This window comes from Vidua chalybeata, chromosome 5 (assembly GCF_026979565.1).
Source record: "Vidua chalybeata isolate OUT-0048 chromosome 5, bVidCha1 merged haplotype, whole genome shotgun sequence".
Classification (NCBI taxonomy): domain Eukaryota; kingdom Metazoa; phylum Chordata; class Aves; order Passeriformes; family Viduidae; genus Vidua; species Vidua chalybeata.
In genome coordinates, this window is record NC_071534.1 from 20,343,613 (window position 1) to 20,459,223 (window position 115,611).

Consider the following 115,611-nt stretch of genomic DNA (forward strand, 5'->3'; position numbering starts at 1 on the left):
GCCCTGCCCTGAGAAAGCCCAGCCCCACTGCTGAAATACTGGCAGGAGAGAGGAATGGGGAAATATATTTTATTTGTAGCTGACTGTGTGTTTCTTTCCCCGCTGCTCAGCTCTCTCCGGAGGCACACTGCTTTTGTCTGCCTGCAGTCCCCGAAGTGGCCCCAGCCCTCTAGGACGGGAAGGGGCAGGAGGAGGAGAGCGGGCCGGGTCTGGAGGCGGCAGGCTCTGGTCAGCACCCTGGACAGGGACGGGCCCGCCGCCCCTGCTCGCCCTTGCCTCGTCCGTCTTCCTTCCTTCCTTCCTTCCTTCCTTCCTTCCTTCCTTCCTTCCTTCCTTCCTTCCTTCCTTCCTTCCTTCCTTCCTTCCTTCCTTCCTTCCTTCCTTCCTTCCTTCCTTCCTTCCTTCCTTCCTTCCTTCCTTCCTTCCTTCCTTCCTTCCTTCCTTCCTTCCTTCCTTCCTTCCTTCCTTCCTTCCTTCCTTCCTTCCTTCCTTCCTTCCTTCCTTCCTTCCTTCCTTCCTTCCTTCCTTCCTTCCTTCCTTCCTTCCTTCCTTCCTTCCTTCCTTCCTTCCTTCCTTCCTTCCTTCCTTCCTTCCTTCCTTCCTTCCTTCCTTCCTTCCTTCCTTCCTTCCTTCCTTCCTTCCTTCCTTCCTTCCTTCCTTCCTTCCTTCCTTCCTTCCTTCCTTCCTTCCTTCCTTCCTTCCTTCCTTCCTTCCTTCCTTCCTTCCTTCCTTCCTTCCTTCCTTCCTTCCTTCCTTCCTTCCTTCCTTCCTTCCTTCCTTCCTTCCTTCCTTCCTTCCTTCCTTCCTTCCTTCCTTCCTTCCTTCCTTCCTTCCTTCCTTCCTTCCTTCCTTCCTTCCTTCCTTCCTTCCTTCCTTCCTTCCTTCCTTCCTTCCTTCCTTCCTTCCTTCCTTCCTTCCTTCCTTCCTTCCTTCCTTCCTTCCTTCCTTCCTTCCTTCCTTCCTTCCTTCCTTCCTTCCTTCCTTCCTTCCTTCCTTCCTTCCTTCCTTCCTTCCTTCCTTCCTTCCTTCCTTCCTTCCTTCCTTCCTTCCTTCCTTCCTTCCTTCGCCTTGCCATCGTCTTCGTCCAAGCTGATGGGCAGCCTCCTGGTGTGGCACGACCCCACTTTGCCTTGCAACCTGCTTAAGAGCAAATAGTGCTGTGGCTGTGTGCACAGCTGCTCTGAAGCTGTGGCTTAGATCTGGGTTATTTTTGCAGATAAATCCTCTTTTCTATCAGATTTGACATCAGGCAATCTCTCCAGATCCCTCCCTTTCCCCCTGTCTGACTCCCCCCTTCCCTTCCATGCCCTGTGTTCTCTTTCCTTGCATCTGTGCTCTCCCCTCCATATGGCTCCCTCCCCTTTTCTTTCCCTATAGCCAGGTCTCTGTGAATATAATTTTATCTTCTCACTTTCTGCTGCTCTGCATCTCCACATTGCTCTTTGTGCTTTCCTTGCCCTCAAATGTGTGCATTTTTCTGCTTTCCTTTTTATATATCTTTTTCTGTTTCACTCTCCTGGTTGTTTCTCTGTGGTTATTTTCACAGTGCTCTGAGTTCCCCTGAGAGCCCTCTGTGCCCTGGAGTGCAAAATACCTGGAGTGTTCTTATTTTTTTGGAACCCTGGTACGGCTGATGAAGCTTGGCATCCTCAGCAGGGGAGTTATCTATTGCACACACTGCCCCGTGCCTTCCACCTGATCTAAGGAGGAACTTCCAGGGTGGTGAAGGCAGGAAGTGTTCACAGGAAATGAATTAAAGCAGTCTGGCAGACACTGGGAGACACTGACTAATGGATAGATGGGTTGGGTAGAGTTCTGATAAAAAGCATTTCCTGTATCCCAGAAGAATTCTGGTCTTTGTTTCTCACATGATCTGTGCCAACACAGAATAACCAGACTGGGAATGGGGCAGAAGGCCATAGAGACGTTGAGGAAAAGAAGCTTGCAGAGCTTTGTAGTCAGGGCTTGTTCCTGGACTTCAGTGTAGATTTCTATCTCTCAGCTCTTCTCCTGAAGGTCTAGTTTTGATGGCACAGGAAAAATCACAGGCTTCTTCCCCCTGGGAGCTTTGCAAACCCTGAGATGTCCCTGAAGCTGTTCCCCAGGACAACAGGAGAGGGTATTGACTTACTTGGTAGGAGCTGGTACCTAGTGGGTGAGAAAACAGGCTGAAGGCTTCTGTGCTACTTGGAAGTGATCCAGCGTGGGATAATGGGATCTCAATTTCAGTTGCAGAAAATCATTTTCATTTAGAGGAGCCCAGGGAACTCCCAGTCTGACACCACTTTGGTTGGGATTTAGCCAGGGGATCGTGGAGAATGGGATTCATGCCAATATCTTACGGATCTGAATTTGTCTGGTGAGGAGAAAGGAAGGAGGTCTTGGCTGCCTTTCACTGGTTTTGGTGCTTTTTTTTTAAAATGGGAGCCCTTGTGGCAGTGACAGGCCCATCCAGTGACAGATAAATGGACTGCAGATGGAGATTGAGTAGATGTGTCTGGGAAAATAGCAGTTGCGTTCCACCTTGCTTGCTCAACAAGCCGTGGCATGGCATCCAAAAGAGCTCACAAAGTGTTTGGAAGAGGCAGTGGATTTTCTGTCAAGTTGTAGTTGTCCTCTGTAAAGTGACATTTACATTTTTACCAGGCAAAGTACTTTTTCTGCCCTGCAATCCTTCCAGCACTTTGGGTTAATAGGAGCAGAGGTTGGCTCCTCATTGTCTGTGGCTCGACATTTAGATGACTATCAGATAGGGAGAGAGGGCAGTGGTTTCAGCAGTGCTTAATGAAAAGCTGAGGGAAAGGGAAGTTTTTACTTCACCTTGGATGCTGTCAGCTTGTTTTTTACATTACTCTAATGAAGGCCAGGGAAGAATGGTATCCACTCATACTCCCTCCCTGGCAGAGAGCTGCCATGCATGGCATTTCAAGACCACAAGCAGTCCCACTGAGGGTGGCAACACTTTGTGTTAGTCCCATGATGAAGTCTTTTGATGTACTGCATATCTAAGCAATTTGAATGTTTTCTTCCAGTGCAGGATGCAGCACTATTCCCCTTGATGAGGCTGCAGGACACCTTTTTTTCTTCATTAAAAAACCTTCCTCCCACTGCATATGATTTTTTCTTTGCTGTCACTGTTCTGTAATATTTATAAAGGGCAGTTCCTCATGGACGTGCATACAGGGCTCAGCTGCCTACCCATGACATGTGGGAGGAAATTTCTCCTCAGGGATTCTCCTCCAGGGCTCCGCGGGGACTCCTCTCTGCTCTGTCAGGCCTGCTCATACTGGCATGTTCAGCACCTCGCTGCATCTCTCCCTCAGAAGCCCCCAAGTACTTCAACACACCCCCAGACCCAAACTCAAGTCATCTCCCTGGGTAACCGGTCTCCATTACCTCTTTCCAACTAACAATTGCCCTGAATAGTAACTAGACTTGGTATTCAGCATTTCTGCAGCACTTGAGCTTGGAAGGAGCCTGAGAAGAGTGCTGCTAATTAGCTCACCTCGTATCTGTCAGGTCAGTGTGATCCCTGCTTGAATGGCTTATGTGCTGAAGCACCCAGTGACCAGCTCCACAGAGGGACCTGAGCTCCTTGGATTGTTGTCCCGCTCTCTCCTTTTCTCCACTCCTGAGAGCAACTGAATGTCACCTTTTTAGTTCTGGAGCCCAGAGACAGCATGTTTTCTGCTGCTGTAAATCAGCATTGATCCACAGGGACTTCAGACCCTCACTCTGTGTACTCAGTCTTGGGAGCTTTCTTAGCATAACTCAGGAATCCACAGGTGGCTCCGAATCCAGGTGTCCTGGGTCCAGGCAGAATGATTCCAGTCTCCCTGCCAGTTTCACCGTGGAAGGTTGGCATAGTCAAAACACTGGGAGTTATCTAGGGGAGCTCTGCAGGAAAATATGGCATGAGGAATAAAAGAATAAGACGCACATCCCAGTGTGACAAAAGATCCCAACCACCCGGAACAGGTAAATGGTCAGGATGTTTTGCTCCAGCTCTGTGGAGATTCATTCACAAGGTCAACCATTTGAATGGCACCAAGCCTTAAGGGAGAGAGAGTGCTCTTCCTCTGCCCCTTTCAGCATAACTCTCATTTTCTTGCCTCTTGGGGCTAAGGAGGGGATGGACTTTTCCTTCCATGGAATGGGGCACATATCCCGCAGGTCACTGGGAGTCTCTGCTACATTGGCCACCATAGCATTCGGTGAGCAGGAGAGCAGTTGCTGACTTGCAGTCATTTCTGTCCCCGCTTCCCCACCATGCTGGCTCCTCTGGGGCTCTGGCCCAGCACTGGCAGGGCTCCGCGTTGCCCGTGGGCTGGCTCGTGTGGCTGCTGGAGTGGTGCCCACCATGGCAGGGGTGTCGGGGCGTGGTGGGGGCAAGTCGAGACCCAGCTTTCCAGGGCTACTGGGGGTGTGCAAGGCTTGGGCCGGCCAGCTAGTCCGGAAATGGGGCCAGCAGAGGGCACTCCGATACCACCGCTCACCCACCAGACCGAGCCCTCCGATGGGGAACGGGGCCGTCCCCAAAACCCTCCGGCCCTCAGGGGCTCTGCCATGACTGAAGGAGGCGATGATGATGAAGTGCAGCAGCCTTGCAAACCGTGTTTTCATCACTACGGGAGGAGGAAGGAGAAAGTGAGTGAGGAGGATGCAAGGGAGAGAAGTCCTGGGAATCTCCCACGTCTTTCTCCATCAGCTCACTCGGACACAGACATGGATGGGAGAGAGAGTACACACAGCCCAGGGTTTTCCCAGCCAAGGCAGTGGCATGGCTCTGGCACAGGGCAGCTGAGTGAAAGGGCAGCTGTCTTTCACTCCTTGGAGCCTCAGGCTCAATGGTAGGACCCATCAGTCCCCTATCCTGGCAATGGCACTGTGGTAGACCAGCTCTGGGCACATCCCAGCCATCGTCACCTTGCAGACAGTGTCAGCAGGACTGACTCACAGGGGGGAAACAGTCGAGGGTGGTCCTTTGGCAAATGAGAGCATTGCCCTGAAAGGAGAAGACAGGAGCCATTTCAGCACTGCTGCTCATGGCATAGGGTGGCCATGGCCATGGAGACAAGCCCGATGGGTTGAGACACCTTGTGAGAGGTGCCTGGCAGCAGACTCCTCTGGAGAAGTGTTCTGCACAGGCCGCAGTGCAGCAAAACCTTTCAGGAGACTTGGCAAACCTCTCAGGAAGCTGAGGATCACTGCAGTGAGCCCTCTCTTGTCTCCTCATCACCTGGAGGCAGCTCAAGGAGTGCCACACGCCAGAGCAGGAGGGATGGCTGGAGCTGTGCTCATGGCAGAAGTGACCAGTGGGATGCCTCACAGGCATCACTGGGCTGCAGCCACAAAGCCAGAGGTGCCTGAGTTGGCCTCCTGCTTCTGCCCAAGGTCTGGACACCTTCCCCATCATAAAGTCAGTATGACAGCTACATGGTAAACTGGGATTCCCTGGAGTTCCAGGGGGGTGGGGGTCTCCCTGTCTCCTCTGCAGAGATGGCAGGAGCAGAGCACCTTCCTACGTGCTCTGAGAGCCTGAGTGCCTTGTGGTTTTGCTGCAATAAATCTGGAGCAGCTATAAATCTGGAGCAGCTGGCTTAAGTTCCTCCAGGGTTCAGAAGAAAACACATCCAGCCTGATGTGTTTTGTTTGCCCACTCACTGTGTTTCTAATTGGAATGTTTGTAGCTTGGAAAATTGCTCCTTAGACTACAGTACCCACAGTCCTTCACTGGCAGCTTGGCACAGCCTTTTCAGGCAAAGCAAGACCCAAACATGAACTGGGGCTTTCCTTACCTGAGCCAGGGAGGTGGCTGGAGGTCTTCAGTCAGCCTGGCTGACCAGCAGGTGCACGTACTCACCGTGAAAAGGCTGGTGAGGTCAGTGAGTGAGAAATGTGCTGTGGCTCCCCACTTTCCCTCAGAGGCCATTTCCAGACCCTGATCCTAGCAAGCAGGGTCTTCTAAGTCTGTTTCTCCTCCATTTCTGCACAGCCCTGTCCAGGTTTTTTTTTTTTCTAAATGAATCCTGAAGTCCAGTTTGAGAGAGCTCACAAGACAGAAACAACAAGCATAATGAACCATACTTAAAATGATATTTTTTCTGCCTTTGGAGTTTGGTTAATTTATAATCTATAAAAGTCTCTGCATAATTGTATCTTGATTAAAATGGTATAATTAGGTGCTCTGGATCTCTTTCCCCCTTCCCTAAGATTATTTCTGTCTAATTGCTTTAATCTGTGTTTTCATGCACCCACTAGAAAATCAAAGCATGCTCCCATGAGGATGCGGGTGAGAGTGAATAAAGCTGACGACTCATTAAGTGCAGCAGAGAGAGGAAACTGCATCTAAATCACCACTACATTAACGAGGTAAAATAAAAAAAATCAAACTGAATAACTAGCAAAAAAAGGAGGATAAAGAAAAAAAAACACAACAAAACAACCCAACACATATTTTACTATTAATTAAGAACATACTGAATAGAAAATTGTGTGTTAAAACAAACTTCCTCCATTGTTGAAGAAGAGCAAAAGGTCTGGCAATTTTAATTCTCCAAATCTGAAGGTGTTTTGTGGAGGGAGCAGAATGCAGCTCTTCTAGGGATAAAATAAAGTTCACTGAGCAAAGTTTGGAAGACCCGGATAGGAGGGACATCAGTCCCATCCAGCAGTTTAATAGCAGTGCCACAATTACTCTCAGTTTGAATGAGAACTGGATTGGACTCCAGGGAGAAAGGTAATGACTGGCTGACTGCATTGCTGGGGAGGCTTGGCAAATCCCTCAAGAACTGATGAAGTCAAGTCACTGTCCTAAGACCAGAACAGCTTCGCCTCTCCCTTCCAAGTGACTTTCTGTCTTTTTATCAATGATGATCAGGTACTGACCCTGGCAGGTAGCTCCAGTAACCTACAAACAGGTCACTTATTTCCCTCTAATTAAGAAGTCAGGCAAACAAGATACTTTAAAAAAGATTCTTGCTGCGTATATGGTTTATTAACAAATGCTCTAGTCTCCTGAGAAGACCAAGCTAGTGCTGTCCTCTGGTCTCCTGTTGCAGGGGGGACTAACTGTGCTGTTTGCTATTTGCCTAGCTTAAGTGTAATTCCCACCCATTGCAATGCAGAGAGGCTGATTTGTGCCCCAGATGTGACAGAAGAACTTTGTCACCAAGCTGTGCACAGCACTGTTTGCTTTCAGCAGTGCTGAGCAGCCCAGACAGGGCACTGTACTGGTGCAGCCACTCTCTTCTGGGACCTGGAGCTCTGCACTTTGTGGCACAGATGTGGTTGGTGATCCAGCTGCCCAAGACATGGGTGACTACAATAATTTCCTGCATGGCAGCTGACAGGATAATACTGAAAAAGAAAGGAGGAACAGCTGCTTTCAGCCCATGAGTTCAAGAAGAGCCTAATCTAATTAAGTGGAGACCACTATCAAATTACCAGCTCTCTTTTAACGTAGCCATTTTAAGTGCTTTGGTGTATTTATAGCAGGAGAGTTAGGGAGGGCTTTTCTCCCTTGAGGTTATATTTGTGTGTAAGGGAGAGATGTATAATGTTAAGACTTCTGCTTTGAATTACTTTTCATCCCTAGCCTATGAAACATTTTGCTCAAGGTTTTAGATACCAAAATCTGATCCCAGCTAGTCTCTTCCTATGTCTGTGATTGGAATGTCTGTCTAGGCTGTTCCTGAATCTTGCTGCAAGCCAGCAGCCCAGAAGTTTCCTTTGGGGATTAAGCTTTCCCTAAAGCAAACCCTTGTGCATCTGTCTTGGGTCAGTCGACAGCCTTGAAAGGGCAAGAGGAGGGGCAGGCTCGCTATGGTCAGAAGTCAGCAGCCTTTTCCTGCTGAACTTTGACAGGAGTGGCATGGACCTGTCACCAGTCATTAAAGAGTGAGTGGAGAGGCTCTTGGCCCCACAGCCCAGCGTGTTGCTGGTTGATGGAGTGACCCCAATTTGCCTTCCACTGATTAGTGTCTCTGGCAGCCTGCAGCCTGCTCCCTGTAATTCCATCTCTGGGGGAGCTCCTGTGTGGCAGGATCTGTGTCAGATGATCCCCCAGGCTCAAAGGAGGGAGGAGATGGGAAATGCCAGTTAGGAGTTGTTTCCATGCATAACAACAGTAATAATCCTTAGCCTTTTATCTAAAGCTTTTACAAATGTTAATTCATTAACCTCTTTCAATCACCCTCTGAGGTGAGGATTGTTATCCACGGGATTGGACAGATGGGAGAAGCTGAGATGTGGAGTGCCCAGCCTGAGGCTGTGAGACAAGTCAGTCAGTGCCACCAGCTCCTCCTTTGCCCTCCAAAAACTTGTCTCTCCTCTCCTAATGAGGGGTGGGCTGGCTTCTACAGGTCACCCTGTCTCTGACAAGAGGAAACTTGGCTGGCAATGTTTGCTGTTTGTCTCTGGCTGCAGAAGAGCTTTTCAAGAGGAGCTGGCACACTGAGCTTTGTGCCTGTGTGTCACCACAGACTGCCACCAAGGGAGGGCTTGACCTGCACCACACCTAGGCCATGGCACTGCCCTTCCTCCAGGTGCTGAGGCCCCCAGTGTGTTCTGTGTCTGTCAGGTCACCTATGTTATTGCTTGTAAGCAGAGAGGAAAAAGGAAGGAGGGGAGAGAGAGACATAGAGGAAGGGAACAAAGCAGAAGACTTAGAAGTAAGAGGACTTTTTGTCTCCTTCACCATCCCCATCTCCCTTCCAACTGGGATTTCTTCTGCTCTTAATGATATGTCTCATTCTTGATGTGAAAGATTAAAAACCAAGAGATTAAAAGATTACACGAAGTGGATGAGATGGACTTTGCTGTCTCCCTCTCTCTTGCTGGGACAGACCACTGGGAAGCCTCTCCTGCTTTTCCTGTCTTGATTCCCCTCCCTTCCCCTCCCACACCTTGATCTTTGCAGATCAAAAGGCCCTTGCCTTCTGACAGTTTGAGCTGTGCTGGCCACCTTCAAGGCCATTCTCTGATGCTTGCACAGGGGCAGGTGGAGCAAAGGTATATGTATGAGCTGGGGGGAGCCCAGTGACACAGTGTTTTAGCTGTCTGTCTTCAGACATTTGTCCTCTGAGGAACACTCCGTCCCTAGGCAGTCTGTATTGCTGGAGAGCTCTGGAATAAGGCAGGAGAATGGGGTGTCTGGAATAAGGCAGGAGAATTCAGGGTGTCCTGAATCTGTTGCAATGGAAGTACCATCCATTGTGATGCAAAGCCTCCTTGGGAACTGAGCATGTGGGAAGAAGGCTGGAGCAGGCCAAACTGTTGTTGGGTTCCTTTGGCTACTCCTCTTCTTGCAGAGCAGGTGCCAGCACAGGTGAGGGGCCCTCTGATTAAATCTTCAGTTCTGACAAGGAGATTTTTTCAAAAGCAAGTCTGATAGAGCAGATATTTTATAGTTGCTGATATTTGCTCCTATTTACTCCTGAGATGTTGGGGGTGTGGAGAAGAGCATTTGTTGCATTTTATTTGGTCCCTCTGTACTCTGCACTTCTGTCTCCAGACTGCTTCAACAGTCTGGCTTGAGCTGTCCCACTGTAGCTCCAGGTCAGGGCTGGAAAAACCCAACATCTTTTTGCCCTTCAATTTTGTTGCTCTGTCCTTGCTTGAGTTCATGTTTTCTCTGAGCAACATCTACAATATTCACAGCCAGGAGAGGGAAGGAGAGCCTTGTGTCTGTGGCATGCTCTGAGTCCTCTTGGAGACAACAGGGTACAGCCCTTGCCCCCTCCTCTACATCCACAGCTATAAGAAGAGAACCTGGAATCACTTCCACGCTGGAGTCTGTAAGCAGGTTAGTGTCCAATGCACTCATGGATTGAGTGCATTGTTATTTCCAAACATGCTATACCTTGTATTGAAAACTGCCCCCCCCTCCATTTGGCAAGGATCGAGGCATTGTCATAGCAGAGCAGGAACTGTTCATGCTGTGCAGTGCCTGCGCAGTCCTTGCTGTCTCCCACAGCCACTGCAACATTCATCTACCCATGCAGAAGGAGCCTCATGTCTTTATTCCTGATAGATGTCCTGATAGATGTTCCTGGAAAACAATCCCTTCCCTCCCTCCTCCTGGAGTCCCAAAGCCAGGCTGGGAGGCTGGGAGCACAAGAGCAGGGAAGGAAATCTGCCAACTTCATGTTTCTCCCTGTCGCTCCCTCTTTAGCTGCCTGTAAGCGAGGTTGCAGTAAAATAATGAAATAAAAGCCAAGGACCAGAGAAAGCTGATTCATCCACAGCCCAGGGCCAGCGGCCGGCTCCAAGCAGAGCTGTAAAATCAATCTGTCACTGCTCACCGCAGTATAGATCAGCGCAGAGATTCTGACTGCAACGAGGGCAGAGCCCAGCCTTCTCCCTTGGCCTGTTTTCCCCATCCGTGGGACCCAGTTGTGCCCCGCTGGGAGACGGGCAGATGGGCAAGGGAAGAGATAGAGAGGGAGAAGAGCTGATCCGGCGGCTCCAAGAGCTGGAAACGCTGCCAGCGAGGCTCCCTTCCCTGGCAGCACACACGGCAGGTAGTGCAGGCAGACTCCGTGGCTGCCTTCCCTGCCCGGCTCTCCCCTCCTCCTGGGGATAAACGGCACAAGGTGATGGCTGAGAGGGGGATGGCTGGCTGCACTCCCCGCCCCTACTCCTTACATGGACTGTAGGTACCATCCCCACTGAACTGATAATACCCAGGCGGGACATAGAGGGTTAAAAAATCAGTTTTATCATCACTTTTGTGATTCTCAGATTCTAAGCTGTTCTAAAACTTAACAACTCCCTGGCATATGTTGGAAAAACACTAGGGAATTGCTCTAATAAGGTCAGCTCCCTTGTTCACCCCTAACAGCATCTCCAGTCTTAGAGGATGTGGCAGCCCAACAGAGCAGGAGCTGAGCAGAAAGGTATAAACGAAAGTGTTTTTTGGGGCTGTTTTCATCCACATTAAGGGGGCAGAGAGGTCAGGCCTGACTGTAGGTAGTGGTCTCAAAGACATCAGCACAAAAGAATTAGAAGGTGATTCTTTTTCTGTACTGCTGGACACAGGGAATGAGGCACCTCTGCAGCTGACTTAAAGTATCTATGACGTCCTTAGGAGGTTTTTTTCCTCTCTCAGTGATTTTTTTTTTTTTTTTTTAAATTTGTGAAGTAAAAAACAACAGAGCCTTTCCAGGGCTTTTGGCAAGGTCAGAGCCTCTGCAAAATAAACATGGGGGTGAACTTCTGTACCCTCCAGATCATCTGCAACGGGACAAATAGGCATGGAGGGACTGGATTTGAATCAGATTGAGGACCCAAATGTCCCACACTGCTGCAAATGTGGTACTTGCTTCTGCTTGTCTCTTGGGGCACTTCTGTTCTGCTGGAGTTAAATGTTGTTCCTGGGTCAGTGGGAGAATGATCAAATACCATTTGACCCCCAGAAGCCCTGGTAGTACAAGGATCCTGCCCCAGCATTTCTGAGTCCTGAAGGGATGTGTGCCAGCAGGAGAGCCTCTGGGAGACTCATCACAAACAGACTGCAAGATGATCCTGGAGGAACTCAAGCAGGAACAAATCCTGCATTAATTTGGAGTTGGAAACCTTTTCTCCTACTTCAACACCCTCCAAAATTAGATACTGTCTGTCCTTGAAGGAAGTAGAGAGAGATGGAAGCAAGTCTCTGTTCCTCTGTAGCTTTTAGCTTCAAAAGAGCTTGGAGGAAGCACCCCACAGTCATAACACCCCAAAGTGATAAAGGCAAGGAAATTTGAGTCTGTAGTTGCCAAGACAAGCTTCCTCCTCTGATTCCAGGAGGTGTGAGTAGTTTTGGCATTTAATCCACTGGGAACAGATGTCTACAGATGGTCCAGGGAACATCCAGAAGTATCCTCAGAGCTGCATGCCTGTCTGCCTGAGGAGTGTGTGGGTCTTTGTGTGTACCTTTGTGTCTGGGTGATTTTTTCCCATTTGGGTTTGCAGGTCTGGAGTACAAGAGGGTACAACAAGCTTCCTATGTGTCATTTTCAAAAGGATTGATGACTTGGTGTGTTTGTGCCTAGTGGGCCAACTTGTTTCTTCATGCCATGCAGCTGATGTGTGTGATCCTGGGCCTCCTTCTGTAGATTCTTTGCACTTGCCTGTGTTTTGAGGGAGGCAACTCATTCCCCTGGGGCTATTTATTGTTTGCCTCCCCATATAGAGGTTTATTGGTTTGGTGTTCTGTCCATGAGGCTCTTGTATGCCTGTGAGAAGATTAGGGGCAGTCCTCTGCCTGCTGGGGTCGGATTTACATGAGATGATTATGCATGACCCCTCATGCAGAGGGGTCAAAAGAGCTCACCTTCCCTCTATAAAGCTGCAGGCATGAGATAGATGGGGAAATTACATTGCTCTGTGCTCATATATTAACTAGAAGGATGGGGGCCACAGGTGAGCTTCTTTAGATGCAATGGGCATCACAATTTAGAATAGAATAGAATAGAATAGAATAGAATAGAATAGAATATCCTGAATTGTAAGGGATCCACAAGAAACATTGAGTCCAACACCATGTGCCTCACAGTATTGCTCAAATGCCTCTGGAACTCTGTCAGGCTGGTGCTATAACCACATCGCTAGGGACTCTGTTCAAGTGTCAACCAGCCTCCGGGTGAAAAATCTTTTCCTAATATCCAACCTAAACCTCCCCTGCTGCAGTTTCACGCCATTATTATAATACATTTAATAGTAGTGCTGCTTGCAGCGGTGTGTTTTTGTGTGTGTGTCAGCCTAATTCCACTTCAATTTCTGGACTGCATGAAAAAAATCATTAGTTTCCCATCAGAGGTTATACATGTTTGTATATTCTGTATCTGAGCGCATGTGAGTGCTGAGGGTGGCAGGCTTAGGTGTCTGTTTACCTGGAAGGTGTTGAAGCATGTTGGTATTTATGCTGAGGGTAAGGTCTTCACTCAGCTGTTGCATGTGTGTTATGTTTCTGTGAAGCAGGGGGGCAGGAGGTGTCTGTTCAGGTGGGAATGGAGGTTTCAGAGCACTTCCATTTGTTCTTGCACCCTCTGTGCATGCCCAGGTGAAGAATGTGGCTGGCTGGCCCAGGAATATGTGGGTTTGAATTGGGCTTGGGTAAATGCAGGGTTTTTAACTTCAACGTGGCTTGGGACAGGCTTTTAACTTCAATGTGGCTTCTGAGCAGGAAGCAAATAGTCTCACAGTACTCAGATGGACCTTGAGACATTTCTGAGCAAGACTGTATGATGTGGTTGCCTGGAATAGCATGAGGCTGGATTGTACATCCCAGGAAGCCAGCTCCTATCCAATGTCCCTAAGTTTTTTCAGCTGTTGCATGTGTATGTGTCTCTGAGTGAGACAGGCAGTCCCTCCACTGCTGTGGTGAGTGTGAGAGGTGCATCATGTCTCTTCAGCTGTGATCTTGCATGTCTGTGCAGAGATTATTTATGTCTGTCATGTGTGCTTCTGCTTTCTGTCAAGGAACTGGGGAGTAATTTCTTAAGAGCGACCCTGTGTTTGGCAATGTGCTTTCCTTGCAGGTATTGCCTGTGTGAAGTATTTGGGGGCCAAGCTGTGGCTGAGTCCCCAACACCTGGTGCACATGGATGTGAGCAAGGTGTCCATTGGCAATGGCACGTGTGGGTTTGGGAGAGGCAGGTGGAAGGTCTTCCAGACATACAGGAGGGTATGTGGCTCCAAGTGCTTTCTGAGGAGCTGTTATGTTTCTGTGGTGGTGATTTGAGGAGGTGTATAATAGACAATCTCTCCAGAGCAGTCACATGCATGTGCTTGTCTGTGGATGAAAGGTTTTTTCCACCTCCTGTTACGTTTTTATGTGTCAATTTTTTAAAGAAATAACACAGGGGCTTGTATCCAAGTATAGTTTCCCATGGCTGTTGCACGTACCTGTGTCAGTAGGTGTATGGTTGTTGCATGCATCTGTGGTGTGTGTATGTAGCTCCTCAGCAGCTGTTGCTTGTAGCTGTGTGGTTCCTAGAAGCTGTTGTATTTTCATGTGGGTGACTTAATCCTGAGAAGCTGTAGCCTCTGTGTGTGTGTGATTCCCTAGCAGCTGTTGTTTGCGTGTATTCCCGGGAAGCTGTTGTGTGTTGTGTGTAACTCCTGAGCAGCTGTTGTGGGGAATTGTGTCTGTGTGTGTGTGTGTGTGCAGCTCCCAGCAGCTGTTGCATGTGTGTGCTCATGTCTCCGGTGGAGGCCCACCCCTTTCTGCCTGCACCGGAGCAGTGGCTGTGCAGGCGAGGAGAGCTCGGGACTGGCTCCATGGGAGAGGGTCCTTTGCCTGTCAGAGCCTTCCCAGCTGGGAGAAGCAGCGCCGCCGGCTCTGGTCCCAGAGCCCTATCAGCCGAGCCTGTGGCGAATTAATCACTTGCGGTTTAAATGCCAATACAGCCCTTTCTGCCTTCTTCCCCCAGTGATGCGGATGCGGCGAAGGCAGCAAATCCTCCGGCTGTGCGTGCCCTCCCTGGACTGCTGCTCCATCCCCGCCTGTCGTGCTCGCGCGTGTGCATGGCTGGGAGCGCTGCCTAGGTGCGGCCGGGAATGAGCCAGCTGTGGGGCAAGGACCGCTACAGCTCCAAGGGGTGACACAAGTGGGGGATACCCCCCCACACAAACACATCTGCAGGGCTGCAAGTTGCTTGAGGACCGGGGTCTTTTGTGCCTGCACTTCGTCTCTGTCATGCCCCGTATGGAAGCTGGGAGCAGTCACCCCTCCAGAAGCAGGTACGTGTGTGTGTGTGTGTGCGTGTGTGTGACACGTTTTTGTGTGCAGTCCTTGTGCTGCTGCCTCGCGTGTCCTCGGCTCCCGGCTGCCGTCCGTGTTGCCTCTCGGAGAAGCAGCTGAGATTAGAAAAGGGGGAGAAGGGCAGGATGCGTGGATTGCCCTTTTCCTCTAGCTTGTGCACGCACTCCCTGGGGGTTGTATGCCTCTGATCTGAGGATGAAGGCGAGGGGTGAGTGCAAAGAAGATGGGGAAGTGGCCCAGGGTGTGTGTGCCTGTGTGTGTGGGGGGGATTGTGCCTACAGGGGGTGATGGGAGGGAGGGAGGGAGGGAGGGAGGGAGAGAGGCTTGGAGACGGGTCTCCCTTTCACCGTGTGTGTGTGTGTGCGTGCTCTGCTTAGGATTGGGATGCTGAATAGGTTCAGGGCTTCCTGCACACAGCTGGGTTTGACCCATCTTCATCTATTTGGACCTTGCAATAGGAGGCAATATATGTTTGTATATGTACATATATCTTTATCTGTGAATTTATATCTGTGTATGTGTGTTCATGTGTGTATCCATGTATAGGTGTAGCTATAGATGTATGTACATACCCCCACATGTACATGCATGTGCATGTACAGACAGACAGGCAGACCTCTCTGTGTATTGCCTGCAGTTATGGGACAGAGGAGGAGTCGGCCTCATCCCTCAGCCCCCTGTTCCCTCTCTCTCTGCAAACTTTGTTGGGGAGCCTCTGCAGACAGTGGTTTGTCCGTGTCTGTTTGTCTGTCTGTTGTGTGGTGTGTGGATATTCGCCTGGTTTACATGCAAGGGAGTGAGTAAATCTCTCCTCTGCTCTTACATTGCTCTGCTGGGAGACTGGCTGGCTGCAGGAAAGTCATTGCGTGGTGTCTGTCGGGTGTGTGAATGTGTCTATGGTGGTGATGGGAGCCGAGTATTTATGTAGGGGCCCAGGACAGCTACTCGAATGCATATGTAAGTGTGTATGTATTGCCTGCAGGGTGTCTGCATGCCCGTTTATTCCACCAGAGAAAGCATGCCCACATTTTTATGCATAAGGATCTTCCTGCTTTGGGGCATGGGATGGGGGGGAGGAGAAGCTGAATGAATGAATGGGAGCAAAAGGAGGTGGAAGGAGGAGTGGTGGGGGGTGGGGGAGAAAGACGAACAGGCGCATCCTATTCTCATCCAGGACAGGCAGGAGTGCACAGCTGCCGCTCTTCCCATTCCAGAGCTTGGATCTGGCTGGGGAAAGGCAGCATAAATCAGCTAATACTGCAGGAGGCAGCATATTCGGGAGCTGCTGTGCGTAATGCCCTCTCGCGAGTGTGTGCTGGTGTGCCCCAGCCCTGCACGCGTGCATGCAGCACACACGTGCGTGTCCCGCGTCTGAGTGTGCACGGAGCCGGGCTGCCTGTGCACAAACACCAAACACCCTCTCCAGCGCCCAGGGAAGGGGGTGTCTGTGATGGGCAGGGAGAGCATCGCTCCTGTGCTGCGGGCAAATACATCTGGCACAGCCCGCGGTCCCTTGGCACCCACTCTGGTCTCACACGGGCACGGTGGGTGCAAACAAAAGGGGTGCACATGGTGCAGGCTGGACTTAGGAACTGCTCCCTTTCCTTCCCCCTAAAGGCTGCAGAGCAGAACCCTTCTCCCCAGTCTGGAGGCACAGATCTATAAACCAAGCAGGAACAGGGAGAGGATTGCTGAGATTGGAGGGGGGGTAAAGATGATATAGGGAGTGGAGGGGGGCCCCCATGCCACTGGAGGGGGCCTGGGGACTGGGGAGCCTGGCTGCATTGCACGCTGCGAGCCAAGGAATTTGTCATGCACGGAGAGGTGGGAGGGAGTGGGAGTGTGTGTAATGTGGGGGAGCTGGGGTGGAGGGGGAGGAAGGAGGCTGTGCTGGGGTATGAGGGAATTTCTGGTGAGCCCTACCTCCCCACACCCCCCTTCTGAGTCCCCACACATCCCGTCACTCTTGGGTCCCAAGAAGCGCAGCCTGACAGCATCGCTAATGTAATATTCAAAGGAAGCTTCATTTGCATGGAACATGCATTATTAATATATTTAAATACAGCCCCCCTCTCGCCTCCCTGCTCTGTGCAGACCGTACCAGCAGCAGTGAGGAAGCTGCAGGGAGTGGAAGGGTGCCGATGCAGTGCCAGGGGTGAGAAGCAGACACTTTAATCCCACTGATTTCCCCCACCTACCAACCTTCCCCTCACCCCCAACCCCTTCCCCATCTGCCACCCTCCTCACGCCTTTATTTTCCTTGGGGGGAGATTGGCTTTCAGGGCACCCGACCCACAAGCATGCAGATTTGTCGTCATGAAGCAAACTGCCTTCATTGCTTTTCCCCCATCAAAAACTACGACACCAAGGGAAGAACTGTGCATGCATGGCCTTTCCTGCTCTTCCCCCAGCTCCAGCCAAAGCGGGTGTTTGGGAATATGCTGTCTGATCTGCTGCACTGAGCTGCAAAGCTACGCTGTGGAGCAGAAGCCACTCGGAGGGTAGAGAGGGCATTTGGGGAAGGGGGGGCATACAGGGGTGTAGGTTTTGCTGGGAGGCAGCTTGTAGTTAAAATCGGAGAGGTAACAATTGCAGGGAAGGCAGAAGGGAGGGAAGCATAGCTGCGATGATGTCCGCGATGTTTGTTCTTACCTGGGTCGTGTCAGAAGCCAGATGCAGCTCCAGGCAGAGTGCAGCTGCCTCATCTGACCCTGTTGAAGAGTGGTGAAAAGCTCTGCCCACCTGGGAAAAAAGCTACTGGTCATATCAGGGCCTGTTGAAACCACACAGCGCTCTTATCAGCTGTGTCAGAAAATATCAGCACATTTGCTGAGGGAGAGAGACCTGGCTGCTCTCTCATTCATCCTAAATACTGTGGGTTTTTTCCCCTTGATCGCCTATAAGTATGGACCTGGGTTAAGTTGTTTCTTTTATTAGCATGAGGGAGGGCAGAGGGCATGTAGGGAACACCTCTGTCCTCACACTCTTGTGAGCTCATGAGGGCTACCTTGCTCTGATAAAGGGATGTGATGTTCCAAAAAACACTTGCAGCCCTTGCCCATGCCTGTGCACCAGAGCAGACGGGAGCAGCTTAGGTGCACAGCAAATGCGTTCCAGCGAAACATCCCCTTTTCTGGAAACAGAAGAGGTTTTGCTTTTCTCCTTCATGGAGGAGCAGAGCTGTCCTGAGCAGTGAGGGACCCCAGGCTGCTGGCAGCTATGGGGGAAGCTGGAGTTTGCCTGGTAGCTCTGCAGGTTCTGCTGGTGAGGATTGCCCAGACTGGAGTTACAGCAGGTACTTGAGCAGTTTGGAAGGAGCAGAGCTCTGTGTCCCCCAATGCCTTTCCATGTAGGAAGAGGGTGAGGGAGGACATGGAGTGAGCTATTGAAGGAGAGGCAAGCTGCATGCATGGGAGCCACCTCTTTTGCCAGGGTAGTGGGGCACTGAAATCACTTCTGTGTTCTGGAAGGGGAGAATGCAAACTCACGGAGCAGACCATGAGGCTGTGACCCACCTCCAACCCTTTCTCTCTGCTGGGTCAGGATGAATTTCTCACAGCTGTGAACCAGATGAGTGCTGTATTTAAACCCTCAGATGAGTCAAGCTTGACACTTTGGAGGTGACAATGACTGTGGGACTGCTGTTGTGTTTGCTTCAGTGGTGAGCTGGTTTGGCAGCAGTTACAGCCCCACTTTAGCAGCACTGCATTTGCCCTGACTTTCCTGTGCTCCCCAGCTGATGCTGGTTTTGTGCCTTGCTTTGCCCTGACCTCCTCTTTAAGGGTCTCCTGGGTAGCTCAGGGGTACATAGCCATTGCCTGAAATGAACTGCTTTCCTCACCAAATAATTTTCTGTCACTGAAGAGAAATGACCTCATTTTCTCAACATGCATAAGCCAAGAGGAAACCCAGTTCCAGCTGACCAGCTGAGGTACAGAAGGAGGGAAGGGCAGTTGTCACTCTCTCCATGGCATTTTAAGAGGTGGCAAACAAGCTACCAGGAGTCAGGTTGAGGTGAATAACTTGATGGGTTTTGTCCCTAGATGTTGCCACTTGCAGGGAGTCTTTAAAAGTCTCCAGGCATCACTGGTGTGAGGAGTCTCAGTGGCTACATGGTGCCCTATAGCATAGCATCAGATGCCATAGAGATAGGCATGGGATCAAAACCCCACAGGTGAGTCTGTTCTGCTGTTGAAGATGAAGCCCATTCTGTGCTGACCTGACTGATGTGCTGGGGCTGTTCTTTCTTGTCTGTAGGCACCCTGGGGAGTGCATCTCCAGCTTTTCAGCCCTTTAGCACAGAATTTCATTCCAGATGATGCTCTTGGGAGCTGATGGTGCAGTATGAATTTCACAGAAATGAGAAGCTGTGTCTGGAGGCCAAGAATTTGTGTTCTCTATACATTGACACTCACAAAATGTTAATACCTGTCTGGTTTTGGTAAGCTGTTGGGGAAAGACTGTTTACAAGAAACTGTGGGTGCTTTTGACTCCTTTGGATGTCTGATAGAAGAGAGATGGAGCAAATATATCCTTGTGAGGAAGGATCACCAGTAACATGACTCAGGAAGGGGGGTCACAGCATAGGAGGTGGGATCCCTAGGTCTGCCACAACTGCCCTGTAGAAAGTCTTTTTCTTTCCCTCTGTGGTCCTTAGCTTTCACCTCACTTCTGAATAGCTTTGGTGATAATGTAATCACTATGGAAGGGTCTGTAGATATGAAGACTCTGGCTCAGTATGATGCATGTACTACCAGTTGCCTGAAGGCAAGGTGTCATATGTTTGTCTTCATTCTTTCCATGGCTCATAGGCTCAATCTGCAGACCAGATGGGTCAGAGCTGCCTGTGAATTTTTAGGCTACTATAAGGACTCTATGAGTTGCTATCTCTCCTCTGGTAGCATTGGTTTATGCATGAGAACATGTATGTTTGTGAGCAGGGAGAGCACCATTTTCTGTTAGACTTTGTCCTCCCCTCTTGTGTGCACAGGTTATGTGTGCATGTCCAAAGTCTCCATGCACATGTGTGTCATTCTTGCCTCATGGTATTTTCTCTGTGTATGTGTTCCTGTGTGCACTCCTGTGTGATGCAGGTCACTGGGGGTTTATTTGTAGAGTGAACACATGTTTATGTGTGTGTGCATATGCACCTTTTCCATATGCAGGATTTGATGTCTCTTCTTGAGGTGTGTGAGTAGGTAAGGGTTTGTAGTCATGTCCCTTGTTCAGATGCAGGATATCTGTCCCTCCTGTCCATGTGTCTTCTTCTCCCCACCTCTCATGAACCTTCTTTTTTCTCTCCCTGGGGAGACAGCCTTGAGTTGAATTACCTGGTGCCACATATATGAAGTGAGACAGCTTTCCTGACATCCAGAAACTCAAGTACACCCAGAAACATCAAGGCTGGAAGCATAAGGGAGACCGAATTCATGTTACCTCCAAGACTTTAGTAAGATCAGTCTGGAAAACTTAGCATGCAAACATGGGTGCTGTGCTAGCTGAAGGAGAGTGATAAATTGGAGGGAGTTCAGAGAAGAGCAATAAAAATTATGAAAGAGCTGAAGGTACTTATTTATGAGGAGAGATTAAAAAAACAAAATATGTAGAGCTTGACTAAACGATGATATGTAACAGTTTGTGTGTACTGAGGACTGTAAACACGAAGGAAAGGAGGAGATTGTTTAAAGTGTCAAAAAATGGGTGAAGTCAGAGGTACGGATGAAGCTGAGCAAAGAGAATATTTGTCTCTTGAAGATACATGCAAGCTTCCTGTTGTGAGTGCTCAAACCGTCTATGAAATAGTGTGGCAGGTTCATGGAGATGCAACTGCTGGCAGCAAGGAAACATGGTGGTGGGAAGGGGTGGAGGGAACAGGCTGCACTCGGCCAGTGGTGGAAGTGGAGTGAGCTGCAAGGCCTCCTCTTTATATGCAGCATTGCCAGGGAATTTTTGAGAGATCTTTGATTGTCTTTCACCTTTTATTGATTCCCTGTCTCGTGGCTGGGAAGAACCCACAGACACTGCTGTTGAGGGAGCAGAGAGGTGATACAGGAGGAGTAAGTAAACAGAATCTGGTGGAGGTGGTGGACATTATTCCCTCCACTCTCTCTGGCTGGAAAGGTAGTCTAGGAAGCAAACTCATAGGAAGTGCCTGTAAGTGAAAAGGGGCTTTTCCACAACAACTTTCTAGGACAGTACAAAATGAACCTCCCAAAGTAAGGGGTTGATAGTGGGGCCAGGAGGATCAGACTTCCCTCCTCTGAATTCCCAGTCACAGATGGCCCAGAATTGGGACAACAAGGTCAGAAGGATTAATACCCCTCCTTTTTTTTTCCTCATTGCAGTCATAGGCCAGGAAAATTGAGCGAGATCATAATAAAAGGATTAGTGTGGAGAGCCTGCCATGAATAGTGTGATAGACAGGTCAGGGAAATGGAAGGGAATTCAAGGGGGTTGGACCTGTTACAGATGGTCTGTTTAAAGAGTTCTGTGTTTATCAACACAGGGAAAGGGGATTTGGTCTTTGAAAAGTCTGGAAATAGGCATTGAGGGAGCTAGGGCTCAAGCAGAGATGTTATTCCCAGCAAGGATCCGTACTGGAATGACTGGTTGAAATTACACCTGACCTCCTTCCAGCTTTTGGTCAGGGAAAAAGAAATCTTTATTGGAATGAGCTATGTTGTTTGCGGCCTTGTCCATCCATTTCCAAAATGATCTAATGTGCCAAAATGATACTGTTACTCAGAGCTGCTCTTGCCCATGACTTCTGGGTCAGCCTGACTATGGAAAGCCATAGGAATACAAAAAGGACCTTACCAAGCCAGGTCTGTAATCCTTCCAGCGCAGTATCTCCTGCTGTAGCTGAAAGAGGAATAGCCTACAGGCAGGACAAATGTGTAGCAGCACTTCCTCTGAACACCCTTTCAGCCTCAGCATATTTGAGGGACCCAGTGCTGGAAGATCTGTTGTGCACTTTTTAGTTCTCGGTGGATTTATTTCTTCCCTGAATTTGTCCTGCCAGTTTTTGAGGTCAGGTAAAGTTTTAGCATCCTCAGAATCTCACAGTAGGAAGTTGTGCAGCACACACATGGAGTTTGTCTTGAACCTGTAACTTTCTGGTTTCATTTCCTGACCCTTAATCTTTGAGTGGGAAGAGGCTGTTAACACCTCTTTGCCCTGCCCTTCCACTCTCATCTGTGGTTTTATAGACCTGTCTCATTTCACGGACTCTGTTGTGTCTTTTCCTGTATCCCTTCACCTTTCATTTCTCTGCATCTGTGAGCTGCCTCCTTCTTGGCTACAATGGTTTAGCTTTTAGCAGCAGGACATGGGGCATTGCTGGGTGGGAAGTGACATCACCAGGTCCCACCCCGGTGAAAATGTTTGATTCAGCTGCAGTGCCTATACATGGTACAGGAGGAGCTGAAGAAGCTGGGCAAAAATTTGAAACCAGTTGAAGGTGCCCTTGGTCATCAAGACAGAACTGGGCAGGCTCTGAAGAGGCTTGAAAAATAGGAAAGGGAACTTCCATGATCTTCCCAGGCACAGAAGTGTGGCTGACAGGTGGGTAGTTCTCAGGGTTCTCCTTTCTACCCTTGTAAAAGAGGGGTAGAGTTTTCCCCTTCTCCCAGTCACCTGGAACTTCATTTTACTGCCATGACTTTTTTTAATATCATGGAAAGTTGCTTGATAACTACATCGGACAATTCTCTCAGGACTCTGGGATGCATCTTGTCAGGGCCCATAGACTTACGTATGTTCAGCTTCCTTGAGTGCTTGTGAACCTGAACTTGGAGTGGGAAGCACTTTGCTCTCCAAGTCCCCATCCCGCTGTCCATCCACTCAAGAGATGTGGGCAGAAATGTCATTGAAGACTGAGGCAAAAAAAGTTGTTCAGTACTTTAGTCTTCTCCTCATCCATTGTTATCAGTTTTCCAGCATTTTTTATGAGAAGTGCACACCTTCTTTAAGCATCCTTTTCTGGTTAACATACCTGTAAAAGAGGAATGGAAATGAAACATCAGCCATCTTGTGAGTGATCTTCAAACAGAATAGGTTCAGAGAGAGGAAACAGGCTCATGCCAGGGACCAAAGGGCCCTTATGGGGTGCAAAAAATGTTGGAGGGTACAGAGAAAGAAGAAGGTGCCGTCACTAGTCCTTATGACATTATGACATTTCCTACAGAGGAAAATTGTTCTGAGTAACCTTTGAGTCAAGGGCTGTAGGGGACTGAGGTGGGTGGTGGGAAGCCTGTTTAGATGCTGCTAGATGTGATGTGGGCCAGGACAAGCAGCAGGAATAGTGAGACACAGCACTGTCAGGAAGGGAAGGAGATGAGTTGAGAGGTCTGGTGTGAAGGAAGGGTGAAGGGGTGGAGGAAGAAAAGTCTGAACAACTTCAAAAGGAGAGATAGTGATGACAATCTCTTTAGCAGGCACTTGTGCCTTGGGATTTCAGTCAGAAACCCCACTGGATGCTTCTGACAGGGCAAGGAGCTCCTCTTCAGTCCCAGCACCCTGTTCCCAGCCTGGTCACACCACAGAGAGTGCAGCTGCCTCGCTCTTCCTTACAGACCAGGAAAGGTAGTGGGGCATTGTATAACATCATGAGTGTACAAAGCTTTTCTACCAATAGTCAGGTATGGAGATGGTGAGGGAGAAGTTATTTTTTCTTCCTCCCCTCTCATTTTCTGTCCTTTCTTTTGTTTTGTCTCCTCCCCCATGCTGGTTGTAACCTTTCTCCCTTCCCTGTCTGCTCACCTAGCACTAGCTGCATCCCCTGTCTCTGTTTGCTTCCTTTTAATCTGTGCAATGGATCAGTGACAGACCCCCACTGTAATTTTTTAAATCAAAGCCCTTTATCTTGAATTGAGCAAGGTCAGGGGAAGCTTCTTAGGGCATCTTTGTATTTTTCTATCTTTGCCTCAGAGCAACTTAAAGGATGGCTCAACAGGATTAGTAGAAAGCACAAGATTGGACAAATGGATTTGGCAGGGGCTGACTGGTGGGCCTGGGGGAGAGGGAACTTGCTGTGCTGGAAAGTGGAAGAGCTGGGCTCTGCTCAGGGCCTCCGCTGTTGTCTGCTGCACCTCTGGGCATGTGAAGGCAGCTGGGCTGATGCTGAGTGCAGCCCTGGGAGAGAGCCCAGCCTGAGGCACTGCTCCTCGCTAAGCAAGGCTACTTAGCACTGGCCGGGTGCTCCAGGGCCGAGGCACAGGGATATCACTCTGTGCTTCAGGGATCGTTGCTCTCAGTGCAAGCCCTTCTGCAAAGCCCGGAGGGACACACTGAGCACAAGGGAGCCATGCTGGAACAGCATGGGTCAGATCTCAGGAACAAGCCAGACTCAGGAAGCCATTCCCTGCAGCTGTGGGTCCCTGAGACACGCTTCTCTCTTCATCCCCATCCTGCTGGGTGCTGCTGGAAGTGAATTACCAGTCCAGAGCTGCTGCCATTAGGTTCTGCTTCCTTGGCTTAGCAGCTTCTGCTTCTCTCCTCCCCTGTTTTGCCTTATGATTTTGCAAGTGCTTGTATTAGAAGAAAGTGTCAGGCTTGCAATTTCTCCTGGCTGATACTCAGTGCATCCCTGACCCTTTGCTGCCCCAGCCCCTTGCTGCTGCTGGCAGCACCAGTCCTCCCCTCCTCTACTCAAACGTGTGCTGCCTCTGCCTGGCCTGGGAGAGGGTCTGCCCCAGACTGACCCTTCACCTGTAATGACCCAGCTCTTTTGAGCAGCCACCTGGGCGGCTCAGTCACCAGCCTGTCTGAAGAGGGACCCGTCCCTTCCCCACCACATGGACAACTTGCACCAAGCTGGAACCCCCATCATTTATTCTCTGGTCCCCCAAATGACTGCTTCTCTCCTTCAGCTGAAGCCCCTCTGTCCTGTCCTGTATTCTCAGTGCACTGGGGCTCAGTGGCCAGAAAGGAGACTCATGAGGAGCATTTTGCACAGCTGCAGCCAGTTCCCACAGCCTGTTCCCTCTTGGACAGACACCCCCTCCCTACACGTGGTGTTCAAGCCCATACACTCATTGTGCTATCCTGTGTGCACGCACACGGCAGCGTGAATTGAACGTGCAAGGGAACAGAGATTCTCACATAACCTTGGCCTTGCTTTGCCAAGCTTCCCAGGAAGATGGGGTGGCTGCTTAGCCAAGGACATGACTGCTCCTTCCTAGTGCAAGGATTTGCTTCACAGGACTTGCCAAACTTATCAGCCCCTCATCTCCCAGGCAGATGAAGGGTCACTCTGGGATCTCATTTCCTCCCCATCATCCTCCTGCAGCAGCCTGGCTGTATGCTTCAGGGTTTGTCTTTGGTCTGGGGCACCCCAGCCCTTCATGTGTGCTGCTCATGGGGGAAGCTCATGCTGTTTCTGCACAGAAGAGGATTTGCATGCATGGTGGGGGAGAGACAGCCTGGCCTGTTTATTCTTAATGCTCCATATTATCTCCATTAATAATGCCACCTCTGCCTCACATGCTAATTAAGGCTCAAGATTGTTAATGTAATAGGGAATTTGGGCAGAGACCACACAAGACTGGCTGGATTAAGTTAACCTTATGGACTGTTAATGGATCTCCTGGAGGGGCATTTCAGCCTAATGAGAATCCAGCTTGAATGGTAATCAGGGGCTCACTCTCTGCATGCTTGGTGGGGCCTGGAGAGCTGGCAGGGCTGCAGGGCAGGATGTGGGAAAAGCATCAGCAGGAGCTGCTCATGAAGCTGAGCAGGGAAGAGAAGGATGCCAGGCTGGAGGGAAAGACCTCAGTGTGAGGGAAGAATTGGAGCAGCAATGCTGTGGTGCTGCACAGGGGAGAGCCCAAAGCAGGTGCTGAGGCTGGTTCCGTGCTTTTCATGGTGGACATTTAAATATTAGCACAGAGGACTATTTTCCTGGTTGTGATTGCCAGCAGTGAAAAGGTCACCCAAACTGTCTAAGCAGGACTCCTCTGTAGGGAAAAAAAATCTGGCAAATATCGTCCTGCCTCCTGGAGACCTGCACTGTGGGTCGTGACTGCTGCTAGGCAGTGGATCAGACAGCCAGACTTTCCCAGTCTGTCATCTTGTATGGTGTGGAGAAAACATCAGAGAAGGGATTTGGTACGGAACACTCTTATGTGTAAAGTGAAAGGCTGAGATCAGAAGAAAACTGGAGACAAAGGGTTCAAAATGGAGCTTAGAGGTGAGGCTTTCAGTGCATAGGATTGAGTAAAGTTTGGGGATACCCCATATTCAGGACTGCAGTTAAGCAAAAAACAGATGGTGCTTAAGTGTGAAGGCTGCATTTCATGGCAAAACTGTATGTTTCTGGTCCTGGGTGAAACTGGGTCTCACTGGGAGCCCATGAAGCCTTCCAGGGAAGATGTGCATATTTTCACAAGTGGCCCCTGTGTACTAGTTTTGTCCTCCAGAGGGAATAGGTGTGAAGTGGGATATAGGGCAGAAGCAAAGCCTGAAATGGAGGCCAGTTGTTTGCATTTCAGTTTGGGGAGTTGAGTAATTTAGATCAGCCTCAGAACAAATAAGTAGAGCTCAGGGTAGGGTGTTTGGGAGGGAGGTAGTGATCTGCAAAACTGGCTAAAGAAATAAAGAAATGTCTTTGGGATTTTCTTCTTACTCAAGTCCCACTGCCTCAGGATGTGCTCCAAGTGGACAGGCTCCATGCTTTGGAACCCAGCCTGGAAGTTCCCCTGGAAGTGGAATCTGGCTGAAGGTTTAGCCTTCTGATAGAAGCAATAACAGAGCAGCTAAGACATGTTGCTTTGGCTCCAGAAGCGTGAGTTTGAGCTGTGCTGACTGCAATTCCTGCATAAAATTTCTTACTCCAACCCCAGCTATGGGTGATTCTGGCTGGGGAGCTGAAAGTCAGACAGGTATGGCTGCAGCTGCAGGAGCCTCTCCATATTCCCAGCTACAGGAACCGCTCTCTCCTATTACCTTGAGTTGCCCTACCTGAGCCGTGTCAGCCTGAGATGGCCCATGGCTCAGATGTGACCTGAGTCTGGTTTGTAGTGTTTGGGGCTTGGGGGTGGAAGTTTGTGGGTTTGGGTGAAAGCCTGTTAGTTTGTAATGCAGTTCCTGTGGGTTGAAAAGAGGAAAGGACATGGAAGGGGAATAGGTCCAGTTCAGTTTGCCCACTGAGGTTTTTCTTCACTTTCTGGCTCTCGATATGGGAAAATACCAGGGAACTGCTAAGAAAGGAGTGTGGTGAGTGGGAGTTAGTTCCCAGGGCAGAGCATGCTGTTGCCAGTGAGCAAGGAGAGCTGAGGGAAGGTGAGAAAGGAAAGCGGAGTCCAGGAGGAGAGGCAGTGCAGGAGCGAGACGGACTGTTCCACCCAGAGAGGGGATCCCATCCCTGTGAACCTGGATGCTCCCAGGGGTGCTCTCCAGTACATGCTCCCTCCCATAGTTTTGTGCTGTGGCACTGCACTGCTTTCCCAAGGCTTTGCAAGTGTGCAGTGCCACACTGGTGTCTCACCAGGGTAAATGCTGCCACACACACACAAGGCAGCCCGCAGGGGACACACCGCTCCCTCTGACACCTCACAAATGCGCCGGTGTTTTCAGCAAGGAGCAAACTCATACACACAGTCACTGCTCACCCTGCACTGCAGCACTTGATGCACACATGCATATCCCAGACATCCATACCTGGCATCCACTCCCCAGAGCAGGCACATGCACAGTACCAACACACAGGTGTTCCCCAGAGGCCACGCATTCCTGCGCACCCACCTGCACACGTGGCGCCACATTGTCCAGGTTGCCCCCTTCCAGCATTATCCCATGCAGATGGGCTCAGGGCAGCACTGACAGACTCATGTTTGTATCTTCCAGGTCCCCCTGCATGCCACCACAAAGCTGTGATGTGGCATCTGTTTGAGAGGAACACTGATGTGCGCATACAGGCATGCATCTGCATCCCACTCAGCTCTTGTTTGCTGTGCTTTCTCAATCCCTTTTTTCCTGTTTAGCCAGTCATAGTACTTCTTCCATGCTTCTGAAGCACAGGAGCAGATGGTTGGCAGGTCAGTTTAGGATGTTGGTTCCCTTCTCCACTAGTGGCTCTCTTCAGCTTCTTAGGTCAGTGCTAAGTGTCTCAGAGATGAAGATCCCCCTTGCCCATCCACACACAACACCTCTGTGTCACTCTCAGCACCTATTAGAAATTCTGAGTCCAAATGCCTCTTTAAATTGCCCTCATGACCGTACTTTAACCCAAGTAACTTCAGGTCATAGTGGCTTTTCTAGGTTTGGCAGCATCTGTTAGCTTTGACCAAATGAGGCAGCTCTGTCTCCACTCTGCTTTGTACATGTGCCTTGCTGAGACCCAAAAGGCTCTCTCACTTGTCCCCTTTCAGCCTAAATTATTCATCTGCTGTAATGCACAATGGATGTTTGTGGGAAGAGGCACGCAGGTACAATTGAGCGCAGTGCCGAGGCACTGATGTTACTAACCAGCTGAAATTGCCTCGATGCACAGGCCATGCTTAGCTGAGAGAGACAGGAAATTTCTACTCCTTCAAAGCACTTCAGAAAAGTGAATGGTGGTGGCACTGGTGAAGGCAGAGGGGTAGAGGGGCTATTTGGGGCTGAGGTGGCAGTGGGGGCTTCCCTACATGTTTCTTCTGGCTCCTCTGATGCTGCCACATGGACATGGATGTGGTGCGAGCATGGGGAGATGGGAGTGTCCTGAAGTAGGTGGCTTTGAGGAGTTGAGAGTGGGCATGCCAGAGTGTGGAAAGTATACATGAACTGGGAAGGGGCTGAGGCTGCTGGGGCACGTAATGTGTGTGAGGACATGGAGGTCCTGAAAGAGGCCATTGTGCTGTACACTGCACTGACCTACACTGAGCTGTATCCACGTGCTGGAAGCCCATGCTGTCCAATAGCACAGGACAAGAGCTTATGGGACTCCTTTCACACTTCCTCCATGTGGCTGGGGCTAGACCCGAGTGCAACCCCTGCATTGCCTGTGTCTAAGCCACGCCTATGCCAACCTTTTTTCTGCCTGTGAGCTCTTCCTTTTTTATCTGTGCCACCACTGCTCCAATGATCCCAGTGTAGCCATGGACCCCCTATGCCATATAACCTGCAGCTGCTCTTCCCCGCTGCAAAGCCCATGCTTTCCCTTGCCTCTCCCATTTCCTGGGGGCACACAGGTACGCTTGCTTGCCCTGATGTCGAACCCTGATTGCTGTCCATCATCGCTGGCAGCATCACGCTGTGACACTGCCCGAGCCTGTTAAACAAGCGCGGCGGAGTGCTCGCTGTGCTGTCCCTGGTGCTGGGCCGATCCCCCTTCATTCCCTTGCCCCTTCTTACCCACCCCGTGCATCTCTTTGTCTTTCCTGGGGCCTGGGGGAAGCCAGTATCTTCCTGGCCAAATCTCCGCTTCCCATAAGGGTTTGTGTACTTTGCCACACTTAGGTTTTGCAGTCACATCCCCTGATGCCACTATCAGCCAATTTCAGAGCACTCGGGGCTGGTGGGACTGTGCACTCTTTGCATGCAAATTATGCACATCTAACACCAGAACGGAGGGAAAGAGAAGGGATGAGTGTGGCTGCTTTTGCAGGCTTTCTGCTCCAGACACTTTGCCCCTCGGAGTGGCAACTCCAGTCCGTGGACAGACACATGGGAGATTGTAGAATGGGCAGAATTAACAGAAGTGCAGGAAAAAAAAAAAAAAAGGGAAAATCTTACTCAGAGATGGAGGCAGTTAAAGTAGATTTGGTGTGACAGTGGAGTGTGTGTGTGTGAATATGAACCTGTGCACTTGCACAGAATAATACAGCTGTCTCCAAAGTGTGTTCCAGCTTCATAACTTTCAAGAATGTCTTTTTTTTTTTTGGGTGAGTGGTGCTGGCTGTCTGTGTTTCATGTCTAGTTTTTGTTTGTCTGCCTGTGTTGGATGTTGATGAGTATTTGTGCTTTCCATGTGACAGAATATGTCTGGTGGTTGCTGGGGTTAATGTTTAGGATCCAGAAGGATGCTATGCCACTGTGTGGGCTGAGTTTAGGTAGGTAACAGTATCTGATACAATCAGTTTGTATGCTGCAGGCAATTCACAAGCAGAGTATATTTTTGTGTGATATACAGCCACTGGTACTTGCTTGACTTATGTTCCTGAGTGCATGAGGATGTTTTATGTGCCCTCATTTTCTTACAGATACGTCATTTGCTAGTGTGGTGTTTGCTGACATGGATGTGTGTGTGTGTACATGGCACTTTTTCTGTTCTCTGCTATGGGAGTGGGCTCATTAAATGCTGTGTGTTTGTGCAGTGACAGTTTTGTATAAGGGGTCAGGAGCTGGTGTGTGGTAGTCATGTTTGGGTATTCCGTGTGGATTTGCACAGGGATCACTATTTGCTGTGCTGTATAAAAATGTTTTTGCTGTGTACTCATAGGAGTGGTGGAATAGGCTGGGTGGAGCTGTTGTGGTGTTGTGTGATGGTTGCCTGAGTTATCACGTGTGCATCTTAATACAGATGTGCAACCTTGTAGGTCGGTGCAGGGTGTATGTGAAGAAGAGAAGCATCTCATCCTTTAGAGGAGCTCTGAGTTTTTAGGGGTTGTATGCAAGGTGGTGTGGAAAGACCAGTGAGTAAATGTCTGTGTGTGTGTCCAGCATGTGTGTGTGTGTCCTGAGCATGCAGAATGTCCTTGCATGGGGCATGCCTGGGTGACTGTGTGGGCTGGGAGGTGGCGTGTGTGTGTGTGCGTGCAGCCGTGTGTGTAAGCACACTTCACCTTCTCCCAGTGCAGCTCTGTCAGCACCTTGCCCTGTGCTGGGTTAGGTGCTCTCTCCTTCTGTGTACAGTGGGGCAGCCAGGCTCTTAGCAAACAGGCCAATCTCCTTCCATGCTTTCAGTCTCTTTCCATCTGGTTGTCTGTCTACTCTGCTGCCCGTGTCCAGTTGTCTGTTCCCATAATCACTGATACGCCTTGACTAGCTCACACCCTACACTGCCTGTGGACTCAGCAGCTGTGCATCTCTCCGTCCCTCCCACACACACACATTCACACACACACACACACCCTGGATCTTCATATGTGGCATATTCAGTTGCCATTGGAAACCTAAGAAAGAAGTGAATCTACCCTCCAAGTCTTAAGCTGGTGGTTTTTTTCCTTTTTTTTTTTCCCTCCCCTTTCCTTCTCTCCTCACAGAAGGCGAAGTCGTTCGCAATGAATCCATGGCAGCTTCGATCGAGCGGTGAGCTGGAGCACCTACTCACAGGCCACTCCTTCATGTGACTGAACAGAGACCTTTCCCAGCAGTCGCCAAGGAGAGCAGAGCCCTGGATTTACCTCCCGCGCACCCGGGCACCCCCGGCGCAGGCACTGCGAGGTAAGCCAACCTCGGCACCTCTGTCTGTGCCTCTCTCCATCCCGCCTTCCCTCCCTCTCGTTGTTCGTTCCCCAGAGGTGTGAGGGAGGAGAAGGGCAGGGGTTTCTGCTATGCTCTGAACAAAATCTAGGCTTTCATCAGCGCCCTCCCCACAACGGAGAGCTGCTCCCTCCCCTCTGAGCCCCTTCCCTTGCGGCTCTGCATGCGTGTGCAGGGAGGGGTTGTTTGCAGAGCAGCCGAGGGACACGCGCTGCAGGTCCCCCGCACGCAGTCCCGAGTGCATTCCGCCCCTTTCCCACCCCTCCCTGGGCACACACCTGTCTGCTCTTCTCCATTCGTCATTTTCCTCCACCTCCTCTATTTCTTGGGAGAAGGGGCAGCCAGGCTGACTCTGCTGCAGCCTGGCCAGCAGCAAAGCTGGGCTCCGCAGCCCTGGCCTGGGTCACCTCAGGGATGCAGCTTGCAGTGGAGCAGGAGTGGGCATCATGCTACCAGGAGTGGGCCATAGAGGGGAGGAGTCCCCCTCCCTCCTCATCTCACAGATATTTTGGGGATTCCAATTCCCCATAGAAGATGCTGGCCTCCATTTCCTAGCCAGGTACCTCCTCTGAATACCCAGCCCAGCCTGCTACAGCTTTTGGGGTGATGGGCATGCTCTTTGTCACTGCTTATCTGCTGTTCCCTGGTGCTCCTTCTCAACTGGAAGGGATGTTTTCCTACTGGAGACAGTGTGTTTCATAAGCTGGGAACGCCGTGTGCCCTGTACAGGCAGTGAAGGGGCCCTGTGCCGAGCCTGACCCATTTCGGGGCGCAAAGCTCTTGGGAGCACCTGAAAGGGCCTCCTGCCGCCTGGGGCTGCCCTCAGTGCCCCTTTCCTCAGCTCCTCTGCAGGGAAAGCAGGAAGATCAGCTGCACTATTTCCATGCCATGTCTCCGTGCTGCTGGAGCTGCTGTGGTGTGGGGGTGGGAGGGGAATGGGAGCAGCTGTTTCTCCCAGTGCCTGGGCAGGCCCAGACGTGCTGCCAGTCCTCAAGGAGCACGAACGTGCCTGGAGATGCCTCTACCTAAAATAGACCCTAAAGCAATGAGCTGCTGGCGAAGTAGTGGGTAACCTCAGAGGAGTGGATTTTAAAGGGGAGGTCTGGGAGTTTGCAACCTGCCAGGCTGTGGTTTCAGGCTCTGAACAGACTCTGGCAGAGACCGGAGTTTTTCTGAGTCAAATTTTGGGGGTTCTTGTGTTTCTCTGAGGGGAAGGGACTGGCAGGGTCTGTGCTACTGTGCAGCCCCAACAGTGATGCTGTGGGTATCCCCTAAGGGAGGTGATGGGTTGCTCCCCTCCTGCCCAGGTCCCACCTGGTGATGCTGACAAGGAGGGCACATCTTCCACTGCATCTTCCAGTGCATCTCTCTGCTGCCTCTGCAGGACCCTGCCATCAGTTTTCCCCATCTGTAGTTCCTCAATGCTCTTTGACCCACTACTCCAATACCTACCCTTCTACACAAACTGCTGCCTTCAACTTCTCTTTGCTGCCTCTTGCTGTTTTTCTTCCTTCTCTGGGGTGCCCTGAGCCCTGTTTCTCCCTCGTTCAGCACCCGTTCCTCACTTCTCCTCCTTTGTGACCACCATGCCGGGCAGGAGCAGCTTTGGTCAGCCTTGGGAAGGGCTGATGCTACCTAGTGGGGCTGTTTCTGGATGCTGGTGCCAGCTGATGATACTGTGAAGTGTTCCTTTCCCCTGTGGTTCACACCCTCCGGTGCGTGCATGCGTGTGTCACAAGTGACCGTGGTGTTGTTGATGTGTCACTCTTCCTCCTGGCCGGAGCCTGCCAGGAACGTGCCCGTGCAGTCACACTCGGTGTCATTGTTGGGGAGTTTGCAGAAAGCAAGCTCTTCCCATATGGAGCCTCCAAAGTCATTTGGCATTGGTTAAATTCCTCAGTCCTCTCAGGACATGGCTTTGGCACTGACCCAGGGTGGACAAGACAATAAATCCAGCTCTAGGGAGCTTGGTACTGGGTCAAAACTGCTGCAGCTACATGGTAGAAAATGCTGATCCAGTATGAATTCATTCTGCTGTTTGAGATTTGTTTAGAAAACAATGCTGGCTTAACTCTGTACTGGCAAGATTTGTGTTGTGTTGGGTATTATCTGTCTGCACAACCCTCTCTTGGTGCTGGCTCGAGTGCTGTTTGTGTGCCACATCTGGCACGTGCTCCGGATCGTGCATGCTATGGCTAATCTGACAGATGTAATTGCACGCTGCAGTCAGCCTGGTTCAGTCCCTCCTGTCAGGCAAGCCAGTCTGAAAGAGAGTTAAATTACAGTCTGGGAGCAAGCCATGTCCCACACCAGGCAGATGCTGGAGAGGATGGCATTGGTTGGGAGGAGGGCAGGCATCATGCTGAAGAGGAAGGGGAGGGAAGCATTGTCTCAGCAGGAGGATGTTGTTCTCCAGCCCTGACCACTCTACAGCTCAGTGCACAGGGTCCAGGAGAGGCATTATCATTCCTCAGAGGATCATGCTGGGAGAAAATGGGGTTGCACCATGGACAGAAGCCAAGCCAGCCCCACTGGAGGCAGGTGCTCATTTGGGACAGAGAGTATGAGTGCAAATCCTCAGTGTTATGCTGTAGGGACTTGTTCCAGGTCTCTCATTCAGGTGCTTGTCTTGCTGAGGGAGGTAATTTTGTTTGTGCTGAAGGGTCAAAGGGCAGGAAGGTGGTGAGGGGTGATTTGCCTCATGCTTTTGTGTGGATGTGTGCAAGTCTCTGGTGATTAGGAGAATTTGTTGACCAGGTTTAACAGTCTGAAGTCAGTTTTACTATAAATCCCAGCTAAATGAGCTTTTGGAGGTTAAAATCAAGAGGTGACACTGTCTACCAAACCTTGTTGCTAAGGGTCCTAATCCTAGCAAGCTCTCACACTGGTCACCATGCTGTGCCACAGCTTCCCCTACCTTTACGTGGAACGGGCAGTAGCCGCAAACACAGTGGGAGAGGAGGGGTTTGGGGAGTAGGGATGTGAAGGAGCAATGCTTCAGGCTGCACAGAGAGATGCTGTGGGGAAGGGAGGTTCAGCCTATGGACTCTGCTGACATGGCTGAGTGCTGTCATTCGCAGGGGGCTGGATGCCGGAGGAGAATCCATAATGACCAGGGGGCTGCGTGCCAGGGCCGAGGCAGTGATTCACTCAAGCCTCTGTTTGTTTGGGAAGAGAAAGGGAGTTTGTGGCTTGTCACTTGGGAAACAGAATAGAGATTCAGTGGAGAAGGACAGGCTTCTTGGCTGGGCCTCCCCGAGCAGCCGTGCCACATGTCTGTGTGTGTCAGGGGACTAAGGGCACCCTGGTACAGGCCATGACTGGCAGCTGGCCATCCCCAACCCCCATCATTTCACCTCCCCCTTGCACCTTCTGCGCAGCCACTGCCAAGCAGCTGAGGACAGCCCTGAGACACCCACACATGACAGACCAGTGCATGTGAAGAGAGGGAGACAAGTTAAAAGCCTTGCTAGAAGAGCAACTGGATGGGATTTGTGCTACCTCCCTACCTGGTTTATACCCTGTGCAGGAGAACAGCATCTGTGTGAGTGTCCATATTGCTTCATTCCAGCTCAAACAGGCACCTTCAGCAGGGCTGTGTCTGGTGTGTGGGGAGTCTTTTTGGGCTAAGTTGGAAGAAGACCTCTTTCTCCCCCAAGTTCCTTCTCTATCTCAATCCCATTGTGAGTCCTCTCTTGCTTCGTGGAGGTGATGTCCAGGCAGTGGAGGGAAGTGTTGCAGGGGGAAAGGGGAATCTGAGACTCACAGAGCATGGAGAGGATGCAGACACTGAGATGAGAAAGAGGGAGGACCTGAGAGAAAAAGGACAGAAGCAGCAAAGGAAAAAAGGGATGGAGAAGGAGACAGAAATGTCCCTGCAGTGACAATGTGGTATGGAAGTATCTTATATTGATATTACAGACTAGAGTTTGACCTGACCACATTTGTACTGGGCAGGGATGTGGTCTCAAAAGTTCTGTGGCAGGACTAGCTCTGCACAGTAAAATGCTCATCTTCTATTCACCTCCTTCATTAAGGGAATAGCCAGCCTGTGATTGTCCTGCTTTGAGATGCCTTCTCTTTGTGCATGTTTTTCTGCTCCCAATATGGAGGAGGCAACATGGCTGAGAAACCCCTCCTCGTGTCCTCTGTCCTTCTGGCCCTCACCCCACGGTGCCGGAGGAAGTGAATGTGCTGCCCAGCACTGCTGAGAATTGCCTTGCTCTGTACTGGAGGGATGTTGGTGAGACCTTAGAGAGAGGCACAGCCTTGCCTTTAGGTGGCTACCCAGAAAAACTTATGGCCACATTACCCCACATAGGCAGTGTCTGCAGGGAATGACTTAAACAAGGTACACATTTTTTCCACAATTTTTTCTACATTTTTTTCTACAATTGCCCCATCAACATGCCCCACAAGAACTGAACAGCAGCAATTAGATAAGAAGGATTTATAGAAATTTCTCTTCCTCCTTTACAAAATATACTTGAATAGGTGTCTGTCAGGTAAGGTAGGTATGCCAGGTCTGTCACAGGGTAGATAGATTTCATACAGATGTTCTAAGTGTCACTTTAGATGGAGGTGTGATGGTTTCCAGAAGCTGGAATGCCAGTGTTGGCTTGCAAGCAGGTTGGCAAGTGAACATGTATCCACAGCTGGTTGCACGTTCATTGTGACATAAATCTGTGGGTGCTTCTTTTCCATCTCAAGCTTCCTCCCTGACTCCCTGTTGCAGGACCAGCAGAAGGTATGGCTTAAAGTAAGTGGCACATCAGGGCCACGGGACTGTGCCCCGATCTTAACTGCCATGCCTTTTAAAGCCTGCCAGCATGGTGAAATCTGTGGAGAACCAGTCTGGCACAAAGGGAGAAACGCTCATATAATGGGGCTACTTATTTGAGTTCTCCAGCATTGCCCATTACATTTCATGTCTTGTGGCTGATGCAGTTGAAAGGCAATCACTGGAGCTAACAGCCCAGCAATGTTCTGCTCACCTTCTGATTTACTTTCTTTCATCCTCTGTGGGTTTAATCTCCTCCCAGGTTCATGCATCCCCCAGCACTGAGGTCACTTTCTTTTCATCACACCTTAGGCTGAATATAATCAAGCTAGTGCTGTTCCTGCCCTGAATCTTCTGGGGTCAAGATGGAAATCACTATTCAGCAAGAGACCCAAACAAATGAGCAAAACTAGCCTGGTTGGTCAGAACAGAGTGGATGTTATCCAAGAAAACTCGCATTGATCAATTCCAGTCACCTACTGTGCTTAAAGTGACTCAGTATCTCCATTTTTAGGATGTTGCTGGGGAGCTGAATTCTCTTATGATTTCTCTTGTATCAGCTGTCCCTACCAACAGTATTAGTGAGATTCTTTTCCTATATCTGCTTAGATGAGGATCTGTTGGAAAATATGCTGGTAGAATAATGGGTGCTGGCACAAAGCAACTCATAAAAAACCCACAAACCCAGTGAAAAAAAACCCCAACAACTACAAAACCTCCGCCCCCCCTTTCCCTGAACAATAACTTATCAAGTCCAGATGGTTAAATCCGAGAGTTTGGAAGGAGCTTAAGTGATTGAGCTGCTAACAAAAATATGCAATCTCTTGCGGAAAAAAAAAAAAAGCGCTACTGATTTGGGGAATTGGAGAAGACCAAATGTTGTACCTATATTTAAAAAAAAGGCTTCAGTGATGATCCGGGGAATTAAGGATCAGTAGGCTTTGCATCTGTATCTGGTAAACTGGTGGGAATGATAATTAAAAAGCAGTGCTTGAAGACATCTGGAAGATTGTGGTCTGATAGGGCCTATCCCACGTGGGTTCAGCAGAGGAAAACTGCATCATGCTAATCTCCTACAACTTTTTGAATGTGTCAATAATGCAGTGGATAAAGGAAAAGCAAGTGATATAATGTATTTAGACTTCCAAAAGGTTTTTAAAAGATCCTGCACTTGAGCTGCTAAAGAAGCTAAGCAGTCTGCGAGAGACAAAATATTGACATAGATCAAAAACTGAGTAGGAGACTGAAAGAATGAGGGGATTAAACAGTCAAGTTTCACCATGGCAAGCGGTTAATGTGGCCTCCAGGTTCTCTTCTAAATCCCTTGTGATTTACCTTATTGTTTAATGAATTGGAAAGGTGGGAGGAGAGATATGCCATATGGAAATCAGCAGATGAGACAAAATTATTATGTTGGCTGTGGACAGAAAGGGCTGTGGGAAATGCCTGGGAAAGAGAACTAAGTTAAATGGACACACTGTGCTCTGGTGAGTGAAACTGAATGTTGGTATGTTCAAAGTAATGTGTGTTGCAGGGCAGACTCAAAACTCTTTAGATACCCAAAAGGTCCTGAATCAAGAGTATCAGCCAAATGAAAAGGCAAATGTCTTTGCAGAGCTCTGCCCCATGCTGTGATGCCCTTGAGCAGGCAAATCAGCTGTTTGGATGCAGAGGCTGTGGGTAGAGAGGACTCTGGAAGAGTTCTTGGTACACCCGCAGTGCTGCTTCATCTGGAATTACAAGCCAAACCCGGGTCAGCCTTTTTCTGAAGGGATGCTGGAGAAATGAAGGGCCTCTGAGGTGATACAGAAAGCCTGTGAACACCCCCCAAGTGAAGATATGGAGGAGACAGGGGTTGTTGGTGTCAGACAGCAGATTGGGAGTGTATGGTGGGAGGAAATAAAATTATGAGACATATGAGGATATCTGTCCTTCCTTTCCTCATCACCTAGGAGTGAAGAAAAGCACAGTGAAATTAAAGTGTATGGGATTTACAGGGTTGAACTGTGGAGGTCTAAGACATGAGAATTTGTCAGGTCCAAGAATTTAGAAAAGTTCATAGTGGATTTGTGTGTTTTGTGGAGAACAAGAGTACCTCAATGAGCTTTAACTAAGGATGAGCCCAGTTTTGGAGCCTGAACTTGCAGGTTCAGTCTTCAGAGCCTATATTAGCCTGCAACTCATAGCAGAAAATAAGAAAATTGAGACAGGAGTACACTGTCCCTCATTTGTCTGCTTTGATGTTTTTCCACCTTTTCTCCCCCAAATTCCAGTGATGTTTTTTCCTGAGAGCCTGTGTGGACATTTCTCTGACATGTAATTGTTGTTCCCTTGTGTACATCTTACCTGCTGGGACACCAGCAGTGAAATTCTGTTCATGTCGAATCATGTTGAAGCCCATAGTATGAAGGAGAATTTTCATCCTCTGAGTTTGAATTAGGTTCTGGGGAAAACCAAATCCCAGCCCTGCCACAGAAAAAGTGCTAACCCACCTAAATTCTTGATATTGCCTCAGATCAGAAACCTAACCTGCAAAGTTCCTAGACATTGCTGGGAGATTGCACATGCTTCCATCTTCTGCCTGAACTAGGGATGCAGGAATCAGTGCCAGGATAACAGGGCATCCAGCAAACTTTCTAATTTCCAGGCCAAGTTGGAGCCCAGAATTAAAAATCTGCTGGAGCTGAAGGGTCTCTGAACCTATGGAAACCCCGAAATCTTATTTGATTACTTCCTCCTCTCTTCAGTGTAAGGATCTGAGTCTACAAACATATCTTCTTCGTCCAACTGCCTTCCCTACCCAGGAGCATGGTCCCAGTTCTTGTTCCCTTTTTTTTTTCCCTGAGTCCATGATATAGGATGCTGAAATCTTCAACAACTTGGCTAACTTAGCCTGTTTGATTTCTAGCTATTTGTGTGTAGCTACGAATGCGTGTGTAGCTACACACAAATCCCAGACTCTTTGGAAATATGTCTCTTTCCTGGACAGCCCAGGAGGTGTGAGCAGAGTGACTACTTGCACAGGGAAATAGATAAAAAAACACTGGGGATCATCTTTGCATGCTGCTCTTTGCTGGATCTCTGTGATTTGTTCTTGTATTCTTAGAGCTGTGATTTGTTTTGGTGGGTAGCTTGGAGCTGCACCCACTGCAGGTGATGTGGATAGAATGGGAGCAGACAGGCTTGTGTCCCAGAGAGCTGGGGTCAGTATCACACCTTTCCACATGGTTAAAAGTTCCTGTGAGGCCAGAGGGAACTTTGGCAGTGCATCAAAGCTGACATCACCACAGCCCCTGCAAACCTCTGGGCTGGAAGCAACATCTTCAACACCTCTCCTGGAATCCAGGAGCTGGGGACTGTGGGGGCTGAGAGACACTGACGTCACCCATGCTGCGTGCCAGCAACCCCAAGGCTTTGGAGATGGCTTGATCATCACTACTCTGTTATAGCACCTAAAAAGACCTCTGGGATCAAAAGATGATTGCATCTCTCTGCTCTGTTACAGCAGCCAATGAACCTCCAGGGCCAAAGGATAAATGCACCATCGCTGGAGTATTACAGCATTTAGAAACCTCACTCACTGACTCACAGCTGTCTGACCCCTCCACCACAACCACTTTCAATTTTTCTCGGCACCCAGCCACCTTCTCTACTGAGGTGTAGCTGGATAATCCTTGTGCTTTTACAGTGCCTGCCTGTGTGCAGCTCTGAGGTGAGACCACACTATCTTTTCACTTATTTTGGTACCGGGGGAGCACTGGTGTTGTGATGCATTTGTCAGACCTTTACTCTATGAATGCAGCAAAGCAGCACTGAAATAAACCACTTCCCTTTAACACAGCATCTGTGAACCTCTGGTATTGCTTTGCTGTGAGGTGATCTGCTCTTGCCTGGTACAGGGAGGGGGCTTTTCTCAGACTGTTAGAGGTGTTTCAGAAGACAGCTCAGCCCCTGGCATGGGCCGTGTTGTACCAGCAACTCGAGCTTACTAATGGCAAGGGGGATACTTTGAATGTCTGGTCAGTGATCCTGGCATTTAGAAAGCATGAATTAATTTCTCAGACACCCTAGAGAGGTGGAGTTCTGTCATGTTATGAACCTGACTTGTAGATTCTGGGGAAAATCCTAAAAGCTTTTGGTAATAGAGGTTTTAGTGAGTTTAATGCCGATGGAATTAAAAGTCTCTAGGCACTCATTGTGAATGGATTTACATTGGGGAGATTAGAAAAGGGAAAACATTATTGGTGTCCAGGAAACTCAGGAGAGCAGCTGTCAGCTGGTTTAGATGGAAAGTTCCCCAGTGGGCAGGTGCCCTGGCAGCCAGACAACGCACACGCACCCCCCGTGGGGCTGGCTCGCATGCTCACGGGCTGGGGACACATCCCAGGGCCACTGTTGGCATGCCACATGTGAACATTCACAATAGGATGCTTGCATTCACCGGTTTTATGGACACACTGAACAGGCTTTAATGCAGGAATGGTCTCTTCATTTTGGCTGGCATGTCTTACACAAAGACCCATATGCCTCACTCAGGGGCTGCTGGCCTTTCCCAGCATGTTCATTACTGTTCACCCCTGCTGAGGAGCACGGAGAAGAAATACCTGCCCTCCTCCCTGCCCACAGACGCACCACTCTGTGCAAAGAGTCTCTCGTTCACGGATAGGCCTTTTACAGCCCCGTTTTCATCCCAGCAGAAAAGCACCTGGTGTGTAGCTGTGAAATGTAACAATGAAGCACAGTTAAAGTGAACACTGGGCAGAATCCTTGTGGAGTAATTTTGTAGTAAATTTGGCCAACTCACAAAATCCACCATTTTCAACTTGTCTTGGAGGCCTGGGGAGGTATCTCTATATTGGCCAACTTCTGCTTCTTTTCCCCTGGCCTCAGTGTTTGCCACTGCTGAATAAAGCATCCTGGAGGCAGATGGTTCTTCCCCATGCCCTTAGACAAGTATGGCATGATCCTGGAGGTTTGGACTTTCTTGGACTTCCCTGCAGAGGCTGGGTTGCTAAGACTGTGCTCTTTGCTCAGGGATCAGAGAGGCAACAGAAGAAAAGACACCAAGAGACCTATGGGGAGAATGAGAAAGGTTACAGCCTTAAGTACATGAGCTGGTTATGCTCCCCTCGGGAAGGCTCCAAGAGATGCTGTTCCCCTTGTTATTGCTCTCCAAAGTTCTTATCACTTGTTGGTGCACTTTTTTGAGAGCAAAGATCAGGATTCATCCACCCTGGCCTTCTTCTTAAGTGGTAGATCATCAAACTGAGGACTCAATTAAAATCCCGTTTTGAAGATCTCCATTTCCTCTGCCACATAGGAGAACTTGCTGGGTGATCAAGCTTTGTTAAAGCAGGGAGCTCCCTGCCCCAGGGAAGATGGGCAGACAGGAGAGCTGGTGCCCTGCCAGGGCATGCAGGTAATAACCTGACTTTATCAACTGAGTGCCCACAATCAAGCCAAGAGCAGAGTTACACCTTCTTTGTAGGGTGAAGATAATGCCTTGTCCACAACACAGAACTGAGTGCTGGGATTCATGCCATCCCTTTTCTTCCTGCACAGCATGGATTACTGCCCGTTGATTGTGGGGTCTGGGTGAGAGGGAAAGGCTGCTAGAGTAGTTGATAAGCCCTTAAAACAAGGTGTCAGATGTTGAGTGCCAGGAGCAGGGCAGACACAATGTCTCTGATGGCCCACCCAGTGAGTGGGTAGGTGCCATCAGGGTGTCCACACACAGGGAGGAGATGGGAGAGAGGAAACAGCTAGGAAAGAGCATGAGCAGTCTCAGTGCCTCTCCAGGTGGGCCTTCTTGTGCTGGCAAGAGGTGGTGGGAGTGCAGGGAGTCAGGGAAGGAAGAAAGGGAGTGCAGAGTGCAGATGCTCTGTTGGCAAGCTGGCACCCCTCAAAGTGGTGTGGAGCCAGCAAGCATTGTGGCCATCAGCCCTTGGCCCTGGGCTTGCCTTCATCAGATGGGAGATGCAGCTTGGAGAGAAGGGGGGTTTTAAGTAAGGAATAGAAGCAAAAATATTAATATGGTGATTTGGGCTATGGCAATGCACAGTGAGCGCTCAGCAGTGATGTTTCTGCAGGAACGGGAGCTGCCTCTGGAGCTGTGGGCCTAATCTGTGGCGGGGAGGGGAGAAATCTGTTGCTGTGACCACTGATCCCAGGAAGGTGCCTGACCTGGCACTCTGATGATCCACTTGCTGCAAATGCCTGCTGGGCATGCAGGCACCTACCTTTAGATGGGTGCAGAGCCAGGCTGGGCTCGCTTCTGCTCAGGCTGCATTGGCACTGACAGCACCTGTGGATATCAGCAAGGAAATCCACTCTGGAATCTGCTTCGCAAATCACACTGCAAAAATGTTTTTGTTCTTCCTGCATCCTGTGTGAAAGAGCTTCTATCCCACCATTGCCTTTCTTAAGGCATCTCTGTTTCTGTCAATTTATCCAGAAGTACAAAGAGAACACGAGTACAGGTGGTCCCCCCCATGCCAGACAGCTGTGCTGGCTGTTGTAATCAGCTTGTTCAGGCAGGATGTGTTCACCCCCTCTAAACAGTAGTCATTGTCTATTCCCAGGCAGAACGGTGCTTCTGGAGGACATCTAGCACAACTAACTCATCATGACAACCAGCAGCAACTTCAGGCTGCTTTCAGAGAGCTGTTTGTGGAATCACCTCAGCCCTTTAGCACAAGATGTACACTTGCAGCAAGGCCTGCCACTACAGAAGAGAGAGGCTTCTGCTTCCTGCGAGTCCTGTGTCCCTGGCAAATGCTAGCCCATGACTAACGTGTTCAATGCTGACAGGTCAGCGTGAGATGGGAGAAAGGGGATCTTTATCTCAGTGGGATCACTGAGAGCAAGTGGGCTTTGCAGCAGTAAGGATGTGATGAAGTTGTCAGCTGCAGGAGACTGTATGTGGTCTTAAGGCCCTAGATGGGGGCAGGCTGTAAACACCTGATGGGGCACATTCACAGCTTCCCTGGAGATGGGAAAAGTTATTTGAGGGCAGCCCCTAGGATTTTCAGGATCTGTCAGTTGCTTTCTGGTGATGAGAAAACCTGGCACGTTCTTGTTGGGACTGACTAGCAGAGATTCCAAGACATTCATTTGCATGATTAACAGGGTTTATGCTCGCTGTTTTTTCAGGGACTGTCCTGTGTGTGAAACTGTAGTCTTGCCACAGAGCACCGGGCTGAAGAGTGTAGTGGAGGCTGAGTGCACCTGTGATTTATGGGAAGATTACAACCTTGCCTGCATAGCCACGTGGATGTCAGCATGGCTTATATTATCTGTGCCACGGTGGCATGCTACATTCTCACAACACACAGAGGGTGAGAAGGGGCAGACTTTTCAGAGGGAGCTGCCTCTGGGCATTGCTATTTTTTACTTCATCCTTGGAGTTGGTGAGCCTGGTAGTGTTGCAGGGTGACATGTGTGAGGAAACCTGACACCAAGCTGGAGGACCTATAAGGCTGTATCATGATATAGCCAACAAAGTGATCTGCTTGCTGTTGCTTTGATGTGATCATATGACAGTTTGATGCTTTATTCAAAGCACTGGTTACAACTTCCTTACCCCTTCTTTCCCAAGCACTTTGAGGCCAACTAATTTATTAATAAATTAGAGGGATTAAAATAAACAGTGCTTTGAAAATCATTAGGCATCCCAAACGCCTGGAAACAAACTGCAGTTCAAGTAAAAATACAAAATGCAAATAGGCTAAGAACTGGGCCATAAAATATTGTATCCTAGCCCCGGGGAAGCTCTGGAAAGAAAAACTGTGTTTTTTTCCCTTGTGTCTTTGGTTTGGGAAAGAGAAAATAGTACTGGGGTTATGTGAATGAGGAATGGTCCCTGCCCCAATTCCTGCAGTGGTACAGAGCCTGCCCCACCAGTGGCTTTACTGGCTGCAGAACAGAGATGTGGGGAGATGAGGCCACCAGTTACGGGGCTGGAGCTAAGGCAAGATCTGAAGGCTACAGACTGGGGACCATCTGGGTGAGCAGCTGCCCTAGATAGCTCCTTCTGCTACTCTTGGTCCTGACCCTCACCCTCCAGGCACTGCATACCCAATTCTTTCCTCCTCTCAGCTCACTGCCTTTCTCACTCCAGCTCCTCTTTCCCTGTATGAAGACCTAGGGACTGACCCAGCCAATTCATGCAGCATCCGGCTCATCTTCCCTTAGTGGTACCAAAGCTGAGCCCCTGCATTGGTGGCCGCATAAGCAGGAATGCTGGCTGCTGCCAGAGCAATGAGAGACCACTTTTCACAATGACCTTTCCTTGTTCTGCATCCTGGCTGGGGTGATGCATTATTGTTGCCAGCTGCCTTTTTCTTGTCTATCTGTGCCAGTTCACAGACATGCTATAACACCACTGTCCCAGTGAGGAAACAGTTCCCAAGGACATCACAAAGGGTACAAACAGTGGATGAGAGTATGGGTGATTATCTGATTGCTGTGTTATTCTGGGTGATGTTTATATGGGAATTACTTGGAAAAGGAAGCTTTTGAAAAATGCATCAGAGCAACATACATGTCTTTGATGTGTTTAAAAACTGGTGTGGTCCTGCTTAAGAAGTGGAAGTAATGAGGGCAATCAGTCTTGGCTCAGTAGGATGATTTTTAGGCCGGAGAAATGTGAAGGAATCACAACTGACTGATGTTCCTGCCCAGCAGAGAACAAGGAGATCCAGTTTTCTAGGCAGTTGTTGGAGGTCCTCTGTTGGTGAATGAGATATTCACCACCTTCAAGACTGAATCCTATCCATACTTGGAGAAGACTGTGTATTTGTGAGGAGGAACAGGAGTTCAGCTGTGAGAAGTCTGCCTGATTCAGGAATTGTCTGGACCATCTTGAGTTTCTCTTGCGTGACAGACTTCTCAGGCATCACTAGCCAGGGAGAAAGCAGTCACACAATGAAAAAAAGCCGGTCTAGGAAAAGGCAGAGCCTGTCTGATAATTGAATACTTCTCCCTGCCTGGCCAGCATGCTGCGAGTGGAAGGCATCATGAGGCCAAGTGCCTGCCACTGCCAAGGGACTTCTCCCCTCCACACAGCCACTGGGATTTCTAATCCAGGCTGTACAGGACAATGCTGTCATGTTAGTAGTGGTATAACTCTCTTAGCAGTCTACCGGTGTGACAGAGTCACAAAGGGAACAGTGTAGGCTGAATATGCACTCATGCTTGCTAAGCCTGTAAACCCAGCTTTGATTTTCTCTCCCTCTTTTCATGTTTTTTGTTTTCATTTTTATTCTTTTTTTTTTTTAATAATAAGTTCAAACTTAATAAGAGTGATTCACTAGTTGCCTGTTTATCTGTCTTTGGCATGGCATCCAATTTGGATTGCACAGGGCAGAAAAGCAAGGTGCAGGAGGAGAAGGAAGACCTGGGAGGTAAAGGGGGAAGCTGGAGAGTGTTCCTGTTTCCTCTCTCCATGGAAACTAAGGCTGGTGTCTTTCTGTGAACCTGAATGTCTTGGCTGTTTTTTCCCCTATGGTCAGAAGAGGCTGATGATCAGCTCTGTTCTCCCATTTGATTTTGATCTTTTGTGGGTTTCCTTGTAAAGGTTTAGCAGCTGTAAGCAGCTGATGGGAAGTGTTTGGTGGTCTGTGAGATGGGTGGAGGCAGGCCCATGGGTGCCCTGAACTTGTCTGGCCTTGTAGTTATGCTTGGATGAGGCAAGTGTCAGTGATGGAGCTAAGCCCTTCCAAGGCTGTGTCTTGCAACTGCATCTTAGACTGTGCCTGTACCTCCTTGAGGTTGATCTGTTTTCTCTACAGATCCTAGCAGACCCCAGATGTTCCTCAGCCCAGGCAGCTGCAAGACCTACCGTAGGGTTGATTCTAGCACCATAATGTGTTTCTGCATCCAACCCCCTTTTGATTCTGCCTGCCTAGGAGCCTGACCACCTCTTCTCAGAAACTGCTCAGTCTGGGCAGCAAGATTCACCATTTTCTTACTGCTGCTGGGCAGTAGTAAGAAAAACCAGGGAATTTCTGGATATACATGTGGAGCCTGTTGCCCAAGAGCTGCTGTTAAGAACTGCCTTGCACTGTCCTTCTTGCTCTGGGCAGTCACTGGCCTCAGCCACACCTCAGTCAGTTTCACCCCAGGTGCTTCTTCCAGGGTGAGCCTCCTCCCTCCTTGTCTCCAGTGGCAGGCACAGCCCTACTGAACTGCTCTGGGCTGCAGGTGGCCGTGCTTGTGGCCGGGTGACACTGAACATGGCAGACATGGAGCAGGTCATCCGGAATAAGCAGTTAAATGTGGGCTGCTGCATAGGAGGACAGTGAACAGGAGAGGGCAGAAAGGTTAGAAAAACTAGCTTTAGTTTAGTTAAAATGAAACAGTTGTGGAGCAGCATTAGAGTAGTATTGAAAGCCTTCTGCTTCGCCTTGGTCAAATAATGTGTACTTGTGATTCATCGTGGCTGGACTGATCCTGACTCCCAAAGAGCTGTGTCCAGGTGACCCATGTGTGGTGCTGAGACTGCCTGTCATAGAGAAGACAGCTCTGTCTGAAACCAAGGGAAGCTGTGGGGCATTCTGGCAGCTTGTGGGGTGGTGAGTGATGGCAGGCAACATGCTGTCGTGCAGGATCAGTGAAACACTGCTCATCTCTCAAACCGTCTGCTTCTCTTGCTCTTTGTGAGCCACTTCTCACCACTTCTTTTCATGTGCTCATATCACCTCTCTTTTCTTTCCCTCACTTTCTCTGTGTGGTGCATGGCCCAGTGACTATAATCCATGATAACCATCTATTCTCTCTTTTCTCTTCCTCACCACCTTTCTCACTCACCCTTTCTTCGTGTCTCTCACTAAACACTATGTTGCTCTCCCTGCCAATTTATTCTTCTCTTTCCTCCCACACTCTGTCCCCGTTTCATCAATCTCAGCACAGTCCTGTTTCTCACCAGAGCTGCTGTTTCATGTTTACTCAGGTGGAGGGAGGGCAGGCAGGTGTGAGGGTAAGGTAACAGGTAGGAAGCCGGAGAGTTGAACTGAGACCTCCTTTGGTGACCATGGCTGAGTCATGTCACCCATTCCGTGGCCTGGCTCCTTTCCTGTGACATGGGAACACTTAGCTAAGTGAGTGAATCTGCAATGCTTAGAAGTTGTAGGGCCAAGGTCTGTGAAGCTCCTGGAAGTGGGCTAGAGCTCTTTGGGCGCCTGTGCAGCTAAGCCCTTGTGCCCAGACTGACATGATGGAGGCATGTTCCCAGCCCTGCCCGTTATCCTACTCTCAAGGTCTGCCCCACCCACACTTCCCTATGAAATAACTCCATGGGATGAAGTTGACAAGGCTCAGCTATGGAGTTTTGATCTGCAGTGATCCAGAGCTTTGGCCCTGCAAATCCCTGGAGACTAACGGCAACTCCTGTTACTATAGGTGCTACCTTTGTAATTACACCGATTTGCTTCCCCAATTCCACCTTTTTCTTCTTTTCTTCCTCTCTGCCATGCTGCTTTCCACCTTTGCATACTGAAGCCTGTCTTGCCTGCTGGCTGCTGAGGGCTGGCCCGGAGCTGCCAGATGCTTGCACCTTCTCAGCTCTCACGGGTAGGAGTTGCTATGGGAGACAGTGAGAAAGAAAAAGTGCCTTCCCCAGCAGCACTAGGAGCCAGAAGTCTTCCATTGAGTGGAGAACACCCCCCTCTTGTGCTCCTTCCTCCCCTCAGCCCCCCTTTAGAGAGCACTCTACAGAAAGCTGCCTTTGAAGCCCCTTAATTAGTGTCCCGTGTGTCTTGAACGAAGCCCTTCATTACCACCAGCAAGAGGCATAAATTGGCATGTGTTTCAGGTTTGGGCTCAGTGCCAGAATTTTGTTCCAGTCCCCTCCCTCCAAGCCGCTCCAGCTTCCCCCCTCCGCGACACACATGCGTGCACATGCACATTCACTCTCTGTCACAGAAAAACACACGTGCACGCATGCACAAGGGACCCTGCCAAAAAAGAGATGTCCCCTTTCCATCATCCCACATTTCAGAGAAAAAAAACCAATGACAGAGGTCACTCTGTTCCCTGCCTCCCCACGGCTTGCTCTTGGCTCTGCTGACCCTTCAGCATATGCAACTGCAGGTTGGGGGTCATTATCAGCCCCAGAGTATCTCTCACAGCCTGTGGATGTGCTCAGAGGGTGCTAATTAGTGAGAAAAGGGCTGATTAGGTTAGAAATTAAGTGTTTATTCTATTGTTTTTTTTTTTTTTTTTTTTTTTTTTTTTTTTTTAATATGTATGTGTGTAAAAATAGTGAGACCAGATGGAGTCTCAGGAATAATAAGAGAAAAGGCAGCCAGGAGTCAAGGGGGGGTGAATCTGTATCCTGTCTCACCCCTCCTGCACACCCTGGGTGGACAGGCATTCTGCAGACTCACAGCATTCCTGCAGCACACCAGCAGCCACCACACATTCCCTGTGGCTGTCCTTGCTGGGATCGAGCTGGACATCTCCTCTCTGCACAATGTTCTGTAGAAGCTTTTCATACCTGGAGAGCCTCTCATGTCCATCACCTCATCTTTTCCAGCTCAACCTTAGCACCTTTGTTCCCCCCTCTCCCCCACACTTTTTTTAATCTCAGTGTCACAATTAGCAGCAGCCAACAGGTTACTGGCATCACCAGCCTTTCAGTGACACCTCTTGTCTTTGCTGATGTCTCATCCCAAGTGTGCTGTCCTCATAGAGAAATCCTGCCTCACAGGCTCTTGCTCTGCCAGACTGAGGAAATTCAGTCTATCTCTGCCACAGACTTTGTCCCTCCTTTGCAAAAGTTGCAACAGAAGACCCCCAAAGCTGATTAGGAGTCTGATTTTCAGGAACTCCAAAGTCTCTATGTCTGAGCAAACCATGTCCTCGTCCTGTTATGTGGCCATTCTTCCCTGCACCTATGTTATATTCAGCTTTTTATGGACTGTGGGATAAGGAAGAACAGATAATGGTATGGCTGAATAGTAACTTTGTCTTGCTACAAGACTCTTCTGTGCTTCCAGTGCTGCAGGGAGAAGCTTTGGGGTCGTGAGGGGCAGTTGAAAAACTGCCTGCCTTCCACTTAAAGTAGGTCTCTGGGGCCAATATTTTGGATGCAGTGGACATGGAGCCTTTCTCCAGGGGCGAGTGTTTAGGTTGAGGATACTCAGGTTCCAACAGGCAGGAGGGGAGGGAAGGAAAGAAGCTGTACTGCTCTGTGCTCTACAACTTGCTTTCTGGGGTGGGAATTGTGCTGGCAGACTCATGAGTTCGCACAGTTGGAGGCTGGTATCTGCAGCAGGCCAATTTATGTGACCTGAGGGCTCACTCTGATGTTGGCAGTGAAGGCCATCTCTCCCAATCGGGGATATGACTGTTGAGAAAGGGCTGAGTTTGTTTTGTTGATCAGCTTGGGGAGTGTGTGTGGGGGGAGGTAAGAACTTGTCACTACGATGTGCTGGAGGAGTATTTGCAGGGAGGAGTATTTGCTCAGTAACCAGTGGGGGGATTGTGATCCCTTAGAATCACAGCTCACTGGGACGTGTGGGTCTGACAGCAGAGGAGATTCTCTTGCTGACACTAGGGGGGCCCGAGACTCTTAGCTGCATTTCAGAGCCCAACTACAAAGTGTCTGGGGCACTGGGGCTTTGTATGTATGAAATAAGAAGTCCAGCTTCTTTTAAAGGGTGGGAGAGCAACTGAGGACCTCCAGCTCCAGGGATGTACTTGTGGTGGGAAGAAAGACCACGTGTGTGCTGGTGTTCCTTGGGCTGTGTGCTGTCAGTAGGACTGCATGCATGACTGCTCGGCTGTTGCATGAGAGGAGGGTGTATTTGTCTGGGTACAATTCAGACCTATTCCCTTTTCATCATATCGGTGCTTTTTTACCATGTGGCTCCTGTAAGAGCCAAACAAACAAACAAACAGACACAAACACACATGGGAATCCAAACTCCCTATTACCACCACATTGCAGATGCAGCCTGGTTTGGCCTGTATTTCTCCCGTTGCCACAGCAACGGTAAGCCAGGGAGTAAATCAGAATATCCTCTCTGGTGCTCAACACCCCCATATGGCAACATAAATGACAGTGTGGAAAGCCTGGTCTGTCTCCCCTACCTCTCCTTCCCAACTCCAGTTCAGTAGAGACTCTCCAGAGACCTCTCATATCCTGTCAGACCCCCAGGAGATCACAGGCTTCCTCCTTAGGGGATGAGGGAGCACCACCTCTGCTGTGACCAGCAATCCCCCCTATTCTCTCCTCCAGTTGCTGTGTCTCCCATGGAGGGTGATTAGGTCTGAATCAATATTCACTGCGCACGGTCTCAGCTCAGCTGGCTTTTAACAAGATGAGTCCCATCAGCTCCACTAAAGACCAAACAGCATCCAAACCAGGCTTAGCAACCTGCTTCTTGCTTCAGCAAACTCTGCTTACAGCTGGGAGAAACAGAGCCTTTGGAGAGGAGCAAAGCAATCAAAGCACATTTAGGACCAGGACTCCTGTCCAGCTGAGCTCAGAAATATGCTCACTGGGACAGCTGCCAAAAGGGCTCCACCAGCTACGCTTTGTGCTGGCCTTGGGCACTTCCAAAGTCAGCAATGTGCTTAGGAGAGAGATCTGTCTGCCCAGAAAGAAGAGTCCTTGGGAGGAGAGGACTGCCCCTGAGAACTAGTGTGGTGCAGTCCCCTGGAAGCAGGGGAAAAACTGGACTTGCATTTTCTACAGCAGCTCTTTCTTATATGCGTCTTAGGTAGGATAATTCTAGCCCTAGAAGATGACCTGCATCCCCTTTTATTCCAGCAGCTGTTTAGAGGGTATCTGTCACTTGTGCCTCCCCCAGCTTTGGCTGTGACTTCCTTCATTAGGAATCTCACTCTGTTCTTTGGCTGGATTTCCCCAGAGAATCCGATTTATGGCTCCCCAGTGATTGCTAATGTGTAAATACCGTGTGCTTCAGTATGGCAATGTGAATGCCCTAGTGCATTGGAACTGTTAACCCTTCAGCAGCTGAAGATCCTCTCCCTGTTGTGAAAGCTGCCTTGCTTGACAGGGAGAATCCCGGCCTGGGATCATGGGATCTCAGTCTGACTCTAGGCATGCTTGGAGATCGGTGCAGGTGGGTGGACCTGCAGGCCTCCTCAGGTTTCTGTGGAGGTGAAAGGATGAGGCAGGAGCAGCCCAAAGAAAAGGCAAAAAGGGCCATTTCATGATTAAATGCTAGAGCACAGCAGCAGTGTAAAAATATACATATATCACAAGCCTTAATTAACACAGGCAAAGGGAAAAGGAGAAAAAAAAACACTTTTTAAAGGTTTCACAGAGACTATAAACTGGCAGCACAGAAAAAAAAATGTAATACATGCAAATTAATGGCATAAATTTAGGGTTACTTAACTTCACAAATGTTAACAAGCTCATAAAAAAAAAGTTATTCTTTCTCAGTTTCCTGTCACTGTTTGTTTAATTCTCTCTCTCGCTCTCTTTTTTAACTCTGTTGAGAAGATTATGTTTTCAGTATATTCCTCCCAAATTAATTCTGCCTCTCTCTCTTCCTTCTCCCTCCCTCGTCTCTGTCTCTTGCTCTGTACCTTCCTCTGTCTGCTTGCCTTCCTTCCTTGCCTATCTATCATATTCTTAATGTCCCCATCATCATAGTATCTACTCTTGGATACAGTACTGTCTCATTTCTCTCCCTATTTCCTTGCCTGGCTCTCCCCCGCTCACACCCCACCCTTCTTCACAGCTCTCAGCCTGCTACCCTCTTCTGGGTTTATTTTTTTTTTTTTTTATTTTTCCTGTTTTTTTTTTTGTTGTGTCTATTTGGTTTTTTGTTTGGTTGGTTTGGTTTTTTGGGGGGGTTGTTTTTTGGGGGGTGGTGGTGTTTTTTTGGTTTTTTTGGGGGGTTTTGTGTTGGGTTTTTTTTTGTTTTTGTTTTGTTTGTTTGTTTGTTTGTTTGGTGTTTTTTTGTTTTGGTTTTGTTTTTTTTTGTTTTTTCCTGTAGCAGCCTAGCAGTCAGTATAACTCTAGCCTGGTAATGCTATCCACAACACTACCAATTTGCAAACATGCTTCTTTTCCCTGCCACTGGCAGACAAAGAACGCAAAGAGCAAATTAAGTGGTCTCGGGCTGAACTGCTCCTTTATCAGGCGTTGGAGTGGCTGTTTGTTGCTGCAGACTGCGTGGCTGGAGGCAGAGGTAGGGCTGTGTGGGCAGGCTGGCTTGGTACACCGCAGCCCCACTCTGGAACAGCTGTCACAGTTCCCCCGACACCGTCTCTTTATTTGAGACTCTGCCGCCGCACAATGGTGGATAATAAAGGGCACGGCAGCTCCTTGCTGAGCCTGGGAAGTCATGAGCCCCTGAGGTCACCGTGTCTCTGCTTCCCGCGTGTTTCTTGCTTTGCTTACAGATAAAACTAAGTTTAGAAAACTCAGGCAATTGCCAGTTTAGCTCTGCCAAAACTCATTTCTCCGGAAAGAGGACATACGCCTTTTGTTCTGCTTCTTTTTAAGCTACCAAGGACACCCCAAGTTGCATTACTCGTGACGTAACTTGTCCTGTCCGTGATGCTACAGCGTTCTGTTCTTAGGCTCTTGTTCTCATTGCTTAAAGGGAGGATGGGTAAAAAAAAAAAAAACTTATTTTGACTTATGGACCAGACTGAGTCATAGGAAGACATCATTAAAAAAAAGAGGGGGTGGATATCATCAGCTTTGGCCACAAGCCATCCTTGGAGCTTTCAAAGTCGCCTGTAAATATTGCTGCCAGCTCTGTTTCAGTATCAGAGACAGCAGTCGTGGCTAATAGCTTTTCTCCTTAGTGGCCCAATTCGGTATTTCACAATGCTGGAGAGAAGAGGGGGAAGTCAGTGCTTTATTCAACATAGCAATCTCAGGAACAGGGAGGCGAAATTACAAGCTGGACTCCCCTGGAAGCAGCAAAAATAAGAAAATCCAAACAAGGAAAGGAAAAAAAAACCAGAAAAAACTGAATTTCTCAAAGCAAGAGGAAGGATGTTGGTGAGTGGGTAACAGAGAGGTTAGGAAGAGGAAGCACAGAGGGAGAATCTGTTGTGTTTGGAAGATGTGGGAACCATCAACACAGATGTTGCAGAAGAAAGCAATCGAGAAGCTGAATGGGACTTGCATGGGTTTACAGTTGGGTGCATGCTTAAGCGCGTTGCTAAATGGAGACCTGAATGAGTGAGAACAAGAAATAATCATGCAGGAGTCCCCGTGCAGAATCAGTCTCTGTCCAGATTGACATCACAGGCTTTCCCACTGATATAAAACGTTGCTTTTCCTGGGTAGGAAATGAGTCAGGGTGACTCCGGAGCTTAGGGTTTGGCCTATGCAGATTAAGAGGAGTAGCAAGGAATAAATAAAATATGGAATATGCAAGGGTGACTAAGGACTCAAAGAGAAGCAAAGAACTGTGGGGGAAGGAATAGGGCCACAGTGAGGAACAAGGAGGGGCTGCCAGATGAATTGCTTTCTAGGGCTACTTGGAGAGAGATTTAGGGGGATAAGCATCATTCCCTGGCCATGAAGTACCTATTACGTGGGTTAGTGGGTAAGACATTTGCGTGCCTATATTAGCTGAGTAATGCTCCTTTGTTTTTTTTTGGTCCTTTCAGCCCAGAAACAGTCTGAAGCAAAGTTTGTTTCTCACTGAAAATATTTGCAGCACCTATGAAATCAGAGGCCCAATAACAATTGCAGCCTCCATGTACTCTGCTACTGACAGCATCGAAAGAGGCAGAGCAGAGAATAGATGGGGAAATAAGATGGAAAACTGGACTGATCAAGAACAAGGGAAAGGATGGGGTGTTTTTTAAATTGAGCTGTCCCCCATTTTTGATTGCATCATAGCCAGAATTAGCTTTGCCCTACATAATTAAAATGGAGGATGTCAAGGTACCAGGAGGAAAAAGTATTTTGCTGGGTTATTTGCACGAATCATCTGTTCGCTGCACAGCTGCTGTAGGAAATGCAACGCCATGAGTAGACATATATAATTGTAGAGATGGGGAATGAATAAACGTGTTTCAAAGAACAAGGAGAATTCTAAATGTCAGCAAAGGGGTATGTGACTCACTCATTGGGAAAATACTATTATTGGATACGTAAGTAGGACTGTACAAAGCACTCAGAAGAGGGATGCTACTAGAAAAAAGAAGAATTAATAAATGAAGGTAACATTTGGGTAAGTGACAGTGAATGAATGAGGAGATGTGCTATAAATGCCATGAGCTATCACAGGGCCTGGAGTGAAAGCAGAGAGAAAATGCGGGGTTGAGGATGGCAAGGGATGAAAAGAGAAAGATCATGGACAACGAGGAGAAGCATTGCTGGGGACTGCTGAAATACAATGGAATGGATGAGTGTTTGTTATAAAACTACTTGGCTTTTGGCAGAATAATGGTGACAAAGAGTTTCTGTTCTACTGAGTTGGGAGTAAAGAAATAAATGAGGTGGAACTCCATGGGAGAAGAAATGGTTGTGCTGAGGAGGCAGGAGGGGGCCCAGGACCCAGCTGGAACTGGTTTCTGCAGAGGAGTGTTAGGCTGTGATGGACATGTTGTATGGAGGAATCCCTCCCTGTTTTTCAAAAGGAAAAAGCGGTGTTTAAATGTAACAGATGACACTGTATAGATTACAGACATGGCTGAAATAAGCAGTGCAGGGCCAAGGCATTTTGCGTGAGTTCAAGCCAGGCATTGACAATAATTAACTAATGCTCCCGGTGCAGTCAACAACAAAGTTGCAGACTTCTTGAGTCCAGAACATAATGAACTTGAAACCTCTCAGTTGCCAAATCCTGGACACAATTCCAACAGACCCATCCCACATGTCTGGCTGGTCATCCTCACAGCCTGAAACCCTGTGTGCTAGTGCATCTGCCCAAGCAGAGACTGAGGAGTCCAGCCACTTCTGCGAATGGATTGGTCCCGTTTACAGCTAGGGCCAGGGGATCTCTAGTTGTGGAGGAGGAGATTTCCAGAGCCTCTAATTTGGGTCCAGCTGGGAGCAGTTCTTATTTTGATTTTGAAACCCCCAATCCCCAGCAAGCTGCTTTTCTGGCTGTCTTGGGTTGATTGAGTCGGTAGAGAGACAGATGTAGGTGGATAATGGGAAAGGGGGTGGTAAGTGGCAGAGCTATTGCCTGAGCAAGAGAGAAGGATGCCATGTTAGTACTGCCAGTCCCCATTCAGTGAGCAAGTGGTGAGTCAGGGGCAGATACTGAGTCAGCAAGAAGGCGGAGGGGTAGTGGGTGGGTAGAGCACCCTGGCTACCTCTGTGCAAACCACTCAGCTGCACTGTTGCACTCAGCTCCCTGTGGCAAAGTTGCATGCAGTGGTTCAGGCTATTGCATCCCAATTTCTCCTCTCCCCATGAAATTCCCTGGGCTGCTTTTCTGAACCAGTGGGGCTTTAGAGAGGGCCCCTGACCGTTGCCTCTGGTGGGCACATATTTTCCTGACATGTTTATGAAGCTACTTGCAAGCACTGCTTCTCTGTGAGGTGTGGTAATAAAAGAAGGGCAATGAAAACAGCTGATGAAGGCAGAGAGAGCCCTTCAGCCTGTGTCACCCCAAAGATACTGCTCGTGCAGTAGCAGTAGCAGGAGCTGGTGGAATGTAGGAGCTGGTGGAATGTAGGAGTGGGGAGAGAGAAAAGAAAGAAAGAAAAATAGAAATGAGGTAGAAACGAGAGTGAGAGGGAGAAAATATTTGAGAGATGAAAAGAAATTACCATACAGCAGGATCCTGTTATTCAACCTAATTTTCAAAGGACTGCAGCTGTCGCACTGAGATAATCTGTTAATTATAACAGTCATTGTGTTTTGGCAATGGAAGAAAAAACCAGGCTCTAAACAAGGCAAGGTAGTGGGGAAAAGAGAGGGGAGGCACGGCTGTGTCAAAATGCCTGTCAGATGCTAGCTTGAAATATAGGTGGGCGAGCCGGCCGGGAGGAGGGTCCCTCCCCAGCAGGGCTGAGCTGTGCCACTGCCTGCGGGTGGAGGATGGAAGGAAGGTGGAAGCATCCGTATGGATGGGAAACATAATGCCCTGTCCAGTGTGAGGCTACTCCTCTTGCTGACTCCAGGCATGCATTGAGCAGAGGAAGAGCTTTGAGGGGCTGAGGGTCTCACTGTGAGTGAGGGAATCTCTCTCGGTGGCCACCCAGCACAAGGTTGGCTGGAAGGCGAGAGAACGTTGAAAGATGCTTCAATGACAATGCCTGTGCCCTTCGGGAGTTTGCAGGCCTGGAGGTGTCCTACACAGGGCATATGTCAGGAGATGATTGCTACTCCAGGACATATGTGATTCCTTGGGCTCTGAGGCCCCCCCATAAGCGACTGTAGTGAGCTGTAATTCAAGGACCATGCCCTTTTCCTACCCTACCTGCAGGATAGGGCATGTTTGGAGGCCCTCTAAACTGGCACTGCTGGATTGATAGGGATGTTTTTAGCATCCAGAAATACTGGAGGTATGCTTTGTTTAAGTGAGGGCATCTCTCAAATAGCTTCCTGCTGTTCATAGTCAGACTGCTGAGAGCCAGGACTTGTTGAAGGAAATAGGGCACCAAGGCCAGCACAGGACAGCAGAGGCATCACAATGACCCTGAGGAGGTGAGGGGGTCTTTGCAGTGACATTACACACAGCCCAAGGATTTCTCCTGGTCTCATGGCTGGACATGCTGCATGGGAGCACACAACAGCACCAATGCTCCCACCCTGTTTGCCACATGCTCTCAGAGCCCCCACTCCTGTCCTGTTACCTGCAGCAGCTCACACACACGCTCATACAGAGCTGCCATTCCAGTCTCTTTACCCCTCCATAGCTCACAGACAGCAGAGGTCATTCCTCGTCCCCATAGAGCAGCTCCTTCACACATGCACATGCACATGCACAGAGCCTGCCCTCACACCCTGCTCCCTACAGTGATTCACGTCAAGGGACACACACAGAAGGAATGTTCCCACCCCTTACCCTGCAGCCCTTCTCCCAAACACACACCGGTTGTCTCCCGTGATCCCTGCACACCTACATGCAGCCTGCACTCCCACCCTGTCCCCTGCAGCGCCTCTTACACAGCCAAACACTCCCACCCCTTACTCCATGGTGCCTGCTTCATGCAAGCACGCATGCACACACACATAAACTCACAAACAGCCTTTGCCTGGCTCTCCATGGCAATTCCTCCCTCCCCAGGAGCCAGCACTGGTTTTCTGCTTGAGAGTGATTAAACCACATCCACCCCCAGCCCACACATCCACCCCATCACCTACAGTGACTCCTCCGCACACACACCCCCTCTACCTTGCACTCCTGGAGCCGACAGTGCTACGTCTTTCTCTACAGTGACTCACACCCATACCAGTGCAGTATGAGAGCCAGTCTTGCTGTCACATCCCTATGGCAGGCCGCTACAGAGAGTCACACAGACCTCATGCTCCCTCCCCATGGCCAGCAGGAAGTATTTCTAGGCCTTTCTACGGGCTCATGGGATGACAAGGGGGAGTATGTTTCCCAGGCTCCCCTCCCTGGTCTGGAAGGAGAGAATTGAAGGCAGCCTTATTGGTGATAATATTTTTTTGTGGTACCTCTAATCTCTTGACATGCTCTTCTACCTGGAGAAGGCTGTTTCCCAAGCCTACCTCCATGTACACGCTTCTGTGGATTGCTGCTGCAGGCTGTCTGGGTGGAGCTGGCTTGATGCAAATCCGCCTTAATCTTCAATAATCATATTAATATAAAAGGTAACCATTTCACTTCAGAAAACAAAAGTGGCTTTCTGGCCTGCCAGGGAACCACAGGCATATGAAAGACCTTTCTGCCAGTATTTATCACTCTAAAATAAGATTTATGCTTCTAAAGCTCTCTCTTTCATGCTTCTGAGCTGCTTCATTTTTCTCCCTTGAGCCTTCCCATTCTCTCTCTCTTGCTGCCTAACAAATTAGGCATCTAATCGCTGTTGGGGAGGCACGATGGGAGAGCAGGGGTTTTATATACAGCGACGTGTTGGGTTTTTTTCATGGTTAGTCTTTAAGCTGTTTGTCCCAGCAAAGATTTGGAGTCAATGGCAGTATGTTTGTTTGAGCCTGGGTGTGTAAATTCTTCCTTCTGAGTTTTTCCTTCTGAATTCTTCCTTCCCGTGCCCCAAGCTGGCCAAAGGGCAAGACCACAGAGCAGCATGTCCTTGGGGCAGTACTGCAGCCCATATTTCATCCCTTTCCCCTTCCTCTCTGCAGGGAATCCTTGCTGGTTGGAATTTGAACTTTTTGCGTATCCTTGCAGTGGCGTCCTGTGAGAAGCAGCTGGGATCTTGTTTGGTTCCCAGTGTCCTGCTGGGATCCTAGTGGTTTGGACTTCCAGATGTCAGGGACAGCTGGAGTTTGGGAGCTGCAGTCTTCCTCCCTACTCACAGTGGGGCCAGCCCAGCTTTCAGAGGAATGAGTTTTCTACCCGCAGGCACTGTGGATTTGCTTAGAGTGAAATGAACCTGCCCAGAGCTGAAGCATGAGATTTCTCTTGCAACAACACTCTGCAAAATTCACAGAACCTCTAAGGTTGAGTGGACACCCTTCAGCAGGAATCATTGAATTCAGTTCAACTCCTGTAAGGGATGAAGGCTTTGTCTGGTTAGTGACATGGGAACACCTTTTGTTGCATGGCTTTCTAGTGTGGCTGTACAACTCCCTTGAGCTCTGGAGTTTTGAAGTTATAGGGCTGATTTCAAATGAATGGAACATTGGGATGGAACTGAGAGATAACTCAGTTTTTATAACTTTCTTAAAACATTTTTATTTTAAAAATTCCTGCAACATGTTCTGTGAAAATATGGGAAAATTAGAGAAGAGGGAATGTGAGAAAGAAACCTTCATTGAGACCCATTAAAGGAAAAAGTGTTGTGGAGCTCAACCCTTGATGAACATCAGAGAATCTACAGTAGAAGGCATTCTCTCTCTCTTGTATACGCTCAAATGTCTTCCATGCCACAAAACCACCGGCCATCAGGTTTCCTGCTCCCTCTTCTCTTGATCCCAGACTTGTCAGAGCTTCTGGAGCACCTATGGGCACAGTCACAGGTACTTTGCTGCATGACTTGAAGGTCTCTTACAATAATTCCCTAGAATTAGGGCAGAGAGGGAAGAGACTGCTGTCCTGTCAGTGCCATAGCTGTGCTTCAAGCTTCTCGCATGGCACTGTGCTTCCACTAGAGCCAGGTGCAAAAGCAAGGACAGCCTCTGGGTGGTGATTTGGGGTGGCTGCAGTGATGCTCAGACCACTGTGAATTACAGAAACTACCCAGCAGACAGGGAGAGTCCCTTCAAGTAAAGCATGAATTTTGAGTGCCAAGCACCTCTGGGAAAGACTCCTCTTTCAGAAAGTAGTTAGAGAAATCCTGGAAGGACCTTAAAGCCAAGAAGAGGTGGCAGAATCCCTTGGAGATGGTGTTTGTGCCCTGAGGCCTGCCAGGAGCAGGCAGCACACTGAGCTGGGAAGAGGGATGATGCTCAGCTGCAGCATGAAGCTTAAGAAAGCAGCAGGAGCTTTGGCCTGGTTTTGGGGTGTCCCCAGAGTGTTTGGCAGGTTTTTAATGCATGCATTTCAAATGGGAGGCTCTTAGAACCGTTTAAGCAATGGTAGAATTAAGTGCTGTTTTTTCCAGTGCATGGGGCCCCAAGAGGACAAAGTTGTCAAGGTCAGAATTTTAGGCCCGAATTGCAGCTGTATGTGACTTTCCTGGTTGCCTTGTATGCTATCTTATTTTTGATCCTTCCACTCTCTCAGGCCGCAGTTTGCTTCTGGGCCTCCTATCCTGCCTGTTCATACTTTCACTGGCTGTATTTTATGCTGCCATCTCACTAGTGACCTCAATCCTTTGTCATCCCCTGTGCTACCTTGAGCTCCAAGTCAAAGGGATGTTTGTGGCCATTGACACCTCCTGACTCAGATATGGGGCTCTCTGCCCTCTGTTTTACTTTTCCTTCTCTTTTCTTTCCTGTGAACAATGGAACCATCCCTGTGGCCTTCTGCTCTTCTCCAAAGTGCTGCAGATAAATGCCAATAACATTGGGGCATCCATTAGTAGAGAGTAAAGCAGAGGGAGATCACTTGGGAGCCGATAGGCTGACTTTGTGCCAACCAAGGAGAGCACAGCTTTCACGGGTGCAATGTCACTACTGTTCCTTCATGTTCACACATACATGAGGATGGCCAGGAGGCAAGGGCTTGTTGTAAATCTTGAGTGACACTGAAGAATGTTGGAACCCTACAACTAAATAAACCCAGTGCATGGAGGTGATAATCTTGTACCTTCCCTATAAAACATATCCCGTGTCCTAACTCTTTCTCTTGCCCATAAGTTCTCCGCAACTCTTGCATCCCCCTTCCTTGGCTCTCTGCTGTGCTGGACTTGTTCATTCTTGCTTTCCCTGCCCTGTGCCTTCTTGCTCTCTTGCCTGAGAGGCAAGAGAGTGAAACAGCCAACTCCATCGTCAGCACCTTTCAGGCCAGCAAAAAGGACAGAGTGTTGCTTCCTTGTGCTGCTGGACCCCAGTGCTGTGTGATTTATGTTCTTTTGACTGCAGACAGTTAAAGGAGGGCATAGTGCTGCCCCTCATTCCTGGCGTCCCTTTGACTGTGCATTGCCGTGGTGAGGGAGCAGCTGTTCCCTAGAGGGCAGGGCATGGCTGTGGTAGGGTTGGAGACCACCACTCCTACAGCATTTCTGTAGCAGGGTCTAATGGCATTGGGTTGAGCTGAAATGGAGTGCTGGGCCATGGGCAGGGATGCAGTGTGCAAGGATGCCATGGATTGGGCTGGACTCAGCACTCTTAAAACCAGCATGATGCTGGGGAGATAGGAACCATTGGGGGAAGAATGTCAAAGTCTGTGTATTTCTCATGCATGGTTACCTTGGAGACCCAAGGGGACCAATGAGTTTGGCTTGAGGAGTGGCTTGATCCTTCCTGTGGCCTGTGGCTGAGGCAAGGCTACACAGCCCAGGTGGGAGATAGGCAGGAAGTAGGAATGTCTGCATGATGCCCTTGGTTTTGGCAAATAGTAATGATAAACGCCACCTTTATTTTTATCTATCCCTAACCCACCTCTTTCCCTTCCAGGCTACTAGGACCTCTGCCCTTCCAAACCCTCTCTATCCTGCCTGAGTGCAGCTCCCTGAGTGGGATGGGGTGGCTCTCAGGGATTGCTGGGGCTGCTGCAGAGAAATATGGTCCTGGCCTCAGAGTTTCTTTCTGTGCATGTGTACCATGAACAAGTTACAGCAGGCAGTGGTGACTTCAGCACACCTTTTGGAGGAGGCTGCCCTACCAGAAGGGGTCAAAGCAAGTGGGCTGGGATGTTCCTGTATGGAGCTGGACATTATGCAGACTAATTGGTGAGGTGAGACAGGCAGGCCAGAATATCTGAGAAGGATGGTGGCTAAAATCTCTAATCCCTAAATCTTTCCACTGCTTGCTCAGGGGGTGCCCCTGGCCTCTGCCTGGGGTGGACATATTTGGGCACCAAAGTGCAAAAAGCATGATAGTGTCTGCCACTCCTTTGTTCAGTGGAAGAAATCAGGCAAAATGAAAGAACATTAGAGAGGAAGGTAAAGGGGCAGAGATGGTGAGGGGCTGTGTCTCTTCTGGAGTCACTTCTGGAAAAGGTGGAACAAGGCAGGGGACTGGTGCTGAGGAATATCAGAAGCCTGTGGGTCCCAACCTGTGGAGAGCCAGATGTGCCTCCTAGCTGAGGCAGCTGGGGGAATAGTGTCAGGAAATTATTTCTCATTGGATTGCAAGGCTGAGAAACAAATCAACAGACTGTAAAAACCTCTGCCTTCTGCTTTATTGCTGGCTGAGGCAAAGCTGGGGCAGCAGCTGAAGGCCATCACATGACAGTCATAAGTGACATGAGTTTGGTGGCCTCAGACAATGAGCTGTGGGGAATGGAGGTTTTTTTTTTTCTCTATATTTTCCATTGGTGTAGCTCTTCTCACCCTTCCCTTCTCTGTCTTGGCTTTACTTTTTGGATTATTGAATATTTAAGTATTTCTCTGTGACACTATCTCTGATCCCTTAATCCAGCTGGCCTGGTAATTCCACAGACCCAAATCAGCTCAGATTTCTCCACAGACGTAAGCCTTGTTCCTCAAGGGTTCACTCCTCCTTCATTTATCTTCCTCCATTTTATTTCTGCCCTTTGTGTCTCTGTGCTAGAAATTGGTTCAGCTTTTGCAGCAAAAGCTTCAGCGATATCTTTAGTGAGCAGCCTCCCCCCAAAATAAAAGGGGCAAGAGGGGATCTTTATTTTTCATTAACCAAGAATCCTTTTCTCTATATTTTTAGTGTTTCCTTTCTCCTCAAAATTAAAAAAAAAAAAAATGATAGCACAGTGCCCACATGTTTTATCTACTGTATGAAATTATTTCCTCTGTGCTGCCTGAGGACACCCCTGCCAAGCTCCTGTCTCAGCACGGTGGGAGAAGGGTTGAAGCTGTAGCTGGAGAGAAAGGTGCTCCAGGCTGTGCTTCGCAGTCAGAACCAGGAGCTCTCCCAGAGCCCAGAAATACATTTGTTTTGGTTTAACAGGCAAATGTCATGTTGTCTGCAAGGTGGGTTTTCTTAGAAAGGGGCACTGTTCATAGACCCCAAGGAGACATAGTAAAGTGCGAAGGCATAAACCGTGCACCACTCTTTGATGGGGGGTAGATGAGTGATGTGCTTCAGATTAGGAGTTTTGGCATTGTTGGGTGAGAGACTGGAGGCTGATACTTGACACACTGCCTGCTCCGTACCCCCCAACTGTGCTCAAGCCAGACTGATTCACCTCAACAGCCTTATCCATGCACCAAGAGTCAGGAACAATTTTTAGAGCAGAAGTGGTTACACGTGGTTTGAATTATTTATCCCTCTTGCATCAAGGAAGGAAGGAAAGGAAAAAATGTTTGGCTTTTTTTGGGGGGGGGGGGGGGGGGGGGAAGAAGCTTGTCTGCATTTTCCCTGCTTCATGCATTCTGTGTACATCATTTCCAGGCAGCTGAAAATTCATGGCTTTGGCTGTGCTTGGGGCTTGCCTTTGTTTACACTAGGGGTTTTGAGCCCCCGCAATAACAGCTTTATGTTTCCCACTCTCCTTTCCCTTCCCCTTCTACTCCCACGCCACTGCCTTCCCCCGGGTCCCTGGCTGTGATCACACTACTTAAGGGAGCCTGGATACCCTTCTGCATATCCCTGATATGACATTATACATCATGAGGGTTCTCTCCTCAAAGGCTTATCAGCACGGCAGGCAGTACCACACCTCTCTTGCTTGCACCCCCCTTAACGTGTCTCTTCCCCATCTCCCTCTTCTCATGAAACATTGCTGTCTATATGCTTATCTCAAAGACCCTTCCAAATGATGCCTCTTCTTGTCTTTTGTGTTTTCTTTTCCAGATTCCAGTGACAGATGGATCTCTCTCATGCACACTTGCTCTTTCCCTCTCTGTATTTTTGTTTTCGACATGTTTGATCCGAAGCTCTGAAGCTTCTCAGAGGGAACCCAGGAAAGAAGGAAGAGAAGGAGTAGAAACCAAGGGAGCGTGAGCGACACAGGAGGCAGCCCTGCCTTGGTTCTTCCAAATCACACTGTGGAGGGGCGGGGGAAGACTAGAGGGGGAGGACTTGGGTTTGTTTTGGGGTGGGTTTGGCATGGGTGGGGGGTGGGTGGGAGGGAAGAAAAGGGGAAAAAGTGTGTGAGTCGCTCATGAGCATCAAAGAAGATTCATTATCCTTGGCTTGAATTTTTATTTAGAAAAGAAGCACAAGGTAGTTCCCTTCCAGACCAAACATCCATGGTCATAGCTTTTGGGTGTTCTGGAAGAATATTGCATGTGTCCCCCTTCCTCTATGCTCCTGGCTTGACCCAGAGGGCAAGAAGAAATAATGGTGATGACATCTGATAGGACTGGGGTGTTCATTCCCTTCCATCGTTAAACCTCAGTTCTTGCCCCCTAGTTTCTTTCTGCCATTGTCCTGAGATTTGACATTGGTTTTTGTTGGGGATTTCTTTCCCCCCATCCTGATGAGGGCACCACTGCAGACCATGCTGTGCCTGGGGTTGTGGACAGCTGCCCTGCTCTGCTTGTTTTCCCCTGGCACCGTGCGGGGTGACTGCTGGCTGATTGAGGGGGACAAAGGGTATGTGTGGCTGGCCATCTGCAGCCAGAATCAGCCCCCCTATGAGACCATCCCTCAGCATATCAACAGCACGGTGCACGACTTGCGTCTGAATGAGAACAAGCTCAAAGTGGTGCTGTACTCCTCCCTCAACCGCTTCGGCAACCTGACTGATTTGAACCTGACCAAGAATGAGATCTCCTACATTGAGGATGGGGCTTTCATGGGTCAGTCAAACCTCCAGGTCCTACAGCTGGGCTACAACAAACTCACCAACCTGACAGAGGGCATGTTGCGGGGTATGGCCCGCCTCCAGTTCCTCTTTGTGCAGCATAACCTAATTGAGCTGGTCACCCCTACTGCCTTCTCTGAGTGCCCCAGCTTGATTAGCATTGACCTGTCATCCAACCGCCTCAGCCGTCTGGAGGGCAACACTTTCACCAGCTTGAGCAACCTGATGGTGTGTGAGCTGGCTGGCAACCCCTTCAACTGTGACTGTAGCCTCTATGGCTTTCTTAACTGGCTGGCTCTCTTCAACAACGTCACCAAGAACTATGACCGCCTCCAATGTGAGACTCCACGGGAGTTTGCTGGGTATCCGCTTCTGGTGCCTCGGCCTCACCACAACCGCAATGCCATCACCATCTTCCAGTCCATGTGCAGAGGGGGCACCATCCCCTCCCTCTCCAGGGTCAACCCAACACCTTACACCCCTGACTCCCAGCGAGATCTGGATGAGGGGTCAGCCATCAGCCCTGGGGATTTCCTCTCAGTCAAGCCTCCAGCCTCTTCCACCACTGACTCCTCCTTCAGTCCCAGTATCAAGTTACATGATGTCACAATCACTTCAGCCATCCTGATGGTCACCATCCCCATGCCCTACAGTAAGATGTATGTGCTGGTCCAATACAACAACAGCTATGTTTCTGACATAGCAACACTGAAGAGCAAGAAGGAATATGTCACTGTCAACAAGCTGAAGGCCCACACAGATTATACATTCTGCGTGGCCTCTATCCGCAACAACAGGCGTTACAACCACACTTGCCTGACCTTTGCAACCCGGAGCAAAGGCAGGGAGGATCCTATTTCCAGTACTTCCACCACTACACACTATATTATGACCACCCTGGGTTGCCTCTTTGGGATGGTCATTGTCCTGGGGGTGGTGTACTACTGCCTGCGGAAGCGGAGGATGCAGGAGGAGAAACAGAAGTCACTCAATGTCAAAAAGACCATTCTAGAAATGCGTTATGGATCAGATATTGATACCAGTACCATGGTCCATCCTTCCCAGAAGCTGGGTGAGCCACCTGTCATTCCTGTCTCACGGATGTCCTCCATCCCTTCCATGATTGGGGAGAAGTTGCCCCCATCAAAGTCAATGGATGCTGGGATGGAGACTCCTAAAGTCACCACTAAAGGTAACTACATTGAGGTGAGGACAGGTGGTGGGGATGGGCTGGAGAGAACCCAGCGAGATGAGGACCTGAGGGAGCTTGACAACGGGCAAGGCTCAGCTGCTGAGATCTCTACTATAGCCAAGGAGGTAGACAAGGTCAACCAGATCATCAACAACTGTATTGATGCCCTCAAGCTGGACACAGCATCTTTCCTGGGTGGTGGGACTGGTGTTGACTCAGATATGGCCTTTGAGTGCCAGTCCATCCCAGCTGGTTCCTCGAGTGGGCTAGAGCGGCCCAGCTTTCTTTCCCCACCCTACAAGGAAAGCTCCCACCACCCTTTGCAGCGCCAGCTCAGTGCTGATGCTGCTGTGGCCAGAAAGACCTGCAGTGTCTCCTCTAGTGGCTCCATCAAGAGCGCCAAGGTCTTCAGCTTGGATGTGCCTGACCACCCACCACTCAGCAAGTCTGACTCCAAATACATTGAGAAGGGCAGCCCACTAAACAGCCCTTTGGATCGTCTTCCCTTGGTGTCTCCAAGCGCCATCCACCACTTGGAGGTCAAGCCTTCTTACCATTGCAGTGAGCACCGTCACTCCTTCCCGGCCCTGTACTATGAGGAAAGTGCTGACACCTTGAGCCAGCGGGTGTCATTCCTCAAGCCACTGTCCCGGTCCAAGCGAGATTCCACATACTCCCAGCTCTCCCCCAGACACTACTTCTCGGGCTACTCCTCCAGCCCCGAGTACTCCTCAGAGAGCACCCACAAGATCTGGGAGCGATTCCGGCCTTATAAGAAGCATCACAGGGAGGAGGTTTACATGGCAGCTGGGCATGCCCTGCGGAAGAAAGTTCAATTTGCCAAGGACGAGGATCTGCATGACATCCTGGATTACTGGAAAGGAGTCTCTGCTCAGCAGAAGCTGTGACTCTTCCTCACAAGGAAACAATACAAACCAAGACCCCCCTCCCCGTCCAACAACCAGAAAAAAAAGCCACTTGACTGTGAAAAATAAACCAACAACAAAATACTCCTGACAAATACAAAACTGACAAAACCTTTTCTTAAAGTTTACAACAACTCTTACACACACAGACACACTGACACACACAGACACACATACACGCCGAATTGTCTCTACTGTGTTACGGGGACCATTGTTCTGCCCACAGATGGTTGGGAGGAACGCCCTGCTCTGACACTGTGGTAACAACGTTGGAGTGTGGGTGGGTGGGAATGGCCTGGGAGTGGTTGGCAGTGGTGGTAGGAGAAGGGAAGAGATGCACACTCACTGGGCATGAAACTCAGCTGTGAACTATTCATCTTTCTGTTCCTGTTGAAGGCTGATTTTTCTTTTCGGTGGGAGGGAAGAACTTTGGTTTAGAAAGCTTCCTTGCCCACCTTTTACACTTGCTATGCCAAATCTTCCATCACTAACTTTTTCCCTCATTTTCTTTAGCAGTGGAGGATTTTCTCTTTCTCCTATCTCCTTCCAAAAACAGGTGGGAATTGCTGGAAGAAGTTCTCTCCCTTCTTTTCCTTTGCCCTTCCTATCCCTCTCTGTTAAGGGTCCCTACGCTTGAACTTCCTGTCTAGATACTTCACAAACCTCCGTCCTCCTCAGAGGAAGGAGAAGAGATGTGAGGGACCAAGGCGGGTAGGACCTGCCGTATAACAGGCTCTGTGCCCTTGCTGCTCTTCCTCCTTCCCTTCTCCTGCCACGTTGCTGCTGATGAACACCAGCAATCTGGAGGGACAGGCATTCTCCAGGCCTTCTCAGAGCCAATTTTCTGCCAGTTGATGGGGAGAAACAGGTTGTGAATATTCTCTTTGGCATGGCAAGCCAGGTCCTCAGGGAGTGTTGGAGGAAAAGGCAGGAAGGTGTGGTCTCTCATAGGTGTATGGGGTTTCCATCTCTCCGTGAGTGTTACAGGTCAGAGGTCCTCTTCCCCACACACACCTATGCTCAGGCTGCCCTTGTGTAGTCAGTTTAATGCTCTCTGTTCATGTCCCTCTTACTATGAGGAAGGGACCTGGAGAGGACCTCAGCAGAACAAGTTCTCCATGAAGCTTCTGCAGCTCTTCCCAACTGATTTGCACCATGGGCAGTGGGGTGGAGGTCCATGAGAAGAGCATCATCCAACCTCCTCATTTCCAGTTGAATGTGAAGAGCAGGATTTCATTTCTGGGCTCATCTCACTGGGTTGGCCTCACAAAAAGTCTTTCTCTTGTATAGGTTATGGATGTTCTGGCATGGATAGGGGACAGCCTAGGGTGAAGACAGGAGCACAGGGAACAAATGGGATGTGAGAATGGGGCCTGGGAGTAGCCCAAGAAGGGTGGCCTGGAAGAAACTCCCTTTGAGTGTGCAGCCACACTGTGTGTGCCAGGATAGAAGAGGACTCCAGCATCCAGATGGCAGTGTTCCTTTGACTACTTAGACGCCCTCGTGAGAGTGAGAACAACATATCATCTCCTAAATCCTCACAGGTGTGACAAACTTTTCTTAGGGATCCTGTCATGTCTTGACAAAATCCCAGTTGCACTTGCTAGATCCCAACCTCTGCCTCTTGCATAGAAGATCTGTCACGGAGTTGGCAATGAGCCTACTGCCCTCTCCACCTCAAAAAAAATCCCATTTTTGAGCAACCCAATAAAGCACAATCTTGGCACCATCTACCCCAGTATTTTTCTGTCAGGCAGGAGTGCTGCCTGCTGAACACGTCTTTATGCAGCACTGTGAGCCTCCTCCCCATGATCTGCCCAACACTTGACCATAGTTCACCTCTATCAGGATGAGGGTGAGGGCCTATGTTTTGTTTGGCCTCCCTAAGTAGTTATTTCCTCTTTGGGGCACTCCTCAGAAGACCCAGTGTTTTTGGGGGCCCTGGGAGAAGGATGAGGGTGTAGGAGCTTCTCTAGGAAGGATTTATATGCTGCATGGAGAGAATTTGCCTGTTATCTGCCAGGTAGTAGCAATGCCAGCTGTGAGAGCTGGCTTCTGTGTCACACATGACAATTTCACCATCTGTAAGTGAGGTGGAGCAGTAGGCAGAGTCTGGTGCATGAAAACCAGAGCAGGTATCCCCAAAGTGTAAACCTATGAAGACCTGAGTTTCTTCCTTGTAGAGATGCTGATGGTAACAATCCTAAGCCAGGTCCTGACCCCATTGCCTCAGACTTTTCACTGTCAGCCTGCTTTCCCACAGTCAAAGCATTATTTTGTCTTGAGTCCAGAGGTGTTTGTGGGACTGACTCCACACGCTAAGAGCCAATCCAACCCAGAGGAAGGGTGTATGTGCACATGTGTGTGTGCACCTGTGTGCAGGAGGATGAAGGGAAGTCACAAAGGGAAGTCACATCACTGCTGGCAGGTGTCCCTCTATGTTGGGACCATGCAGCAAACCAAGACAGGTAAATGCTGTGAGAGATGCTTAGGCACAACAGAGACCTCCCCAGCTTCCACACGGAGCAGGCTCAGTGGTCTTCCAGCACGGCAACCATCCAAGCAGAAAAGACTAATGGCTGGGGCACAGAATTGGGCAGAAAAAGGGGGATGATGGGCTAGGGGGGATGGACTCTTGTTCCTCTCCCCAACTCTTCCCTCCCTGTGATTCTCTGCTGCGTGAACAGTTCTGCTCAGTCAATACTTTAAGGGGGAGCATTAACCTGTAAAGGTTTCTGCTTTTTTCCCTCAACACCTCAATGAGGCAGAAAAGAAAGGTCAGGGATACAGCTATCATCAGGCCCTTCTTTTTTCTCTGGTGGGGTAAGGCTGGACAGGAGGAAAAAGCCATTTCTCTCCCAGCTGTAGCCCCCCATTTCAAACCATTGGATGAAGTTTGCACAAGATGGACTGTTCTGTGGGAGGAAGAGGGCAAGGAAGGGGAACAAAGTGTCTCACCTTCCTTCCTCCTCCCTTCTTCTTTGTCCTGCTCCCTCCCTCAGGATGAGGGCTCACAAAGTGATGCCAGCACTGTTGGAGGAAAGCAGATTTAACGTTCTATTTGCATGACAATTTTACTGTATTTTTCTGAGCAAACACCTGTTGTGTATGTGCCAGTTTGTTGGAATTTAACCTCCTCCCTCCAAGTCTCTCCTGTCCCTGTTTCCTCTGCTCCTTTCATTGATCCCTGATGTGATTTTATGAGAGACTCCTAGCAGTCTGAGAGGGAACATACCCCAAGGAGAACCCAAACCAATCACCCCATAAACCTCATTCCTTCTTCTTTCCAGTGTCCTCCTTTCCCTTGCTCCAAATGTGGTCTCTCAGCTGCTTTTCACAGTCATGTGTATAAAGGGGTATGTGTTATATACCAAAGGCCTGCTCTTTCTAGTGGCCATCATTTCTCCTTTATTGAGGAACAGGAGTGAGGCCTGTCAAGATAGATCTTGTAAGAGAAATGCCCCGTTGCCCTGGTTGCTCTTTCCCAAAAAGCAAAATTATTCTTGAAGGAATGTGGAGTGCTTTAGCTGAAGGGAAACCTCTGATACAGTGAAAACTTGATGTGCAGCTGATTACAATCACTTAGAAGATCTCCCACCATGTTCCTCTTATTGATTGCATAGACCTCTGGTCTATCCTATGCATTCTCCACCCTGGCTGGCCTGACAGAGGGCAGGGCCTCAAAAACCTCTTTGTTGGGAAAAAGCATGGAGAGACTGCCTGAAGTTTCTAAGGCCTCTAAGGTTTGGCTTTGGTAAGTTCCTCAATGCTGCCTTCTCCCAGGGGAAAGTGGACTTCTGGGGCCCAAGACCAAACCCTTTCACACTTTATTTTTGGCTTGGTGACTATTGGCAGAGAAAACAGGGGTTTAGTTCACCTCACTGGAAATTGTGGAGAGTGAGGAATGAGGTTGGGTGGAGACCTGCCCTCTAGCCCCAAGAACAGCCTTGGGGAGAAGCCTGGGCCGGGGTCCTGCACTCAGGAGAGTGAAGGTGAGACCCTAGCTAGGCATGTTCTTCCTGTGGGGCAGAGCTCTTTCCCATATCTGCTGGTGCTGCCCCAGTTTATGCTGCAGTACCATGTTCCCTTCTCCCCCTCCCCACTCTTCCATGCTGAATAAATCCCTCTTGAGGCAGGTGTGAAATATTCATGACTGACAAATGAAGAATTATGTCGGGCTGAGGAGGCCTCTGTGTGTTTGCAATGCTAATCAGCCTTCTTGGCTGGAGGAGGCTCTGCCTGGCAGGCTTGAAGGAATGAGGGGAAGATGCAGGAGGAAGGTGGAAAAGGAGCTGAGAAAGAGATGAGGGGCAGACACAGTAGGGGTGAATAGGTATGGTGGGACCAAGGAGTGGTGAGGCAAGGAGGTAACAGGTAGAGGGAGATGGAGAAGGAGTAGAAGAGGGACAGGCTGGAAGGACTTGGGAAAGAGATGGCTACAGTGGAAAGAATGGTATGATAAAGGGACGAAGGGAACAGCAAGGATTGAGTGCAGGGGTGAAGGCTCTCTGAGAGGAAGTAGGGAGTAAGTCAGCAGTGCCTGGAGACAAAAATCTGGGCAGAATTCCTGATGAGCTGTGACCCCTCTCTGTAGGGCAGAGCTCAGTGCTACAGGGTGGGCAGCTGCCATCTGGGTAGGAGTTGGACCCAGGGCCCCAAAAGCACATTTGCCATGCTTGTTGCTGACTGGAAAGCTCAGCTGTGTCAGGAAGGACACACAACCTCCAGGAGCCTGGAGAACATCCCTCCCACCGTCACCACCTCCTTCTGCACAAGATGCAGTCAAGAAGAGCCTTGTGGAGCCGTGTCCTCATGTTGGAGCCAGCCTGCTGCTGTCCCACCATCTGAGCAGGAGGGAACCTCTTCAGGGGGCTTGGTGTGGGATGGGCATTTTGTGCCACCCCCCACCAGGCTATGGGGGTTTCCTGTAGGGCTGGTGGAGCCTGCCCCACCTCAGCCGTGCCCTGCCCACCCTGTCTGAGCAGGTGTTTTTGGGTCCTTCCCTGGAGAAGGGGCAGAGGGGAGCATCTGTTGCGTTCCCCCTACGCACGCACGCATTCCCAACCCTGTCCCTCAGCCGCTTTGGCCTTGTACTGTGAGAGGCGTTCTCGGTCTGCCTCCCCTTGACTGTCCCCCCACGCGCCCTGGGGAGGTGTCTCCGTACCTGTCCCCGGCCATCCTACTAGGGCAGCTCTCTGCAGGGCTGCTCCAACCTACCCTGTCCCTGGAGAGAGGGCATCCTCTGCCTGGCTTCTCCTTCTCCCTCTTCTCCCGCTCCTTCTCCTCCCTGCCCCTCCAGGGGTCAAATTCCCTCCTCCCCTCTTTACGGTCCCCCTCTGTATGCCCCATCCTTGTGAGTTCGGCTTGGCCTTTGCCTCCCCCGTAACTACCACCGCCACTGTGAGGCCTTGCTCTTGGGTGGCCTGTCCCCACCACCTGCTCTCCACCTTCCCTGGGGGGAAGAGGAAGAGTCTGTGGGGTCAGGCCAGACCCTCCAGGGCTGGTACAGCTGGTCCATCCACAAGCACAGCGTCTGGGGTGAGGGGGTGGGAAGGGGCGGGCAGCTGCCAGGCATGGAGAAGGGGGTGTCAGCCCTTGAATGTAAGGAAGGGCCTGGGAGGCAGCTGCTGGGACTGGCTCCTTGTGGCCTCTTTGGTGTTCCTCCTTCCGTAACAACCCTGTGACCCCCCCCGGTTGTGTATGGACAAATTTAAGTTGGAGTTACGTTCTTTACTTTCTTCTTTTTTTTGAATTTATTTTATTTCTTCTTTTAGAATTGTATTTCTTTCTTGTTATTTTCTTTTTTTTTTTTCCTCTCTTTCCTTCTTTTCCTGTTTTAAAACTGAATGGCACGAAATCGTTTTTCCTCAACTCGGAAATTCCTGTATGGAGAAAATCAATTTCTATATTTGCAATAAATTTCTTATTTAAAAAAAACAAAACCAACAAAAAACCTAAAAAAAAAAATCAACAAGCAAAAACTATGAAAAGCTGCTTCTGAGTGCATTTGTTCTAGACTTGTCTGGTAGAGAAGGTGGGATGGGATGGGATGGGATGGGATGGATGGGATGGGATGGGATGGGATGGGATGGGATGGGACGGGACGGGACGGGAGAGGACGGGACGAGATGGGACAGGACTGGATGGGATGGGAAGAAAGAGGGTATGGGTGAAACTGAGAGAGTTGGGTCAGGGCATGGGAAAATTGTCCCAGACACCCAGTGGTCACCTGCTTCCCCCAAACACACTGTTTCTGTTCCCTTGGCTATTGACTGTTTTGGACACATCCTTATTTTCACCCAGTCGTCAGTTCTGTCATGATACCAGCCCTTTCCTGCACCAATCAGCACCCAGGTTCTGGCCCACCCAGGGCAGGCAGACAGCTCTGCCTGGGTGTAAGGCAGAGCTTCCTTGCCCATTACACAACAAATCCTCTGTCTGAACTCCAGAGCTCTCTGGAGGAAGGCAATCCAAGGCAGGCGATCCAGCCGTGGGTAATGACTGAGCAATCTGTAGCCTAATCCACCAGCAGATATCCTGATCTCAGCTCTTCCTAAGCATCAATATTTAAAGTCAAGAATACAGCCAGCAAATCCATGCCTATTGGTGCATTTATACACATAATTAGGCCAATTTGTGTATGGTGACATAGCAGCCATTCCCTTACATGTCTTGTCTCTTCCCTGCCTCCTGTTAATGTTTCTAGTTTCTCCTGAGAATGGTATGGCTCCTTGGCTCAGAGGGTTTCTTTTTTTTGCTCTTGCACATCCAGCTCTGATTAGACAAATCTAGCCATGGCTTCTAGGCTTTGCTGTTGAGTGTGTTGAGCTCACAGTCTCTGCTCCTTGTGTAGCAAAGGACAGGAATAAATGGTTCTAGGGAGTTGTGATTATGGACACAACAGCTCCTGGATATATATGCTGCAGTAGCTGATGACTCTTATTAATGCTTGAATTGATTTGAGAGCAGATCTAGGAACAGATGCTACTACAGGCAGATGTTTCACAGTCTGACATTCTCCACTGGACTTGGGAAGAATGATTGAGTCTGGGAAGGAATGGTGCTGGACTGTGTATCTCTGGAGGATGGACGATGGTGCATAACAAAGAGGAACTCTTCTGGGGTTAATCAGAGCTTCATCTGCTTGGTGGAAAGGTGGATATTTCAGTCAAAGTGATGTTCCTGGCATCTGCATCTCTGCAGTACAGGGATACAGGCCTTTTGACACAGGGAATCTCAGACCTTGGGAGGAATTAATGCATAAATTATAAAGAGGCATAATCTAATCAGTAGAGAGCCCCCATGCTGTTTATTTTGTTGCTAAATTCGATTTTGTCTCCACAGTCCTTGCATTTCATTTGGTTGCTCTGCCACAGGGATGGGAAAGGACAAGATGTATTTACAAATGCTGTCTAGGGGAAGCAGGAAGCTTTGGGAAGGGAAGACTGTCAGGACTGAAGACATCATAAATGTCCTGAAGACAGGTGAGGATTGTTGGGCTGAGGGGACATGGAGGAACTGTAGTCAGTCCTCTGGGCCAAAATGATTTGTGGTGAAAGACTTAAGCAGTGCTTGTATTTAAACAGCCTTTGGCTGATTCCAGTCAGACAGCTTAGGAGTCCTCTGCTCTGCACACTGTTGTGTGAGATGGAGTGTGTCCAGAGAAGGCATGAGGTGTGAGCTGTGTCTGTGTGTCTACATTATTCTCTCAAGTGCCTCTGGATGTAACTATGTCCAACAGACTGCAGTTACTACAGCAAACCATACTGACCTTTGCCTCCAGAACCTGCTTGGTGGACCACTATGGTGTGAAAAAAGGGGCAAGGGCTGTGCTGTGGACAGTGAAGTGGCTGCAGTGTGCAGTGTGAGGGTGGCCAGAGTGAGTTGGCTTGCTAAGCAAACCCACCCTGGAGAAGAACATGGGTTCTTTGCACAGCCTCATTATTTGGTTGGCTGCAGATTCGGGAAGACTGTTTTGTGTTTTCTTGTGGTTGGTTTGTGCTGACGTCGTTATTTTCCACCCTTATGAAGTTCAGTGACTTATCCAAGCCGTAATTTGCTGCAGCAGAGAAAGACCTGACTTATCCACAGAGCCTTTTGCTGGAAGTCATACAGGACAGTAGCCATCTCTTTGCCTATGTGGACGTGTGCATGTCTCTGTGTTGTGGTACCGACAGGCAAGTAGGCAACATTGCCCTCTTCTGGACTGACTGTAGGCACTCGAAAAGCATCTCTGATGGAATGGCAGATGGATCCTCTTTCCAGTGCAAAGCTAACAACCTTTCTGGGTCTTGATTTCCCATCCACATCTTGGTGGCTTTTACAATAGCCAGCTTGGATTAGAGGATACCTCTCTGCAGCACTAAGTGCCTGGGCATCCTGAGCCATCATGACTCCTCAGGGTCAGGCCAAGCCTAGGAGTGCAGAGTGAGGAATGTCTCCTGTCCAGATAATGTTGACTCCAATGGAACCAGTAACCAACAGCTCTGAAAGGCAATGAACATATGGTTGAAGGTGTGAGGGTCATGCTGCTGTTGCTCAAGGGGATGAGAGCAGTGCAGGCTAGGGAACGGTCAGGCTAACTTCTTTCCCCACGTCTTGGCTGCCTTTTCAATTAAAACACAAATGTGTGTATTGTGCAGAGCTGGAGATCAGACTGAGAGCTTCACAGAGCCCAAGGGGATTTGGGATTTTAAGTGCACAGGCCATGCTCACCTGTAGCAGGGGAGCAGAGGATGTCACTGAACAGCCTCTGCGTTTTCCTTCTGACCCTTGAAGGAAACACAAACTGAGAGAAAGAAAACCCAATCAGCCTGCAAGTGAAATATTTAGGAGTGAAAGGATAAGAGAAATGAAACACAGACTTGAATACTTTTATACAGGTTCCCTTACATTGATAAGATGATAGGTAGATCACTATCACTGGTGGTCCCCTACAAGGACAAACTCGAGTTTCTGCCACAGGTTTGGTGGGACTATGGCAGTGTGCAGAACTGCTTCATTCCTTAGCTTCCCAAATATTCAACAGGAATCTGTGTCTTCCCGTCCCTTGTGAAGCTCCTTGGAACAGGGTCTTTCTCACAACATGGTTATATGATCCCTCTTACAGTAGGATTGCCAGGCTCCTCAGGGACTGGCAGTTAACGTGCATTCCCAAAGGAGACAGGAATGGTGTCTAAAATGAGTCCGAGGAGCTGAATTGGTGACTCCTGCTAAGCAAGGCAGAAGTAAGCAGGTGCCCAGCCAATGCTACTGTGGAAAATGAATCAAAGGCCTCATCACTTTTTAAATAAGAAACACTTGAAAAAAGAAAAGTATTCTGCTCCATCCCTCTGTTGCCAGAAAGGTCATCATTAAGAATTCATTGCAACTTCTGCACCCAATTTTCCGGCCCAGTGCCTTGTCCCACTTGTCTTGCTCCGGCTCCAAAGACAGTGGAGGCTCTGCCATGAGTACTGAGGGACAAACAAAACCTGAATAATAAGATGGAACCTGAAGAATGGGTGGGGGGATCTGGGGACCTTTGGGGAGAAGTGGCTGAAGGAGGGAAAAGCATAGCCAGGTGTGGAGCATGAGGAAGAGTCAGACTTGCCCACAGACTTGTGAGCAAATAGGCGCAAACCTGCCTCAGCTGCCTGCTGTTGCCAGATCACAACATGGGCCCGAGGATTTCTTTCTTCTCTTTTCTTTCCCTTCCTGAACATCTGGAGTTGATGACTGGGGATTCCTAACATCCGAAAATGGCGTTGTTGCACCAAGGTCCTGAGCTGCAAGACAGTGATGCAGCTGACAAAGGTGGCCAAGCCAAGCCAAGCCAAGCCAAGCTGTATCATAGGGTGGATTCATCAGGACAAGGAGGTGCAGGTTAAATCTATAAAGGATGTACCTGTTGTGTATGAGTGCTTTCAGAGAAAGAAAGTGGCTGCTTAATGTCATGATATCTGCTTGTCTGGAGGAAAAGGGGCTTCATTCTGGGCTTTGCTCAAATTGGGCATTGGGCCAGAAGACACATGAGATCCCAGCTTCTCATCCCTTTATGATAAGTAGGGAGAGGGCTGTTGCCTCTGTTTCTTTGATGTACATTTTCTGTCTTGTGTCACTGTCAGCCTCAAGATTTCCTACCTGTGACACCTGTTTCTCTTTCTCTCTGCTTCTCAAGTGGCAGCCAGGGAGATAATTGGTATTTTTGACACTGTCTGTTGAGCCCTGTGTGGCGGAAGCTGCCACATGAAGCTGTAAATTATATAATAAGGGTTAATTAGAGGCTTTTCAGGGCCGTATTACCATATCTATGAGGATCGTGCCCTCCTTTTTGGGCCATTGTAGGAAACGGTGCTTATGGGGAAGAGGAGCAGGGAGGTATCAGTGGCATTGATGGTGGTTGTGGTGGCCAGGAAAAGGATATTCTGGCTCCATAGTGGCACTAGAGGTGCTGGGGTGGAGCACACAACTCAGAAGAGAGAGAAGCAAGGTTGGACACAGACTCATGGGCTGGAGGTAAAGGGTTTTTAAACTCCTATAGAGCTGTGCTCTGATGGAGGGGTAGCTGGGTGCCAGATCCCTCACTGCTCTTCCTGCCTCCATCCATTGCTGAAGGGAGCTGAGCTAGAAGGCAGAACTTGCCAGGGCAATGTCCAGAGAAACCAAGGCTTGAGTGACCTCTGAAAAGCCCTCAGCCACCCACGACTGCCAGGTGAGAACTCTGCTCCTGGATGAGTAGGCTGCTTTTCTGAGAAGGCGTCATGGGTCCAATCCTGCCTCTCTAAGAAGGTTGTCCTGCCTGTGACTGAGTGTGCAGCAGGGAGAGAGCACCAGTCCAGTGGTGGAGTGTGAGAGGGAGAGAGGGCATCCTCCAGGTTTTGCTTTTCCTGTAGTCTCAGAGCTCCTTTGTCTACATCTGCCTTCACTCTGCGTGTGCTGGGTTGTTTGACCTTGGGGTTGATGAGGAGACACTGCTCCCTTACCCCTTCCTAGATCCTGTACAGAGAAGGGGGCACTGATTTCTCCAGCCCTGTTATGCAGTCTGTGTGCCTGAAGGTGAAACTGCCTAAGGCACGTTAGCCAGCCCAGAAAGAAGATTCAGATGACAGATCTCCTTCCTGCCTTCAATTGTTGCTATGCAGGGATGCTTTGAAGTGGTTGGATTTGCCAGCACAGCCTCTCTACACCCCCATGCCCTCTCAGAGGAATAAGAAACTCATTGCTTGAAGGCCTTGCAGCGATCACTTCGGCATATTATGGAGTCTTTCCACTGAAAAGTATAATCTGCAAGGTCATTACATCTGTGAATTCACACAGTTACAGCATAACACACCGTCCTGGGTCTGAAGAAACTGAAGAGCTCCCTTCTGGCTCTGGGGGAGGAATGGACTTGCCTGTGTCTCTTGGAAAGTGACATCCCTGGTTCCCCAGAAAGAGTTCATCAAACACCTTTGGGAAATGGAAGAGATATATCTCCCTTCGTTTCTCTTCACATCACCAAGTCCCAAGTCTGATCAGTGTGGTGGATGGAGGAAAGCAGCACATGATGGCAGCCAAACCTCTGGGCTTCTGCCTGGCTACCTGTGGGAACCAACCAGTCACCCAAAACACTGTCAGAACAGGACACAGGTTCTCCTCCCACCTCTGCTTTACCTTCTAGGCCACCAGCTCCCCCCTCCTTTGCTGCAGATTGTGCTTTCCTCACAATTTTTAACCACTCCCTTCACACTCTCCTCTTTTTTTCTGTTTTCTCTGTTCTCCACCTTCCTTCACTGACCCTCACCTCTCTGTTCCCTAGGGAAGAATGATTTATTCTATCTCTCCTCCCCTTCATTTTCTTGATATTTTCTCTCACCATCTTCCATCTGTTATCCTTTTCCCATTTCTCAATTTCTTTTCTTCCATTCAACCCCTTCTGTCTCCTCCCATGTCCACATATTTTCCCCTCTCATATAATGTCTAATATAATTCCTCGCATCTTGAGTCATCCAAACCTGCAAGGATGTGGTTTCCCATAGGGAAATGAATGTGAGAAATATCTTTGTTCACCAAAAATTAAATATTGACCATATGGGGTAGGAAAAAAAAAAGAAAAAAAAAGGCAAAAAAAGTAAAAGGCAGCTCATTGTTCAGAAAGGGATGAAGAAAGCCAAAACTTGTCTGAGCAATATTCACAACTAGGTTTAGAGCATTTCTACATCAATGTACACTGAAAGCGCTGCTAAGTTTCTCATGCACTGCAGTGGGGCCAACTTACACAGCACTGGGGCAGACAGAAGGTGGAATCTGGGGGAGGCTGAGATCCAATCAGTGTATGAAACAAACTTAGTGTGTGAGTCAGCTGGATATTCTCTGCTGCAGTCATTTCTGAGATTATGTCTCTGCCCAAATTACTCCAGTAATGACTCTTTCAGAAATGGCTGTGGTTGTGGCGTTGGAAGGGCAGTGGGCCTCTTCTAACATGGTGCCACACCATCAGACATAGGAACCTCATGAACACTCAAAGCCTCCTTGGAAAGTACTTCCAGGAGGGATCAAGCACTTTGCCCTACAGACACATTTCCCTGCTGGATCTCCAGATCTGTCCTGGCTCCTTACTGAATGTTTTCAGCTGTAACCAGCTTCTTCCACACTTGACCCCAGAGATGACCTACTGCAGTGCCTGAGCATCACCCACAGGCTGGAATTTCTATAATGAAGACCACGGTACAGAGAAAGTCAGATTTGGGCAGAGGCATCACTTCAGAGATGACTGAAGGAGAGAAAAGTAACATACTGTTCTTGCAGGCAGGGGACAGACTCAGCACCACACATAATGACTCAGACAGCAGCTTTGGTAGGCAGAGAAAGAAAATCTCAATGAATCCCGCAGGCCTTTCTGTTTCAATGATCTATTAAACAAACCATACCTCTATGTACAGCAAGAACAGGCTTAATCCCATGTGATCCTGATATTTTTAGCAGCTTGCTCATGGATAGGGTAACTGGGACTTTTTGCTTCACCAACAGGAGCCCTGAAGCCATAGCCCAAAGATTCCTAGTTAATAGGTAGATCTCAGGTGAAAATCCAGGTCTACAAGTGCTGCTGTGAGAGACACAAGATGTTTGATTACAAGAAAAATGTCTTGGGATGTAGCTGAACCAGCTGTTCTACAGCTGGATCTTAGGCTAATTCACTGTGTAACTCTGTTGGGATCCATGGAGATGGAGAGAAGTTGGAGAGGCCGGCATCTGCTCCATCAGTGCTTGGGACAGTACATTGTGGTGGAAGGGTGGTGGAGCAGTGCTGGATCTTGATGCACACTGAGGCTGTATACAGGCAGGAGATTGGGAAAGGAACTGCGGCAGAGTGGTAGCAGTGGAATGTGCCTTCTAGCAGAGACTTTGGGAGTGTGTGGTGTTTCTCTGCAGGGCACCAGATCTCTCCCCCTTCCCAGTTTATCACAGGCCAAGCTGAGTGGTCTGGTGTGGGGCAGAGTCTCCAAGCCATGCAGAGGCTGTGGCTGTGCTGCCCGTGTGTGATGATCTGTACTGTGACCAGGCTCTGTGGTTGCAGCCGGGCTCCTCTGCTCTGTGATGTGGAGCATGTGCTTCCAACCTGCTGTTATAAATGGGGGGATTTGGTGGGCAGGAAAGGATTCCCCTGATGGGTCAGCTCCTTCTACTGTCACCACCTGGAACCATCTGCACAGAAGAGATTTCTTGGATCTGCACCAGAGTTCCTTGGACAGCAGACATCCAGAAGGTTCTTGCCAGAAACATTCCCTGCAGACAGCCATGGCATCAGGGTTTCTCATCCTCCAGATGGGGCAGCCCTCATAGCTTACTCCTCCATTGCTGGGATCTCAGGCAGGAAAAAGGCCTACTGGAAGAAGGCACAAACCAGAAGGTTTTCTGGTCCCTGTATGATCATCTCCAGGTGACCACCAGGCAGAAGCAGCAAATTTATCTTCACAGGGATCATGACCTTTCTTCAAATGAAGGAAGTATTTTATGGAAAAGCAGCAGAAAATCTGCCATATCAGCATGAATCAAAGCTGTCTGCATTTTCTCCTCCACTGAGGATTCTAAAATTACAAATGGTCTGAAGAAGGCAAGCAGGGCAAAAGTACTGGCTATTCCTTCCCAAGTGAGAACATTGAGTATCCTTGAAACGATTAAGCATCTAGTTTAAGAGAAAATTTTAAAAAAATCATAAAGAAATAGCTGATGAAATTCCTCACCAAAATGTTTAAACCAAATTTCTGAAAGTCTTTGAAGTGCTGTTGGCCAGTATTAAGGAGAGAAGGAGAACACTGGGACAGATGGACCTTCATGACAATCCAGTACATCCGTTCTTCTGCATTATTGCACATCTTCTCCAACCTCTGTCAGCATTGTGCCAAGGTCTGCCCAGCAAGGCTGCTGCAATGGTCTGAAATGTCAGGTAACTGTTAGCCTGATACTAAGATCATCTGACAGATCTGAGGGGAAAAGAGCTGCATTTGAAACTTCCCAGCATTGCAGCAGTGAGACTCAGAACAGAGTTTCTGCAGCTGCTGTTTCCATTTCTCCCAGCACACAGCTAGCACTGCACAAAATTCAGGTCTTAAAACTATTTGGCATGGACCAAAAGGGCAAGTGGGATGTGCACGTAGAAAAAAAGTTTAAATGTACACAGCAGCAATCAGACAAATGAACAGAAGGGACTACATTTAGCTTGGGTTTCTTGTCAAATGAAAACATACAAGGCAGTACACCTCTGGAGACATGCTTGCCCTGGGGAGCAGAGTGCCTACATAGGCAGGTGTTGTGACCAAGACCAGGCACATCAGATGACATGAGAGAGGGAGAGCCATGGCACCAGGGCAGTGGAACCCTTAAGCAGCAAAATTTGCCTCATGACAAGAATGCTGATGTCAATGATTGCTGATACATCAGTATGTATGGGAAGTGGTAGGATAGAAAAAAACCAAGATTTTATTGGTGAAAATAGACAAGGAAAAAGTTGAAACACATGGCTTCATGACCTAAAGCCCCTTCTGAACCAGGATAGGTCTTAAGACAGGGAAGTCCCTGTGGGATTGATCGTGGGAGGTGTCAGGCTATACTAGATCTGCTAATGACCTTGTTTGCAGTTGGCTGCAGGTCCTCTCTCAAGCAGATGGTAGGCACGCTCTGCACTACTTGCATGTGGGATGAGTGTCCCTGAGTTGACCTCCAGGTGAGTTCCCCATGACTGTCCAGAACCTTAAAAATCACAAGAATACAAAAATATGGGAGGCAAAAGGAAGGCCTGGGAAATGCTGGCTGACTGCTAAATGGGGCAGGTGCCCTAGTGAGACAGGGCATTGAAAACACTGAGGTATTGAGTGGCTTCTCCAGCTCAGTCTTTGGTAACAATACTGGCCTTCAGAAATGCCAGGGCCCAGAGACTGGGGGAAAATAGGGAGCAACTTAACCTGGTGGAAGAAGATCAGGAAATACTTAAACTGGACATGTGTAAGTCCATGGACCCTGATGGGATGCGTTCAGCAGTGCTAAGGGAGCTGGCTGGTGTCATTTCAAGGTCAATCCAAAAAATCTTTGAACACTTATGGTGAGTAGGAGAAGTGCCTGGGGACTGGAGGAATGTAAATGTCACTATGGAAGTCTCAGTTTATAGGAAGTCATGGAAAGGACTGTGCCAACTGGAAAGGATGGAACTGAAATTCCTCTGTGTTTTAATGGCCTGTTAGAACAGAGGGGTGATTCTGCATGGAGGAATCCATGCATTTCTGATTCCTGCCAAGTTGGAACAGTGTTGGTGAGGCAAGGTTTATAGAGGGAGATAAATTACTTTTTTGGACAAGCCAAATTAAATGTAAAAATGGATAAGCTCCTTTTTGGACTTGCTGCATTTACCTCCTCCTGTGGGCCTAACACCCTATCCATTTATTTGTGCCTGTATCCGAGCTGATCCTTCACACAAACCTTGCCAGTCCTACTATCTTCAGACATCACACTTAGAGCAGTCTTGAGCTTAAAATATAAATTCCTATTTTCACAAAGACCAAGCTGTAAAAGCAACATTCCCTATGCTCATTGGTGAGCTGGGGAGAAAAGGAAACCAAAGATTAAGGATTTGTTTGATGATGTCCTTGCATATGAGTACCCACTGTGATAATCCACATGTGCAGTAAGGGAGAAGAGGATCAGCTGTTCCTCCAGGTAGTTGAACTGCAGTTCAACAGTTAATCTTTCAGAGCTGATCTTTACTACAGTATGGCTTGTTCTCACATTAAGCTCACATGGTGTTCAGGTTGACTCATGAACCTGTCAGATGCTGGAAGCATCTCTTTCTGACAGGTAATAGAGCCAAACAGAGAAGGGTCTAAAGCAAAACCCTCATGGATTTGCCAGTGAAGGTATGGTGAATCCTAGGAAATAGGGCATGTTCTTATGCTTCAGATAAGGGTTTGGCTCCTCCAAATGGTACAGGCTAGCAGGGAGATACTGCAGAGTGAATAAGACAGAGCCTTGTTCCTTGAAACTCCCACCAATGCCAAAAAGAAACAGACAGAAGAAAAAGAGATGTCTGAAAGCACAAGTGTGAGGGAGAGTGTGTGAAACAGACACAGAGGGAAAGGGATCCTATACAACACTTGAGAGACTTGGGTCCTGTACCCTTTGTGTTCGTGTTAGAGCTTGTGAGTGTGTGAGACAGCCTGTGTGAGAGAGCCCCAGACAGCTCCCATGTGTGTGTGTGAGTGGGGGTGTGAGAGCCCGGCACAAAGAGGGGTGAGTCAAAATGGAGCCTCTCCAACCTCCTCCCTGCCTGGGAAGCCACTTAAGGGGCTTAGAGTTGTGGTGGGGTGACACATTTCATGTAAGGATGGGGACATGTAAGAGCTATGCATTGACCCCTCTGGCACAAGTCAATGATGCCACCACATCACTGTGCGTGTCACCATAACCTCCTGTCTGCACAATGCCTTCCCTGTTTTGGTGCTTACCCTCCATCCCCACCAAACCTGAAATATCACCTGACTGGTCTGCAGGGTTAAGGATGGAAGTGAGGGAGACTGGTTGAATAAACCTTTTCCCTTCATGTACTCTGGGAAGACAAGAAGGAGTAGTAAAAATGCTCTGGCAGGTGGTAACTGCTGTCCTGCTCCCACAGCTTGTCCTGCTGCCTTTGTGTTTGTGCCATTTGAAAGCAGAGCAGGAGGCAGTCAGCTTTCCTCTTGCTTGCAGAAGGCTCCTCCACAGAGCCAAAAGGCCAGCACAGCATAGCCAGGTCCTGCAACTGGCGAGACCCAGTCCTGTCTCACCAGAAACTCCCAGTCTTGGAAAGATGGGAACGTAGTGTTCCTCCCCAGCACCTGTTTGGCTTGAACACATGAACTGTTCTGCTCCTGCTGCTTCTGCTTGCCATCCAGTGCTCCAAGACCCCTTAGTTTTGGTCAGGGCTCAGGCCTTGTCAAGTCCTGCAAGACTGAGGGAAACATAAGTGTGTTGGCAAAACAAGGGCTTCTGCAGTGCTCATGCAGTGTGAAATGCAGCTCAGCTCTGTCAGCTGGAGAGACAGCGGCATGAGCCAGGTGCTGGGAACAGCCTTGAATGTTTGAGTGGCTTCCCTCAGAGAGACTAAAAGCTAGAAGAAAGGCATCCCAGCAAAACTCTGGAGATGGGAAATGGTGCCATTGCTGCAGGTCTTCAGGACTCTAGAGGGTGAGATTCTGGTTTTAGTGACCTGGGTAATCCAAGACATTAGCTGAATACTGGTGAATACTAAACAGGACCTGTGGGAGATATTCTGGAGAAGCTGAAGACAGGTGGGTGACCTTGCAGCACACACACCAGTGTTCAGACCTCTGATTCACCCCTTGACTGACTGTCCTGGGTTGTAAGATGTGGTTTGGGGGTGTGTATTCTATTTCCCATCTGTTAGAGGTAGGGCAGTTATCTTCTGTTAATTAGGCAGTTTATTTTACCTCTTCCACAACCTATCCTCCCTCTGGGAAGATATCTGCTATTAATGGGCCATTGAGTATCACTGCATGACTGATAAAATTACAGCATCCCACTGTGAGATGCTCCGCCCAGAGGGAGGAGCCAAGCATTCCTACCTGGATATAATCTGAGATTTGGAACACCACAGGCAGCTTTTCCCCACTGGAATCCCAGAGGAAGACCAGGTCCATCTATACCACCAGATCCCCAGAAGAAAACTGCACCCTTCTACAGCACCACTGCTTCAACAGAACCACACCTGTCACTCCAGGAGGACTGCAACCACCATTCAATCAGACTGCTACCAACACCCTGACCCACAGGGTGTCAGGTTGTATTCTGACTCTGTCAATGTTACTGCTTTTTATTTTTATTTTTGTTTTCTTCCCTAATAAAAAACTCAATTTAAAATAAAATAACTTAATTTAAAATAAATTCCTTAATTTCAAAATTATGATAAATCGTAGGGAGGGGATTTACATTTTCCATTTCAAGAGAGGCTCTTGCCTTCCTTAGCAGACACCTATCTTTTCAAACCAAGACACAGACATAATTTTTGCTAACCCTTAAAACCCAGACAGCATCAGCACTGCAGATTTTCAGAGGTACCATGAGAAGTCATCTGGCAGAGCTCTTCAAAGCCCTGGTGATGTCATCACTGCAAAGTCGTGATGCAGGGCTGTTGAACATGTTCTTTACTGGCTGAGAGTGCTCTTTACAGGTTATCCCAGCACCTTTCAGCTGGCTGCAAATTCCCACATACCTCGGCACTGCACAGCAATAGCACAAAGTGTCTTTCAGTGCTAGTTGTGAATATGTTTTGTGAGCTTTGATTGAGACTGTGATGACATATGCATAGACACTGACCTGCTCCAGAGGCATCTTTGTGCTTCCCAGGTACAGGTCTTTTGAAAATGCCAAGTGTCTTATGAGACCTTGCAGGCTATTTACAGCCCATGGGGTTTAGGACTCCCACCCTTGTCTTAGACAAAACAATGAGGTCATGTGTGGCAGCCCTAAGGGTGACTGAGAAGACAGATCATTGGTATCAGCTTTCTAAGAAAATGGAAACATGGTGCTTTCCTTCTACATCGTGAGACTGTGAGTAGCAACTTTCAACAAAAGGCAATGATATTGCCCACATGAGCCTTTAAAGAGACTGAATGATGTCACCAATTTGTATAGCAGTAAATTGCAAGGTCAATTCCAGACTCTGAAAACTGCTGGACCACTTGAGCACAGTGTTATGCCCAGCTGACCACTCCTAGTAAGTAGGATGTCCCTGCAGGCACTGATAAACACTTGTTGTGATTACTGAATCAGAGCTGCTGGGGAATTTGAGCACAGCCTTCTCATTGTACTGCAGGGCAAGTGTCTGAATACGCTTACCAGCAGGAGTGCCTCAGGAGGGAGTTACAGTCCCAGTTAAACGCCTGTTTAAGGCCTTCTAGAAATCACTGGTCTGTGTTAGAGCCATGTGGCTGTAGCTCACTCACAGAGAACCGTGTCTCTGGGTTTATACCTCTTCATCCAAACATTCATGTTGCTGTTGTCTGTGGAGTGAAGGAGTCTTTCTTCATCACTGCTTCCATGAGAATGGATAAATATCCTTAACCTCTCAAGCTGGGTTGTGGGTGAATTCAGCTGGATTGAGAACTTGAAGAGGCTCTAGAGGTGTGCAGAGGTGTCTGAGTGAAAGCTATGCTCAAATCCTCTGCACAAAAAGCAGGCTGTTTGCATTCAATTCTGCATAGTGTGCACAGGGAGGTGAGATGCTATTCCCACTCCCACCAGGCTCCCCTTGGGCAGCCCAGCACTGTCCAAGGTGCTTGCTGGAGTAGTCTGCCTTTCACAGCATCTTCCTCTTCCTAGAACCAAAAAGCGAAATGTGCTTCCAGTGTTCCCTCTGTGCACTTGCTCTGTGGTGTCCTGCTCCACTACTTCTTCTGCAGTCCCCTGCCTCCTCCTTGGTCACATTCCCATGCCCGTGATCTCCATCGGTATTACCTGTCCATCCCCATCAGCCTCCAAGAACTGAGATAACAAACTGACAGGCACAAGCCACTGCTGATGGAAGGAGGAAGATAGTCCCCACAACTGTCCCATCAAGAAGCCCCTCTAAAACCATCCTAATGAGATTCTCCTTAGGGCCCCTGTCAGCTCTGCCTTTCTTTGCAGGCTCCTTTGACAGACGGATGTCAGTTCGGGGAAAGCTGTTTGATGTTCTTCATCTTAATGAAAGTGATCCTCCGGCAGGCACTGTCTCCTCTGCCTCCAGGCAACTGTGGTCTAGCAGTGTCAGGCTACTCTGTGCTTTGTCATACTGGATCCTAATTAGTGGCTGACTCCTGCTGCTTCTGAAGTCAACAGGGAAAACATCCCTCTGGCAGCAGTGGAGCAGGAGGTAGGGGATGGCAAAGTCGGTGTACAGAGAAATGGCAAGGGTCTGTGTGAGTCCCTTCCCATCCTCCTCAAATATTACTGCCATCTCTTTTTCTCTCTTTCTTGTGCTCATCCAAAGACAGGGACGGATGTGTAGGCAGCTCTGTGTCTGCTCTCTGGCTATCACTGACCTGTAGGGCAGACACATGCTGCTTTGGGTGAGAGAGAAAGGATGGAAATTCCCTCAGGCCACTCACTTGGGGCTAGCAAAGTCCTGAGAAGAGGTGAACCTAATGGGAGATGCACTACAGAGTGAGAAAATAGAGATTACAGGATCTCTGCTCCAGACTTTTCCACTGATAATGATTTGCATCTTTTTGATTCAAGTGGTTGACTGATGTTCAAGCTCCTGTATTTTGTTTCCCCTTAAGGAGACATATTAACAACAGATCTAGGAAGTTCTCTAGGGATACCCTGTGTGTCTGTAAAGTGCTGCTTTGGTATGTGAAAAACTAGGAGGCAATTTCTTTGCTGCCCAAACCCCTTTCTTCAGGCTTTTCTTAGTGGTCTTTACTTTCTGTCTGCAGTTGCATTGTTTTCTCAGAATACGCTGCTTTCTTTCCTCTCTCAAACACCGCTGTTTTATCCCGTACCTCCTGCTTCTGGGAAATGGTGCATGCCTATGTTTAGATGGTGCCCATTAATGCTGCAAACAGGAGGTTGATTGTGTCCTGGAACCATCTTAAAGAAAGACAGAAGCTAAATTCATCTGATTAAAGGGCATTCGATCGGTTTGTTGCAGAACTTATTCAAAATCCAGTCATATCGTCCATCCTCATCCACAAGCAAATGCAATCTCCTGAGCAATCATTATACCTGCAGCATCTCTTTTATTCAGCGCTGTCAAACACTCACAGCCCTGTCCTGGATTCCTCCCTGCCTTCCCAGTGGGGATGTGTGTGTGGCTGCCCATTCCACATATATTTGTGCTTGTGTACTGGAGCTTTTGAAGTGATCATTATATTGCTATATGCAGAAAAAGTACAGGACTACTTTCCATGGTTCTCCCTATCATTTCTCTGGGATACCTGACAAAGCCTGGTCCCATTACAGCTTTGGAGGCAAGATGTACAGTGAGCTGCCTTCCCCTTCTGCCCCTATCTTACAGGTCACTGTGGGCACATTCAGGCTGCAAGAAGGCCAAATCTGACTATGTTGTGGGTATGTGGCCAGTCAATCAATAGGGAAGGCTCAGCTTTGGTGCTTCAGGGCTACAACCTGGATAGCTGGAAGGGTTTTGTAGCACTGCTGTAAAATTCCAGATTTCTGGAAGCTACTGGAAGGCATAGATAAACATCTTGGGAAGCGTGTGACACCCCAAATACTGTGGTGTAATGAAAAGTCTTTGGGTTAATACAACTGAGATATAGTTATCATAATGAATTTTAAATTATATTTGGAATACTTGGTGTTTTTTTCCTTTGAGCTTTGTTTGTATAGGGACACCTTAATTCAGCCACAACCTTCCTTTTATTTTACAGAAGCACATATACTTTCATACATAATTCTCAAACCTCAAAATTGGGCCCTCTTAATCTGACACGAGTAAGTGGTTCTATAAGGAGAGTAGTGGTTGAGAGACCTGGAGGCAAATTGCTAGGCTTAGCAAGGGTGGTAGAGAGGGGAAGGGTAGAGAAGATTACAGAACAAAATTCAGAGCTGCTATTTGGAGGACATGGAGGGAGCAGGGGGGAGTGGAGAGAGTGAAGTGGTTGTCCTTAAAGAAGCATAGAGTCAGGGAGCTGCTGGCCCCTCTCTGGAGGGCTCTGCTTGGCTGGGCAGCTTATTAACTGAAATTGAAAGAAAATGGAGAAGATTCAGGGCAGTGCAGCAGATAGAGGGGCCAAGGAAGGCCTGACTGATGAGGGAAAATTAAGCACTAAATGTGTTTATCTTTGCTAAGTGATGACTAAGAGGATGTGCGATAACCATCTTGCCATCTGAGAGACATGAATAACTATGTGCAAGTGTGTGTCTGTGGGCATGATCTAGAGTGGTGAGAAGGACAAGGGATTTCAAAGAGCCGGACTCCAGTGGTTACCTTGCCCCTGCACAGGCTCAAGGGCCGGCAGAATCCCCCTCGCAGAACCAAAGAGGGACCAGTCATGCTCGGACTCAGAAAAGGTGAGGGTAGTGGGTTTGAATCAGGTGGGAGATGGGATGGGAAGGAAAATAAAGAAATCTTCTTGTTGCTCCATCTCCAGATACAGTGATATCTCCTGCCCTGCCCCTCCATTTTTCATGTTATCATTAAAAAATACCCTTTAGTTGCTCTGCCTCAGTCTCCTCACTTCAGGCTCTTCATGCTCCTCACTTCCCTCTTTTCTTTGTGTTTCCTTCCTGTATTTATTCTTGCTCACTCTGTTCATAGTTTCTTCTCTCTGTTGCACATACCCTTCTTTTCCTTGTTTTTCTCTTCCTTTGCCCATTTCTCTCTCCCTCTGCCCCTGCACCCGCTTCTTTTTCAGCAGGTAGATCTGCATCTGTGATTGAAGGTTCATTTTCCTTTCATTCTGTGGGTGACAAATTCTGACTTGGATAATCACTTGTGAAAAATCAAGAGAGAAGCCAACTGCTCCAGTGGTACAGGAGCTGGCTGTGATGTTCATGAGGACTGATGGCAGGCAGGGTGAGGGATGGGAGGGTGCTGTGCAGGACAGGGAAACGTTCTTCTTTCCCTTCACAGCATGGCAGGGTGGACCAGGGGGGTTGACATGGTTGCTGAACATGTCTAGGACTCATGGAAAATTTCTTCCTCAGGCAATTTTGATCCAAATGAGAAAAACTGGAATGCATTTCCTAAGCTCTGACCTCACAGGGAAAACTGGATTTTGACCTTCAAGTTGAGGAGAAAAGTTGTTAGAAACATGTAGGGGTTTGACTGCATTGACAGGTGTGGGGCAGACTGTGTATGTCCATATTGCTGGCTCCAGCTTCAATTAATGTGCCCAGAGAGTGCTTAGGCAGATCCCCACCCTGGTGCTGCTAGTACACTCTGCTGAAGCAGGCATTTGAAGAGGCCTTGCTCATCCAAACTGTGTGACCATGGGCCTGCTAAGATGTCACCACGCAGGTGACATCCCTTCCACAGAACAACCAGCAACCTCTTCGCATTTGTATGAGTAGTTCTGACCTGGGCAGTGGTTTGTGTTCACTGAACCGGCTTTGTCAGGATTACCCTCCCACTGAGTTCATGATCACTCTCTCTGAGGAAATGGCTGGATGTAGAATTTTCCTTCTGCCTTGTGGGAGAAGAGTCAGTGCTGTTTACACAAGAGGGAACTGTTTGTGTCTCATGGCACAGTGGTGCTCACAAAAGCAGTCATGGCTATGACACTGGGGCTCCATCAGACAGAAGATATGGGTTTGCTGGTATACCACAAAGAGACTCAGTTTCCTCAAATGGAAACACCTCTGCCTGCTTCTCTGTTCATGTAGCCCATGCGGAGTCACCAGGAAGCTGTGAAGTTCTCGATGTGAACTTACCCATTGAGGTGAAGTATGCTTGTTTCTCCCACAGGGGTATCCCTTTTGCTTTTAGGCTTTTGTGCTTTCAAAGGTAGAGATTCACCATCTTGCTGATGGTGAAGAAGAGTCAGGTCTGTGGCATTAGGAAACCACAGCAGATCCAGATTGAAAGATACCACTGGCCCACCCAGCTGTCTTTTTGTTCTTGGCAGCTCAGTCCTTGGAGTCATCAACCTGCAGGCCCCAATGGCATGGTGGCACTTACACTCTCAGCACTTCTATTTCTGTCTGAGAAGGCATGCCCCTTTGCTCTGGAGGAAGCTTTCTTCCTGGGACACAGGGGAATGAATAGTGGGTAAAGACAGATGGCAGGAACAGGCAGACCTTTGGGCTAATCTGCACTGTTCCCCTTGGACTTTTCTAATGCTTCTCTCCAGTGCCATGAAATTCACTATACAGAGAGGTGGGAGAACAAAAGTGTTAGATAAAGAGCAAGAGGAATCTGAGAGTAGAAGGCAGCATGACTAAAGGAGGTAGATAGAAGGCAGATCTGACTGGGGCCAGAAGTGAGTGTAGGACTTGAGCTGGTACGTGTGCGGGGCTGTGGCCAAGCAGAAAATTGAATTAAATGAAACATGGCCATGAGGGAGCCACAGGGGAGAAAACTCTTGAAGTCAGAGACCAGTCTTTCCTGCAAGGGACACCACAATTCCACTAACTTAAGAGATCATTTTCCTTACTCCCCTACCTCCCTCTCACCTTAATTGGACTGCCTATAGCTGTTGGACAGGTGCTGCTCTACTCTTCCAAGAGCAGCACATTTCATCAGCCCAAGGCCCTCTAGGTCTTCTAGAACCAGACTGAGGGAAGGAGCAGCTATGTTTATAAGCTATTAAGTTATAAGGTGTGTTAGCACCTGGGCTAGTAAAAGTCACATGTCTGATGTATTCCTGGGGTCCAGTGAGAAATACCAGCACACAAAACACCCTTTGTAGGGACAGAGGTTGGGAGTAGAGGTGGTGGGAAAAGGAGGGCTAGCTGATTGCTGATGGCACCAAAGCTGTCCAGGCAGGGACCAGGGAGGAACAGAGTGTATGTGTGTGATAGGGAAAAAGGCAACAAAGAAACAACAACCAAAAAATAGGCTGTGTGTCTTTGTTCACTCTCCTCATTGTTTTATTAATGAGAAACTAATGACTTAATGCCACTCTCCCACCCCACTGACTGCTTGGCCCTCTGCTCAGCACTTTCCACTGATGGGGTGGAGCAGTGCCACTAAGGATGCCTCAGAAGGTGCTGGATGGGCTGCCCTGGCTGTGTGGTTTTCCTTCACTCCTTCAGCCTCCCTTTTTTTCATTCACCAATATGGCTTCGATGCGGCTCAGTGAGAATTTCCATTTGTATTTCAGCCTTGCCTGTGACACTGTCCCCGAGTCCCTGCAGCTCTGACACATGATTTCCCGCTCTCCCGAATGCTCTGCTTGGCTCAGCTGCTCATTCTCTGCAGCCTCTGTCCCATTCCTCATCCCACCATACAACCTTCCGCTCTCCCTCTGCCATCCCCTGATGCCGCCACTGACGCCTGCTCTTTCAGTCACTCCATCTTTCCCTGACATGTCTCAGCCCCTCTCCCTATGCTCCCAATTAGCACAGTCACCAGGTTTAGCCAGGCAGCCGGTGCATCCAAGGCTGCATGGGGAAAAGATGGGGATTTCTGTTTCAGAGCCAAGCCACATGCAGGCTCTCAGGTACCTGAGGCTGCTCTTACAAATATTCAGCCTTTGGCCTTGCCTTGCAGGCAAGAAGTCACAGCCCAGGCTCCTAGGCGGATGGCAGACTGACCCCCACATCCCTGTTCACAGCTCCCCCCAAAAAGTCTGTCCTACACAGCTACAAGGTGACACATTTGGTGTCCCTTGCTCAGGCTGGCTGGCTGGGCAACTGGAAGAGCAGAGGTTTCACCCAAGAGACTTCAAAAGTGTAGATGTGGCATGTGTACTAAATCTGGGTCCTCCAGATTGAATCGGTAGGGCAGGCCCATACTTCCACAGGCTTTTGAAGTGTACAGGCTTTGAAATAACCTCTGGAGGATTAGTATGACAACCTGAGCATTAGATCTCAAACACCCAGAGATTGGGGGCCAGAGTTTTCTGAGTCTCCTACACAAGCAGCCCTGCTCCCACCCATAGCCAAGAGAGCCACTGAAGTGTTTCATCCTCTGCACCCAGCATCTTGACAGGAGAGCAATCCTTCAGTGGTGGCTACCTGCCCTTCTTTGCCAAGCCCCTGTTGCACTCCCTGGGGGAGGATGCACAGAGATTCAAATGAGGCTGAGAAGCAGATGTTGCCCTCATTAGAAGCGAAAATGTAACACATAGAATAGCAGAGGAGGAGAGAGGGGGGAAGGGAGATGCAAGACAAATACTCTCACTGTCAGCAGGAAAAATTATCTTGGTTTTGGGAAGGGGAGGTGTCTTCGTGCTCTGCTCCTCTTCTGGGATTAGAGTGGAGAACAGTCCAGGCAGGCAGAGCCTTGAGAGGCACAGGGGTGAAGCAGGCTGTGCCATCTGAGAGTGGTGCTGATTACACATGGCCAAAGGGCATCAGGAGTTCCCACACACAGTGGGGGCAAGTGTGGCAGCATCTCTGATAGCTGGGGGAGCAGGGCCCGCTCATTATCTCTCTCCACCCAGCCTTCTCCCCTGCTCCTGCCCTGTTTCTTGTAGCAGCCCTCCTGAAGCACACACTCAGGCAGTCCCCCCCATCCTGCTGGCTGCACCTCAGAACACAGAAGCCACCTAAGGAGCCTCTTGGCAAGGCCAATGTGGCATCAGGAGACTCCAGGAGTCCCTTTCTGCTTAAGAACCAGGTATGGCTCATGCTGATGTAAAGAAGGGAGAATATCCAACAAAAAAAGAGTGAAAGGGAGGACATGGGGGGCCACCACCTGAGGAAGGCTGGGGTGCTTGGAAACTGTCAGAGAAGGTGGAACATGATGACATGGTGGCAGACACTTGTCACAGATGGTTTAGCTTTGGATGGAGAGGCTTTCCTTGCCTCAGGAAGCAGTCCCAGCTCTGAGAGGGGGGCATTTGGCTGAGAAGATCTGCTGATCTCACTACCTGCAGGGACCATGTGTGGTCCTGCCCTCTTCCCCCACCTCTCAAAGCAGCCACGCAAGCAGAGAAGATCAAAGTCTGCAGTGTTTTAAAATAAACTCCTCCTTCTTCTGTCCCAAACTGTGGTTCTCCTTCACCTTCCCCTTTCCAGCCCCATGCACAGTCTGTTCAGAGGGTAAGCTCATGGGAGCAACCTTACTCATCAACATAGGCAGCATTTAGAAAACACCACAGCTGAAATTACCTTGTGCTCAGGTCCCTTCATAGGAGGACTGATGTCACTGTGTCTGCCAGCAGCCAAGCAGGAAATGTGCCCTCCCCAGGACCTTCCACTTCCTTCCTGCCTCCAGACCTCGGCCTTTTGGTTTCTAGCACATCTCACTGCTCTTTTTAGCCTACCTTCTGTGAGGTCTCTAGTAGTCTTACAAGTTCCTTTTATTTCAGCAGACCTCCCTTGAAGCACCTGAAGTGCAAGTTGTATTCCAGTGCTTCCCTGGCACAGGAGGAGTCTCCCTTCCACCCTCAAGTTTGCATCCCAGTGACAGCAGAGAGCAGTGAGTGTGAGAGCTACATGGTAAAGATGCTGAACTCTAGCTTTGTGTTTTCCACCAGAGAGCAAAAGAGGGAGCAAGAATGGCCACCCAGAGCTCCTGTGGCACAGGAGAAGGCTGATGCTGAGTCAGCTGCTGAAGGTGAAAGGAAAGAGGACTGACAGCCATGTTGGGAGCTGGATACCAAAATCACAGCAGGCTTCTTTTGAAAGCCTCAGTCAAAACACTTCTGCACCTTTGAAGGGGACATTTGATTTACAAATTTTGACAGTTAAAGAGTAAACTTGGCACCTAATGAGTCCTGCACCTGCAGGAAAATGATGTGAAGAACAAGAGAGGATTTCTCTGGGGAACGTCAAGAAGAAAAAAATGTAGTGGGAACAAACTTGGAAAAATACAGTGCCTGGGAGGGGGGAATCTGAGAAGGTGGGGAATGTAAGGTAGAGGGGGAAGGCAGCCCTTGAGGAGCAGTGGCAGAGCAGGGGACAGGATTCTGGGACTGTGAGGAAAGGTGGATGGGGCAGGTAGGAGGAGCGGAAGACAGAGGCTCAAAGCAACAGTGGCTGTGAGGCAATTCACAGTGTTCATGTTTGGTGCTGTGCAGACATAGGTAGCAGTGTAGTCTGAATGCCAAAGGATCTGATCCCAGAGTGGAAGTAAAAAAATTGATGTTCACAGGATTGTGGGATGTTCTGACATTGTTTTGCACTTAGATCACCACAGGACAGGAAATAACACCAAGCCAGGAAGGCATCTATAGAAAATCTTTCTCAGTAAATTAGGCTGAGAAGGGATGAAAACAGGGAGTCAAAGAAAGGCTCTGAGAAAAAGGCTTAACCTGATCCCAGCACTGGCTGCAGGGAGGTCAGAGCCTTTCCTTGGGATAATCTCCCACCATCTCCACTGTGCTGTCCCAGGAGCCCACTCCTTTCTCTGGAAGGAGTGAACATTATTCTCTTCATTCATTTTAAAGGTGGTCTTTTCTGAGAACCTCTATACTCATTTGTCTTCTGGCCAAGGCTGGCTTGGCATTGGGCTTCTCCTACAACTTGATGGGCTGTTTTTGACACCACTGACAGCTGAGGAAGCACAACCCTTCTTGTATGAACACTCTGAACAGCCTTGTGCTTTCCCTTCTTTTGTCCTCTCCTGATTGAAGAGTTCACAAGCTGAGCGTTTCTGCCTGCAGGTCTCCCTGAAGAGTGCCTCTGAGCGTTTCAGGCAGTAACCTGGAGAGCACTTGCTTTCTGATTAAAGAGATGAGGCTCCATTAGTGGAGAGAGGGAGAAGAATGTGAAGGAGATCGAGAGGCCTGCCATCAGGCAGGGTCCCTGCTCAGCGCTTTAGGCTGTCCCTCTCTCAGTGCCATCCATCAATTTAACCCAATACGATGCCATGGTTTTAAGTGACTCCAGCATTAGAAACTCTGTCAGGCATGAGATTTATGGGGTGATGTGTGACAAAACTGCTGCCTCTGCCAAGTCACACATTTTGCTCTTTTTCTTTCCTTCCCAATACTTGTGGAGCTAGAAAATTAGGTCTTCACTGGCCTCTCAAACTCATTTGTGAGACGGGACAAAGAACTAGCTTTTCTGCAGCGGATTGAAGGAAGAAAGAGAGGCTATGGAGAATGGATCAGTATGGGACATGACAGGGCCAGAAAGACTCAGGACAGTTTTCAAGAGTAATCCAGAGCACTTTTTTCCCCCTCTCCTTTTCTTTGCTTGCTCCAAGCCCTCTGTATCCAATACTTATCTACAAGGATGAACTTTATGCTGAGACATCACAGCCCTTTTGGATCTCCTCAGTAGGCTCAAAGCTGTTAGGGTTTTCTCCTTTATTCATAGCAGGAGGCTCACCAGTGCTGTCAGGAGCCTGTTGGCTCCAACAGTTTTCTGTGATAGCTGGCAACCTGCCTGGCTCTGGGTCTCCCAGGATGGCTAAGGCCATGCATGCCAATCTAAGTGTGGCATCAGCTGAGGATGACTGTAGTCACCTCTCGGGTTTTTTTGCCAAAAGATATCCCGAGAGCCAGTCCCAATGATAACGGAAGCTCCAGCTTTCCCAATATTCTGACTGGGTGCTCAGTAGGGTCACAAAGGGAAGGTACTTTGGAAAAGGATGTGATGGAGGTGGGGAGAAAGAGGAGGAGCAATGGAAGACAGACAGGAAGGAGGGCCCGGCGAAAAGCAGCAAGCATGAAATGAGTGTGTATCAGTAGCACATGAACCAAGAAGCGTGCAGCTCTTGAGTGCTTTGCTTTCCTGATGCTCTTCTGCTTAATGCACGTTGTGCTTGTCCCCTTAGATCCCATTTCTGTCGGATTTAGCAGTGGCCTTTTTAGCCTCACACTAGGTAACCAGTTTGTGGTGAAAACATGAAGAGAGAAGCCCCCAACCACCCCTGGCAGAGCAGCTGTCAAAGTAGATTGGCTTCTAGCCCCTTGCCAGCTGCCTCCAGCACCGGCTGTCTGTGCAAGTTAAGAGCCCTCTCCTGAGTTGCTGAGAACTGCCACAGCTAGCCTGTATCATTCACAGCATCCAGGAGCATGGAGCTGCTGTCTGGACGTGGCGTGCCCTGCAGCTTCGTGGGCTGTACCCAGCTGGTGCAGAAGGGGAGCAGTAGATATTTGTGTGCACGTGTGCGCGCACACACGCGCTTCAGCTGCACAACTGTGCAACTGCAGCCTGCGCCAGCACCTCGCAGGCACAAACCCAAGCTGCCACTTTGACTTTCACAGGCTCACACTGAGCAAATGGGCACATGGGGAAGGTGGACATAGGCAGACACATGTGGAGAGCCTGAGCACATGGGCGGTGAGAGCTCTGAGTGCATGGGGGCACATGAGCACAAAGCCCTGTGCACACAGTGAACAAACGTGCATGGGCACGCCACAAAGTGTCTTCCCCACCCCTCCATCCAGCCACTGTAAGTAAAGCTTGTTTTGTGTGGTATGACAGTGTATCTCCCCTTGCCACATGATGGTTTTTATCATCTACACTCTCCGCTATACTAAATATTTTGATTAGGCCCTTTCACAACAAAACCTCCTGCCACCTCTGTATGCCCATGCACATGGCTCTGTTCCCCTTCCACACTCCTCATCCCCATCCTCTTACCTTCAGCCGGGTGTGTGCCCATGGATGAGAAGACCTGGCTCTCTAGACCTGGATGGGGTTGTTTTTTCTTTGTTAACAAAAAGCCCAATTCCTGAATTCATCTGAAAGAGCAAAATAATCCTTATGTACTCCACTTCTCTCCCTGCACCACAGCCCTGCATTTCTCACTGCCCCTCATGGGCTCTGGCTGATGCTCTGGGCTTGAAAATATTATTAACATTACAAAAAGTCCTGTCACTTCACAGCAGTGAGGTGAAAAACAAAAGGACGCTGTAATTATGAATGTGTTAGGGAAGCCAGAGGGAGGATACACCTATAGGGTAATGGAGAAGCAGCGAGCTGCCCTCATCACCCTGCCTGCCTTCCCCTTTCCCCTTTTCCCTTTCCCCTTTCCCCTACTTCTCCTGCCCTCCCTATCCTTACACTCATCTCTCTACCCTCTTCTCTCTTTCTTCCTTTTCTGTTCACTCCCTGCTGATGTCCTGCCGTGGCACTACCTGCCATGGGCAGCATCGCTGCACGTTAATTAGATCCTGCACAGTTCTGCGGATGAATGCTGCTGTCAGCAGGAGAACAGCTCCAGCCTCCCCCACCTCTGCACATCCAGGCTCCCGCTTCCTCCCCATCCCCTGCTAAACAGATCTGTCACAAAACCATTTATCCATAATGGCCCTCTGTGACAACAATTTTTTTCTAATGGGTGCAGCAAGGAAATAGAGGCAACAAAAATGAAGATGGACCTGTGGTGGTAGAAATTACTGCATTGGGTGATGTCTGTGGGGGAGCTTTCTGGGAGAAAGAGCATCAGAGTAAGGGTGAGTGAAACACATAGAAGGCCCAAGGGTTTGTCTGCTCCTGAAGCCAAACCTTCATGGCCTTTGTCAGGAAATTCTGTCTTCATCCCCCAGACCCACTCTCACAGCCTGCTGGTATCTTGCACAGTGATGGAGGAGGGAGACAGCAGGGCTGGAAGGTTCGGGGAGCACTCCCAGGGTAAGCAGGAGGCAGGAGAAATTATGGTTGTCACTAGATGAGAGGGTTGGGCATGAAACCAGACGTGAAAGGCTCAGGAGCCTTCCTGGTGTGTTGCTTACCCACTGATTTTGCAAGGGAACTCCTACTTCTCCCTGGTCTTTCAGCCTGGCAATTGGTGAGGATACTCAGCAAAAGGATGACATTGGGATTTGTTTCTGGAGACGACAGACACAATAATTCTGGGAAAATCCCTGGATGGCTCCAGCAGCCATCACAACAGCCTGCTCAACATTGTGGGTGCTTGCTCTCGCTCACAGTGGAGGCAGCCTGGGAGGAAGGATTTCAGCTCTCCCTGTCCTGTCATTTCCCCTGGCCTGCCCTGTTTTAACCCAGATACATTACAGTGTAATGAATCTGTGACTCCCCCTGGGATTTCACAGTTGTTGCTGTGCTGCACAGCACAACTGCTCACAATTTCATGGTGGTGGCAAGGCTGACGCTCATGCCCTCCTCCCCTGGTAGGGCCCTTGGGGACATAGGAAAAGCTCTTTAGGCTAAATTTGAGCTTCAACACGCCAGAACACATCTCAGCTCCGCTCTGCAATGTGCACCTGTCCTGTGCTGAGCCCATGTGCAGTGAGACCCCATCATCTGTGCCTGCCTGATGTGGCAGGGCAGGGGCGCAGGTGGGCAGGCAGCCATGGCACGCTGCAGTCCCTGGCTCCATTCATGTGGGATGGGATTACCAGGGCATGGTGCAGCCTGTCTTTGCAGCTCAGTCTAGATGTGGAAGGGGAGCAGAACTCCTGTGGATAACATAACTGAGTCTCACAGAGGACACAGCCTCGAGCCTTCAGAAGAGCCTGGTGATGCACAAAAAACCACAGCAGGCTTGCAGACCCTGTCTCTGCCCTTATACTGAAACTTTCTGTTCCATGAGCTGGACACAGCCTGGATGACTGTGTTTAGTTTAAGTTGGGCTCTAAGTGTGATCTCCTAAGTATAACATGGCTGGTTAAGTCAGAGGTAAGCATGACCTAGCATAATCATGTGGTAGCACAACTTTTCTTTAGGGTTAAAGGTTATCACTTGTGTACTTTGCACTCCTTAGTCCCCATTTACCTCCCATAAAGGATCAGTTTCTCTTTTTAACCTCTGCATCTCTCCTTTGTCCAGACCCCCATCTCATTTAACTCTGCCTGCCTGGACCATGTTTTTGAACCCTCCTCTGCCTGCTGCCCTGGTCAGTCCTTCACCACTGGCTGAGGACAGCAGCCTCACAGCACAGGAGTGCTTCCTCCTTACAAACTGTTGACACAACTCCTTGCCTTCACATACCTGTGGACTCCTCACACCTCTCACTGCCTCTCCTCATGCTGACTGTGTTTGGCAATTACCTCTTCATCTAGCCTTTCTTTTCAAAAATTCTTTTTCATCTCACAGAAGCTTTTTATGTTTTCTTTTCTTCATGGGGAAGGGAATAGGGAAAGAGGTGTGCAGGGAGGGCACTACCCCAACTACTGCTAGAAATACAAAGGCAGCTTGTGCACAGCCTGGCTCTTAATTGGCTGTACTCTGGGGCTTGGGGCCTGTCCTCAGTGATGAAACAGAGATGTGCAATTCCCTTACAGTGGAGAACATTGCAAAAGCAGAGATTCCTGTTTAAGTGGTGGGAGGCAGGGTTTGAGAGAATTTGTCCAGAAGCTATAGCATGACCCCAGACAAACCCAGCTCTCTTGTCCTCCTACTTCACTGGAACCAGCTGTTTGCTTTCCTGGGACTTTTCACTGCCCACCCCATGCATCTGGTGAATTCTCCCAAGAGGCATCATCATTAAGTGTCAATGTGAGAATGAACAGAGAGCTGTTAATTGGCTTGCTTGTAAAAATAGCTTGCTTTCAGCTGGCAGGGGAGGTTGGACCCTGCATCTTGAGTGCCCTGAATTTTGGTGAAGTTGTGGGGGGAGTGGGTCTGTGAGACCCAGTTCCAGATACATCCCTGGACAGAGTCAGATTTGCCTCCTGCTGCAGCTCAGCTTGACCAGAAGCTTCTAGTGACAGACAGAACTGCTCAGGTGCTGATGTACAGCAGGGATGGATACCCCAACACCCACAGATGGCAGAAAGCTGCAGCAGGGCAGGGTTTAGGATTCCCCTGCCCCTTGCCATAGGTCCTGATAACTGACCTGGGTGACCTGTGTGAGATAAAACTCCCCCTCAGCTGTGATGCAGCACATAGCAAGATTATGACAGCTTCCTTCCTGCTTGTGAGAGACAATTTCTCCTCACTCATACAAGTGTCCCTTTATCTGCTCTCCCAAGTCCCAGACAGGAATTCCATGTAGGGGAGAAGAAGCTGCAACATACCCCCAAACCTTCTTTTCAGCAGCACGTGCTACCTGGTGGATACTATGGCAGATCCACTATGTAGCTTTCTCAAACCTAGAGTAAACGTTTTTCAGGGAGGTGACTCCAGCGTGTGACAAAAGGCAAAGTGTTCTTTTGAGTCAGTTGCACACCTGAAATGGAGAAATGAGCATTGAAATACATGAAATGTACCTTCCAGCTGAGGACAAGAATGAGACAAGCTGTGGGGGTATTGTCTCCCAAGGCAGATGAAGTTGGGGGGGGCATTTGCAAGTGGGAAAGGGGGAGGGGGTGCCTCAGGAAGAGTGAGTTGAAATCTGAGGGAAAAAAAAAAAGGGTGCAAAAAGCAGGTGGGAGTTCACACCTCAAGGGATCAAGGCTGGGGTGTTTATATCAGCCCATCTTGCCTGGATTTTATTCTGGTGATGAACGTGTTCTGAAAACAAACAGAACGTTGAGGAAGAAACTTGTGGAGCAAATGACTGTTTTTTTGGTTGCTAAGCCATCTGTTCTGCTCCAGCAGCTCACTGAGGGCTCTGCCGCCGCTCTCGATCTGCATGCGTGTGTTTTTGCGGGGGTGGCTGGTGCTGGCTGGCGTGGCAGGAGGGAGTATCGGGACGGAGGGGAGGATGTGTGTATGCTGGGGAACTCAAATGCTTCAAGCAAATTTGCTTGGGAGGGAAGGAGGGAAGTTGGCTGTGACAGTGTATGCAAACATATGTGGCAGAGGCCAAGCCTGGGAGCGCCTATGCGTGGCTGTGCCTTCTGTGTGCTGCAAGGCGTGTGCGCATGTGGCCGGGGCTCCAGAATCACAGGAGCACGGTGGGGCTTGCATCAGGATAAGGAGCCACACCTCCACAGCTCTGCAGCTGTGAAATGCAAACCTGCCCGCAGGTGGGGACAACGGTGTGCCTTTGTGCATGTCCAGGAGGGGCTGTGAAGGGAAGAGAACATAGGCAGGTGGGCAACAGCAACACGTAACCCAGGAGGCCAAGGGAGGTGAGGTGGAGGTGCGATCCACTGGGAGAGGATGTGTGGCACACACTGTGAACGATGTGGCCAAAGTGCAGAAGGAGATGAAGCCCATGCATGTGGAGTTTATGGCCAGCTGTGCAGCAACACAGCTCTCCTATCCTTGTGCCTGTCCATCCCACAGCATCTCATCTCCTCCCCTTCTGCCTTGCAGCCTCATTTTTTTGCAGTGATGAAGGATGATGAATGCATATTGATTATCTTGAACCAGGCTATGGAGATCTTCTATCACCACACCCTTTCCCACCCCTGCCCTCATTCTCATCCTTCCCCTCTCCTTGCCAGACAAGACAGGGTTGCCATAGCAGCTGACAACTTGCACTCTCCTACCTCTCAGGAGGACAGGCAGCAGCAGTAAAAGAGACGAGTTGTGTGAAGAAACCCATGGCCTGTTTGTGTTCTTTTCTCCTGGGAAAGGTAGCTGGGATGCCTTTGGTAACCTGCTGAGGCTGGTGGTTTCCTCAGAGCATCCAGCTGCCGTGCTGAGGGAGAGCTGCTACGGTACTGAGTGTGCTTGGTGCTCCTCACCCACAACCAGTCGTGTCCAGCTGCTGGGCTGGATTTCGTGGTGCCCCTCCTGAAAGCTAAACTGTGCTCCCACAGCACTGAATACAGAATGGGTCTCCCGACTGCTGCAAGCTGGCAGTGCAGACATCCTCCACACTGAATCATACCTCTCCAGGCATCTCATATCACTCAGACACGCTGCTGCACTGCAGGAGCACACAGGGCAGCAGGTTCCACCCCAAAAGTTGCTGCATTAACAAGTGAGCTGAATGTCTGCTCTAAGCAGCACCATTTAGAGAATGCACTCGATTGCTAGCAGAAAGAGAGCTGTTTGTACAAACTGGTATCTGAAAAGATTACATTCCATTTTGAGGATAGTATTTTATGTGTTTTTAAGCATTTGTTCCTTAGGACAAAATTCTAGATCTTTGGCTTTTTCAGGGTGGATCATTCTTACATTTTTACTGTGTGATTATGTCCTGATGCACCTTCTCAGAAACACTTCAGTGGCCTTATTTGTGTGACTCAGGGCCTTTATAAAGGATATTTTCCCCCTCCCAAACCACAGACCCCACAACCTCCCATCCCCAACAAAAAATCCACCAAGATCTTTGCCTGTGGGGCAAACCACATCCCACAGACATAGAATTAGATTTGGAAGAAGGAGAAGAAAGTAAGTGAGGTCTGCTGACAGTGACAGGAGGGGAAAATGGAAAAAGAATTTGGAAGAAGGAAAGTTATGAGAAGCAGAGAGAGGTGAGGCATGCAATGTGATGGGTTCTTTGTTTAAATGGAAAGTGCAATAATCTCTCCATATTTAGGTGGTGTTTGAGAGAACCTGTTTGGGATTTATTAGAAAATAAAATGCCCTAATTGAAAGCGAGTAGAGACAATTTATATTAATAATGGTAGAAATCATCAAATAATGGAATTGTTCAAAATCTATTAGTTTGTTCCATACAGTGAGAAGAATGGGTTGATTATCTAGCAGTAGAAAATATTAAAAGGAGAGCCCAGTCTGCTGGTCCTCTATGTAGATTAAATACATAATTTATTGAAGCGATTTATTTTCTGTTGGGAAAAAGGAGAAAAAATGGAAAAATATGATAAGAGCTGCAATCAAGTCTTGGGTTCTTAATTTGAAGACCTACCTCTTATCTGCCTTTTTTCAATCATTAGGAAAAAAATTACTCATTCCTTCATTGGGTTTAAAGCTGCAGGAGCAGAGAGGGTGGCTGGGGAAAAAAAAAAAAAAGATCTCATGAGGGGGCCTGTTATTCACCTCTTGAGTTTTATATTATTGACAGCAGTTGCTTCAAATCCAAGGCAAATCAACCTTGGGCTGTAGCAGCAGGTAGAGCTTAGAGGTCAGCTCTGAGGTGTTGCCTGTCTAATCCTTCCCGAGGACTAAAGGAACATATTGCTAAACTAGAGATTAATTCAGAGCTGCTTAATTCATTCATTCTGTCTGTCTGTCTCTGGGCTACGCTGGCCCTTAAAAACCAGAGTGAAGGAATGACAAATTACTTTAGTTTTCACAGTTACAGTCCCTTCCAATCAAAGGGAATTCAAGTGCCTAAAGAGGAATTAGACACTGACAGAATCACAGAACGTGCTGATCCTGAACATCAAGTCCAGCTCCTGGCCCTGCACAGGACACCCCAAGAGTCACACTGTGTACCCAAGAGCATTGTTCATGTGCTTGTTGAACTCTGTCAGGCTTGGTGCTGCAACCACTTTCCTGGGGAGCTATTCCAGTGCTCCATCATCCTCTGGGTAAAGAACCTTGGGAGAGGAAAATTTTGGTCTGTCCCAGGGGACTTGAGCATACCCATATGTAGAAGAAGCAGTTCCAGAATTTTTGCAATCCCAGGGATTTTTCTGTTTGGTGTCTGAACACCATGTTGATAGGAGGCATTGCAAATACTATCTCATGCTCCTAACATAAGTAGCTGGATTCTGCCTTTAAAAACAGCAGACAGGGTAGAATGAAGACATTGAATTGCAATTTCAAATATTTTAAGAAAGCTATCTGAGGATTCAAGATGAACTTAATACAGCAAAGACCATGGCTAAGAGTCTTGTCTACAAAAATCCATTACATCCTGTAGAGAGGATAAAAGCCATTAGCGAAGGTATAAAGATAAAAACGAGAGGTGTGGTTGGAGTAGGTTTAAAGCAGGGAAGACAAAACTAAATGTACACTGCTAAGAGAGTCGTGCTGGGTGGAAGTTTGTGGTGTGGGTCAGAGGTGGGATCTTAGTCCCAGCCTGAGCCAGAAACTAAGGCTAGGGTCCATGGCAAGAGACAGCCTAGAGATGCCATGGTATTGGGGCTGGGATGGAGCTGCCAAAGCACTCTCTGTTCTGCCAAGAAATTTCTGTATGAGATACTGATTTTTCACACCTGTGCTTTGCTATGGAATTATTTCTAAATAATAACACCTTTGAAAGACTTTGTCTGGCTAGCTGCTCATTTCATGTGTGCAACTTCCAATCAGTTCTTCTTCTGTGACTATTATCCTTTCAGACATCTGTGCATGCCTGGTACCTTAACACACATTCATTTCTTCTCTTCATTTTTACCTCTTTCTTTTACCTCTGATCTGCATAAGGACAAGTTGACAATGTCCTCCGCCTGTAGAGAGGAAATTTTTATTTCCCCTATTTCTCACTGTGAGAACTCCCTAGTATATCCTAATAAAGTAGGTCTCAGACAAAAATGTCTCCCCATATTCAAGAAAACAACGTCCAACTTCCTAGCATGTTTACAAACTTTTTAACCATCTGCCCAGCATCTTTCTAAACAGGTCACTCAAGCATATTTGTACATTCTACTACTTGTCTAGGTACAGTGATGGACAGCTGCTTTGATTCAAACTCAGCCACATACAACAGTTGAGACCAAGAAATTAAAAGGCTAAGGCTTGTCTTTCTGAAAAAGATTTTCCCATCATTAATTTATTTAAATTGGGATGATAGAAATGGTAAAAATAACTTACCTATACTTTTAGGAGCAGCTGCTGATGGAGTAGATTGAGCAGCTCTGTCAGCTGCAATTTCTTTTTTTTTCATTACAAACACAGGCTCGAATATAAGAGTGTAACTGCTGCCCACCTACCCCCAGTGACCCTTGGAGTAACCAACACACCCAGGGCATGGCATGGCATTCAGTGGTATTAAATAGGTGCATTAATGCACTTAAGTGCATTAATGAGCCTTAACTGCTCTGGTCAGTCTTACCTGTGGCTTCCACTCACACCTCCTCTGCCCAGGCTCCAGGGGCCTCTTTAAGCTCATGCCAAGGCACCCATTTCTGGTACATTGTAGTTGTGTGGCTCCTGAGTGGATCTGAGATCTGCTTCATCCTCTTGGTTTATCGGAGTTTGTTAACAGTTCTTGTTGCTGCCACCACCCCTGCTTGGGTAGTGCGAGGTGACTGCCCTACCCATGCTTATGTTACTCTTGGCTCCTGATCCATCCTTTTTCATGGACCGATGTTCAGCCTGGAGAAGAAAAGGCTCCAGGGATGCTTTACTGCAGCCTTTCAGCACCAAAGCAGAGACTACAAGAGAGCTGTAGAGGGACTTTTTACAAGGTCGTGTAGTGATAGGACAAGGGGGAATGGTAGTAAAATGAAAGAGGGGAACTGAAAGATCTTCATCAGATATTAGGAAGAATTCCTCTATTACAAGCATGGTGAGGCATTGGAACAGATTGCCCAGACAAAGCTGTGGATGCCTCATCCCTGGCAGTGTTCAAGACCAGGCTGGAAAGGACTCTGAGCAATCCACTCAGTTCTAGTGGAAAATGTCCCTGCCCATGACAGAGAGGTTGGAATTAGGTGATCTGTAAGCTCCCTTCCAACCCAATCCAGTCTATATTTTTATAGTTGTGATCCTGTTTTTGGATGCTCAGTAGCCCAAATTAGTGGAGGCCTGACAGGGGCGGCTTTGACAACTCATTTGCACAGTGCCTCAAAACCAAATCTTGGCAGAGGATTCTGCTGACTCCTGCAATGCAGCCAAGAGGGAATGCCAGCATTTGTATTTCAAACTTCCTCCTTCCTTTGCTCCATTTAGTGCTTCCTATCTGTTTCTTGGAGGCAGAAGAAAGAAAGTTTTGCCTTCTGTCCTTTTCTAGTTATGTGTCTGGGTATTGGTCCATGTGCATTGCATGGAGAGATGCTTCCCTCAAGATACAAAAATCCTTGAAAATGAGCAGAGTAAAAGATGGAACTGACAGATTTGTTGAACAAGGGGGTTGGTCCTGAGATGACTGATGTTGTCAGTACTGGAAGAGCAGTCAGGCTGGGCTGGGGAGAAAAAAGGAGGGATAGTAGGGCTGAGGCTAGGGATCAGGGATGGAACAGTCCATGTATCTTAACTAATGCTCTCTGGCAGAGTAGCAGCGCTAATGGATATTAAAAGTGTCAGCTTCAAGATTTAGCAAAATGGTACCTCTCCTGATGCATCTCATCCTGGCACACAGAGCCCAGAGCAGAGGAAAAATTAGGGCCAAAAGAGTGTGTGTGCTGAGTACAGGGTTGCCCTTTCCTCTTGTGAGGGACCTTACTCCTGTGACTCCACACCTCATGATGACAATCCTGTGCAGTGCTGTTTGCTAACAGCATGCCTATTTTGAGGTGGGGAACCACTGTCCAATACCCATACAGATCTGCTCCCCTCCTCTATGCCCTGCGGTGCCTTTCCCTTGAGAAGAACAAAGGGAGACATGTCCATCCCTCAAAGGGAAGTAGGAAGCTTGTGTTTGGAGCCATCTCCCCTGGCAGGAGTGGCTGGATGCCAGCTGGAGCCCTGCTGGGTATTTCCAGCCTGTTCTGGTGGCAGCACCATCCTCAGTCAGGTATGACTTGCCTCTCTGCTCTGTGGCAGAACTCAGGCAAAAAAGACACTGTCATCCCCAGCCCTTGGAGACTGTCTGTGGAGAGGTGGTGAGAGAAAGGGATTCACCTGCCTTTCCTCACTGAGCAGATGGGAAACCACTGCACATGGAGTACCAAAAGGAAAAAGGGAAAGAAAAGAGCATTCAGGAAGAGGTAGAGCAATGTAGCCTTTGCTATTTCCACGCACTCCCCTTAATCTGCTCTGCTGTTCCCTTGTATCTGTGGTGTCTTTTTTTGGCAGGGAAATGGTGGCAACCCGTGTCTGATTTGGGTGCTGGGAGGGAAGGCTAATGAAGGGGTAAGTATGATGCCCTGACCCTTTCCTGATGGGTCCTGATCATAGAAACATTAGGTTTAATTCCCATTTATCCCTACTCCTGCCTCACCCTCCAGAGTGCTGAAGAAACGGAGTTTTGTCCTTCTACTGCTTAGCAGACTCAGCCTGGCCTCACAGAGTTGACTCCATCTCCCTCTCAGGTTTTCATTGGCTGCATTCTGCTTTGATCCATCTTTTCCTCAAGTGGCTGACTGCCACGCTGCCAGCACTGGAGATGGAAGACCTTGCTACCCAGCCAGCAGGGAGCATTGCCCCTGGGGCACACAAGTTGTCAGTGACCCAAGTAATGCAGGCTTTTTGCAAGCTTACTCACAGCTGAAGAGCAAGACCTCAAGTCCCTTCCTGGCTTCCTCTGGGCTAGAAAAGAACAAGGTACGTAGAAATGTCTCACAACTTCCTTGTGCTAATACTCACTGTGTCAGAGGTAGTCACCCTAAAACCTCCAAATTACTAAATTATTGCCACTGACAAATCTTCCTTTATTCAAATCACATTTCTTTCACTTCCAGTCAGGCTCCTCTGCACCTGAGCTGCACCTCAAAGTCAGCTCTGTGTAATAGAGACCACTGCAATGCCTGAGGTCTTCTGAGCAAAAACACAGAGAGTTTTTGGGCAGAAACAGATGTACTATTTGGGTTTCTCCTCTGTCATGCAAACCCTGACACTAGCTTTTTTCTCCTGATGCATAGGGTTCTCAGGCATTTGCCCTGTTGCAAAATCTGGGTCTCACCAGGAGATTTGGGTGGCTGTGAGTTAGTCAGGACACAGGTCTGGGAGGGAGCCCCAGGCTTTCCCTGCCTGCACCCCTTCAGGGCAGCTGCAGAGCTGGGCAGATAGCACAATCCACCTGGGACTGTAGCACACAGACTTGGAATCCCATGCAAGATGGATGGGAGGCTCACTCTTGCAGCCGCCTGTATTTCTCATCTTTTCTTCCCTCTAGGTAATAGAGCCTGAACAGGGGAAGGAGGCGAGGGATTAAGGTCTCTGCAACAGTAAGGAAACAGCTTTGCTAAGTGTTTGTCCTTCAGAAGGTATTTGACCTCCTCACCTCCTCCAGGGCAGAGGATTTAACAAGATGAACTCTCTTAGATGCTTTGCAGAGGAGAGGCAGATCCAACAGAGTAAATCCCAGATTCCAGATTACAAAGTGGATTTTTATAAAGGGAATATACCTTGTGGGAAGTGGTGCATATATCCCCTCTAAATGCCCACCACCCTCCTCATGCTCTCCTGGCTGCAAATCCTTGTACAATCCCAGTGCCTGTCCTCCGACAGCTCCATCTCCTGGCTACCCTTCCTCCCAGATCCCTGTCCACATCCTACTTATTCTGAAGGCATCCCTCCCCCAAACCACTCCAAGCTCTTTCCCTGGAGCTTCCCTCTTCCTAATTTTCCTCCGTGCCCTTCATTCTTGTCCCATCTGACACTTGACATCTCTCTTCCCAAGTGTCCTTTCCATATACAGCTGACCCACCTTCCCAGAAACTCACTTTCTTTCTCCTCTTCCCAGGAAGCAATCCTGCCCTCTTTCCTTCGCTGATGATGTATTCCCACCTATAAATGATGCTTGGCACACTCCTAAAAGAAGCAGATGAAGAAGCCAGCATGCCTATGAGATTTGGGTGGTGTCAAGAGATAAAGTCCCCCCTTCCTCCTGTACAGACAGACATTCTTCTAAAGCCTCATGGCTGGGACATGCACTGCAGGTGCAGGGAGAGGGGCTGGAGCAACAAGAAGGTATTGAGAGCATCCCTGATGTGGTGAGGTGCTGAGCTGGTTTGGGTATTCTGGTCACAGCAGCATGCAAAATCACATTATGGCTTTACTATGGCGAGTTTAATACGCTGAACCTTCATTGCGCCAGCTGCCCCTGCCAGGCATCTCTGAAATTCACAGCAACAAGTTTGCAATCTCTTAGCAATTCCCATCTCATAGGAGCAGCCTGTCTGTCCTGAGGAGGAGAAATATAAAACAGCTCCCAAGCCTGCCTAGAGGACAGAGGCTTTCTTCTTCTCCTTTTCCCCTTATAGCAATGGCCCCCTGGATTTGCAGAGGGTTCCAAGTGCCCCATGGATTCACCTGCAGTTCTGGCTGCTCAGGCCAACAAGCCTGGCTCTGAAGGGTGCGAGATAAATGTCACCATGGGGCAAGATAAACATTGACCTTTCCTTGAAAAAAAAAAAACACAAACCAGACTAAAACAAAAAGGTATTTCTGTGCGTGATTGCAAAGGACTAAGCAGAGCTGCACGTGGTGCAGAGATATTTGGTGCAGGGGAACATAGAAGGGCAAACACTTGGGGAGATGTGAGCATAAAGGCACACCTAACAGCAGGAGTAGAGCTGTCTGATGAAAGGAGTGCATGGAAATGATACAGATTCTCACCATTTTGTTCTAAGCATCCTAAAAACTAATAATTCCCTTAAAGCCCCAGCACCTGGAGTCAAGGTAATGAAAAGATAATTTCAATTCTCAGACCAAATATGAAAAGGAATGAGGGAAGCCAGATTCTTTCTCTTCTTCAGACAAAAAAACCCTCCCAAAAATATAACTAGGCAACATTAGAATAAAATCTTGGGATTTTTTTAGAAGTCCAGTCTTATGTTTGTGGAAATTGATGATACTTTCATCTAACTCGGGAAGGATGATGGTCAAATGGTAAGAGGATATAACAAAGTACTGTAGTGGAAAAAGAACATATGCACGTGTGTAGGTGTTCATAGAATGCTTTGGTTTGAAGGAGACCTTTAAAGATCATCTAATCCATCCCCTGCTACTGTGGGCAGAAACATCTTCCATTAGACCACGCTGCTGAAAGCCCCCTCCAGCCTGGCCTTGAACAATCCCAGTGATGGGGCATCCCCAGCTTCTCTGGGCAACGTGTTCCAGTCTCTCACCACCCTCATCACAAGAATTTTTTTCCTTACATCCAGTCTAAATCTGCCCTCTTTCAGTTTAAATCTGCCACCTGTAAAGAGCCCTCCAGATGGCATTCCTTCCCACAGTGTGTCAAACGCACCACTCAGCTCAGTGTCATCCACAAACTTGCTGAGACTATACTTAATGCCACTCTCTCTGACATTAATGAAGATATTAAATAAAGTGGGTCCCAGGACAGGGAAACCACTCAATACTGACTGGCTATCACTGGTTGACTACTGGTCATACACCCCGCAATGTGTTGCCAACCACTACCTGAATTCTAACTGCATCAGAGTAAAGGCATCACTGTGGGGACACCAAGCTGTGAGATGTGAAGCTGTGATGTCTGGGCTTTAGGGTCAGCTGGCATTCTCAGGAACCTGGAAGATGTGCACTTCTTCTCCACAGCATGTGGCTCTGAGCTGCCTGCTCCCCTCTTGTCCCTTTCTACTGTCTTTCTTGAAGTCTCTCTAACTTTTCCCTGTGCAAAGCACACTTTCTTCTGCTAAATGCTCTCTGGAGAGGGGACCAAGCAGGCCATTTAACTCCTGGATATTGAAATCACAGCTCCAGGTGCAACTGCTGAGGAAAGTGGAAGAATGCAGCAAGGAAAACAGAGTTCTACACAACAGAGCCCCTGTGCTCTATGATAATGACTTCAGACTTGCCAACCCTCCCTTCTTTCCCTTCCCTTCTCTTTCCTGCCCTGCTACCATGCTGTTTATTCTGGGTCTATTACTGGCTCCCACTTTTGGGGCTTTTTTCCCCATCTACCTATATTCACTCAAGGCCAAGCACAATACCATGAGAAGAAGGGGATACCTGTGATGAAAATTCTGAGGATCTTCTCCCACGCAGGCACAAAAAATTCACAGGATCCTTTCCATGCAGAAAGTGAAAATGTGCAGAACTGTCTCTGTCCCTCTCTCTCCACTGAGGGCCAGAATTTGGGGTGTTTTTCTCGGTCAGAAGGCAGCAGGCAACAGGCAAATCACTGTTATCTGTGTGTCTTCCTTTTCAGGGAGGGCTGTGTGTCTTTTTCATTTAGGTAATAACAGGCTTTTGGCAGCACCTCCAGCGCAAACCCAAGCTGCAGGTGAGCAGCAGGAGCAGAAAAGTTTGGCTGAGGTTTAACAGCTCACATTCCACTGATAACAGGGGGTTTTCCCAGAGCTCTGCCAAGGCAGGCTGAGTCTGTCCAGGGAGCAGGAGGGCAGGAGAGGCAGCATCAGGAAAAAGGGAATTTGTTAAGGCAAGTTTATGGAGAAGGATGAGCAAAGCCCAGAAGGTGGAAGGTACCATGGGAAAGAGAAGCCAGATGCAGAAGTGAGGTGAAAGAATTAGAGCAGAGAGAAGATAAATGAAGAGAATCGAGGATTCTGGAAACAGCATAAATTTGGACAAAGTTGAGAACAGTCAAAATTTCTGATGATGACAGAAATACCCCAAAGTAGTATTTTTTTATACAAAACCCAAAATACTAGCTCTCTGCACACTTCATGCCATGGGGAAGGGTCAATGACAAGCTCCAAGAAATTCTTGACTGTTATGTGAGTTTTCACACAATTTCAGGGGTTTCTGTTTTTCTCCCTTTTATTTTCTCTCCCAAGTTGCAATAGAAGATAAATGAGTGAGCACACATACCAAAAAAAAAAAAAAAAAACAAAACCAACCAACAAACAAAAAGCAAACAACTAAATCCAACAAAACCAAAAGCAAACACCCAGGCTCAAACTCAGCCATGTGTTGTTTGTTAATATATTCAGACTATTTCAAGGTGTCTCTCCCCAACAAGTAAATTTTAAAACCTCAGTTTTTCCATCTCTCCAAAAAAGGGATGAATACAGTTTTCCATGTTCATATTGCACATGTGCTCTCATGTACTGCTGAATGGTGATACCATTGTGAACTTTTGCCCCAGTGAGAGGTCTGTGACCCCCAAAGGTGGCTCTGACTTACCTGTGAATGTGATCCCAATCAGATGGGGCTTTACTGTCACTCAGAAGCTTGCTGACTAGCAATAAATATTCATAGAACTGATTAGATGTTAATTGCACAAATCACCACCTCTTCAGCCAACTCCAGGAACCTTGCTGCCACCCACCACAGTTAAAGAGGCAGCAGAAAATGTCTCTTCTGTAGGTCCCTTAAGGTCAGTCTGGTAGCTCAGATGGAGGTTAAGTGAGTCACCTTGTCATGTCCCTTAACACAGCCACAGCAGTGCTTCCCCAGCTCTGGCCCAGGTGAAGGGCCATGGGGCACAGCATAGCCCGCAGGGGCCAGGAGCCCAGAGACATCTCTGCAGTCTGTCCTGCCCCCCTCTCCCCACACACACTGCTTGCTGTCCAACCCCACAGGATTGCCCTTCCCTGCTCCTCTGTTATCTCTGTTCTTCCCATCCAGAGAGTTTTGCCAGGTCCCTTCAGCAAGGTGCAGGATCAAAGCATGCTGTGCTGGCAGGACATATGGTCCTCCCCCTGCACAGCCTGTGCCTTTGAGGGCCCATATGTGATGGCCACCTTGCACCATCTCCACTATCTCCCTCAAGTGTTGGGCTGGCACGTCTAGTGACGCGACTCTGTCCCCACGGAAGAGGACAGCTGTCAGACACGAGGTGTCCCTCCGTGGTGTGGCACAGCATCTGTGGCAGAGGTTGCAGGCTGCTCAAAGGGCGCTTGTACCTTGCATCTTCCTGACAGTTGTGCTGCCCCTGCTCTGGAGCTGAGGTGGGAGCCCTGTTCTTGTCACTGCCAGCCCTTCCTCACTGACAACCCACAGAGACCCAGACTCCTCCACCCTTCCTTACTCTTTCCTTGCATCCCTCTGCCCCGCCACACACAGCCCCCTTGAATTTGACCCACTAGGACCAGCCTTCAGCAGCAAACTGCTGTCTGTACACAGGCTCACACACATGGGAATGTGATAGCGTGGGACAGGCAACATTCATCTTCATTGCAGAGAGGCAGCAGGATTGGAAATGGCATGGCAAGATGAGACTGCTGCATGCCCCTGTCACAGACACTTAGAGCAGAGACACTGCAGATGTGACAGCAGTGACACTCCAAGAAATCCTGGCCAGGTCTCAACTCCTGTCTGTCCAGGCTTCCTCCAGCCCCCCAAATGGGTCCTCTGCCAGGCTAGAGGCAGAACTGATCCAGAGCAAGGTGCAGCAGAGAGGCCATGGTGCCTTTAAGAGCCATCCTGCTCTCTACCTTTGTGCTCTGGCTTTTCTGTATGAAATGCATTGTCAAACCACAAAAAATTAAGAAGGAAGAAGTACCTCAGTACCCCTGCCTCAGTGGGTCCCCCACCCTCAGGTATTGAGTTACTTTCTAACCACCAAACATAAGTGGTGGGAGACAGGAGGAACTGCTCCTGTTGGGCTCTCAAATCTGACTGCACCATTCCAACCAGCTCCAATACAGTGAGGCTGTGCTCCTTTCCATACAAATGGCTGATCTCAGAGGGAAAAGGCTGGCTCCCATTCCTGTGCGGCCATTGCAATAGCCTTTCCAATCCTATGGATTTATGGTATGAGCTGACAGAACTGTTATCCCCTCTCAGTGTCAATCCCTGCACTGCTGTGGAGGGGTGAAGTACAAGTGCTCACACAGAGGGAGTTAAAAGGCTGGCAGTCCTGGTACATATAACCCCGTTCAGCTGACAGAAAACAGCTCCTTGATTTTCCTGTTGTGCTGAAGGCTGTGTGATGCACAGCTGAGCAGTTTCAGGCCTGACAGGAATAGTGTGTCTAATGGGTGCTCTCACCTTGCCACTGAACACCATCCTGGCCAGCTTGGAGGCAGTCTTGCTCCTGAGTCCATTTGCTCCTCAGCCCCCATCACCAAGAGCATTCAGCCCCTGGCAAAGGACAGGTTCAACTGATGTCCTTTGATGGCTCCCACTCCATAATTCAGTCCAATGTGCCTCCATCTGTACACTGTCCTACCCCTCCACCTCACAGAGATTTTCTCTACTTAGCTGTACTGCATGAGGCTGCTGGCTCTCCTCACAGCTGCTCCATCTCTGTCAGTGCAAACAATTTCTAGGATGCCTTTTTAAAATGTATTAGCCTTCCAAAAAGGAGCTGATAAACATGGGATAGGAGGACAGGAAGGACTGAGGAAGAGGCAGGATGCAGTGATGTGGTCTATTCCACACATCTGCACTATTCTATTTTATGAAAACAGATGGACATTTATTATGAAAAAGAATGGCTGGGTGTGTGTAGGAATCCTTAGGCAAGCAGGGAATAAGTGTCAGTCTTCTGCATGTATGTCTGTGTGAGCCACACATGCTGCCTATGAGAAAGAGAAATACCTCCACCATCCAGATAGCAATCTGCCAGATTGAGCACCTGAGGGGCTGTGTGTGTGCCTGTGTGTCTGTACCTGTGTGAGCTGATGCAGCTGCCCTCAGCACAGAGAATGTGTGATGGTGGTCAGCAACACCTTCCCTGCTGATGCCACTCGAGTTGCACAAGTCGTTCCTCTCACAGATTTCTAAGGGCTCCAAGAGAGTCTGTCAAAGCACACAGACACGAGTGGGGGGTCAGTTTTAGAGACCTGTCCCGACACACCCGGGCCAACACCAAACACATGGCTACTCAGCAGGCATGAGGTCAGGCCACCACTCAGAGAGAGCACATGTTGCATTGCTGGCGGGCAACACCGCATGCCATTGTGTTCATGGCACTGAGGAGACTGGGGCATCACATGGCAAGGAGTTCAGAAATGCATTTTCTCCTCTGGAGCCAAGGAAGGGCAATGGAAACTCAAATTTACTGTCTCCCTGCCTCAGTTTCTAGAAGAAATGAAACATGGTCCAACCCTTCCTGACTCTTGTAGTTAGTTTGACAGATGGAAATTACACAATTGCCTGTCTCTGTGCATTGTTTTGGCTCTCTCAAGTTGTACTTCCCACCCTGTAACTGCTGGGAGTAATTTTTCTCTGCAGTGTGGGTATCTAGGGGAAGAAGGGAAGAGAGGACATACGGAGCCTGAGGACAATTCGAAGGGTTGGGGATGAGGAGGAATGGGGAAGAGCTTGGATAGACCCTGATGTCATAGGAATGATCCAGGTAAACTGTAGGGAGGGCTTAGTCTGGATTCCCTCACTGAACACCAGATTATGGGTAGAATAGAGACTCCAGACTACATTTTGATGGCTTTTGTCACAAAGAGTATAAGCCTGAGAAGCACTAGAACAGATATTTCTCACTCCAATCCTAAGCCCTGGGTCATCTCTCACCAACCAAATGTATATTTGTATTTATCTTACATACATGGGAGATGTTGCCAAGATAAGGGGCCATATTCTGACTTCTCTTCCACCTCTGGACATGAGCCTGCCTCTGCACTGAACCCAAAGCAGGAGTGAATGTTTGTGTGCAAGCACATGTGCTCCAGAGCAGTGGGCAGCAAACTCACTCTGTATCACATCAGCAACAAAAAGATTCAGTGCAGGAGACATTTGCAGGC

At 48.9% G+C, this 115,611-nt stretch overlaps 1 protein-coding gene and 1 long non-coding RNA gene across 4 annotated transcripts; both read left to right on the forward strand.

The window, feature by feature from the left end:
- Positions 1-9,260: 9,260 nt before the first annotated feature.
- Positions 9,261-63,535, forward strand: LOC128788142 (uncharacterized). 3 transcript variants are annotated; one of them, XR_008430961.1, is made up of 6 exons: positions 9,261-9,328; positions 9,661-9,805; positions 14,418-14,532; positions 14,630-14,727; positions 30,931-31,111; positions 63,358-63,535. It is a non-coding gene; the product is annotated as an uncharacterized LOC128788142 (long non-coding RNA). The 3 variants fall into 3 exon arrangements; XR_008430960.1 differs by lacking the exon at positions 63,358-63,535 and adding exons at positions 39,436-39,642; positions 42,512-42,725 and having other exon boundaries at positions 14,418-14,727; XR_008430959.1 differs by having other exon boundaries at positions 14,418-14,727.
- A 149-nt stretch (positions 63,536-63,684) lies between these two features.
- Positions 63,685-66,647, forward strand: ELFN2 (extracellular leucine rich repeat and fibronectin type III domain containing 2). Its single transcript, XM_053942981.1, has one exon. It carries the CDS (start codon positions 63,986-63,988, stop codon positions 66,410-66,412), a length of 2,427 nt encoding a protein of 808 aa, XP_053798956.1. The 5' UTR covers positions 63,685-63,985; the 3' UTR covers positions 66,413-66,647.
- The last annotated feature ends 48,964 nt before the right edge of the window (positions 66,648-115,611 follow it).

What these genes read in the sequence shown, in the direction of transcription:
- ELFN2 (XM_053942981.1), top strand. Translation starts at nt 63,986, where the DNA reads ATGAGGGCACCACTGCAGACCATGCTGTGCCTGGGGTTGTGGACAGCT.